This window comes from Struthio camelus, chromosome 3, assembly GCF_040807025.1.
Source record: "Struthio camelus isolate bStrCam1 chromosome 3, bStrCam1.hap1, whole genome shotgun sequence".
NCBI classification, from domain to species: Eukaryota; Metazoa; Chordata; class Aves; order Struthioniformes; family Struthionidae; genus Struthio; species Struthio camelus.
The window spans coordinates 10,981,739-11,106,207 of record NC_090944.1 but is presented as its reverse complement, the minus strand read 5'-3'; the positions used below and the strand labels follow the sequence as shown (position 1 = coordinate 11,106,207).

At 47.5% G+C, this 124,469-nt stretch overlaps 2 protein-coding genes across 4 annotated transcripts; one reads left to right on the top strand and one right to left on the bottom strand.

The window, feature by feature from the left end:
* Positions 1-46,672: 46,672 nt before the first annotated feature.
* BLK (BLK proto-oncogene, Src family tyrosine kinase) lies at positions 46,673-95,532 on the bottom strand. 2 transcript variants are annotated; one of them, XM_068936898.1, is made up of 13 exons: positions 94,533-95,532; positions 76,559-76,661; positions 74,363-74,411; positions 68,207-68,300; positions 66,959-67,057; positions 65,627-65,730; positions 58,990-59,139; positions 58,334-58,486; positions 56,801-56,980; positions 56,151-56,227; positions 52,351-52,501; positions 49,592-49,723; positions 46,673-49,242 (listed from the first exon to the last, which is right to left on the bottom strand). In XM_068936898.1, exons 2-13 carry the CDS (start codon positions 76,658-76,660, stop codon positions 49,034-49,036), a joined length of 1,500 nt encoding a protein of 499 aa, XP_068792999.1. In that variant the 5' UTR covers position 76,661; positions 94,533-95,532; the 3' UTR covers positions 46,673-49,033. The 2 variants fall into 2 exon arrangements, with proteins under 2 accessions (XP_068792999.1, XP_068792998.1); XM_068936897.1 differs by lacking the exon at positions 94,533-95,532 and adding an exon at positions 75,402-75,723 and having other exon boundaries at positions 76,559-76,660.
* Positions 95,533-101,567: 6,035 nt separating this feature from the next.
* FAM167A (family with sequence similarity 167 member A) lies at positions 101,568-123,894 on the top strand. 2 transcript variants are annotated; one of them, XR_011139957.1, is made up of 4 exons: positions 102,051-102,165; positions 112,030-112,580; positions 115,945-117,004; positions 120,929-123,894. XR_011139957.1 is itself a non-coding variant. In XM_009666919.2 (3 exons), exons 2-3 carry the CDS (start codon positions 112,209-112,211, stop codon positions 121,190-121,192), a joined length of 636 nt encoding a protein of 211 aa, XP_009665214.2. In that variant the 5' UTR covers positions 101,568-102,165; positions 112,030-112,208; the 3' UTR covers positions 121,193-123,894. The 2 variants fall into 2 exon arrangements, 1 of the variants encoding a protein (XP_009665214.2); XM_009666919.2 differs by lacking the exon at positions 115,945-117,004 and having other exon boundaries at positions 101,568-102,165.
* The last annotated feature ends 575 nt before the right edge of the window (positions 123,895-124,469 follow it).

Below are 124,469 nucleotides of genomic sequence, written 5' to 3'. Positions count from 1 at the left end.
AAATCAAGATAGTGCCTTGCACTAGGGGTGTGCTGACCCCTGTGAATTTCCCGAACATGGAAAACTCAAACGCATAATTTGTCACTGTAACGGACTATATTTATGTCTCCTTCCCCAATGTGAAAATAGTGGCTGACAGCAAATGCCTATGGAGAAGGATGACCGTGGGGTGAGCTTGCAGTGATTTTTCCCTGCAACTAGAAATTTGCAGCTGAAGGAGATCCAAAATCAGAATCAATATAATTGTGTCTAAATCCTTGTCTTCATTGTAGAAGATCTTTTCCCCAAGGGAGGCCTGTGTATCTAAAGCCTTGACTGCTTCTTCCAACTCTATCAATTTGTCTAATACAGACATTATATTGCGCTGCAAAGCTTGCCTTCTGTAGGACACAGCTCCATCCTGGAGGATTCACAGCTTAAATAAATGCATATCTTTTTACATCCTGATGATTTTAGCTAGATAGACAGCTAGATTGATCAATACATAGACTAATAGATCCTTAAAAACTATGGAACCTAAATGCAAGTGGTAGGTACAGTCTGTTAGCTGCCTGGTCTTGTTTGTGAGCGTAGCACCTCAGAGATTGCAGTCTCCCGAGAAAGCGTCCTGCATCTTCACAGCAACCAACACCTCTATCCACTTCCGTGGGAGTCTTTAACATCAGGCCATTTGTCCTGCAACGTTGAAGGCCTTGCTGTGCCTGCAGGAGTCTGAGCTTGCAAACCACCTGTCTGCTCAGGGTCAGACTGCATCCCATCGTTCATTCATATCCAACAGAGCCATGAGGTTAGAGAGCGTTTTCTTCTCCAGTTGTTGCTCATTTCAAGAGAAGGGCCTCGGTGCTAGTGGACATCTCCATTTTCCTGAGTAGCCTTGAGTGTCAGGCACACAAGTACGATAAGAACTGTGATTTTTTTTAGTGGTAATTGCTTTGCATTTTCAGTAGCTGCCTTCTCCTTGTCTTGCTGATGCTCCCCAAGGCTGCAGTCATTTCTGAACATCTAAACCCTGGTGGAGCCTTGCCAGGGCACACAGCAAGTGGCTGAAAGAGACTTTACAGTAGTTCTTGGAGACAATAGTGGGTCCTTGGGACAGAGGACTATCGTTGAGGTACATCAGCAAAGGAAGCCAGATGGCCTCTGCAGAATTATTTTCCATCACTGAATGAATCTCTCACCATCAGGAGAAAAAAGATGCGGGAAACGGAAAGAGCTAATTCCCAGGTGGAGTGGAGGGGCCGCATGCGTATGTATCAGGCCCACGGAGGATCCAGAGAAGAAGGATTTCCTTCTTCTTTCTTTCCTTCTTTCCAGTGAAATGTGAACTATTTGGGCCAGCTCTCCAGAAAAGGACTAAACACGAGGGCTAGGAGGATATCAGGAGAGGGGCAGATGGGGAGAATGCAAGATATTTACCTCCTAACTTGCTCTTTTATTTCATCTGAGATGCTGATGGGCAAACGAGCCAAACACTAGCTGTCATTTAAACATTCGGAAAATTTCATCCGCTCCAGCAGCAAGAGAGACGTTTCCATGTAAGCAGGGGGGAAGCTAGGTGCAAATGAGGTCCCAGGTGGCACCGAGGGCCTCATCTGTTGGAGCACCGGCCTGCAATCTGAGCTTTCCTCCTACTTCTCTCCAAAATCACATCCAACATCTAGTACCCACGTGCAGAGACTGAGGAGCTCAATACATTTGTCTGAAAAAAGAGGACCAGGAAAGTAGCTGGTGGAGAAAAGAGAGAGGCAGGAAGGTAAGCGAGCGGTGAGTGTTGGGTCAGTGGTGTGGGGGATGCTGCTGCAGGTGTGCAAATACAGCAGGTCACTGGCATCTGCTGGGAACGCAGCGGTGCGGGGAACCATCACTTTTATCTCCTGACCTCTTGTTCCCCTTCCCTGGGCACCCAAATGCTGCAGCTCCAAGGGCAGTGGAAATGCCAGCTGGGATGGGGCCCCACACTGCAGCATGCCGTGGCCAGAGAAGATCCCTTGAAGAAGCCCTACGTCAGAGCTTGGGGGTGGGAAGCTGTTTGCAAAGAGCCCGTTTGCTTCCAAGCTCACAAATGTTTGGTTTTACGGGTCCTGCCATGCCTACTGCAGCATCTTGTGCCACCACATCGGTGCCACCTGGGCTCGCTATGGGCAGTTTTAGATGCCACCGCTTACAGGAGCTAAGCTGGCTTCATTGCAGGTCAGACACCCACTCACACAGCTGTGGATTTAGATGCCGTAAAACTGCGGTCTAACATGCCCTCGGAATCTTCCACTGTCCCATATTGCTGCAGTCCTCCCTTAGTACTCCACTGGCCAAGGCAGTTTCCTTCTGCAGCCTTTGCCAGCTGCATCCAATGCATCATTCAGTAGTCGAGAAAATAACAGCCACCCAGAGCCCTCTCTTGATCATTCTCCGCTGTTCATGTGTCGCTTCTGTGTCCAGCTTGCTTTATTTTCTGGCAAAAGAGGCAAAAATAGCTTGTGTGAAAATTATTTATTTTGTATTAATAGCTCAGAGTCAAAGCCTCAGCAGACATTTGGAATAAACAGGATCACTCAAAATACAGTTGTTTGAAATCAGAGCTTTTCTCTGACCCTGAGGTTTCTAACTAAAGCCAGAAAAATTGTATATATAGAATCCCTTAATTTTTTTCCCTGTTAATCCACAGTGCAACAAGCCTTGGTTGTAGCCAGAGGACTTTGGTCAGAATGATTAAACCAACATTTCATTTAGGCGGTCGCACGTGTGGTTATATAGGTGGTCAAGATGTGAAATAATCCTCCATAGCTGACTAATAACCCCCTTTGCACCTCCAGCCTAATACGTGTTCAAGTGCTTCCCACTTCTCCACAGTGACTCTTTTCCTGTCATCATTTTCCCTCTCAAAAATATATTTTTTTCAGTGGAGACAGTTGTTGGGTGAAAAATTGCATTTTGGAAGAAGTTTCTTGGACTTCTTTCCTTGAGAAAAGAAGAAGAAAAAACAATACTATTTTTGTTTTTCCTTCCTCCTCCTTTTGTTTTCTTTTACTCCCTATCCTGCACAGTCAGCTTTCCAGCCAGATAAAAGGAGGAAAAAGGGGGAAATAAAACAACAAGCAAGTTTTTTTTTTTAATCTTTCTTCATTGTGGATTTCCTCTCTTCCCATTTTTTTCCGTCAAACAGAAATATTCCTACCCGAGAATTAGAGCATCTCAGATCATTTCAATTTTTGTGCATATAATAGCACACCTATTAACCAAAGCAGCTCTTTAAGTGTGGTTACCCCCATGTTACTGATAGACTAATTAAGCCACAAAAGGGAGGAAAAGTCTACCTGCAGCTTAATGCAGCCTCCTGCAGACTGTGAGAAACCTGGATTCAAGCCTCCAAGCTCCTTTCCTGACTCTGAGTAGTCTGTTTAGCTCCTCTTTTCCTCTGTGAAACAGGGGGTAGCACTGACCTCATGGCTTTTTCAGGGGCAGTGCGTTGCGCAGGGTCTTGCGCGCAACGCTGGACGTAAGGGATGATTGCAGAGGAGGACGAGGCAACCACGCAAGGATGCTCCTAGCTCACGGAGCAGCTACGATAAGGGTGTCCCAACTTTCCCCATTGCAAAGCCTCATTATTCCAACTTTGGGTTACGAGTTAAAAATTGCTTTCAAAGGACGAGCGTTGGCTTTGCTTGGCACTTTTGGATATGCACCCCCATCAGTCATCCGCCAGGTCTCTGTTTCGGGAGCTGCACACGCCAGCTCCTCCACCCCGCAGCGTCCCGGAGGAGACAGGCTGGGAAGACGGTTCTGCTGGGGACGGCAGCCAGGCTGCTGAGCCTTCACACTTGTTACGGCTCTTGGAAGGCCTCAGCTAGCGGCTTCTCCTATCCCAGCCGGCTGTTATATCACACATTGTTCCCGGTCGCTGCCTCGTAGTTTACAGCACTTGGAAAATGTCAAATGTGGGAGTCCAGCAGCCCTAGGTTAGAGTAAAAACTCCCAAACATATTTGGAGGGCTGCCAGCACTTTGCAAGCCCTCTGCAAACTCAGATAAGGGGCGACCTTGCAGCCTGCAAGCTAGGCCAGGAGTTTATAAAATCCTCCATTTGCTTGGGTTGAACTTTCTCAATATTGTGATCATCCTGTCCCCTTTGAACGTCGTCTGGTGCCCCGGGTGGGAAACCAGCATGCGGGAACACGGGCTGCTGGCGACGGCGACCTTCGCCGGCTGCAGCGGGACATGCCGTTTCCAAGGTGGAAGAGCCTGCGATGGTCTGACGTCCAGATCCAGAGGGTAAAGGACTCTCTGGCACCCGCGTGGTGGAGGGGTGCTTGGCGTCACGCTGAGGCTAGATCTGTCACGGACTCGTGAGCAAACCCAGCGTCCGGGTTTGTTTGAGCTAAGCGGCCCCGGAGGTTACAGATATTGGCCCCAAATCGTTTGGGTTTGCAGTAATGATGGGCCTAAAAGCGCAGTTGGGGAAGGATGGCAACTCTGTTTCGCAAGGAGGGGGAGGAAGGATTGCGTTTGGGCTTCATTTTGAACTGTAATGAAATCTAAACATTTTGAAATTCTTCCCCAAATGACAAATAATGTCAAATAATGAGATAGCACCGGGCTGGATTTGAGCTACGAGGCACCTTCTTATATTCCTAAGTTCTGATAAAAAGGATGGAACACAGTCAGGCAAACTTTCCTCTCCTTCCCCTCATTATTTTTCTTTTCTTTTTTTTTTTTTTTTAAAATATACAGCCTCGGTGAAATCAGCAAGGTCTCATGAAGCCTTCCAGTTTGGATGGAAGAGCGTTTCTGCAGCAGGAAATGTTTCCCTCCGGGTTTTCCTGGCCAGCTCCAGCCGATAGCACGTCCCCGACACAGTGCCGTCGGGCCGGAGCTGGAAATCCTGGCTCAGACCCGCTCCGCAAGAGCTCCAGGTTCAGCCCCAAACACGGGGGCATCAATTCGGGATAGACAGAGACCCCCCAAATGAGCTCTCACTGACCTAGTACCTCTGTGCGCGCAGCACAGAGGAAACAGTCCAAATCCCAGAAGCAGGAAAGCAGTTAATTAGCAGAGTTAATTAGCTCAGAGGCAGCACAGTAGCTGTGTTGCTGAATGACGTGGGCCACTGAGACAGGACTGTCAATCGGTTGTTCGTCTGTTTCCTCTCTTCTCCTTTACTTTAGACTCAAAGCTCTCCAGTAATTAACTTTTGCAAGCCAGGGGTGAAGCAGTAGCCAACATTTACCTGCTTTTGATCTGTGGATAATTTACAAACCCTCTCCACCTGTATCCATACTACACTTCATGTGGCTGAATTATTTTTTGGCCATACATCACCTAGTGAATTCAAGCTCTTCTGAGACCTGTTTGCAGCAGTTTGTTCACAGATCACGCTTCCTTACTGCAAACATGTTTGTTTTCTCTCTTGCTCAAATAACTCATGTGAAAACGTCAGTCTGTGAATTACCTGTGAACTATTTACCCCTGCTCCCTGCCAGAGACCCTCCAAGATTCCCAGTGTCACCTACATGCCGCAGAGCTGCCTGATTGGGATAATGCGGGAAAACGGCCAGAAAAATTTCCCGGTGAACTCTTGTTTGCTCTCATATTTGTAAGAAATTCAAGTTTTCCTGGACAAATGTTTTCCCCGATACATTTTTTGTTCCCGAATCTAACCTGGCTCATCGCTTTTACATGTAAAAATATTTGCAGATGCCTTTCTGAGCTGATGGGTGAGTCAGGCTTTCTTTAGCCCCTCTCAGCGTCTGAGGGAGGAAGCCCAGTAATAGTTCTTTTGTTCAGCTTCCAAATTTGGAGGAAAATCCTACTTTTTTATGTCTTGCAGCTTCTGTTCCTTCTTCCACTGCGCCCTAAGCACGACTCCCTGTCTCAGCCCTTTCTGGGTGAAGCGCACATCTCCGACCTGCATGCAGAGGCGATAACGCGTAGCCTATCACGCCATGGAAACACAGCCTCTGCCGAGATTTCTTTTGGGAAAGGTAACGAATAAGAACGATACCATTGGGTGCTGCATCCCAAGGCGCTCGCACCCCAGTGAAGAACGACACGGTGAAATACTTGACCAGCCCACAGCAAGACTTTTTTTTTTTTTAACTTGCTGGAGGGTTCTCGGGTCCGTCCCACCACTTGGGCAGAGGTGGTTGCCTTCAGGCCCTGCAGAGGAGAGAGGTGCCCTGGAAGTGTACTGCAAACACCTGCTCCTTCCCTCTGCACAAATTAGCCTACCTTGAGCTTTTCCAACCCCCTCATTTTTTCACACCTTCCTTTCTTCTCCAAAGTGCCAGATTTGTTCCCTCCTCTCAGGCCAGCAGCAGGAGCGTTTAGCAGTTAATATCCTTCTGCCTCCAATTGTGCTTTAAGAGGTGTAACGTTTGATAAGCCCCATTTAACTTGGCTGTATTACATTGTTTAAATAATTCAAATACAGATTGGCCCTTTAGAAGGATTTCTGCTCTATTGACCTTGCTGGTCATGAGTTACCAGGAAGTCAGGGAGGGGCCCAGCCTGACGGCTCCTAGGGCTGAAAGCCTGAAAATCAATTCCAGCTCTTTAGTGCCCCAATCACACCCCATTATTCCTGGCTAATTGCAGACCTGCTATGCTATTAACTCTTCGGGAACAATGTGGCCTTTGACTGGAAGAGGAAAACCACAGAGGGTTTTCTTCTCCAGTGGGATCCTAATCTGCATGGACAGTGTCATGCAGAAGCGCTTATCGCTAAGGTTCGGATGAATAATTATTTACAGGTGGAAGTGTCAAACTTCTTTCCCCCTCCCCCCTTCTTTAATACCTGGTTTGCTGGGGGCTGGTTGGATTGGAACATTAATAATGCGTTTTTTCTGCTGCTATCTCTCTCTTTTTCCCTGTGCATTGATCTGTGAGGAATATGGAATGGGAGCCTGTAATGCAGTTAGTCCTTATTAGCGCTTATCTTTCACATGATTCTGCCCCAGAATACATGCTAGGTTCTTTGTCACCTGGAAGGTTTTGCATACCCAAAAACAAGGCTAATAATAATGACCGTTGTCTTCATCATTGTCCTTAACAGGTGAAAGCTGCCCTAACAAGAAAGGGGCTGTTGTCCTGGCACTTTTGGCTTGTGAGAGCCTGGGGGCCAAGTAAGGGAGCTTTTGTGAATTAGGCTGAAAACCAAATGCTGGTAAAAATATCCCAAATTCCACCTCTGGGGTGCTGCCTTCTCTCATCATTCAAGTGCCTTCTTCAGTTCGTGCTGCTCTGACACCAGGTAAACTGGGCATGAGCCAGGGCCAAAGACTTCTCAAGACACAAGAGGCACAAAAATCTGTCCTTTTCCTTTTTGGTGTGTTAAGACTAGAGATCACCCACCCAATCGTCAAGCTGATCTGCAGTCCAAAAAACCACAGCCTTGCCCTGTCACCCTACCTGAACCCAGGGCTTGCTGGTCAAATTAGGGGAGGAGAAGCCAGTCTGAATGGAAAACTTCAGGGGATGGGGAATTCACCATGCTTCTCTGAAGCCACTGAATCCCCACCCTTTTTACAAATGGGCACCTTATCTCTGGTCACTATTTATCCAGAAACACAGAGCAGAGGACAGGGAGGAGCAGCATCAACCTCCACCCCAGGTCACAGTACCAGATACTGGTCAGACTCCATTTCTACACTGGGTGGGTTTTTCATCCCATCTGCTCCTCCTGCGAGATTGTTCCAGAGACTGGCTCCTCCATAGGTTAGGGGCCATCTCTGATTTCCAGCTGACGTTTACCAGGGCCCACGTTGGCCCTTGCAGCACTGGAACATCCCTATTGGCTTCCTGAAGTGTCCCTTTGGTGTCTTCCTGCGTTTGATCAACACGTTGATCAAGCCTGTGGATCAACAACCCTGCTGGGATATTGCAAAGGATGAGGTGATGTCTCAGGGTAACTAATGAAGGGATGTGCATGCTGGCTAGCTTGTCACATTTAATTTGGCAGGTGAAGTTTCCCTAGGTTCTCTCTGTCATCAGCACCAGGGTCATCTAGGGAGGGATACAGAGCAGGAGCCTGGCTTTGATGCGCTGAATGGTCCTCTGGAGGTGCCACTGTCTCTTCCTTCGCCATGGAGAGTCTATAGAGACTCTCTGGTTAATTTAGCTGGCTGAGAAAGTGCTATCGTGCCAGCAGCCTGAAAACTTCCCTCAATCTCACATTTCAAGGCAGGAACACACTCTGCTACGTACTACTGGGACTAAAAGATTCAATTGCAAAGCAAGAAGCACCAGCAAAGCTGGTCTTCCTGTGGAGACATCAAGCTCTGCTGTTAGTTGTGGCAGAGCCATTTGCACATCATGCTTTGTGTCCCCAGATGAAATCTGAGGAAAAAGAACACATTTGGTAGTTTCATGATTTTCAGAGTGGAGATTGTCCAGTTATAGATGAATGTAGCCGCTAGCACAGAGGAACTATAGCCTCGGGCCCCTAGAGGAAACTGTAACAATCACTACTGTGTGACTGCAAACATTACCTGAGCAGGAGTGTTTCAAACGGAGTGAAAAGGAAGAAAACTCTGTGATAATTTTTGAGAGACAAAACCTGGGGTTTGCAAGGAGTTTAAGGAGCTTAGGTGCCTAGCTCCCACTGAAACACCTTAAGATGTGGGTACCAAAATTCCCTAAGCGTTTTGGAAGAAGGACATATCTTTCTAAAAAGGCCTTGGAGGCAGAGCAGGGAGGCAGAATCTTTGCCAAAATTCACAGGGGACTCTCCCCTATCTCCGGTTGCTCTAAAGAGACTCCAGGGACCCTGATTTTAGACAAAGCAGTGCTATGCTCACCTCGTCCCCTTCCCTCTGAGCTGCAAAGGGTTAAAGGGTGGGGGAGCTGTTTGATTAATAGATGTCGTGTGAACATGCACATTTGCCTATGACTGCATTCCTGGGGCTTTCGGCTCCACGATAAGCTGCGACCAAAGTCCTCCGGCTCTGGGCAAGGAGAGCAAACAGGGCCCCAATGGAGCAGATATTAATACCAGCCCTGCGCCTCTCAGGGCTGTCTCTCAGCAACCAGGCTCCTGAGAGGCCTTTCACACACCAATCGATATCGCTCGCCTCTCCCCTTGCCGCCGGACCAGCGTCGCAGGCGACGCGGGGCATGTCTCCTGGCTAATTCCCCTCTTTGCTAATGGCTCTCCAGCACGCTCACCTCTGGTCTCCTCTTTCTGCACCAGGATCTCAGGCCCCCGGCCCCCTTCCTATCAGCAGTGTGGGAAGGAGAAGACAATATTCCCATGGGGGTGCTGGGAACAAGCCCCAACACCCAAGCTGCTGCTGCAACTGTCCCTTCCAGCTGTGCTCCCCATGCTGAGGGACTTGGGGCAGTGAGGAAGAAATATAGTGGATCAAATATGGGGAATTCAGCAGCAATATCTATAAAGAGTGCATCTGTTCTCCTGCAGCCGTGTAAGGGTGCACTTTGAGAACTAGCCCTGTTCCTCAAAGTAAATTTACAAAAATGAACAAGCAAACAAACACACCTGATTTGCAATGTCTTTGGCTACAAAATTTCACTTTCCCTAAGGGAAGTTGCAACCTTTCGTTTTGACTCCAGACATCGACTTAAGGCTATTGATTAAAAAGGAAACCCCATTCCTTCCCTGGAAAACAAAATAAAACAAAACAACCTGAACCTTTCAGCTTGTTTGTCTTCAGGTGGGACGTTGTCACACTTACTCACTAGCCAGCTTTCACAAAGCTGTATTATTAGTGGCAGTGGTTGCCAAATGAAAGATTTCTGTTGGCCCTGAGTCAGTTGGAGCAGAAACTTTGAGGGCAAGTGTATCGGGGCGAGAAGTGATATTCTGGTTGTCAGCACGTTTCTCCTAACCCCACATCTGCCCGCGGGGGATTTGGGGTGGCAATGCTCAGATTGGGAGGTGTCTCCTGCAGGAAGATCAATTTCTTGAGACGGGTCAAGATTTTCAGCAAAGATTTTGGAACGATTTCACTCCAGCCACTTTACAAGGGTTAAATTTCATCTCAGGGCAGGACGAAGTACTTGATGCTGTACGAAAATCAGATGTTTTTAAGATATGCCAAGCTGATCACCTCCAGAAGAAAGACAAACTATGTTTAAAGTCAGTTACAAGTGTCTTATCCTCTTTTCCATAAAGAGAATATTTTTCCATGATAAAAATAATTCTGGATGTCATACTATTAAAATATTCAGCATTGTAGGGTGCTGTACTCACACATAGGCAGGCAGAGGTCACAGAACAGCGCTACCTGCAAGAGATTATATCTGTGCTAATAACAATTGCTCTGTAGAAGACTTTCCACTGACTTTGACAAAAATTGTGTCAGTCGTTTGAGAATACTGAGGAGGAGGCAGGTAAAAAGCAGCTGGTTTACCAAGCTGGGAGAAGCACTACGTAGCTGGAGGGTGTCTGAACCATGTTTAATGCCTTGAGGATAGTAGCTGGGATCACGGTCTGGTTTGTCCTGCATGCTTTCCTCCCTTTTCATGGCTCCTTCACAAGACACGGCATTGCATAGGATGCCAGGACTATGAAGCTATGAGGGTTTGTGGAAGGGAGCTAAGCTACTTGGACATTACGGTCGTATGAAGCAAGATGCAGCCTGTCTTGCAGGTGAGCGCGGGACTGGAGCCAGTTGATTCTTCTGCCTCCCAGCTAACATGGAAAAAAGCAAGAAAGATGAGAAAATCGCACTGTAGTCTAGAGCCTTGAGACATAGGAAACCTAATATGAGCTGCTTCTTTTAGAGAGGGTGTACATTTCCCTTTTCATTTTGTTTTCAAGCAGGACAAAAAAGGGGTTCACTGTCATGCAGAACTGTGAAATCCTGACAGTTTTCAGGATGAGAAACTGTTCTCTGCGCATTTATCCTCAAAGCAGGAGACCCTTGGGACTGGCCCTGGATCGTCGTGGAGAAACATTAAAATGAGCTATCCAAAGAGTAAAAGCTGATCACTATACCTAAAGACTGAGAATTAAACCCCTGGCTTGAACTATGAAAGTCTTCAGATCTCTAGAAGGAGAAATTTGAGTTTTCTGAGCAGAAATTCTGTACAGACTGGAATTCTAACATGATTCACTTAAACAAGTACATTTCCTAAGAAAAGTGTCAACTCAATAAGTTGATATTCTCCAAAAAAAAAAAAGTATTTTTGTCCAAAAATTCCCAGGGGTCTCAAGTTAGGCCTGTATCTGTTATAGCAGATATGAAAAAGGCATACTGAGGTCATCTAATCCAGGGACCGGAAACCTTTCAAGGATTGAGTGCCAGACTGTATTTTTCTTCCACAGCAGAAATTCAGCAGTCTGTTCTCTCTTGAAGAAGGGTGAGGAGACATTGGTGAGTTGAGGGGTGAGATCCTGGCTCTCAGGATCTAAACCGTCTGCAACAGCACAGCTGCACTTTCCACATGCCCTTCTCCCAGCACATGCATGATTGAAACGGTTTTGCAGCTAACTAAAAATAAGGCCCAGAGGCGATTTTCTTCCATGTAAACAGATCACACAAGGCCAAGCCACCATTTTCTGCCCACTGTAGGTGATGGTCTGACATCAGGTTGCCTCAGGCCTTGTGCTGATGTGAAGTTGTGCTCTGCAGTCACGCACGTATATCTGGAGGAAAAAGAGGAAAGGGAAAAAAACAAACCTTCTCTGAGGGAAGATCCAGGTGGAAAATCTGTGCTAGAGATCCATAATAACAACGCTATGTTTAAAATGGGCAGGAACAACCTTGCTTTCTGCTTATCCTAAGGTCCAGTTGTGCTGACAGAAGGAGAGGGATTCAGCTTGGAGGATCAGACACCTGCCTTAGGCACATGCAATTTAGGGGTCTGCATGGGCTCTAGGTGTCTGAGATCCCATAATAGTCACTGGTGATCTAGTCAATGCAAGCGGAGGATCCTAGGGAGCAAATTAGCTCACTCTAATCCAGGCACCAACCTTTGGTCAGCTTTGGGGTATCCCCACTAAATCCCCAGTTGCTGGACCAGAAGGGCATGAGTTGCCTATATTTTCTTTGCCTTCCAGCCCAGTGTGGGTTTCTAGACTCCTCTAACACATCTTCAATGACAACCAACTCAAGCCCTAAAATTAGGTGCCTGAACCTGTGAGTTGGATCCCACCCAAGATCTTTGGGGCAGGATAAATGCTATGCATTATTTTGCAGATAGAGAATATGTCCCTGTGGGTTCTGTAGTGTGGAAGGTAAAGGGAGGTCAGGATGGGTATGTGCAAAAGAGGGTTTCTCCCTAGAACACGGAAGCCTGACTCATAGTCATGTCGATAATGAAATCTCATTGGCTTCAAAAGATCTTTGAGGAACTGGTCTGCATTTTGTTCCATAACTGTTCCTACTGAAGCACTTCCAAAACACAGCACTGGGAATCTGCAAGAAGCAGAGACCAGACCCAGCCTGTTCTGTTTCCTGAAATCCAGAATTTACCCCATGTCCCCCATCCTTAGGTCTCTCAGAGCCTGTTCCCCAGTCCTCAGACATATCTGCAGCTAGCACAACACTGTTTCTGCCTTTCAAAGACGGATCTAAGAGCCCATGAAGTCAGAGGAGGGAAACAGCACAACAGTGAGGTCATTTCAACTGTATTTTAAGCCTTCAGGATGCCTTGATCATTTCGATAGAGAAACGTGTCACAGGGAAACAACTTCCTCTTTTTTCTGGGCTGCAGCTGAGCACTAAGAAGCCCTCTTCATCAAGTGACCTGGAATCAAAGGCGGCATGGTTTCATCTGGAAAAGAGTGGCTGTTATAGAGACTGTGTTTCCAGGAGGGTGATGCTCTTAATTGTGTGGAACGATCCTTCCTTCATGGAAAATTTCCTGCAGAAATCTGCCAAAATCTGTGGCCGTTAAAGCCTTTCCTGTGGGATCAGAGGTGTTAGTCCATTGCCCTGGTGGTGTTCCAACACAGGTAATGAATTCCTCATGTGAACATCTCCCTGGTTTTCTGTACAAAGTGATACCTCTTCTGCTGCTCTGTCCTGGGAGTGATCAATGCTGGCAGACGGCATAACATGAGCTATGCCAGTGCATGTAAACTGTGGCTCACATTTGCCTTAGTCAGTGGTAGACAAGAGATGGGAACCTCCAGGAAGATACTGAGATTTTAGGGAGTGTGGGTGATGCTCTAAAATGTCACTCTGCCATGACTGACTCAGAAGAAGCCTTTAGCATTTCAGAAGCCCTTCCTGGAGAATTGTCTTGGCCCTTGACAAGCACACCTCTGCAAGCTGATGCAACCAGGGCACAGATGATGCCCCCAGCAGTTCTACTGAGCAAGGTGGGGCAGAGCCTCCATCCCTCTCTTCCTCCAAATGCAAGAGGACCTTCTGTCCTTCCTTGTGCACCTAAGTACCAAGGCCAGGAACACTAACAGCAAAGCCAAAGTACCCTCCTTCCAGCTGGCATCAGAAGTCAGGTTCAAACTGGGTCTTTACACACTCACAAGAGTTTGCAGTGGGACTGGTATGGGGAGCTCCTTTAGTTGGTCAGTGGCAGTTTATCGAAATAAAGGCAGTAGGCTTGAGATGCACCAGTCACGTCTCCTTACTCCACAGGGTGTCCTCCACAGCCTTCCACCTTCAGCAGCTTTGCCTAGACATCGTGGCTTCTTCCCTATCATTTGGATGGCCATCTGTCCTCTTTTTATTGCACCTTTCAACCCTTTGGGGCCTGTTGCTACCTTTGGGTAACAAGTCCCTAAGAGTCTGAATGGGAAACAAGCTCAGCAGGTTGAGAAGACATAGGTTTTCTTCTCTGAGCGTGTGGTGCGTGCCATCTGCCTGGCTCAGATTTTCACTGGGGTGCAAGGTTTTTGCAGCAACCCTGCCACAGGTTTCTTAGTCTGGTCAATGAGTGCAGCGCTGGCACTAAAAAAGCCCTCACAATTTAAAGCCCGTCCAGTACATCCGCTGGAAAAATGACATAACCCTGTCATGTAATCTGGAGTTCCTCCGTGGGGGCAGCCTCCTAGACTGGGGCCGTGCGACAGGAGATCAAAGAGCAGCACAGGAAAAAGAGCAAGCCTATAGAGGGAAAAACACCCTCACCCGTCGGCCCTCGGCGGGCTTTGGGAGTTCCCGTTCAGAGGAGGGATGGAGACAGACATCCTCTTCTGGCTCCGGGCACCCGGGCGTGTGCGGGCACAGTGTCTTTCTGAACGCCTCTCCCACCTTATCATTCGGATTAGTGAGACAGCAGCCTGAGTTGAGACCAAGGCCCTGTTGCGCCTGGTGCCTTTCAAGCTCAAGGGAAGAGATGATCTTGACTCAGAAGAGCTTAGGAGACTGCAGTCACCTTGGGCAGTGCAGTCAGCATCCCATGTCCTGTATTCCTCTGGCTGAATTCCCACCATTCCTGACTTCAGCGTACCCAGAGAAAATACATAGAGAAGGGTTGAATGGTGGGAAGGAGGTGCAATAGCAAGGGAAAAACACTTAAATTGGTGGGTCCCCTGCCAAGACTGGATATGTTGAGGGATCTGAGCTGAATACTTCCCTGTACAGGTACAATCGTGCAGGCTGGACCCTTGCAATCCTTCGGCCTCACTCCTCATCCCAGCAGCCCCTGAGATTTGCCTCCACCTGTTCCCCCAATCTCCTCCTCCCACCCCCAGGTTTCCTGCCCGTCAGACCCTCCAGGCGTGCCCAGTTGATGCTCACACCGGGGACCTGCGCTGCCCAGAGCCTGTGGTTTCTGACCCCTGACTTGCCCGTTGCCACTGGAATTCCCTATCGCTCTGTGACTCAGCTGACAGAAAGGGAGACAATGGCATTTTACATCAGCCCAGGCTATCAGGAGCCGGCCTTATCTGAGCTGTGTTTTTCTATTAGTCTAACACTCCATTGTGCATCCCTTTATCAGCTGAAATGTTGATGTAATGCTGGCTTGGAAGTGGTTTCTGCATCCTAGCACTAAGACAGCTCACTTTTATTTTGGGGGGTGGGAGGAGGAGGGGAGGGCGCGAGAGGAGGATTTATCGGGATTCTCAGGAGATAGGAGCCCTTCTCCAGCACGGAGCAGGGAGGAAAGGCTGGTTGGGTGGTGGAGGGGGGCTACTAGCCAGAGTCGAGCAAACTGTTTGCAGCCAGCACTTTACTGAATATAATTTCTGCCCCCCTGGACAGCCTTAGATATTTTTAACTGGTGTGTTTGCTTGTCAGAATATATCTCCTCCCCGGTTCATTCTGCAAGACGCAGAAGGTGCGGACCTGGCTTCCCACAGCCAGTCTGACCAGACTCCTGCTGGCAAGGTGCGAGCCCAAGCCGATGTTTGTCCTGATATGCGGGTCATTCCTAATAGCGCTTTTCTGAGTGGCTTTGTGGTGGCTGCTGTTTTAGTTACGTTCCCTCTTTGGCTTTTCCCCGAGTCTCTTGCACGTATCTGAACATTTGTTTTCACAAAACACCAGGGAAATTAGTGACTTTGAATACCCAGTGTCCAATAGCTTAAAAAAATTGCTGGGTTTGGACGGGATGGACAAACACAAGGTACCCATACCAAGTCATAACTTGACAAGGTGACCTCAAGGCTTTGTTTCCTGAGGATAAAAGCCTCAAGACACACCCCCAGTACTGCAAAATGTACAGGCAGGTTCATTTCAGCTGCTACATAGGAACAGAGAGGTACATTTATTTTATGTTAATACAGCAGTATGAGATACCTGGGGAGATAAACCTGTTAGAGCTAACCTACCCATCAATAGTAAGAGTATCAATGAGTCCACCAACCGCAGGCACGGATCCTCTGAGGCTATACCTGAATATCTTCCCTGCACATCATGACCTGCCCCATCTTGGCTACCCCAGCCCATGCGGCAACCCTGCTGCTACCCTTCTGTGTGACCATCCTTCAGTCAAAGTCATTGGCACCAGCATTTTTCAAGCCCATGTGCCTTGTGGGTTGCCATGGCCTGCCTGTTGTAACTCCCCTTGGAGTACTCTTTGGAGGGCTTGAGGTGAGCCACATGAGGTGCTCTCTGATTCCCAATTGATGGTATTTTGTGCTTATCCTTTTTGTCTGACTCCTTGTGTGCATGTATGACCAGAAGATATTTACAGGCAGATGTGCTGGCTCAGGTTTCCACTGCTTGCAATGAACTTTCTCACTTCCTGTTCTGCCTAGCTCAAGCCCAGTAGGCTGGTAAAGAAGCCAGGATATGTCCTCATAAAGTGTGCATATCCAGTAGTCATTTGTAGGAACTATATAATAATTAATAGGTGAATAATAAGAATCTGATATGAATCATACTCACTTCAGCTGTTTCACTGGAGCCTGGTTCATAGCATGACGAAGCAGAAGACAGGAGTGATTTTGGACCTTGGGTTCAGTTACCGTCTGACTCACCTAGGGTGAAGGCACTATACAGCTATAGATAGCTGTCTCCTGCACAGCCATCACTCCAGCTGCTCAGCAACTCTGGTGTCAGCTCACCATGCTTATGTGATGTGGAAGGATAAGCAGTCATATGTCTTGCTACAGACCCCTAAACTCTCATTTAATAGCTAGAGTCAGATCCGAAGCTTCACTGTGATACACAAGAAGAGTCTGTGGAGCTCCAAAAGGCTATTCAAGACCTATTTACCTCCTTTCAGTTTACTCCTGAGACTAGAGGAACTCAGTGAACTGCAAGTACTAAGCCCAGGGCTGGCTCTCTGCAAACCTGTGAGCGTCATCCTTTGGGGCATTGGCTAAGATGTGAAGGACTTGGCTCTCCAGCTGTAGGAGATACGAGTACTCACACAGAGCATGCTTTCCCCAGAGGTGAAGTAACTGGTACATATATGTGAATCTTGCAGCAGTTTCCACTGATGTCTTATGTTGGAAATTACCTCATAAGTGGCGATGTGTCCTGCCTGCCACTGGTTCAAGCATGAACGCATTCGTGCATACTGAATAGGCTTCAGTCTGAGAGTTTGGCACTTGCCTACCAGTACTGCATCTATCTTTGCATATCCAGGATGCGTACATTTGCATTTTGACCACTGGAGATATTTGAAAACTCCAGCATGTTTTGCTTGCACTAAAGAAGCCAAAACAGATCTTTCTGAGAAGATCTTCAGAGTTTTTGATTTATTGCTCCTCTATGCGTGATGGTGCCTATCAGATTCATGGAAGTCCCACTGTGACGGGGACTTGACAGACCTAGTTTCAAGCAGACTGCTCATGAGCCCCACATCTGAAGTGCTGATGAAGAGAAAACAAGTGTAGGAACATGAAATGTAGTGGGCAGAAAGAGGCAGGGCAAGAGGTTACTGCCCATCCCCAGCCATATTTATTGTTTGAATTTGATTTTGTGCCTTCAGACACTTATTGAAAATATTCCAGTCCCATGCTGGCTGGTTCTGAGACAACAAATAGCCTCCAGAAACCATGTAAAGGAGGCCCAGGGCGGTGGAAAGACTCATGCGACAGCACACAGCAGGCCTGGCGCAGGGCCATGCAGGGGCTCGGGTCACAGAGGTCCTACCTGGAGCAGGCCTCACCACAGAGGGCAGCTGATGCAGTGAAGCCTTTTCTGCTCTCTCCGCTTCCTCTCCAGCCTCCAGATGCCTGCGGTGGGGGCCCGCTGCTCTCTCTGCCTGGCGAGTGGCTGAGGTTTCGTCTCAGTCATCATTTCTATTGTTATCTGCCCATTATCTGATCCTCTTCCAGCCTGAGCCAGGAAACATCCTTCTGTCTCTGTCTTCGACAGCGCTCCATCCTCTTCCTCCTTGGAGAAGACAAAAGCAAAACAAGCGCATAATGAATCAGACATTTCCCTTTTCACTTTGCCCCTTAACTTCCCCCTCTCATTTTTTATGCAGACCAATTTCTGCCTCTTCCCTCCTGTTTATTGAGAGCGTGCCCTGAAGCGTTCTCCTTCATTCAGCATCCAAGGGAGCCTGACCGGCTCCTTCTGGTGTCAGCAGGAGTTCAACTGTGGGTAAGGCTGATACGGCTCCTTTGGCCTCAGCGGCGTCTTCCACCCAACTCCTGCAAGAGGCTTGACCTTGTAACACCAGGGCACAGGATCAAACCCGGCAATCTGAACTCGAGCCCAGCTAAAGGTTCACATGGGTTCAAAAGAGCAACTGGACAGATGAACAGAGGAAAAATAGTCTATTGAGGACCATTAAATATGAAATCACCACATCTAGCTTGGGATGTCATGTAACTGTAAATTGCTGGAGGCTGGAAGACAGTTTTGGGAAAGTATTGCTATGTCCTTTCTCTGATCTTGTATTCTGCTGTCATCTGCTATCAGTCACTGCTGGAGATGGGATGTGACATTCACTTTTCTGTGCTCCATGGGTTTTGTTTCAGATGCAGAACAGGACGGTGCAAAGCTTTGCCCGTGAAACTCAGCTCTCCTTGGCCTCTGGTGGCCTTTCACATTTGCTGAATATTCCAATATTTTACAGGGCTCTCATTGTTTTAAAGCCAGGGTGGCCCTGTTTTTCCGTCAACCTGGTCAGGGTAGCATATTAGGGGCCTGAAAAGATGCTCGTGAGGCGTTGTGGTTCACCTACTACACGCCACCAGTCGCAATTTGAGATGATCCCCCTCTCCCTCTCCTTTATATCTCCCTGTTACCCAGCAATACTTCAGTTTAGCTCTTTTATCAAGTATGCAACTTTTAGGGTGCCAGAAGGCAGGGGAAGGGCTAGAAGTCCTTGCTGTTCAGGGTCAGTCCTGCTGTGGATGGAGAATCCCTGCTCATGCAGATCATGTCTTCCAGGTAGGACTTAGGACTTGGAAAGCTTGGCAGAGTGCATGGGGTGTTCAAACTAGAACAATGGCATAAGAACTGAGAAATGCGGCTGAGCTGTTGTCTGTCTTCTTCAAGGGCTTGACAGGACTTCCATGCTCTATCTGACTCACTAAAGCACAAATGGTTTATGTGGACAGATGATCAGAACTGAAGGAAAATGCTCCAGAAAAGCATAAATAATCTGGGAGGAGCAGACAGAGATGAACCTGCTGATGTTACAACTCTGCTAATGAATGAAGCAGCACCATGGCTTGTTCCCTAGCTCCGAGGCCAACCAGCCTGGCCCAGCCGTGCCCTTGCTATTAAACTCTCTGATATGGCAGAACTGGGTGGCTGCATCCCGGCTGCATGTCAGGAGTGGTCCCTGGCCCACGACAACTGCTGTGCTGTTACCCAGGGGAGGTTTGGGTCATTGTAGCTGGTCCAAGGCAAAAGCTATAGCAAGCACCCCGCTCACAACAGTGTGGAGGACTGCGGGCCAGCACCTACAAATCTTCCCTAGCTCTGTTTCATGGGCTGGTAGAGCTATAATCTCATTGTCCTCCTCCAGATTGCCAGGGACAATTCCAGTAGACATCCAAAGCAGGCCCAGGTGTGGGATTATGATCCTGAGAATATTCCTGGGTGGATAAACTTTCCCTGGAACAGTTTTCATGTGTTGGGATAGCCTTTGGAAATCTGAATGTCAGTTTGTCGATAGAAGCAGGCATTTTCCTAGATGGAAAGAAAAAAATCTGCAGGAAATTTTCCCACTTCTTAAAATTTACAATTCTTTTCAGAAAAGGAAGGTGAAAAGCAGCCTCCCTGCGGATATGAGTTTCCCCAAATACAGATTCTGTAGTCACAATCTTATTGTGATTTTTCACTGAAAATGTGAAAGAAAGAATGAAAAAAGTAGAAAAGGAAAAAATGAAATCATCTTAATTTCTTTGCCTTTATAAAAATTCCTTGATCTTTTCCTATCCAGTCTAACGAGATCATGTAGTTTAAATCTCTGTGCCTGTAGAGATCTCTGCGCCTGTAAATCTCTGTGCCTGTCTTCTCTCTGTGCCTGTAGAGATAGGTTGTCACTAGACACTGGGAAAGTCATACTGCTGCTTTAAAGAACATCCTGGAAAATTAGAAAGGGCATGAAAAAAAAGAGCTACAGAAATTATCTGAAGACTGGAGAGAAAGCCTTAATGTGACAGGCTCAGAAAGCTTGTTCTGGTCGGCTTATCAAAAAAGGAGATGGAGAGGTGGCTGGAGAAGAATTGCTTGGGGAGAAAAATGCCTGATGCAAAAAGTCTCTTTAATCTAGGAAGAAATGGCCTTCCCATGGCTGCAGAGCAGAGCCAAACCACCCAGACTTGTGGTTACCACTGAGGGTAATTAGTCAATAGGTTACCCAGATTCTTCATCCCTGGATACCTTTAAATTAAGAGCAGATGCCTTTCTATAAGAGATATTTTAGCCAAATGCAAGTTGCTGGGTTATAGGGGGAGCTATATCTAAATGTAATATTTATGAAATACAGTAGTGAAATATAATGGGTTGTGCTATATGGGAGGCGAGACCATGGGAGCTTTGAATGCTGTGATTCATGAAAAGTAAAGGGGGATTTAGGAAAAGGATGTGGGCAGATTCATTTTCTTACCCAGCTGGTGGATGGGGATTCCAGCTGGATTTGCTTCAGCATGCAAGGAAGAAAGAGCAAGGAGGTCTACCTTAAACTGCTGAGGGAGATTTTCCACCTATTCACTAGGCAGCTCAGTAAATGATTATGAGAGTTGCAAGATTTCGTTCTGGTTTGTGAGGACAGCCCTCATCCATGGTCATAGAGTTTCTGCTCAAGGGATGTTAAATGGCTCAGCAAATCAAGGTGATGGAGAAAGCAGGGTGAGAATTCTTAGCAGGAAAACTTGGAGTAATCCAGGAAATGTTTTCTTGCACTTTTATACTGGTGTTAATAGAAAGGCTGTGCGATGTAGTTCCAACCCCCTCAAAGCAGATTCATTCCTTCTTACTCATTTTGTTCTTCTTTATTTTTACTTTCTATGCCTTTAAAGGCAGGTTTTGCTCCGATACCCTTCATTATTAATGTGCAGTTCCCCCACCAGGCAAGAGCTGCAGGAGAGATCTTCACTAAGTGTGTAGCATGGAAATGCTTTTCCTGAGCTCTGCCTGTAATTCTGAACAAAGCTGTTGCTGAACCTTCATTGGAGAGAACTGCTAGCAGCCAAATATGCTCTAAAAAGCAGTTTGCTAAGTATACACAGCATGAAAACCCTGGCTACAGGCATGCTGCTGTTTAGATCAGCCTCTTTCTAAAGAATAGAGCACACTAAACATGCTTGAAGGTTCACCAGCTGAAAAAGATTCACCTGTTCCCCAGTGTAACGCTGCAAGAAATGGACCTCTGTTCCCGCTCGATTAATGTGGGTATTGCAACTTTCCCTCTCAGGCTCACCTAATGTTTGCAGAGGACTTTGAGGTCATGGACTGAGAGGGGTGGACATTAGGACGGAATCTTGAGCAAATGTTGAGCAAATCTTCAGAAACTGCAAAGTAAAAAGAGAACAGGACTGAAAGATATTGCAGCAGGTAGGGCCCTTGAAAACTCAGCAAGTCCAGACAGCAAGTCCCTTGGCAGGATTAGCCCTCCCTAACCTTTCCTCCACGTACAGCCTGTTCTTATAAACCACCAGTGATGGGGACTCTGTTCTCCCTCTCGCTGGTTAGGCAAATGAGGTACATATCACATTTACCCTATGTCTTATCTTTTTTGAGCTAAACACTCCATGTTCTCTGTTTTCCAGTCTTCTGCTCGTTCTCATTACTGTCTTCTGCTTCCCTCTAGTTACTCCCATATTTCTGTGTGATGCCCCAAGCTAGACCCTGTGCTCCAGCACTGAGCAACCTGGGCCTCCCATATCTCAGGTTATGCGTCAATTTCTACCTCCCAGAGTGGAGCTAACCTCTTTTGCAACAGCTGACTCCTGCTCAACTTCTGATGTGCAATTCAGATTCTCTTCTCCTGCTGCATCTGTTGCCTTGTGGGTTGGTCTCCATTGGCACAGGCTGGCTGAGTGCAGGATCTCTTTATTACATCCTCCATCTACTCTGACCCTTCAATCCACGAGGATCACCCTGGATTCTAACAAACCCCACTAAAATACTTAACTCCCTGCACAGTATTTCCATACCGAGATGCTAATGGAAATACCACAGTCTCTCTGTGCTAAGTTGCTCTGACATCCACAGAAGTGGCAGCGACCCAGGCCCTTTGGAAATCCAGTTGGTCTTCTCCACACGAGGTGGAGGTGGGCTCCCAACCTTTGGGGGCATCAGTTGCTTCCTGCTTTGTGTACACAGCCCTCAGCATGGCAGGGAGGGGCTGCAGGCTCTTCTATATAGAGAGGCCCTGACGCCCTTCACTGCATGACCGAAAAAAAGCAAGCCCCTCCATTCATTCCTTCTGAGCAGGTTTTCCAGCCCCTCCCGTCTTGACGCTGATTGCTTATCAGCTAGGATATGTTTATCCTAAATCTTTCTTTTCTCCTTTTCACGTCTCCCCCTCCACCTCTTCCTTTCCTGCTTTTTTCTCCCACTGTTTCTCTCCCAGAGCAGCCCACGTGCACACCCCCTTTCCAAGGCCAGGGCAAAGCTTGCAGAGGAGTGGAGTCTCAGACTAAACTTTAATTTGCACACTCCGGTTTCAAGGGCACAAGACGTTTTCGGCTGTTGTTGTCCTCCACCACAGAACTGGAAGGTTCTGGTTTGTGCCACTGTCGACTGAGACAGCACCAGAGTAATTACAGCATGTTCCCTCCCTGTGGAATTCAGCAGAGACCAGCTCCTTTTATAGCAGGGCCGGACCCCCTCCGAGGGAATGCTCTGCCGCCTCTGATAGTCTTTTACATTTGCTGTCCCTGGCACTGGTATGGCAGTGCGGGAGTGTTGACCTCAAGCCCTCCAGGTCCTTTGAGTGGTTCCTAGAAAACCCTCCTGGTGCCTTGCCCGTAGAGGTATAGTCACAGCTCTGCTCTGGAAAGACTGTGCCAGGCTTTGGCCTGCATCTCTGCAGGGTCCCTGCTGCCTCAGAGACTGTGCAGAGACTGGCTGCCCAAGGAGTCAGCCAGCACTGTGGAGGCTTAGCATGACCCCTGCTTGTGCAGTCACCCATATTCTGTTTCGGGGAGTTCAGCATAGCTACCACTTCTTAGATCATTTGAGAGTCCTTTTCCTTAGTCTAGGTTTTACCAGAGATGTGTCCATACCATCCAAACCGTTCTTACCCGCAGGGTCCCTGGATAGATGTAGGCATGCAGATGAGGAACTAATCTCCCCGTGATGATCATCCAAGGCAGTGGTGACAGTGGAAGAGGCAAGCAGTGGGTGAGGCAGAAGGAGTCTTGCACTGCTACTGCCTGAGAGATGCCTGTGCTGTGGAAAAGCTGGACCCCTCTGGCCTCATGTCAGTTAACAGCAACAGCTTTCTCCCGGTCACGCTTATTAAACAGGAAAAAGGGGAGGGAGGAAAGCATCCTAAGACTTTAGACCCATCTCTTGGCCCAATTCACATGGAAATTACAAGGTGCAAATGAGGATCTTCTTCTGTCCTTGAATCTATGCCTTCTTTTATCTTTTAATCGTCTGTCTGCCCATGTCTCTTTCCATCCCCACGCCTCCTGATCTGCTGCTATTTCTCCATATTTCCAGCTATTGGATGGCATTACCAAAAGTCAAGCATATGCAACTCCTTCCCAATAGATCTCTCACAAAGAGGAGTGGACAATTCCCCAGGACCTTTCTATAAAGTCCTTCCTTCCCATTCTGTCAGGACATCTTCTTACTGTGAAGACATCCTTGAGGACTTCTCTTTAGACTCTCAGGAGCAGGATATTGCAAAGTACCTAATACAGTCTAGGAGTCTGGGATTGGCAGGAAACCAAAGAATCTCATACTCCTAAATCGCTTTGATGCTTTGCATTTCTTCAGCCCATGGAGCGGGGACAAAATACCTTCTGGCTGCCTACAATGTGCCTTGAGTCCTGCCCCTGCCTTCCCAGGAAACTAGCTAGCCCAAAAAGGCAGAGTTACCAGGTGGGTGGAGTGCCAGTTTGAGAAGTGAGACGGGGTTTCACCTCACCTCCCTGCAATGTCCCATCAGGTAAGGCGTGCTTTTCCTTTACTGTGAAATAAGAACAGTGCAAGCATGGAGTGGAAAGAGCTCAGTGTTATCATGAATAACAAGTAGCTTTCTAATCCTGGGAATGAGATGATCGTTTCTGTCACAGGACACAGATCTACTAATAAATTAAACAGTGCCCAGCACAGATACTGGAACTTGATATATATTTAGCATAGCCCTTGGCACAGTTTTGGTCCAAACCAACTAGTGCTGACCTAAGCCATCCTAAGCCCGCAGAGGACAATGTCTTTGTGCTCTGAGCACAGGGATGCTGCTTCACCCAGAGGGGGTTCAGGTGCAGCAGCCAGCCTTTTGGGGTGTCCCTCTGACCCCATTTGGTTGCAGGAAGCATGTGACCACAGCACAGCTGAGCCTGTTGATGTATCACTCCTCTTGCCCTGTTTCTTAAACCCTTTGCATAAACATTTGCTAGTGGCCAGGGTTGGGAAAGAGCATGTGCAAGCAGATAGAGCTCTGGTCTGACTGACTGCGGCTGCTCAGATGTTTTCTGCCCCGCTTTTCATGCAGATGAGCTCAGACCATGGCAGAGGTCAAACCAGCACGTGATATCTTTAAAAAGCCCAGAACGGAACCAGATAGTTCTTCCCAAAAGCCCTCTCCTGGAGAATGTTCTTTCTGCTCCTGGCCTACCCAGGCAGTGCTAGAGTTTCTGTTTGCAGTGCATGGAAAATATAGTGACTGCATGTCAAAAAATGCAGGGGAAGAAAGGACAACAAAAGAAAAGGGCAGATAGCACAGGGTAGTTCTTATTTATCTCACACTGTGGTTTGCAAGGTTGCAAAGATCCTCTGGCCATGCTTGGATGGGGAAGAAAGTTCCATTAGCTTTGCTGCCTTCATTCCTCATGTAAAGCTCTCTCCCGGCATTGCCACTCCAGTCCCTCCTCTGCTTCCCCTGCCCCCTGCCCCATTAGGACCCAGCGGGGCTGTCGGAAGCATAATGGAAGAGAGAGAGCTTTCATCCATCATAGACCTTGAAGAGTTCAGCGAGGCAGAGCCATCAGAGAGGAGAAACATTCCTCCGCGAATCCCCTCTTGTCTCTCGGGTGGGAAGGGGGAGGAGGAGGGAGAGATAAGGCCACACTAATTTGTCTTTTTTAATTGGCTCAGAATACTTGAACGAAAGCTGGTTTGTTATCCTTGGCTTTGCTCTGGCAGGCATCCAGGATGTAGGGCAGAGACGGAGGCTTCTGAAGAGTTAACCTCTTCTAAATATCCTATTAGGATCCTCTCCATTTAATGTAAGGACGATGTAAGCAGAGACAGAGTGGGAGGGCCTCTTCATCTTCCCTTTTTCCCTTTTTCTTTTAGACATGTAGCCTTGGAAGGGACACAGGGACATGCAGAACACCAAAGGCCCAAGGGTGATATTCTGCTGGTCAAGTTTTGTCTCATGTGTTGTAAACTTCCAGAGCTGAGCTAATCACCCTGAGCATCCTTTGTAGTCAGCAAAGAGAGACAGGCACTTCTAAGGCACAGTTCATCTCAGCCCAAGGCAAGCACCTCAGAGATTTCAAATGATTCATGCCTGCTTGACTGCAGTGATTAGAAAGGGGGCCTAGAGATATTAGCTTGAATGGAGGCATCCATTCAGCTGCATACATATAGGCACCTAATGCCTTCTGAGATGCTCTACGGCCTCTGAGACATCTGCACTGGACTCTCAGACAGAGCACCAGATCTATGGGAGGCTGGTGCACGTCTTGAAAAGCAGCTGGAGTCTGAAGACAAGTAAAATGGCACTCGATGTCTATTCGTGGGCAACTGAGTCAAGCTTCTAAAGTCAAAGCAGAGGACTCCTGCTCTGAATGTCTGGCCCCAGCTGGCCAATTTTTGTCTACATGGCTGAAAAGAGTGGCTCTGAGGTTAGGCTTGAGGCCGTTTTGAGGCCAGATCAGCTAGCCATCCATGACTTCTGAAGAAAGTTCAACAGGTGCTTTAGAAAAAAATTCAATGGCATATCTATAATGAATGAGTGTCCTCCATCAGTCCTGCAGGTCATGATGTCAGGAAGACAAAGGGGTCCAAGCCGCTTCATCTAAAGGTGCCAACCCTATCTCCAGCCAGGTCAAATGAAGTGTGTGGGTCTGAGTTTAGGCCGTATGGTTATGAGCTGCTGCGTCTTACAGCAACCCTGGACTTTGCCTGGGCTCCTTATACAGGCAGCTCACTTCCAGTGTAGAGGGAGTTAGCAGGAAACCAGAGATGCTACGTGCTTTGATTTCTTCTGATGCTCAGGTGAGTGAATCTTTGGTTTGCAGATGGTTATAGCTGCAAGTCAAGGCCTGTGCCCTCCACATGTCTGGGAGCACCAGATTTGCTTTGCTGTCTGACAATATTACTGCAAAGCACTTTCTCTCTTCAGGCTTTGCAACTCCACTAGGCAAAGAGGTGAGAGGCAGTGCTCAGCAGCTTGACATACAGTTTGCAAGGTCTAGGGTTAATTCTGTGCTCAGCTATAAATTTCTCTTTGCAGAGTTGGCGGGCCTAATTGATTTAGGAGCCAAATTCCCATTTCTCAAAGAACACTTATCTGGATTTCGGAAAACTGGAGCTTGCTTTCAGCCCTGAACGAGGATGGTTAATGTCCCTTCTAGATGATTTGCCATCTTAAATCATGCTAATTAACAATATCATTTAATTCATATAAATGTCTGATCCTTTTTTGAAACCTATTTTCCTATCAAATCTCACTATGTATGCAATTTAGGTGCCTTCCTCTGTCCTATGGAAAGGATAAGGCTTAGAAGTCTAGTGCAGAACTAACATTTGTAGAGTTTTTTTGGAGCTTGTTGTAAAAGCAAAAGCCTACGAAGAGAGAAAGAAGAAAAAGTCTTGGAGAAATACAGCAAAGCCTGGAATAGTACAGCCAGGGTTGTATTTACCAGGGCTGGAAATCCCTGCACCCCATTGTCATTGACAAAGCCCGTTAGAGCTCATCCAGTGCAACCCAAGTAACGCCATCAAAAGACAGTCCCAGGTTGCTGGGTTTTGCTGTTCTGCGATTTCTTAACCAGCTTGTTTAACAGATACAGGCAGATACAGAGAAACACTGATGTGGGACTCAGCAGAGCTGCATCTATTTCCCTGCTCCACCCCAAAAGTCCTGAGATGCCTGGGGCAAGTCACATCATACAGCATCCACCAAAGCCCTGGCTGACAAGCATCAAAGCACTGTGGGAGTGGAAGGGGCTTCTTGAGAGCATCTAGCCCAGCCTCCTGCCTCAAGACAGGGTCAGCTCTACCTTCTTACCCTTGTTAGACATTGTTCTTAAGGATACTGTAATGGATATTTTCCCAGTCAACTTCTCCTTCCTCTGTTTCCTTGTCCTCGGCTCCCTTCCTCCCTCCCTTTTTTCCCTTTCGTATATTTGGAGACACATCTCTCCTCAGGTGCCTGCGTAGACTAACCAACTTCAATGCTTCCTCCTTAATCTGTAGCTTCTACTCCTTTAGTCATTCTCTTTTTTTGGACTGTCCCTAGTTTGACCCCTTTTCCCTTGGAGCTCTGGGCGCAGGAGGGGGCCCAGCACTCCAGCTGAGGCCTTCCCAGCACTAAGGAGATAACTTCATAGCTGACTTCAAAGGTAATGTCATAACTCTACCAAGCCCCCCAAAGCTCAAACATTTTCCAGCTTGCCAAGGGATTTGAAAGTGCAGTTCCCCCTGTGAATGGAGACTGGGGAAGGTAGTCAGTCTGCAGATGTGAGACACCCACATTTCACTGCTGACAGTCGGTGACCCAGCTGAGCAAGTGTAGGTCTCTGCTGCTGAGCGGACCAAGTAACTGTGTGGTAGCTCCAGTCAGTACTAGGATGGGACTTGGTTGCCACATGGGTGTCTAAGGCCATTAAGTGGGCAATCCTGCTGCCGTTCAGAGGGCTACGAGTTTTGCACTGTATCTGCTGGCCCTGTGTAGATGTCTCAGGTACCTTCAAGATCACACTGGCTGCATCCGTTAGGCCAACTGTATCCTGTCTGAGGTTGTCAGGGACTATAAGTGCAGTTTAGACATCCTTCTGGCACTGGCCTGGAGAAATGTATCTGTCTTAATCCAGAGCTGACTCCTGACCTGGGCTGCTAAGTCTCCTAGACAGCTCCACACACTCCCTTGCTTTATTTTCATGTCTACCTTTTCCATTCCCATCTTTTCTCCCCATTCAGGGCCAGGCCTCCCCTTGCCCAGCTTGGGGGAGGTCAAAAGCTCCTTCTGCAGGGCAGGATCCCATCCTTGAACACCCCCTGGCAGCAGGGCGCTGAAGCACCTCACACCCTTGGTCCTCAGAGGAATCGCAACGTTTGAGTGTGAAGACATGCACCGGCAAAAGATCTGGTTAAACACCTTTGCCTCCACCTTATTAGCGCTTGGAGAGGAGCCACCTCCTCCTGACTGCAGATGTGCCAGAAGCTGAGCAGAGCCCACAGCTTTCCAAAAATCCCTCTGCGTTCCTCCTCCCTTCCCCATGCCTTGCAAACCCCCAGCGGTCACCCCCAGCCTGCCTCCCCAGGGCCCCAGGAGTGCTGACAGTAACCATGCCACGGGGGGTTGTCAGTCAGCGCAAAGTTGGGCAGTGTCAGCCACAGTTCGCTGTAATCTCCCAGGGGGGAGAGCGGTGCCAGAAGTGACAGCTACCTTTATCCACATCTCGGGCATATAAACAATATTGTGAAATAATGACAAGGGGAGCATAAGCATCAATATCCTTCAGCCGCTTCGCCCCCCTCTCTCCACCCCGGAGTAAGTTCCTGGAGAGCCTCGTTTCCTAATACCTGGGGTTTCTTTGCTTATTAGCCTTATCTGCTGGAGCAAAGTACCTCAGTGAAAGACACTTTTTGGTGCTGTTTTTCAGAATGTTTTTGTAATCCTTGCATTTATAGGCAAAGACAAGGAGATCAAAGCTGCCCAGGGTTTATAAAGCATGTCAGGCTGAAAGTTTGACATCAATTAAAGTGATATACACGTTGTCCAGATTTATGCGAAAACACTGATTTCCCCCCGTCCCCTGCCCCCAAATCAGAGAGACTCTTTTCAGTGACCTGCATTTCAGGGCCTGCTGATGAGTGACCAGAGCAACGTGAGGAGGACTTGATGCCTGGAGGTTCTTTCCAATGACAAGTTCTGGCCCTGCTTGAGCTGAGTTTGGTGGTCTCAGCTGCTTCCATTAATCCTCCTTGTGGCACGGTTAAAGTGGAAGCATCATCGGTTGCAAATAACTCACCTGAAATATTTTTGGAAGGAGAGAGTGATACAGGACTGAAAATTGAGTTTTTCTCTTAAACTTTTCTTTGGGAGGGGGGAGCCAGAGCAGCCCTGTGCCTAGATGGCTTGTGAGGAAAGGTGGAAATTTCAGTTCATAGCCCCTCTCAGGCTCAGAAAATTAGGAGCAATATCTTCTGCTTCCCAAGGAGGAGCTCTGACCCAGCTTTCCTGCTGAAGCTAGCCTACTATATATAAAAATATAAATGACTCAGAGACCATTAAGGTAACCAGAGGGAGAGGGACTTGACTTTGCATTATGCCTTTAGCGGTGGTCCCCATCTCCAGTGGACTCTGCCTCTGTCTATGCATCCGTTTCAATGCAGTAAGATGGTGGGGACAGTGACCTGACTCCCCCCTGCCCTGGCAATTACAACTTTATAGGCACCTACTCTCTCTAGTCTTCTGAAATTTGCACTGGTTGTGCAAGATGATAAAATATGGAGTAGCAACTTACAAGAATGTCTTGGAAAAGACTTCTGGTGCTCAGCTGTTTTGTAGCTCCCCTGCCTTTGGAAATCTGGTCCATGGAGAAGATTGCGGTGGTGTTAAGAATTGGGAAAGGAGCTCTAAAATGTCAGGAAAGAGAGAGCTTTTCCCCAGGGGGAGGAAGCCCCCCGGTCCCAGGGCTGCCACCACCTCTTGGCAGCTTTGCCAAGCCACCCACTGCCTCGGCACTCCTGACTCTCGGAGAGTGGGGGCTGCTGGGTGAAGCTGTGCATGTTCCTCTTGTGCAGATTTTGTTCACCTCTGGTTTCTGGCCATGCTGTAAATCATGCAGAATGGTCTTCCTGTGGGTGCTTCAACTAAATATGAAAACAATCCAAAATATCCGAGAACCTAAAAAAAGATTCTATATCTGAAAAAGCCCAAAGGGAAAGCAAGGGTGAGGATAATGAAAGCAAATTGGATAGTTCATCCTTAAATTAGATCTTGCTTTCATCTTGTTTTCCCTGCTGTGATTCAGATACCCTCCAAGTGTTTCCTGGCAATCCTCCTGCATTTTTAACATTATGATTCTGTTCGTTTACTCCAGCGTTCACTGCTCTTCCTGTGCCTTGTGACCGATGGATGATCGTAATGAATGCTATTCCTCAAAAAGAGAATGGGAGCTGACTGTCTCTTCAACCCCCCCGGAAATGAATGAAGAAATACTCCAAAGGCACCTGTGACGACAAGAAACGGAGGAAAGAACAAGAGGTGAAGATACCATAAAGTGGATCAGGGTCTGGCTCCTGCTACAGACACACTCGTGTGGGTTCAAACCCTCAATCGCATGGTTCGCGTCCTCCCCAGCAGCCCCAGGAGTTGTCCTGAAGTTTGTTGCCTGTCACAGAGTTGCTGCAAACCTGCTGCTGGTTTGGCCTTTCTGGGAAGGCCCCTGATTGTAGTGTGAGGCGGCATGTCTGCACTTTCAGCTCTAAAAGTCATTAATCCTCACATTTGTGGGGAAAAAGAGAAATTCTCTAGGCTCATACTGCAGGGCAAAGATACCTCAGAATCAATAATGTTTTTAAAAATTTGTGGTTTTCATTGCTAATCTGAGGACTTCTTCAGGAACTTGGGGTATTGCACATGTGAAGCTGCCGTAAAGCCAAGCTTTGCCTGCGTGCTCGCAGTCTCCTCTGATTGAGCCAGGACATCTGGAGACATCTGAGACAAATTGACTTTTCTCTTAATTTGTGAAAGAACTGGAGAGTTCCCACATGGATCACATCAGTGACTCAAGCAAAAGCTGCTCTGTGATCACCTGGAGCTGCCAGTCCAAAGAGGCAAATTCATGTGAGCAACCACTTTTGGAGAAAAGAAGTGGAAGTGGAGACACTCTCAGACCTGTCCTTTTGATTAAAGTGAGTGTTAGCAACATTTCATAGGTGTTTGTGAGCAAACTCATTCAGACGCTAAGGGTCTTGTCCCAGGTTTTACTCTCTGTGGTCAGGAAGCCAGTTTAAGGGAGTCTGGCCCTAGTGATCTCTCCCAGGCCTGTGTCCCATGCAGCCAAACCCACTGTTACACCAATGAAACCATTTCTGGTGCTATGTCATAAGCTAGATCATTGGAATGATTGAGGAGAACATAAAATAAAAAGAAAAATAAAGGGATAAGTTCTGCTCTCAAAACAAAAAAAGATGAGTCTTCACTTCCCCTCCATTTCTGCTGATGTTCCTTAAACCAGCTTTGTTATCAGAGACAAGGTCACATAGAACTGCATCCTGAGTCATGGGACAGCATCCCTTTCCAGATAGACACATGCATGATGACCGCAACAAGACGTGGCAGGTCTCAGAGCAGAACATATAGGAGGAATTGTGCTTTCAGCATCCCCTAGGAGCTGCTGACTTCCTTAAAATACCCTAGGAGGTATAGGGTTTAATTACAGAAAAAACGGTCACTATGGCTTAGCTGGCACTGTAACACAGGGAAGCGATGAGATAGTTTTAGTTTCTTCTTAGACGACAAGATTTAGGAACTGCTGAAGTGAGACATGCAGTGCGAGATGCTGCACAGGGTGGCTCTTAGGGAAGTGGGCTGAGCATGTTGCAATTTGTACCTTTGCTTTGCAAACAAAGAGGAAGGAGAGCAGAGCCATCTGTGATTCAGGAATTAATGTCCACCGTGGGAAGCTTAGCTTTTAGTTGCCTTGCTTTGTCATGAGTCACTTACCTGCTCTGTGCCACAGCTGTGTCATGGGAATAGCAGCTTCCGTCAGCTGAAGAGATTTTCCACTTCCTCCAAGAGAAGCTACAAGAAGCTTCCCAGATCTTAACAGACTAGGCCTCCTCCTGCAGGTTTCAACACCTCTTCCAGAACAAACTCCAACCTAAGGATAAGATTTATTCCTTTATTGCCCTTACATTGAAAAGCATCTCAACAAAACAATTTTGCAGGTCCCATTTGCCCACACCGACTCTGTTAAGTATGCCTTCCTACTATAATCGCTGAAGATGTGGTCTCTACAGTCAGCAGAGCCTGGAGAAGGATTCAGCTCACACTAGAGCAGATGCCTGCATCTGACCAGCTGAAATGCTCTCCAGGCTCCACTGACTGCATTGGCTAGGATGAATTTAGACATGTAAACATAGATATTTAGCAGTTTTGGGGATCACTGGGATGTCCCTTCCAGCTGCTGGTCCAGAAGGGTGTCTGTTTCCGTTAGATACTGCCTTACATTTACCAGCTTGATGCAGATCTCTCAGATACCATGGGGCACCTGAAATGTCACAAGTTGCCTCTGTGAGAGCAACTAGATCTCTGCACGTAGGTATCTAATGCTGTGAGTCAAATCCTGTAAAGTCATTTCTCTGGGAAGGAGAGACATTTTGCAGTGACATTTGATGATATGCATGCAGCCCAGTTTGTCTGACTTTTGGTCTTTCGGGGAACCAGTCTCTGAAAATGCCAGTATCGTTGTGATTTGGTGTGCCAGGTTTTGCATCATGATCTCTTGACACTGAAAATAGACTGAGACCAATACTCGTGCACCCAATAGCCAACGCAAGGCTGTGGCTTTCCACTACAGCTGTCCTAGTTTGGAAACAAACCAGAAGTTCCTGTAGGACCCCATCTACAGCCCTTTTACTGATTGTCCGAGCTATATAGAGGTCTTCGAATGTACAGATTTTCTTGAAAGTTTCTGCACATACCAACGGCTCAGCATTTTCCACCTTAGGATTTTACTGTGAAAGCTGATGTTTTGTCAATGAAGTAATCAAATTCACTAGGGAAAGAAATACTAGTTAGTTCTTATACGTAAGAAATAAAAGAAGATTTTGTTTTCTCATGGCTTACCCGTCTTCTTTACTTCTTATTCAAGGCAGAATCCAGAAATGACTTTGCAGAGATATCCTGCTCATTTCTCATACAAGTTTTCTGAGAGCTTCAATTTCTGCAAGCTGTGTTACTCAGTCTGTGCTAGTGTTTACCTCCTGTTATAACGCCATGACTAACAAACTCAATTTAGGAAAGACATCAGAAAAAGGGTACCTTTTCCACACAGCGACCTGTGAAAAGGGGCCAACGCAACCACCACAGAGAGGAGTATACAGGAGTTAGCTGTCTGCATATTAGTAGGATATGGGGATGTAGCTTCATCTGTCCCAGGCTGCACTGGTTCTTCTTTTGTTAACAGTAAAATAATTACTGGGGACAATTATTGTATGAGTGAGAGATCTTTTCACAGAACCACTTCTTCTCTCTGCATGCCACTGGTTGTTTCTTGAGGGGCTTGGTCAGATACCTCCAGTATCACAAGACTGTCCACTGTAGAGATGGATAAATGCCATTGGAAATAGCTCTGGTCAGACATGGAGCACATTCTTTGGAAATGAATGTTTAAGAGAAATGACTTATAATTAATGTAGGTGCAAGGAAGGGTAGCTAGAGGAAAGTGCCTGAAAGATAGGCTTTCAAGGGAGAGCAGGTTGAGAGGGTGTTTCTGTGCACTTAGTAAATGAGGTGGAGAAGGGGATGTGATTGGCAATTTAAGTCAAAAGGCAAGGTTGGCACAGGCAAGAAGAGACATAGGTTGGCTGTGAGTAACTGGAGGCAAGAAATGCCGAATTTTTACCACTGTGAGCAGCGGAAATGGACTCAGCATGGAGGTGGTGGGGACAAGAAGGGGAGCCAGATTAGAATGGGATGGGTGAGTTTCTCAAGGGACTATATAGCATGGAGCCTGGCCAAACACGTTGTCTTGGCTCTGTGCTCTCATCTGCCGGCAGTGCCCTTTTGCTTAAGGGGACTCTCATGGCCGGGGCTGGAGGGAAAATGTGTGGGGGGGGTCTTTCTGGCTGATGAAGATCGGCTTCTCCTGGGGCTGTGATTACTCACTTCCAGAAAACAAGGCTTCAGGGGTGTCCTGTTTCTGCTTGGGTCTGTGTACTCATGCCACCGCCAGAGGCAGAGGAGAACTGCTGTTAGAGTATTTAGGCAGGCAGGAGAGCAGCTCCTTAGGGAGCAGAGGGGAGCTGGGGTGACTCACGTCAGGCAGAAAAAGCCCATCCAGTGTGAACCAGCATCTACTGATCCTCAGCAAGCCTGGTCCTCAGCTGCACAGGCTGGGGACCCGTGCAAGAAGCTGCATTAAGCGTGTGATTTTAAACCAACACAGCCCGACAGAGCAGATGTGAATATGACACAGAACATATAAAGAAATAAGCTATGACAGTGCAAACTCTTTCATGTCAATATAATGGCATCTACCCAGTGGAGATTTTTCTGCTTTAATTGTGGCTGTGTCCACATGACATCTCCCAAAGCTGCAGGTGAAGGGCTGTGGTTCCCTGCTGAAAAAAACTCTGTTGGCAGGAGGCCCATACTAGCTGAAATTTATACTGGCAAAACTGGTCTCTCTCCCACTTAGCCATTTTTTTTTTCCCTAGAGTTTTTAGTACAACTGCCTGCAGCGCGGCTTTGCTAGTGCATGCTGTTTTCAGCGGCTGTTTCTGATATTTTGTCCTGGCATCCACATCCAGGTAATGCTGAACAGAGTAATGGTGAGGAGGGAATGGGTTTTTTTGATTTAAGGGACAAATCCTTCCCTCCTCACAAAGAAATCAGAATATTCTGTTCAGGTGAAAGAGACACAATACCAAATATTTCATATTCTGTTGTTTTATTACTTAATCCCACCAAAAGTTGAATAGGGGATCATAGCTTCATTTCAAGACAAAACCATTGCACAGGAAAGAAAAAGCAAGAAGTTTTTATTTTGAAACTCAGAGGAAAATGATTCAAAGTTTTCTCCATTTTTTGGCTGAAACGATTTGCCAAATTTGACCTGAACTTCCAAAGAGACTCAATCTGCCATAAACTGCATTTTTCAGTGAATTAATGATTGTCATGAAAAATTTCAGCCGGCTCAGACAAAGCCCAGAGCAGTTTCAAAGAGATAAAATGGTGCAAAAGTCTTCCCAGACAAACCTTTATGGCTAGCTTCTTAAAGGAATGCATATACCTAACTCCCTCTCAAATCACAGAGAGTAAGTACTTAATTCTTGGATGACATTGGCCCTTCATGCTTATATGATGACGGCAGTTTTCGACAGCAGAAGGGACTGAACCAGTGATTACCAAGAGCAAAAGGTAGAGTTCACGCTAGCTCCATTCACCCCTGTCCAAGGACTAACACAGTTTTCCTTACAGTACTATTTGAGCAGCATTTGGTAACATATCACCTGATGTGACAGATCTGTCCTGTGTGGTTTGGCCATTCTCCCTAGGAGCACATTTCTGAACTTGGCAGGTTTCAAGCTCAGCTTGCTTTAGCTATAAAATGCATATTCTGCTGAAAAAAACCCAGTGACCAGATCTGCTCTTTGGCCTTGCTTCATTTTCAAATCAAAGAACAGCCTCAGCATCCTCCCTCATCCTCCCTTTTATTTTCCTCTTGGCAAAAAAATGTGTATATTTTTCCTAGGACGCTGGTATCTCTGCCCAGAACATGCCATGATATTATTTTTAACTCTATTTTCTCTTCCTTGCTTTTCTTTATGGAAGAGCCTCAGAAGCCCCCTTTTTTTCATCTGAATCTGCATTTGCTTTGCCCTTTCCTTCCCTTCCACACTCCTCTTGATAAAAGGCCCTGGTGTGATTCCAATGAACTGCCAAATACACTGTGCACATACCTTGGCCGATTAAATCACCCTTTTTAAATAGCCCAGGCAGTTAATGTTAACTCTCCCTGCCAAACAGTTTCTTACCAACCCATATCGGTTCAGCGGAGCTGTGGCCAACCTCTTTGCTGCTTGTAGCTCTTATTCCTGTCCTAAGACAAGGCAGCTAAAAACCTAGACAAATATGCAGACAGACTCCAAAATAACAAACAGGAGGGGGTGAAAGCAAAAGGAAAGAAGCATTGCTGGGCAGACTGGACATTGCTTTGCACCAAAATGTCGTTTCCCTGTTGAGTGTGGCCCAAATGTTGTGTTAATGGCCTCAAGAGAGTGACTGCTTAGTTGCACTGCACCTCTAGATGAGTTTGGAGCTTCACTGTGCTGCGGCTGTTGTAAATGGATATAGGGGGCCCTAAAATCTGGCCTACTCCATGGAGTGAGGCTGGTGCCTCTGGGGAAAGGCTGAGTGGGACCTAATGGGGAGGCAGTTGGGAACTGCCTGAAACCTGGTGGTGAGGAGCGCTAGGCACAGGGCTTAAGTGGAACCAACATTGTCTGCAGGGCAGTGAGGTGCTTCTAAGGGCTCAGATGCGGTTTGGTGATTTACCAAGGTCCTGCCTTATCTCTGAGACGTTGCAATGCTTCCTGATGCCTCGAATTTTCTTCTCAAGGACATGGGTCAAAGTGGCTTCCCTGCTCGTGTGTGGCTGAGCTCCCTGCAGCACTGAGGCTCTCACACTTAAGGGTTCTCCCCAGTGAGGTACCTCTGCCTTGCTCAGCCTTCAGAACCTTGCAAAAGTTGCATGCAGACAAAAGACTGAAGGAGAAATAGAGGCAGGAGGAGATGACGTGACTTCCTCTGGGTTGGCTGTGGTCAGTGGATGGCCAGGAAAGGAGAGGCCCTTCTCTGGCTAAGAAACAGTTTTCTCCTCAGGATGGAAAAAAACTTTTTTCTTCCAACAGTCCTGGTGAAGGGTTGGCTGGCTGGACTGCAGCAAAGACTGAGGGCTGACATTGTCCTGTGCATAGTGTGTGCAGGTTCAAGTACATCTCTGTGTCTGCAGAGCCCTTCAGATCTCCAGGCAGCTTTGGGCAGTGCGAGGCCTTAATGTTTGCTGGTCTTCATTCATGTGTGAAACCATTCTTTCCACTTCTCTCACCCATTAGTTGAGGGAGATCTGGGCTTACGTCCCTCCAGGACCTGCCAGGATTGCTTTATGTAGTGCTCCCTGCACACAAGTCTTGTTGCCATCTCAGGCACCCTCTCCTGCCACCCATTCAAGAGCAAAGGAAGAGAAAAGCTGTGAAGTGAGGCAGGTGGTCCGCTTGCGAAAGAGCAGATGAGGCTACTTCCCTGGCTGAGCTGTTTGCTTCCTAAGAGAAGAGGGCAGCCACATCTTGCTCTGCCTCTTACACCACTCCCTTTTCATCACTGACAAGTCCCAGGCAGCCAAGAGTGCCCTCACGCAACCACAGAGGGCTCCTGGGCTCCACAAAGCCTCTGTCAGATGTCCAAAAGCAAATGGTCCAGTGAGCTCAGAGATAATCAAATGAAGTCACTGCAAGATATCTATCCCTTCACTAAATCCTCTCCTTCAGGAACATCCTCTTTGTTAGTATTTGGAGATCAAGGCCCAGGTCCTGACCTTGTCATAGTGTGAAACTTCACGCTCCTCACCCCCACAGCTTTATATAGCTTGGCATATGGGAACCCATGATGGGATGAGGCGGGACAACCAGCTCTTCATCCTGTTGCTTCCCAGTGTCGCCCAACGCTGGAGACAGAAAGGAAGAGTGTGGCCAGAGTTTCCCAGTTTTCATCAGAAATTAGAGCCGGTTGAGCTGCAGCTGGAGAACTGCATGGGGAATCAAGTGGTTAGTGCTGTGAACGAGGGAAGATCCTTTCCATAAGATGTCACAAGAGCCCAGATCAAAGTAGCTTTAAAATTCACGTGAAAACAAAGTGGATGTTTATACGGATAACGACATCCTTTGTTACAACAATAAGACCTTAAATAATCAGCCAGGGCTCTGTAAGGAATACAAACGCTTATGTCTGAGGGTAGCAGCTAAATGAGATCTGGAATACCCTCTGGATACCCTCTGGGAGCAGATAATTCTGCAGCTGAGGGTGTCTGGCACCTTCCTCTGCTGCTGCTCCTCTCCCCAGAGGAGGCAGACCAGCCCAGCATGGCAATTGCTCTGTGTCACAGCATCCTGGGACCAGCAGCTTGGAGAGGGGACTTGAGGTCGGAGCACCCTGTGCCCAAGCCCTGCTGTTGCACGCTTGTCTCAAAGCTCAGCCCTTGCCTGTCCTTCCCGCTCCCAGACAGCAGTCAAGGCCTCCGAGGCGGGAGCGCCTGACGCAGGCGTCTTCCCCCCGCGACCGATGTTCCCGTGCCCAGGAACAGGACGTTCCCACCCGCCCCACGGAGGCCGGGGTGGGCAAGGGAGCCTGGGCACAGATGCATGCCGCCTGTTACCTTGAGCACCAGAGAACGTCTCCAGAGTGAGCAGGGATGCGGTCGGCTTGTTTTTCAGTCCTCCTCCAAGCAGAGGAGGAGGAGGAGGAGGAGGACAAGCGGGGCCGCCGGGAGGGATCGCATGGGAGACTGCACTGGAAACACCCGGCGCAGCTGGGCTCTGTCCCATGGCCTTCACCTCGCTGCTTTGCTAGGGGAAGAGGAAAAGGGAGGACTTGGCGGGGGGGCCTTTGATTTCTCCTGCCTTCATACTTCAGTTTCTTCCCAGGTGGAGGCGAATGGGATCACAGGGGATCGTGGCTGGACATTTCCCCCGCAATGAAGGGAGCTGAACCGGCTGAAAACTGACTATCCAGAAAAGAACATAGATTTGGGCTGATTTTTGCTCCCTAGAACAGTTCACCAAAGGGGCAACCAGCACCGGCATTGGAGGGATATGCTGTGGTGGATAAGAGAAGGGGCAGTGAGACCCAGAAGTCCCACCCCAGGCAGGATCTAACATTAAATAGGGTTTCTTTCCATTGGTACCTCTGACATGGCCACCCTCAAATCAATATCACAGTCTCTGAGTGGTGGAAAGAGCCCTCATGAGCAGGCCTCTACCCTATAAGAAATGTTTCTTTCTAGCACTACCCACACAAAGCTGTGCATGTAGAGTGTGCATGAACACACACACATTCACACCCCTACATTCATCTGCCCATTCCTTCACTCCTCCTTGACTCCCCAAACTGCTTTAAGTGTCACTCAGCCACAGAGAACTGAGCCACTCTTAACAATTTTGGCTCTGTGCGTGCCTCTTACTCAGGTTCCCAATGTCACAGGAGTGAGAAAGATGGAAGGGGAGTCCGGGGGGAAGGGTGTAAATTGCTCACTGAGGATGCTATCACATCAAGCCCACTGTTTACAAGTTGCTGCCAGGTTATTGAAGATCAGAGAGTCCCTGGGTCTAAACACAGCTACTCCTGGAGTGCAGCATGTCTAAGCTGGTTGATACATGTCCACCCACTGCCCTTGAGTTGACCTTTAAGACCTCAGAGTTATCAGAGGGAAGCGACCATGCGGTGGGGCTGGAGGACCACCTACAGTGCGACCTGAGCTGTGTGGCGATCTTGCACAGCTCAAGGAGAGGAGATCTAGAGATACATCTGTCTGTCTACACAGGGAGCTCCTGGCCCATGCAGATCCAGGACTGGGAATCTACATGGGGATGTAAATTCCCAATGTAAATATCTTTTGCTCCATAGTCCGCAGAGGTGCTCTCACTCAGGCTATCAAGATAGACTGATTAACCTCCTCTGAGGTGTCAGCCCATGGAGCGAGAAGGCTCTGACCACCAGATGAAAGACAATGCTGGTGATTTCCTGCCAAATTGGAGCTATATCTGTACTAGTAAATCAAACATTGCCAGTAATTTGATTGCTGAGCTGTTAAATGTTAGCATGAACCCGGCATCGACTTGGTCCAGGCCAATTAGCACAGGCCCAAACAATCCCTGGGCACGGGTCTGCAGACAGCATAGGCCAGGGATCATTCCCAAAAGGCTTTTTGGATGTGAACATTCTGTTGTGGAAGCTAAGAGAGTTTGACAGCTTGGACATGGCTAGACCAGGCCAGTTGGCCTCAGGGTCAGAGGCCGGGCCAGGCACTTTTTCCTGTTTACCAGTACAGCTGTAATGAGTGGCATTCTAAAGTTTTAGGTACTGCAAATTCAGCACCGCCCAGAATGGCCTTAGTGGGGTTTGTCTGTCAGAAGCAAAACCCTTGAGGTCCTTAGATGAAGATGGCAAAGGCAAGGTGCTGGTGGAGAAGGAAGATAGGAGCACACCCTTGCTGCAGGGCAGGCTCCAATTCCAAGTGCAGAAGGACTCGTTGTGTAGCCCCTTCCTAATATATCTCTGTGGTCAAGCTGGGATCCCGACGGGGACCTGTAGCGTGTGGTACAGGGAACAACAGCAGATTGTGCATGCAGGGCTCAGTGGGGAAGAAGACCTGCCATTGCTCACATCACATTGCTAATCCTTAGCAGAGAGGACCCTAGAGGCCAGGCTAGATCTTTCATGCAAGGGTTTCTTCCTAAATAAAACAAATGAGCTCAGCTCTGGGCTAGGTGCCTACATGCCACTCTCTGCTTGGAAACGCACTGAGATTGGTGCTCTGGAGTTATTCCTCTATTTTTTGCTTCAGATCCCCAGGCAGACACTCAGGTTCCAGGAAAACCCAGAAAGCTGATTGCAGGCTCTGTTAACGTCACACCCAGAGGGATGCGGGTATGTGAGCATCAAATGCCAGCAATAGCAGAAAGCTTCAAAATACGTATCCTCATTCCCAGACACCATTGTGGCGATGTTTTCTTAACTCCTGCCTCTGAGCAAGTGAGGCAGCACAAACCGTCCCTCACCTATGTGCTCTGAATGTTCCTCAGAGCATTAATCTACTTAAGTTATTGCTTTCCTCTTTCATAGACTTCACTACTATCTGGTAGTCACGGCCCACCTTCATGTCACTGCCTACTGGTCCTTGAGGTGACGTAAGGTGACCATCCATTATGGTGTCTAAGCCCAGGATCTATAACGGTTCAGGCTTTCATAAGGCCAACAGAAAGAAGCAAAGCCTGATACCTGAGTTGAGTGCCCCCAACATGAAAGCTAAGCAGGGTCCTGAGGCCCACAATGTCCAGGAGCAGCTGTCAAATTAGCTCAGCATCTTGATCTGCTGCTGGTGACCTCCACTTTGCACCTTACTCTAAAGAATTTCCTCAAAAGAGCAGAGACTTTGGGAAAGCAAAGCTGGAATGAAACCTGCAAGACAAGACCTTGTATGGAAGGATGGCCAGAATATTTGTGCAGGGGTTAAAATAAAATAGTTGCTCCATAAAGCTTTGTAAGGGATCTAGCTGTAGTTGGTCCCTAGGGAAACATGTTGTGTCAAGGTACAGGCAGATTTGGAGGAGGGTTTTTTTTTCCACTGTGTCAGTATATCTGAGATTTTGGAAAAGTTTTCCTGGTCCACCTGAGCCCCACTAAAGTTTTTCACCCAGATGAGGTGTTTGGGGAGATGTGGGGTGAATGAACCAGATTCTCAAAGGCATGTAGGTGGATGGCTGCAATTGGATTCTCTGTTGTCTAATAAGATGCCATCTTAAATCTGAAGCTTTTTCTGCAGCTTGGGCATTCATTCATTATATCTTTTCAACTCTTGTGTCATTTAAGAAGGACTACATTCACGCTATAGTCTTTCCTTCAGAAAGGACATCCATCGGTCCTCTCCCTCAGCTGCCCATTTTCTGAAGCTCACAGGAATGTAATGTCTCTGCGATGTGCACCCTTCTGGCCAATTTATTTGAAATGGCACATAGGTGCAACATCTGGTGTGTGAGGGGCTGACAGATACAGGCATGACTGCATTTATATCTTCAGGAAAACAGGCCTACAGCAAGAGAGACTCTCTTGCCCTGCACAGATGGCTCAAAGTCAGGTGATGCAGGTGTCCCATCGCAGTGCCAGAAGGATGAGGGCTTGAACAAATGATGCATAGTCTTTCTGTCTAGACCCAAATTGTGGTGCTCTGTAGGTGTGTTATTGTCAGAGGCTACTGGTTTGCCAGGGAAAGCTTCTCTTATCCCTTCAGCTCTTCCTGTTGTGTTAGAGATTTGTAGCACAGGAGTTTTCATGCAGTAGCTGCTCTCCTAGGCACTAACCCCTGGGCTGGGAATTCAGTTTCCTAAAGACCCTGACTTTGCCCCAAGAAGCCCACCTTGCTTACATGGTGTGAATCTCTCCTACCTCTCTGCTGTGGTTTAAGTCCAACAGTCTGGTTGATAGCTTGCCTTCAGTTAAGCAGAATTTTCTCTGTGAAAAACTGTTTTTATCCAGATATTCTCAAATGTCTCTAAAGCAAAGGTCGAGAGCCTATGGTTTGTGAGGGGCTTTTAATGATAAGGAAATACTTGGATGATAGAGCAGTTCTTCTTGGCCTTTGTTCAATCACAGGGACACCTTTTCTCTTTGAAAAGTATCCTCTCATGAGCAGTGTGATTACGGGAATTTTCATGCACAGCTACCCAATGCAAAGGTAAAACTGGCAGGCTCATTTGTTCCTCCTAGCTAGGGGCATGTGCATGTCTTTTTTTCTGCCATCACTGTGTTGCCCATATCAGCTACAGACGGCTCATGGACCAATGTTTCAATTCGTATGCCTGCCCCTGGGTTGAGTTCAGTCCTTAGGAGATGCCCTGACTAGTATGCAGGGAAATAAGGATTCTCTTCCTCCTTTGGATCAAATTCTGGTGCAAATGTTATGGGAAGGAGAAGTTACATGAGTGTTAAGAGCTGCAAGGGGCAGGGGCTGTTTCCTCCTCTGATACTCCTCAGAGGTGAGGCTGGGCTGTGCTGGGGTGTGTAGTAGGCTGGGATTGAGGCCTTGGTTCTCTTTACCAGCTAGCTATGTGCTTTCCTTGTGAACCAGACATCACATTCCCCAAGCACCCCCATTGCAGGGCAGGGGACTGACCACAGCAAAGGTGCCATCACTCTGCCATAGGTGCCTTTCTGCTATCCCCACCCTGTGGCTTCAGGCTGCTCTGGAAAAAAGAAAAGAAAGATAAGAAGACTAGGAAGAGAGATCGGGTGAGGAGGAGTTAAATATAGATATGAAAGGCTGAGGGAACTCTCTTGCTATCACAGAGACAATTATGACCAGTAAAACCCCTGGCTTGGGTACAACTGGGGTGACATCTGGCATTCAGAGAGTGATAGTAGGAACTGGAGGACACTATGGCACTCCTGCTTTGCTGGCACAACTCCGGAGCACAAATCTATGGCAGAGCAGGTGAGCTGGCTGTAAGTCCTTTGCTTGAGCACAAGAAATGCAGGCACAGGCTCCCTTCACCTCAGAGGGGAGTCCACTCCCCTGACACCAGCTCCCAGGATCACGAGGTCCGACTCCAACCCGCAAGTAAGCAAGGCTAGTGCCGGGGTGGGTTGTGGGAAGTTGGCTGGCCCTTCTCATGAATGCTGAGTAAGTTGCTAATTTTAACTGGGAATGACCTTGAGCAGATGGTGAGGAAGGAAATTCAGGAGAAGGGAGATCTGGAAGCAGCCTAGAAAAGGGGCTTCTGTCTCTGTATGAGGCAATAGTATGAGGGGAACATCCATGGCAGGTCAAAGCAAAGCTCATCTCCAATAGCTGGCCATTCCAGATGCCATGAGAAGGATGAGGGAAACATGTAACAAGAGTCCTGAGAGAACAGAACAAGGAAATCAACAACTTAGAGTTTTTCTGAGTCAGAAAGCGTGTCATGACGCCTGACTCAAATCGCTGAGGAGTGTTAGTCATCCAGAAAAAGCTCCAGGCCTCCTGCCTGCGTATCAGAAGAACTGAAAAGGGTGTCTCTGACACATCCCACAAACCTCTCTGGTTTAGCCACAAGTCCTGAGAGTGAAGGAAAAGCTTCTCTTTCTGCTTTAATTCTCCATGGAGGGTTTTTCTGGCTGCTCCTGGAGTTGAAACATTGCACTGGGTTGCCAGAGGAAAGGCCTTTTCTTGGACAGATTTGCTGTGGATTTATGTCTCTGCCTCACATCATCAGCTTGTCTCTACTCTCTGTGACCCACAAAGCCTGGCTATGGTATCTGGCTCCATCCTCTCCTCTGGTTCATGGGTGCCAGAGACCAAGGATCAGCCTGGCAGGACACTGATGCTCTTGTTTGCTCTGCACTGTTTGCCAGGGGATATTTGCTCTGCCTTGTGTGGATAGAGGTAAATGAGAGAAAGTTGAGGACTTCCCACCACCTCCCTTCCCTGGGGGTCCTGCCTGGCTTTCCAGTTGCAGTGTGGCAAGCTCCAGGCACCCTGTCTTGCAAGGAACGGGTGGGGATGCCAGATCCTCAGGGTGCCAGGCTCATTAGTACCCTGGGAGAGGTCCTGAGCTCCTGGCACGTACCAAATGGTGCTGCTGAGGAGGCTGTGTCTGCCAGCGCTGCTCAACTCAGAACCACACATGAGCTTGGCATGGGAGGGAGTTCAAAAGGGCTTGTTTCCCAGGATGTGTGCAAGGTACATCATGGCTTTGCTTTTACTTTACACCAGCCAACTGGGCCCACTCCCACAGCTTCTGGCTCCAGCTGTGGCTGCAGCCTGTTAAGTAGACACATACCTCTCTCTACTGGGCAGCCAGCTCCCAGGAAAGGGTTCCAGCTCCCCCATTAGCTAGAGATCTGGAAATGTAAGGGACACAAATCTTACCTCCAAGTTTTTGTGTTGCATTACCAATGTAGCCCTGGGGTACTTTTTCCTTGCCTCTGTCCTGGCTGAGTCTTCCACACACGGGGTTGCAGGGCGAGCCAGAGTAAGGCAGTTTCAGGCATTAATGCAGCATGGGGAGAAAGAAGAAATGGATTCCCCAAGATATGGTAGACATCCTGCTGCCTTTGTTTCACGCTGAAGGCTGCTGCCCTAGGGTGGAGGGAGGCTGCCTTATTCTTCCCACCTCCAACAAATTTGCTGCGATAGAAGAGATCATCTTTCTGGCTGCCCTGACATCCTTTCACATCATGAAGATTCCTGGAGAAGTCCTAGGTCTTTATCCCCTGGATGGAGCCAGGCACTCCCTGGCCTTCCTTCTCCCTTCTCTTCTGTTTCTCTGCCTCCTTCTTGTCCTGCTCTAATTTTAGCCCAGCTTCCTAAAGGTATTCAGGAAAGACTAGAGTGCATGTTCAACCATTTGCTAGACACTAGAGAATCCACAGTGCTATGAATGTCTTGGTTATGGGAAAAACTTCAGCTGAATCTCATGATTTATTAGATAACAGAGAAGCCACATGATCTCTTTAGGTTTACTGCTGCCTGCTGTCCTGCCCTCGTGCTGGTCTTCCTTTGGTCCTCACTGTGGGGCACTGAAAAATGCTGTGGAAGCCTTCCCTCCAGAGCCTAAACACACTCCCAAACAGGGTGCTAATGCAGATGAATTCAACATCAACAGAAGGCCAGGCATTTCCTGTGGAGAAAGCTTTTCTGATAAAGGATGGGGACAAAGTGATGGGACCAAGGCTGCATAGACAAGCAATAGTGGAGACAGATAATGGAAGTCTAGGTCTTTCCATATGGAGATTGGCACACTGGGAAAAAGGGAAAGGGATATCTTAGTTGTTATGCAAGATATATTACATTGGATTTTAATCCTTGTCTGGGTCATTCAGAGAGTTCATATTCTAAGGCAGGGATTGCCTCTTATTTTGCACAGCACCTTGCACAGCCTGATGCCTGCCAAAATAAACAACACATCCTTCTTGGATAGCTTTAAAGAGCCCTAGTAACTGAGCTGTTTGTTTGAGGGGACAGTGATAAGGTCCCTGCTGCAGATCACTCAAGGATCACCAACTGAGTGTGAAATCCTGGATCCCTTTTACCACCTTTCTCCCGCTTCATGGCTCATCCGTGAGCCTTTAGCTGGGACCCATCCATGGTGAATGGACATCTGTTAGGCTGCTGGCTATGTCCAGGGGTGACCAGGCTCTGACAGAGCTTGCTGGGCCATTGAAGACGTCCTGGCTCCCTGTAGTACGACTGTCTCCTTGTCTAGAGTTGGAGCAGAGGACATCCCAGTTCTCAGAGAGGATTTCAGCTAAGGTCTAGGTGGGAGGCTGTGGGTTGGAGTGCAGGTCCCTTTATCTCCAGCCGAATGATTTTGGTCATGGTGGAGCTGTGGGGTTTCTTTCTCAGAAGTTTTGGCAGCTGTTGCATGCATGGGGGGGAGGGGAGGGTCGTGGGGCCAATGCTCTCCCTCAACCCCTGGGAGAGTCTCAAGTGGTGACACAACCCACAGCCCTACTCCCTTGAAGTCAAAGGAAGAGTCTTCGATGACTTCCACAGTAGCTCATCGAGGCCCTTAGTGGTGGAAACACATGGGATTATGCAGCCATGCAAGCGTCTTTTCTCCAGTTGTTTATCACGTTTGGTATAGAGATCAGAATTCTACAAGGGTTTGTATAGAGTGAATAAAAAAGGCTATGATGTCCAGTGCAAAGGATGTATAATTTACAATCCCTCTTTTGTTACGTTTACCCTGGGCTCAGCCACATGTTATTATTGGCCATAAAAATATCCAGTTCCTTTCTAAATTCAGCTACAATGCTTGACTCTCTGGCCTTGAATGATAACAAAATGCACAAACACTTCGCAGACACGATGTAACTCTTCTTCACTGTTTGTTCCAGCACAAATTATCCACAATTTTCAGTTCAATAAAATATTTGCAGTCAAGGAGTTATATGTCACAGGCAGTCCTTTTCAGATGTATTTATCTGTGGTTTGTCATCTAGTTAAGAGATCTCCTAATCCTGCATAAAGTAAACATGAGGGACCAAGCTGAAACTCAAGCACAGAGGGAAAGACTTTATTCAACTCACATGTAGCTATTGAATAAATAACTAATAAATTCTTTGTGTTTAAAATTGCCTTTGTATATTTATAGCACATATATCTTGTCCCTTGGAACAATGAAGGCCTGTGCTTTTTTTACCTTAAAGTAGCACTTGGACATATAGGCTCAAGGAGCCCAGGATCCAAGTTGTGAAGATAGAGATGGGTGGACAAGCTTTGCTGAAGACTAGGATGCAGAGGTCTATATAGCTGTGTTGAGGCCCTGGCCACATCACTCCCGGCTGTCCAAGCTTATTTGGAGGATTAGTTCTGACAACTCAGAGAAATGCTCAGGAGGAACCACATTTTCTACTTTGAGGATCAAAATTCATGTGCTTCTACAGTGGAAGGCAGTTGCAGATTGGATGAGACACGGGTGTGATAAGAGCAGAGCAGAGCTCTAAGACACGAGGGGTTGATTTGCCTGCAGATTTGGACTTAACCCACCTTGCACCTAGGTAAAGTACACCCTTGACTCACACTACCTGACCACTTACCAAATTTTAATTATGATTTTAATCCTTCTGTGATTTGTAGCTTTCGTTGTATTCCCTTTCCACACTTTATGGAAGAGAAATCCACTGAGGGCTTATAAATAAAGACACTACTTCTAGCTCAGACAGTCCCCAATGTCTAAATGTTGGAAGAGGGCAAACATCCCTGAGTTCTTGTTCTTTTCTTAAAGTATTCCCTGGACATCTGCTACTGCTCACTTGCAGTGAGAATATACTCTCAGGTGAATAGGCTCTTACCTGGCACAACTGTTCCTACAGGGAAAGTGAGATAAACTTGTCAAATCTTTGCCCTTGCAAACACATCGGCCCAAAGGAGCACCTCAATACTGACCCCCTCTTTCACATTAACCCTCTCCACCAGGATGCTTATGACCCTACAACTTCCAGCTCTGATCAGACCAAGCAGCCCAGGGATACCCTGCTCAGTGCCATAATCTGTACAAAATTTGCAGCTGTGCTTGCAGGAAGCTCTCTGCAGCTGACCCCATGGGATGGGCTTGCTGCTGGGCGATGGCCAGGAGTCCATTTGGGGCCCGTTCCTGCCCTCCTTGTGCCACTTTTGGTTTGTGCCCTGTTTCTACATCCTTCACCGTCCAACACCCATTGCAATCTGCTGATGATGATCAGAGACCACCCCACCACCCAGGGTGCACGCCCCACCAGCTGTATGTGTCATGCATAACCTGGTGGGCAGCAAAAGAGTGTTTGAACACCCCACTCCTGCCATCAGAGTTGGGAACAGAGAGGACCCACCATGGTGCTGGCAGCATCTTCCGACGCTGCATCAGTGCCGGCTGCAGGAGGGAAGCAGCCACAGGGAGTTTCTGCAGCCAAGGCCTCAACAAAGTAGAGACGATGAGGTTTGGGGGATTTGGGGGATGCTTTAGTTTCCCTCCCCCGCGCCAGCCTCCTGCCTCTCTAGATGGACGGCAGGAGGCAGGAGCCCTCCTTGGATTTGCGAGGAAGGAGGGACATCTCGTGGCCACATCAAGAAACATTTCTCCTGGCTCCTGGACAGCACGTGCCGGCTTGTCGGGTGCTACCCGGACATTCTCCAGCCACCACCCCCAGCACCATCCTCTGCAGCCTGGGGCCAGGGAAGCCTCTTCGTTTCCTGCTCCATGAGCTACAGGCAGAGAGGCAATGGAGGGTGCTGTTTTTGCCATGACGCCCCCCTAAAAAGAAGCAGCGTTTGGCCTTAGCCTGTTCTTTATTATTGACTGAGGACGGGAGCACCACAATGAGATACCGCTCCAGAGCTTGGGGACCCCCAGTGTGGTCCAGGGTGGCACGAAGAGGGCATGTTTTCACCCATGCCCATGGCATGAAGGGGGTTGTGGTATTGCTGGCAGTGGCATTCAAGTGAGGGGAGAGATTGTGCAGCCCCCCCCCCCCCCCCCTTTAGCACCACCCTAGCCACATTCCCCTCTTCCTCCAGTGGTGCCCTGCCAGCAGGCAGCCCAGGGCAGGGGGACCACAGTTGGGTGGGTGGAAGGGGCTTTTCACAAAAGAGTCTGCCCTCCATCATGGTAACAGGCAATGACTATGATACGGGCACAGACCGTCAAAGCTGATGGGGAAGGAGCTGTGCTGGCTCTTAGCCACCTTTCTTGTTAGTCTCCAGGAAAACAACGGAGCTGGCAGCATCCACCTCCCTCATGTCCCTCCTCTTCCTCATCTCCAAATGCATCATGTAGTAGCAGGGCCACAAAAGAGCCACCGCTGGCAGGAGACAGGCTGGGCCATGTGGGCTGGTGGCTTTCCTCCATCTTGCTCCCCAGGCACTGGTGGGACCTTGATTACTGCTGAGGCTCTGGCTCATACTGCTTCTCCGTGGCAGTGTAAAAGTCTTCAAGGACCGACTGCAGGTATTCGAAGGTGGGGCGCTCCTCAGGTCTGTTTCGCCAGCATTTCAGGATGATGGTGTAGAGTTCGCCAGGGCACATGTCTGGGCAAGGCATGCGGTAGCCACGCTCCAGGTTGCGAATCACCTCGGGGTTCGTCATCCCTAGGGAGAAAGACAGCCCCACAGGAGTTATTCGGTGCCACAGGGACGATGCCCGGCTCACATCCAGTCCAGCAACAGGGCCAGTCTTGGAATGATCCCTTCTGTAGGGTTGCGGTCTCCCTTCCAGCCCTCTCCTCCATCCCTGACCTTCCTCTGCAGCCTTCACCCAGCTCAGGTATGTCTAAGGTTTGTGGGAGTCTGGGAGAGGAGATCCCACATGAAGAGGAAGGGGTGTGTGTCTGGATATATGGGTACTGGTACCCACATGTGTATGCACGTCCAAGCATGAAGCAGCATTACATGCTTTGAAGCTCATCTGTGCTCAGCCCAAATTTGCAGTGCACTGTACCTGGGTATGGGATCCTGCCATAGGTTATGATTTCTGTTAGAAGAATCCCAAAAGACCACACGTCAGATTTGATAGTGAAAACTCCGAAGTTAATGGCCTCCGGTGCTGTCCACTTAATAGGGAACTTGGCGCCTGTCAGGAGGAAGCAAAAGGAAACAGGACATTTAGGTGGAGCATCTCCCTGCATTCCCACTGGCAAACAGTTGTCCAAAAACTGAGCCCTGGGTCCTGAGGGCTGTTGACTGCTTTGGGGGCCTATGACAGGTATAACTGAAGGTCCCATGGAGTTAAGGGGATAAAGTTAAACTTTTAAACTAAAGCTCTTCTACAGACGAGAAGAAGGTAATCGCTGCCTGTCTCCTGCTTTCATTAAAAGATTGCTTCGGCTTGGCATCTCTGTGACCCTCTTGGATCTTTTTCCAGTGCAATCATAGCTATTTCATCTTAAAAGTTTCTTTCACGTGTACATGCTTATAAACATACATAAATAATAATATGCAGAGGCCAAATAAGGGGAAAAAAAAAAGATTGCACTAGAAAATACCCATATTTCATGATGATACCCATGATAATGCCTACATTAAAAAAAAATTCTAGGCAAACTATTTTACTGATAAAGTTGCAGAAATCAGTAGACTTGTATCCCCTTTGCATCTCTTACGTATTTTGCAATAGGATCTCAGGAACGGAGCCCAGGAATTGTAGTCCCGATGGCTGAACGGAGCAGCAGAGCCTCAGGGACTAATGCTGGGGCCGAGCAGCGCCTGCTGCAGCCGCTTGGTGCATGAAGCAGAAGCAGCTACTTGCTAGAGACCGATCACGCTTCAGGTATTAACCTGCCATGAGTAGCCAGTGGGTTTGTCTAGTCCAGTGTCTGCTTCTGCGCTATTTGAAGAAAATGCCCAGGATAGCTCTATTAGAAACCAACAATGGTAAGACTTTATTCTTTACAAAAAGCATTCGCTGGAAGGGGGGCTGTACTTAGCAAACGTGCGCAAAAGATAGAGACACATATAAATTCACTGCTTCTTAAATACATATGTATATATAAATTTATATAATATAATAAATATATATATATAAAATTTGAAAAGTCCTATTTTGCCCATCAAGTGTTTCACACACTGTGGATAGCAATGACCATAAGACTGCAATTTAAGTTTTGCTAAGACAAAAAAAAAAAAACAACACAACTTGATATGTAGGAACCGAATGTATTAAAGACTGCAGAGAAAACAACATTTTTATTTGTATATCTCCTTGCAGTACTGAAAGCCCAAACACAACACATGAAATAAGTGCTTTTGTTCTTGCATGTCATACTTTTGTCAAGTTGACAGATGAGGTTAGGAAATTAGGTAGAGGTAGATAAGAGGTAGTTGTTACTAAGATTAAAATTAGCTGGGAAAGTGCTGATAGGAACTATTTTCCACTGGAAAGGTAGATTTTCTGAGTATGTTAAACAATTACTGATTTCACCAAAACTACTCTAAGGATCAAACTTTGTCAACTAGTTCCAGCAATCTCAGAATAGCTCTTTATGACTTTTCACAAATGTGATTTTTTTTTTTTCCATTTTGAACTATGTTGAAAAGGGCACATTTTGTATCAGGAAGTATTTTGAAAACAGCAAATTGAAATGGACATTCTCGACCTTGTAAGAAAAAAAAGTTTGTTCAATTTCCTTTCCCCCAAAATGTTCTTTATGGGAAATTTCAGCATTAGAAGTCTTCATCCCACCTCTAGAGGAAGGCAGATTTCCAAAGACTGAAAAATTTGTGGTAAGAGCCACTTATACTACACTTAATTGTTTTACCTCAGCTATTTCTGCTCATTTCTCTGATTCTATATAAAGGATCTTAGCAATTTGAATGACGCTCTCTCGTAACTGACCTCTAAGTACAGGGGAAAAAAATTGTTGTTGGAAAAATTTGACTCGACCCTGCTGTCAAATGGCTGTAGACAGACATCTGCGTCAACCAAAACGGCTCAGAGTGATGTCTCCCCGCCACCATCTCCTGTCCCTCACCAGTCTAGGATCGAACCAGCAGCTCCAACAAAGAGGTTGGCTTTGCAGGTGGAGTCATAAGGACATTTCACATCAACAACTGGGAAGTTATTTTTTGCATTTTTTAAAGATATTCCGGGTACACTTTTCCCGTAAGATACAGCTGCCAAACTCCAGACGCAGACCTGGACCATATAAGTTGCCCCTCAGTTATTGAAGGGATGAGTCTGCTCTGGGCTCAGCTTGCCCGGGATGTCTGGAGTCTGCCTGTCACCCCAGATGTGTGATTCCAGCCCCCTCTGCAGCCCTGAAGTGCTTGGTGACTTAATCACACTGCTATTTCCTCCCCTTCGGACTGACTCGCTATTAACACGCGAGCACAGGCAGGGGGCTGTGTTAGCAGCGATCAGATATCTCTAGTAACAGAACCTGAGATTCAGCAGGACTCCCCCAAATAGAGCCAAACAGACTGATTTTTTCTGTCTCCCTCTACAAACTTCAGCATCTCCATCCTGTCCCCAAAGTCTGCTGTCTCCCGTGGGATGCCCTGGTCAGCTCTCACAGAAACGGGGGCTCTGCTCTCACATTGCTGACCACAGTGCCCGATGCCCACATCCTGTCAGGTGTCTCCCAGCCCAGCCCATGGACACCAAGTATTTCAGCGTGGCTCAGCACAGCAGGAGGATTGCAGATAAGGGGAAGTCCAGCCAAGGGGCTGCGTCGCTGAGGCAATGCTGGGAATAACACCCACCTTCTTGTGCCAAATATTCGTTCTCGACAATCCGGGCCAGGCCAAAATCAGCAATTTTGCAGCAGAGCGTCTCTGAGACGAGGATGTTGGCGGCTCTTAGGTCACGGTGGATGGAGTTCATCCGCTCGATGTATGCCATTCCTTCTGCCACCTGGGAGAGGAGGAAGAGCCCTGTCTTAATCCATTTACTTTTGTGTGACAAAGTGTTGGTCTGGCTGCATCCTACCCATCTTGACAAATACACGTATATAAACAATGTGTGCTGGATTGCCAGCATGTTTATGGGCCTCCATACATCCTCCACAGATGGATAGTAGATAGACAGATAGTAGATGACAAATGATAGATAGATAGATAGATGCTGCCTGTGTATGTCTACCTGTGTGCAGCTCTGCCAACATGCCCGCTGCTTCCAAAAGCTTTAAAAAGGCAGGTCAGGCAGAACAGAAGCATTACTCTCTGTTTTGCTCAGAAGTTGTGGCTTTGAGACATGTCTGAAGTGAGATGCAGAAAGTTAAAGCAAATCTGAACCCACATCACTGGATTCACAGTTTCTGCCACAAGATTTTTCCCTCTAGTTGGGATTTCAGTCATGAACATTGCAGATTAAATATATGCATTAAAAAAGAAAAAAGCTCAAGGAACTCATCAGTCTATCAGTCACGGTAGAAAATGTCAATTGTAAGACAACTAGATGTTCTTCAGCAACTTCCTCAGGTCTTTCTAGCTGGTCTGCTTTGGAGTGGGCACGAGATCTCTGGATGTCTCTCAACAATAAAACTGAGACTAGTGCTTGCTTTTCTTTTGCTGGATTCTGCCTAGGACCCAGCACACCACATAGTTCCCTTCTGATAGCTACGTGAAGCAAAACAGCAGAAAACTTAGGCATTCATTAGAATATGACTGGCATGGGAGGCACATCCCTGGACAAATCCCTTATCCTGGCCCTCTCCACCTTCTTCAGCCACCGCCGGACTTTTGATTTGCAGAGAATGTACTTTGGGAGGAATTTACTTTTCTTCTTTTCTGGATTGTCTCTGTGTCTAGCATTCTGGAGCAGGGGACAACACTGGGGAGGCATCTAGCACGTGACGAGTCCCTGTAAATGATGGCAAGAGTCTTGTAATGCTAGGTGCAATAAAAGGTGCTAGGGGATTTAGCAGAGGGAGACTGAACAGTTTCTGTATCAGCCGAGTCTCAGATTTGGGATAGGCTTTTATCAGAGACTGAGTGGATACACGCAGCCCCTGCTAGTAATGGTTAGCACTTATTTAAGCTTTCATGTGCCTGCAAGTGAGGGCAAAGCAATTTTCCACTCCATGCAGATTCACATCAGCATCTTTGCTTGCATGTGGTTTTAAACAGGATACTAACACATACTTTCCAACGCTGTGTTTCTAACCTGTGTCGACACCCATTCAGTGCAAGTGCTGTTTGCTGCAGTGGAAAATGGAAGAATTGATGTCATTTCCTGTCCTGATGTTAATAAGATAGTACCCAGCAATGGGTTCGTTCCAGCCCAGAATGCATTCAAGCATGTGCCCTTAAAAAATGACCACAGGATCAAGTGCATCAGCTCAGAGCTTTCTAATTTTAACTCCTGCGGATGCTATTGAATCCAAAATTGCGCTCTAGAGGATGGGGCGCCTGTTGGGCCATGAAGTCATCAGGACACCACAAGTAAATAGATTGTGAAATGAACCAAGAGACGTCCCTCCTCCTCCTCCCAGAGATACTGAGTGACTTTTTGAATCCTGCTGCTGTGGGGAGGTTGGAGATGGGGATGGGAGGGGAGTGATGAAAGCTGGCCTTCAGACTGACAACCGTGTCTCCACGGGTTTTGAGGGACGGGCAGCAAGCTTATTCTTGCCCGGCGCATTGCAGAGAGCTTGTGTGGCGATATTGCATGGCTAGGGTGTGGGGTTTACAGGAGCCCGTGGTGACATCCACGTGCACTTAATAAACCCGAATTACTGAGGCGGACTGTTCGACCTGCTCTACACCAGTGTAACGGAGCAGCTTCTGGTCAGCTCATGTCACACGGTCACATTCAAGGCTTCAACTCTGAACTCAGAGCGGAAGTTTGGGTGCATAGCTCCAAAGGATGCCCTGGGACAGGTCTCTCCTTTGCGCTACAGCTCCATCTTGGCTCCTGCAGCCAGTGTGTTGTCAAACCTATTACCCTGTTCCTTAGGGCAGGCAGGTCCGTTGTCCTCTCTCCAAATACTTGCACGCACCTGCCTGGAGATACTTTGTTATTCGAAGTGCTCAAAGCAAGTTGTAAACTGTGTGTTAAATAAATGCACTAGGACTTGTAGCTTCTGCTGTCCATTCCTCAAATCTGGATGCAACATTAGCCAATAGTTTTGCTATGGAGCTTTTTGGGTCACCCCTGTGGCTGCAATTGAGTTCAGATTGCTCTGGTTTTGGTGTTTTCTTATTCCATATTAATATATCAATCCACATTCTCTGGTTTAACTCTCCTCTGCAAGCCCAAGTGTTCTGTAACATAGATGAATTTGGACCCTTCTGCTTATCATCAGGAATTTAAAACAAACCCCTGCTATTTTTTTGGGGAGAACGAAATAAGAAAAGAATGAAAAAGAAAGAATGGAGGAACGCATGAAAGAATAAAAGAAAGAAGGAAGTGGAAGAAAGAAAGAAATGGACAAGAAAGGAAGGATTTTGAACAAGGAGGCTGCATCTGGATCTATAACCTATCACAGGCAACAAAGGTAAAACTGCAGATAGTTTTTATCAGTAATGAAAAGGAAAAGCACTGAAATATGCTCCTCTACACCACTCATGGAGGTGAGAAGTGGAATAAAAATAACTGATTTAAGGCCTTTAAATGTTTTGCTTCAAGGTAAAACAAGAAGCAAAATCTTTCACTATTGTACAACATTTGCTGAAACATTAAGATCCCCCACTCTTTAACGCATTTTAAAATAATGACGTATGATGGCAGAAATCAACTTTACACAGCATTTGCTCAGGCTGGCTTTGGCCCAGAGAGGCTGGGTGGTCTTGTGGGTAAATTCCAGACCCGCATGTCAAGACAGCTGTATTCAGCCGTGACACTGACTCTGCATGGTTTTTTTTTTCAACATTTCCAAAGTTAGCTTAACTCTGCTCGGGAGTGAGCCAAATTCTGGCAACAGCTGGCTAAGACAAGAGTGGAGGGATTTTGCCAGTTTCATCCTTCATATATAACATGTTGCCAAGACACTGCCACTCCGGGTCTCAGTTTCCCCAGCTTTGACTCTTTTCAGTTCAGATGCCCTTCTGGGTCAAGAAGATATGGAACAGCTACAGCTATTAACATTTATTGCCTGGGGGGTCTTTGAGGGAAGCAACTCTATTAAGGCAAAAGTTTGTTCTCATAGTAGCAATATTTCTAGATTTGGCAGACAGAGCATCCTTTGTGCCTAATCATCAGAAGGGAAAGTCTGCTGAAAGGCAGCATGTCTCCACATCGAAAGTCTTTGTGTTGAGATTTCTCTTCCTTTTGGTAACAAGAGAAACAAATTTATTTGCTGCTCAGCAAGATAGAAAAAAAAAATACCTCCAGCACTTCACTAAGTTACTCAGAGGGTTGTCCTAAGAAGCAAGAGCAATGCTGAACTGTTATCCACACCAGCGCAAGAGTGCTGAGGGAGAAACCCTTAGACAGCACACCAGGAGGTGCTGTTTTTCTCCATGAAACTGATACTCTGACACACACTTTAAACTTGCAAGAATTTCACCGGGACTATAATAAACCATTCCTCAGGTCCATTTCCTAGAATCTGTTCACGAACCTGAGCAGACATATCAATAAGTTTTGGGAGACTCAGTTGGCTTCCTTCTTCTGTCTTCAAGTAATCCAGCAAACACCCTGCAAATGAGCAAAGATTGTTGAGACTCTTCTGACGAATTGTATGAATTTACTTTCCCTGGTCCTTCACTGAATATAAGAACAAAAATCTACCTGCAGCCCAGACAAAACTCAAGGAACCACAGTACCTGTCCCTTAGAGCATCTTCCATTAGGAAAGTTCCTAAATGCAGCAAATTTTGCCCCCTCCCTGCCTCCTCGACCTTTTGCAAAATCCTGGGCGTTCTTCACTCAAAGCCTCGTAGACAAGAGGGGAAGAAGAAAGGACAATTTCACCATGAAGGAAGTAAAAAATCTGAAACAAACTCCCAGCAGGAACGGTGGAGACCAGAACCTTAAGCACTCTTCAAATGGAGCATCATCATTTTGAGAAGGGACTTATGAAATGTGAGACCGTAAGAGGCAGGATTTGATGATCCAGGAAATCCTTTCCAGTGCTGTAAACAACCTTCTAGATCACTTCCTCCTCACAGATCTGGGATAATCTCCTCCACATTATGCATGGGAGTACCAGTTGGCTCATTGACCTGCTTTTGCAGAAATTCCAACCGGAAAGCTCCTTGAGGCGCCTTACCATTGGCCATGTACTCTGTGACAATGTAGATTGGCTGCTTGGTGACTACAGCATACAGCTGGACCAGTTTGTTATGCTGGAGCCTCTTCATCAAGTTTGCCTCTGCCAAGAAGGCATCAGGATCCATGCTGCCCTCCTTCATGGTCTTCACAGCCACCTTGATGTTGTTCTTGTAGTAGCCTGCAGGGAGATAATGATGCCCTGAGGAACTGTGGCTTCTCTGCAGGCTCTCTTGGGCTGGGCAATAAGGAACACAAGAGCCTGCAGAGTAAGGAGCAAAAAACCACAGCAAGAAAGTGGAAGAAAGTGCCAGGGAAGAGGGCAAAGATGTGCTCAGTATTGTTTCTGACAGGTCTCAGAGGTGTCTTGTGGGACCTGTGCTTTTGGGAGTGGGAAATGTTTCCCCATGCACATTGCCATCTAGCTCAGCAGGGCTGGCGACCAGACACTAAGGGGATTTAGCTGGTTGCTTTCCTGTGCTGTATGTGGGTAGGGAAAGAAAGTGGACTTTGTGGATGCTGTTTCAGAGCAGCTGATGAGAACGGCTCAGAGATCAACACAAGAAGCAAGTGGTAAATCTGAGTGCCAGTGGGCTCCTAGCAACAAGCAGGGATGAGAGGAGAAAGGAGAGACACAGCACAGCTGCCAAGCAACGTGGCTTCACAAGGAGTCAATGCTGCTCTGGGTGAAGGAGGCCTGTGCAATGAACCTATCCTGACTCAGTTCTCCCAGCCTTGCAGGACTCTTCCTATGGGAAATCCCTGGGGCCTTCCACCGGCTGCGGTTTGAAATAATCTGAATGCTGGAGCATTCACTTGGTTTCTGGGCAGGGAGAGCCCTCCAAGCTGAAGGGACCCTCAGTCTCAGGCTGCGATTTCATTATAGAGTCATCACTTTTCTTTGCGTCCCTATCTCTCTCTCTGTCCTGGCCCTCTGCCCACCGCTGCGTCCCAGTTCCCCCAGTAAGGAAAGCCAGGATTTTGCAGTCGGGAGATAGACTCAGTCTTGTCCTGCTTGCATTCCAAATTCCCAAGGCAACAAGCAACCACAAAAAGTATGGGAAAGGAAGCTGAGCATGTCCCACTTCCTCTCCCACTGCTCAGCAATGTGCAGGGACACATAAGGGATTCAGGCCTGGTTATAAAGTGAGGCAGAGTCCCAGGGAAGCAGAGAAGGTGGGGCAGTGTCATGCGAGTAGCCTGCTGTATGCAGTTTAGGATCCCACATTCGTGGCCAGGATCCCTAGGCAGAAGTATGAGAACATGCCATGGGAAGCAAGTATGCAGTTGTTCTGAAAGCCCTTGCAGATATCTAGCCTGTGAAGCCCATGGTTAGTCACTGATCTGTACAAGCACAACCTGTTTAATCCTTCCCAAGTGTAGAGCATCTAGGGCTGCTACCGCATGTGTATCCAGAAAGTATGTTCTCCTAGTTTAGGATCCACAGACCCAGGTAAGTCTTGTCTTAGAGAAAGAGGATTTTCCATCCCTGGGCTACATGTTTCTTTTCTGTAGTGGAGTGCCTTGTACTTACCCATCCACACTTCCCCAAACTGCCCACAGCCAAGTTTCTTCACAAGTTTCAGAGACTCCCGTGGGATCTCCCATTCATCCTGTGCCCAGGGTCTCTGGGGAACCAGAGATATGCAGGGAGCTGTGAGCCTCTGACACAAGCCATCCCCCTTCTCTGTGTAAGGAGAAAGCACAGGAGAGTTCAATAGGATGGATCAACCCTTTAGCCCCACATCTAGCTTGCTCCTCCATTTGCACATGCTAGGAAAAACTCAACCCATGGGAGGGACACCTCCATAGTCGCACCGCAACTGTTTCAGTCACAGTGATCAAGGCACCCAGAATGGACCTACTGCAAGGAAAAGGCCCAAGGAGAGTCATATAAGAGCAAATTCCCTTGCCCAGATTATCCAAACCCTGCCTCCTGCATTTCCCTTCAGCATTCTCCCCCTTCTTCGCCCGCTGGAGAAACTCCCTGGCTACACGGCTGTGGGCAGAGCTCGTCGTCACAGTGCCCAGGGAGGAAGGTTCAGGCTTGGGTGCCCAAGTTCAGCTTGGAAAAGCACACCTTGCCCGTGAGTGTGGATGGAGCAATGGACTGGTGACCCTGTCCTTGCCCTGCCCACACATCCACCTTCTGCTAGGAGACAGACCCACTAGGGAATGCAAGCAACTTACGGCTGTAATGATGGATTAGCTGTGGCAGGGTGGAGAAAGTAGTCCTGGGGGAGATGTAATATCCCCCTCCATCTAAGGTGCGGATCCTGTAGTGTTTGATGATGTCCCCTTGAGCAGAGTTGCTGTCTCTCACAGACAAAGAATAGGCACCTGGAGAAAGAGCAGAAAAAGGAACTGTGAGGACAAGCAATGCCCGATGCAGGGACCAGCTACCTCCTCTGTCTTCTGCAGACTGCAACTGCAATAGATCCCTGCAGAATAGATCCCTGCAGAATAGGAGTTCAGAAGATTTGTCCTGTCCAGCTGTAAGTTTGTGGCCGTGATTCACAAAGAGATTTAGGTGCTTTTCATTTCAAGGGACCCACTTAAAGATCTGTCACTCTGATCTGCTTTTCTCTCCTTATAATGGGTTTTAATCGGAATCATGGGCTTTTGCACGCAAAAATAGCACTAGATGTTGCTACAGAGCAGCAACTTCAAGTCTATTTCACCGTAAATTTCAATACAGCTTTGCAATGTTTTTTTTTTTTCTCTTTGTCTGGATCATATTTCCGGAGTAAGATGTTATAAACCTGCTGGGCTGTTCAAAGTCTAATATGCCACCTGGACTGATAGGCTACTTTTTTAGTGTTTGAAAAGGCAAAGCTACATATGTTAAAAAATATGTATCTGTCATGTAGGATCATAAGCAGAAGCGAGGCATTCCACAGTGAGTCTGAAACCCTAATGCTCCATACGAGGGGAAAGTTTACTAACGTATAACGCTCACTGACTGGCATTTCTCCTTCACAGCACCAATTCTCGTCGCAGTTTCCTATACTGTGACTGGGAATCATTCCTTGTTCGGGCTGCATTCTAAAAAAGTAACATAAGAAAAACATCTCTGTGGATGTTTGTTCTGTTGCAATGATTGTAAATCCTGATAAGCAGGATTGAGGAGATTTTAATTTTTTTTCCAAGTGCAGGAAGTCATTTGGAGGTGACTCTTTTTCTGGGGAGACCAGACTTTGCTATTCAGTGACCTAATTTTCACAGAAGACAGAGCACCTGCCAGTTTAGCTGTGGAGCCAGACAACACCAAGACTGGAAGTACATAGCTTTAGTATGGTGGGGTCCCTTTGAACAAAGAAAGGTTGCTCTTCTGAAACTCTTTTCCTTCACTATGAGTCTGGTTTTGTGGCCTGGGTGAGGCAGGAGTCAAGACCAGAGAAACCCTTTTGGCTAAATCATCCCCCCCTGCAGCTGAACCTCTGAAAAACAGCCCTGCAGGGTCTTTGACAGGGCAACAAAAACTCCAGGGAAGAGCAGAGGAATGGCCCGCTTTTGCAATTCATGTCTTGATGACCAAAGCCTACAACTACACAGCTGTCAGTGATTTCTCCAGGGAGTGATCTTTGGTCTCTGGCCAGCGCATAGGGTGCTGCTAGGGCTTATATCTGCACCGCTCAGCATTTAGTCGTGCTAGAACAGATCAGCCACATTCATGCTGCGTAGTACTTGGCTGTAGACCACTGCTGCTACCTGTGTGTCCCGAAAGTGCAATTATTATTACTATTATTATTATTATTATTATTATTACTATTACTTTTGTGATTGTTATTGTTGATGATGTTGTTATTTTAATTTCAAAGTGCTTGAAATAACATACAGACGTGGGTATAGCCCATCAGAGCTAGGCTTGTATTGCGTGAAACCAAGGGGGTGCCTTGCATACCCTGGGATGTGGCACAGGGGGTGTGTGTATTTGAGAACGCAAGGCCTGTAGAGGGACTCTCTAGGAAGAAGGAGCCAAACTCGGCGTGAACCCAGCTGTACTGATAATAGACAACATTGCAGAAGGGAGCCCAGGAATTAATTATTAACACGTGTGCAGGAGTGTGATTGGGGGTCGAAAGTCAGTAGAGAAGAGGGGAGTTGATCTGTTTGTTGGTGTAATTGCAGCCAAAACCTCTCCTCTCCAGCAGGAGTTGCTCTCCAAATCCCACTGACCCCTTAAACCCTCTTGCATCTCTCAAACCAGTGACACACAGCACGCAGCAGTGACAGGGCTCCCAGCACCCTCCAAGCCAATCTATCAGCTACCTACTACCAGTGTTAATATTTATCCTGTCATTAGAGGTAACGACTGTACTTCACCCCATGGCAGAGTTTAGGTTGTTTGCTGGAGTCAGCGTCACAGAGCTTTCCCCATCATTCACTGTGGTCGAAGGGTTCTCCTGGGAGCTGCAGCGGAAAGGCAAAGCACCAGGGCTGAAAAGCTTCAGCTCTCTTTTCTCTCAATGACAGCAACAAGTGAATAAAATTAAGTGGAGCCAGAGGGACGGCAAAACTCCTGCTTTCCCTTGACAATAACCAGGATGCCCCAGGAGTCCTCCCTCCTTAGTCAACAGGGATGTTTGCGTGCCCTCAGTCAGACATCACATCCCAGCACAGCCCTGGGCTAACACACAGACAGGCTCAGGCTCACACCAGGACACAACAACACAAAGCAGGGTGGGCACAAACGAGTGTTGCCCTGGGCAGCTCTGAGTCCCAGACCCACCTATTCTGCAGGATCTCATTGGATCCTCGCCCCATCCTTCACAGGGGTCTCAGCTCCTTTCTGTTCAAAAGACAACAAGTGGGAATGAGCTACAGAAGGCACAGCGGGTGGGATTCAGCTCCAGATTCACCTACCTAGGACTGATTCAATCACCTAAAAATGGGTGTTTAGTACCACTCAAGATGCTCTGGGACATCCACAAGAGCCTTGCGGGTAAGGTGTGAACCCATATCTTCTGGTGGAGCACCTAGAGCCTAGCAGGACACCCTGGGGCATCTCAGATGGCTTTAAGATGTCCGGGTTTTGGCAACCAAATCAAGCCCCATTGCCTACAATGAGATCTCAGACAACTACCGCATGTGCAGATATCTACATTTCAATATCTTCATCTCAGATTGAGTTCCACTTTCATATTGTACGTGTGCAATCCCTTACCCCTAAAGGCCTCATGGGGCTCTTAAGTCTTTACCATTTATGCAGTGTGACGGATGATATCAAGTGCTATTTTCACGACAAAAATAGCTTCTTTGTATTCTATGTTCCCTTCTGCAGAGAATGAAATCCTATAGACTCCAAAACAGAGTGGAAACTTTGGGATATGGGTGATGCTATCTTCCAGCATCCACTGACTCGTGACTTGGAGTGAGACCCCCAGGAGTTCAGCTGGATACTGTGACTGAGCTCTGCGAGGGCCCTCCTGCCAGGAGCACAGACACGGCAGTCTTGCTGCTAGCCAGGAGTTCGTGACTCGGCACAGCCGTGCGACTGTGTTCCCGCAGGTTTTAAAATGTTTATTACTTCAGGGAAAGATTTGATTATTTCCAGAAGCTTCAGTAAGGCTAGCTCTCTGCTGATGATTTCACTGCTGATGATTCCCACACTCTCCTAACAAGGAACCTGTCTTCCTGGGATGCTGAATGTATCTTTTATGGCCTCTGCAAAATGTTGACTGAAAGAAAAGTCCCCAGGTTTTCAGAACTTCAGTATCTTTAACCACAAGCAAAATGAGACACCTGCAATGCCTACAATGGACTGTAACAGGGTAATGCACTTCTGCAGGCTGCAGAATGCCTCCTGCTGTGGTTGAGTCCAATATGAGATAGCCACCCTCCACAGCATGCAGTTAATGGGACAATTGCCCTAGCTCAACTCTGTGCTTGGCCCTGAAGGCCAAATGTTGTTGATGATGTGCTAGGTGAATGAAGATATACAATGACAAGGAGAAAATTAAGAAGAACCTCTGAGGTCCGAAGGGCAAGGTTAATTCCACGGCACTTCTCTGGACATCTCTTTGTGGGTCACAGTGCTTTGTATTAGCAAATGCAGCGTCATAATGCCTTTAGAGGTTCAGGGTTTTTTCTTTTCCTCTTTGCTTTACAGAGGAAGAAACTGTGGTTGAGATAGATCAAATGGTGTAATCATCGCCATTCAGGAAGTCTAAGGCACAGCCAGTATGCGAACAGAAGTTGAATTCATAGAACGATTCAAAGAAAGACTAGGTGTTTGAAGGAATAAGAACATATTTTGAGACATAATATTGAGCATCAAAAAAGACAGAGATAAGATTCACTTCCTAAAGCAGAAGCTGATTTCTGACCTTTTGGGATTTTGGGACTTCCACAGACGCGGAAAATGCTATGGCTGCTAATGAAGAATATCACATGCTTCCTGTTAAGTCTACTTCTAGCAAGCAAAGACAGGACATCAGAGATCGAGTCTAGCCTGGCTATTCCTCTTTGAATCTGAGGATCCCACCTCTGTCCAAGACCCGTGCGGTCTGGACTCATGCATACTCCAGAGAATTACAGCTGCTGGGGGAATAATTTTGTTCTGTGTTTGCAGTTCGTGGCAAGCAGAAACACAAGATAATTGTCCCGAGCAGGTATAGGGAAAGGTCCGACTCCTGCCATGAAGGGCATCCAGAGACACCACACAGATTAAAAGCATGTGTGGAAAGAGGGCCTCACCCCTCGCTAGCCCTTCAATTGCAACTCGTGAGTATCTGCTGGGTCTGTGAACAGTGCGTAAGTTGTCCCCAAGGTCTATTCTTCCCAGGTGCAATTCACTGTTTTGGACTATGCCAGGTGCCTGGTCAAATACCCCAGCAAACAAATGGTAGAGTGAGAAAAGGATAAATGGAAGAGGAGCATGTGGTGACTAGTCTAAGCTTGACTATTTCAAAGGCACCACAAAGACAGTGGGGGAACCAATATTCAAGCAACCAAATGACTCATCGGGGGGGGGGGGGGAATGCTTAAAAACAAGTTTCTTCAGAGTTTCCTGGCTTCAGTGTTCCCTAAAAATTCTGAAAACTGCAAGTCTGCATAGAAAGCCGCCCTCCTAGCTGCCCTGACGTCAGCAGGGAAACGTGGAGGTGAACCCAGGGGTGGAGCAGGGATGGAAGTTAAAAGTTCAGATAAATGTAGGCTGCTGTAATGCTAACACAGCACCTCCGCCTGATGGCTGGGGGGAAGAGAGCTACAGGAAGGTGAGCATCTCGTTGCCCCACTGAGCACACGAGATATCACGTCTGTTCAAGAACAGCACTTCAATGTGCCTCTACTTGTGCGGCGAGATCCTGTTATCGGGGATGACTACGAGGTTGGGTCGGCCACGCAGTCAGGGCTCTGTGCACGCAGACTGCCTCTGTGTCTGAGTAAACTGCACAATGCCAGAGCCTGCCCTCTGAAGTCACATTCACATGATGAAACTCTCTTACCCTCCGAAACAGTGTGGCTGCATTCAAGTTGACTGTTGGGCCTGATGCCTGCGTCACGTCAGGATCAAACCTGCACAGCGACTGTGTGGAGAACCCAGCTGCAGCATCCAGGCTCTGCCACTACTTCACTTACTAGTAAGGATGTAGCCATGGGGGAAGGAATCGGTACTGCCTTGGTGAGCACTCAAGTGAATGGGAAAAAAACAATACCAGAAAGGAAGAAGAAGCTGCCATAGGCAAGAATTAATTGCAAGATGGAAGACTCTGTTTATCTGCTCCCACTCTTACTGTTTGGCCAGGGCCTTGTGGAAGTATTTGGGAAGTGAATCAAGGAAAAGAAGATCCCGTGTTCCTTCAGAGGGATGCTCCAAGTCTCTACTGATCCGTGTCAGGAAGAAACAGACCAGCTCTCCCCATATGGCAAGGAAGGACTCCTGTGTACCTTTCACAGGGGAGAAACCAAAGCACAGTAAGAGTAAAGTACTTTCCTGAGCTGCTATAAGGAGCTGGTTCAGAGCAAAATCAGGGAACCGTCATCAGCACCATTTCTTCCATGCTATAAAGATAGCTATTGGCCTGGAAGGTGCAAGAAGAGCAAAGTAGGGAAGAACCAAAGTGAAATCTCCGTGGGACAATTTAAACCAATTTCCAGACTGTCTACCAATTAACAGAACAGAACAAAGAAGTTGCAATTACATAGTTTTTAAATATTATGTTTAATAACTATATCCACTGCCCAAAAGTGGTGATTACAACGCTCTGCCTTTTCCATCCTCACTGGGTCATGTACTCAAAAGACAGACAGGTTCATATGGAGAGAAAGTGAACCATGTCCACCTTTTCTGCTCCAGTCTCCTTCAGAAAAATCTGCCCTCGCTTGCATCATCTCCCCTTGCTGTCAGTGAACAAATATTTCCTCCGGAAAAATATTTCTCCCCAAAGCTTTCCCAAAAATTCTGCAAGTTTCTGCTGGAAACAGGTCAAATGCTTGCTCCAAAGTGCCGACAAGAACCTCCATTTGCCAAAAAAAGTGGTGTCTCCTCAGGGAAAAAAGGAAAAGAAAACCCATTAATCATTGTTTCGGAAAGTCATTGCTGCTTATCTGTGTCCCCGCATCTCTGCAATGAACTATGGTGAAAGGAGCCACCCTTACCAGTCTGAACTAGAAATAAAAGTAGCAGCACGAATAAATCTTTGGTCCTGAAACGCCCAGCTCACTTCTAGAGCCTTCCCTTCTAGAGTATGTGTTATTTTCTCCTACCAGTTCCAGGAAGCTCCACAGAAACTTTGACATAGCTGAACCCTGCAGCTCCAGTCTGAAAGGTTTCCCAAAATGTGGCAATAATGAGAAGCTACACTCACTCTGCGAATCTCACCTTTGCTGGTTTCACTCTCTCTGACAAGAAAAGAGCCAACTTTGTTACCAGGAGCCAACAGCAGTCGTTCAGCATCTTTTCTGCTCAGAGTTTTAAAGTACCACCTGGGAGACAGAAAAGGAAAAATCATTACTGAAAAGAAAAAAAAGCTCTGAAAAAAAGCAAATTCTTTCGAGTTAGTTCTTTTTTTTTTTTCTTTTAACCATCACACTCTGAAACTGAGGGTTATTTTTATCAGCAAATAGCTTTATCTTCTGGAAAAGGCCGGTAATAGACTCTTTACAGTAATTTAACATCAGATTTTAGTCACTTTAGGCTTGTTCCACAGCCCAGCGATTGAGTCAGAGGAGATAGTAGACAGTCTGCATAGTACCTTTACATGAGGGAAGTGCAAGGCCCCTGAGGCACGAGGGACCCCCAGGGCGAGCTAGCAAGCCCTGAGCCGTGCCCAGGCAGGCTATGTATAAAGTGGGTACATCGGCTGGAGCCAGAGCACAGGGTGTCCAAGGCAATAAAACCTACCCTTTGCGTCCAAAGAGCATTTATGCTCTGATCATATGCTCTGTGCACTGCGTTCGATTCAGTTATGGTCAGGTCCCTTAAAAAGGAGATTGCAAGCAGGACAGATCACATATAGCCGAATACCGTAGGGGAAAGTACCTCGCGGGAACCCTTCCTTTCTCCTCTGGCGTTATAAGAATAAGAAACCCTCTTGGCTCAAGTCTTTCTTATCATCTTCTTTGAAGGAAGCCAAGCACGAAGGCTGCATCCGTGCTATTGAAACAAATAGCACCAGGATGTGGGCCTGGGCGGTGGCACTCAACTTGCTCCACTGTTGAATTTTTTGTTGCCAGGTCCTCAGCTGAGGACCTGATCAACCCACCCCCTACCAAGTGATTCTCAGCCCCAGTTTGCATACAGCCACCTTGTTAGAGTCTGAGGGATTTAAATAGTATACATGTGGATGGACTGGCACTCAGCACCAAGGAATGGGGCCTAGCACTGTTAATTTACCAGTCTAATTATAACTCTTGTGTTCTTTCCCCAAAACGCTTTTTTTCCATGGTGGGTGATGTCAGTGGGGCATGAGCCTTTGGCCACTTTCCCCATAGCAATCTCGCACTCCCGGCTCCGCATCCATACCACACTTAAAACTTCTCCTAAACTTTTGGGCAATGTTGTCATGGATGATGAAAGGCCTCTCGCCTTCCAGCCTAGCAGTGACTACTTTCTGCTGGCAAGTAAAGTCTTTCCTATTGAGAGACAGGGCTCTTTCAGAAAGGAAAGCCCTATATTAATCAATGTTCGCCATTCACAAGCTTACGCACTTACTTTTCCTCCTCCAAGCTGTTCACTTGTGCAACGAAGTTACTGGGGATATAGCCTTTCTTTCCGGTGCTGAGGGATTTTGCCAGCCACCAATCCCCCTCACTGCAAACCAAGAAGAGAAAGTGTGAGTGCCCAGAGAAGATGTCATGACAGGCCCAGCCTAAGGCTGGTTTCTTGGCTTTCAGCCCAGAAACACCATTTTTTCTGGGCTTTCAAAAGCACTGCAAGCAGGTAAGCTCTCATTAAGGCAGATGTTAATCTACTCCATAGGCCCCTCTCAGTTTCCTAGGGCCACTGCCAGATTGAAGGCTGCTGAGAAAAAACAACAGATGATCTTTCAGGGGCTTCCAGATGTGGCAGTCTCTTTCCATCAATGCACAGGAAGGACCCAAACCAAGGTACCTCTGCTAAGTGCTCCAAATGAGAGGAGAGAAATTTGGGCCCAGGTAGGTTTATTTTGTCTCTTGCATAGGGACTTGAGGGCTCCTCCTTTCTGCTCCTTCCTCTACCTGCCAGACATATCATTATTTTGCTCTCCCATAAGTGACTCAGCCTTGCCACCAGCTGAGTCCAAAAGCCATTCCTAGCCAGTTGGCTCTTTGGCTCTTCTGCCCCAGCTGAGTGGTCTCAGCCCATGGTGTCTTGCTGAGAAGACCTCACCTCAGAAGGCCACCTCACAGACCAGTCAAGGACGGAGCAGCCCTTCTGAGCAGCCTGCTCCAAGGCAAAGTGATTGGGAGATCAAAGTCCACCTCCACCTTGTTATGGGCTAGGCACATGAACTGTTAGCCTCTCCTTTCACACATTTTAAAAGAAGAAAATGAAATGAAACCATCCACCTCTCTGGCTAGACTCTGTCCCTTCCTCCGACTACGCCCAACCCACATCCTTTGCAAAAGCACGATCAGCACAAAATATGAAGCAGGCGATAGGTTATTGTTGTTATTTATGTTGCTTCTGCACCCACATGCACTGGCAGACTTGGGCTTTGGTGAAGAAGGTCCCAGTAGTGCTCAGGCAGGGACACTACCTGACCCCAAAGTATCTATAACCCGAGGAAAGCAGTGAAGCGTCACCTTCCCCATCTTGGAGAAAGAGAGAGCAGAGTGGCCAGTCACACTCGGCATCTGGAGCAGAGCTAAGAAAAAGGCACAACTCTGGTGAGCTGCAAATTACATTCATCTCCAAGGTCCTCCCCTTTCCCAGCCTGACCATGCACATCTGATTTCCCTCCGGCAGTAAGTTACTTACTTAGAGAGGACTTGGAGTTTATCCCCCTTGACCAGCTCCAGGTCACGGTCACTTGAGGCAGCAAAATCGTACAGTGCAATTACAGTATAGTCATCTAAAAGAAGAAGTGACATCATTGAATTCAGCCTGCTCTCTGCTGGGGGGTGATGCACACTCAGGTGTGTGGCATGGTGTTTCAAGCCCCACCTGCGCAGGGGCCCCCCCAGTACCCCCAAACCCAAGCTTTCCACCAATCCAATTTTCCTGTCAACTGCAACCTCTGCTCAGGGGACTAGCACTGATTCACCAAATTGTTGCCTGTATAGATATTTTCAAAACACTCCGGATCCCTGTTTCCACAAAAGCTAGAGAGTCGACAAGAAAATAAGGCTGGTGTGGAATGAGAAAAGTCGTAAATAAATTGTCAGCGCTTGGCCTCAATTTTACATAGCGGTAAATGAAAACTGCTGCGGCAATATTTCTCAGGGTGGCTTTGGGATTTCACTCAGAAAGGTGAGGGGGTTTTGATTGAAAAAGACAGAGAGTCGTCTACGTTCCTGCTACTCGAGTCCATTGCTAGGATTTAACGCTCCCTCCAGATGCTCTCGTCTCAGCCGGTGGCTGGGCCTTCCCTTTTATGCACTATGCCTTGCAGACCCACATGTGACACCACATTTGAATCTCGCTGCCATTCTCTACCCAGCACCTCTAACAACCAGCTGCTCCCTTCAGTTCACTCTATTAAAACTCTCACGGAGGTGGCTGCTGCTCCAGGCTGTCCTTCCACTTCTCTGGCCTTGATATATTTTGGATTTCCTCACTCCACACCGTGAAACTGGTACTCTGTGCTTTTCTGTCTCCCATTTTACTTGCAACTGGGGCGGACTGAGGCTGTGAGTGGGTCTAAGAACTCGTCCTCTCCCATAACTTATCACTTCTACTCCGGTCATACGGGTCCAGCCTAAATTTTGTCATGGCAAAATAGGCTTTCAGGCACCATTGCGTGCAAGCAGCACTGTGCATGGCAGAGCTGCCGCCTGGTATTTGTGCTACAAAACTGCTAACCCACCCCGGTGCGGATCTCTGCAAGCGGGAGGCTCAGGGGAGCTGAATCGCTATGTTTGCATGTCCGGGTTGTGCTGGTGCTGCTCTGTGAGAGGCTGTGCAACTGTTCACATGTGCTCTGCATGCTCATAGCTACTGAAGCAGAAACAAGTAGCTATTTTAGGGCAGATCAAACCTTATAAAGAAGATCAGCATGCAAGAAAACCAAACCAAAACACAGTAGCAAAACAGAAAAGAAAAAGGAGAACATTGTCTGTGGAAAGGTTTTAGCTTGTACACAGCCTTATTAATGCAGTAAGAGCGATGGATGGTCTCTATATAGTGTTTTTTAAAACCGACTTGTCAAGCCACTGTCTCTGTGTGACCTTTTCAAATAATGCCACCAGCAAGGGAGCCAGACTGGCCCTTTGTCATCATGAGATAACATGTCTCTGGGGCAACTTGTTTTGCATGTGGGCAGGGCCCGACTTCTGCTCTGCCTGGAGATTTATTGGAGAGGTCAGATGAGAAAGGGCCAGCGTGGGAGGGGAGAAGAGAAGGGAACTGTAGCTTTGCAAACCAAAGCCAAGAGCAGTTCCCTTCGGGTTTGTGAAGAGGAACTCGGAAATCAATCAGAAGTTTCAACAGAGCCTCATCCACTCCAACGTATGGGGGAAAGGATGGCCAGGCACAAGGGAGAATGCTTTGAAGTCTTAAAATAGCTTGTACGGTTGGAGGCTTCCCCTTGGGGGATCTCAAAGGATTTGGCATTAGCAGTGCATCCAGACTCTTGTTGCCCCCTGGATAAAGTTGTTGCTACCATGTTTTTTAAACCTGGATGCAGGCAACTCTGAAAGAAGAGAAGGCCACTCAGTGAGAATCTCTTACAATTAAGTTCAATTTACTTATGCTACAATCATCCACACAGCATGTGGTGTAAGTGCCACCTTCCTCTTTGGTCTCGGACTTCACCTGTTCATGAGATTAATGGAAGTCTTTTCCCTAAGATTAATTATTTCTGCCAACAGTCAGCTCACAGATTTCAGACCCTAATACATCTGCAGTGCAGCCATGTCAGGCGTAATGAATGCAAAGAGTGAATGTCCACAACCCTCTAGCACAGAACTTCTCTGACATGAGAAGTTTCTGGGCGTGTGCCTACTGCAAGAAGTCCACAACGAATATGCTCATCCACATGAACGGTCCTAGTCCTTTTGAAGGTACAATAATACAGTGCTCACACTTTTGCTTTGAAAAATAGAAGCAAAGGTATAAACATTTTCAAGCACAGCATGGGTATATATTCCAAAAAATAAAATAAAATAAATGTAGCTTTGATCCTGAAGCAATTGAAAAAGTACAAATAAACAAACAAGAAAAGGAGTGAAGGAGAAAAAAAAAGAACAGAGCAAGGACAGAAAGGTTTTATACGCTGAAGAATATTATGTCCACCTCTTATCCACTTCTCAACATATGTATTGAGAAACACTGCACACTTAAGTGAGTTAGAAGAAAAGCTCTCTCTGCTCAAGCCAGCAAGACTTGCTGTCTCATGATGAAAGTGACTCTTTCTGTCTCCTAGTCTGCCACCCCACTGAAAAAAAAAGTGTTGATGATACTTTCTTGGCCCATTTGATCGAGTTAGATCATGAGTGATTCTGCACAGCACCCGGCACAGCAAAACTGCTGGAGCTGCTAAGAGTGGCTGCTTTGCAGATAATGCTAACAGTCCAAAGACTTTGATTGCAAGCCAAATATGTCTTGGCTCTGCGATGCTGTCAAGAAAGTTAGATACCAGCTCAGTTTGCATAGGCTGAGTGCCGGTTTGATGGCTTAATAGAAATGATTCAGTCTTCCCACTGCTGTCCTGTCATGAATGGGGGACCTTTGCAGCTGTTCCACGGCTACAGAGCCGTGCTGAGACTGTGCCAAGGCCCCTTGGAGGACCACGAATTGGTTTCGAGCAATGCTAGGATGGTCATGGGGTAAATGACAGATCCTCAGAGCGTGTGTTGGCCAGCTGGGTGCGCTGAGCTATGAGCTAATACTACTGAAAATGGGTCTGGCTTCTCGTTTCGGCGTGGCGTGGGCTGGTTTGCTAGGGTAAATGCGAGCTAGAAAAGCATGCGTGAGCAACATGCAGATGCTGACGGCACACTGGCCTTATCGCTGCGCTCATTGATGGAGATGCAGAGCCTGCATGCTGGCATCGTCACCTCTCCCAGCAGTCGGCAAGCACAGGTTTGACCGTGTGGGAGGTGTCTCTTGGGGCATCCAGTCTTGCGCTGGGAAAATGTTTTCTACCAAAAATGTTTGAGCCTCGTGTTTTGACTCAGTGAGCATGTTTGCAGATAATTCTTGCTTTCTCCAGAAAATTATGCCAAACCCAAGCCCGTAACTGTTTTGTTAGGAAATCCAAATGTTTTGGGCTCTTTCCCCGCCATCTTCCTCCTCTCTCTTGCTTTTGATCAGCAACTGCTATTTTTGAGCAGAAGTTTTAATTTTTCAATGAAAAGTCAGCCTTTTCAGCAGAAACAATCCTTCCTTTTTTCCAGCTAAGCTCATAGCCATGTTTCTGACAGTGTTCCGCTCAAATTCAAATCCATATGCAGGGAAAGACTATAAAAATGACTAATAAAAATGACTATGAAAATTGATGCTAATCTTGAGTTGCCTCAGAAGACCTTAATTTCCAAAATGCACTTAGCCCTCACCCTCTGACAATCATCAGCCCTATTCATACTATGGTCAATAAAAAGTAAGCAGAGAGGTTAAAGCTACAGTTCCTAAGTCACAAGAAATGATCCCCCCCGAAAAATAATTCTCTCTGCAGTCCTAGGTCATTATAATTAATGCCTGAGGACAAGCTGCCAAAAGCTCACCCCACAGAGCCTTAAAGATATCATCAGTGCTTACTCCCAAGGTAAAACAAATGACAAACATGCGCAAGAGAAGAATCCACCCTAAGCGACATGTGTGTTGGCAGTAACGCAAACACTACAGTCTTATTCAGAGTTGCAGACATTTTGTGTTTCATGTTACTTCTAGAAGCTGAGTAAAGATGAGAGTGATTAGGCTTACATTAACAATAAATACACGAACAGCTTCTGAGACATTAGTGAAAACATGAAGCTATGAAACAAATTCCACACCACTGAGATCAGAAGGAAAAAAAATCAAAATGCAAGGAATGTAAACAGTGCAAAAACAGAGATTAAAAAAATTGTTTTTTTTTTTTTAATTTTATAGTGAATCTAGTACTTCCATAGTCAGCCATTTCTGAGTGACTGAACTTGTAAGTGCTCCACAGGATATAATTCAGGTCTTGGATTTTTAATGTGATCAAATTGTCTGGATTCTGTGCTTCCTCTGCCAATTTACTTCAATTGTCTTCTTTCACCAGAATAAACACAGGCCTCAAATGTCTCTCATGGTTCCTCTTAGTCCCTTTCGACATACAACATGGAGGCAAAGTCACTTCTGGAAATTCAAGCACTACTAGAGAAAAATAAGAACTACCCTGGACTATCATTGCATTCCTCCAAAACTGGAACTGAACCTAACAAATCAAAATATTTTTGACAGCTAAATATGGCTAACATGCTACTTAATGCATTTTTTTTAGCATCTTTCCACTTCTGCCTTCTAACCTGAAGCAGAAGTAAAAGCTGCCTCGCTGAAGGTAGCTTCTGTTGTGCTTCTAGCCGGAGTAAGAACATTGATAAAAATCCCAGGAAAACCTGCCCTGGCGATGTCTGCTCAGTTTTGGAAACACAAGAGCATAGTTGCTTGGAAATGTGCCATGAAAACAATTTCCCAAAAGCAAGTATGTTTTCTGGAAAACTGGTACTTCCTTGGAAGCTCATCCTGATTCACAAGACTGAAGAGCTACACCTCCCACCACACACGTCAGCGCAGGGGAAAGATGGAATAATATTGAACTGGCTCAAAACAAAACATTTTAGTGTTCCCATACTGATGTCTGTAACAAATGTCAGTTCTGAAGAACATTTTGACATTGCAGTAATTCCTCTGGACACTGTATGAGAGAGACCTTCCATCATTCTCCCCAAGACCATGAAGGTGCAGAGCTGCCGTTCCACCCCTCCTATTTATTTGCCATCCTGCCTTTTGCTTTCCTCATGGCCCCAAGAGTTTCCCACTTCCTCCCACTTTGCATTTCCTCCCCACCCCCTTCACTGTTAAAAGGAATAAAACGGCCCAGGGTGGGGTTGTTGTGTCGTCTTGGGAGTGGCTCCTGGAAAAAGTTTTTTGGCACATTTTCAGAATAGCCCCTCAGACACGGTCTTCTCTTCTTTTCCCTTTCTGCCTCATATTTCTCCAGCATGCCCCCTCCTCCAGAGCCTTGTCCCTTCTCTCTCCTCTAGGCACAGCCCTCTATTACCCTTCTCCTACTCTTTCTCCCGTTTGAAGGCCCCCATTTTCTCTTTGCCAACATGGTTCCTCTATTTTATACCCTCTTCAAATTGTCTCTCTCTCTTTTTTTAATCTGCAAAATGTCTTTGATATGAATAGATACAAGTTGCTGTGGGAGACTGGGCAGAGGCAGCAGAGGGTTTTCTGCTAAAAGGTAATCATCTGCCAGGCACCATCAGACAATTCTGCAAATAATTGCAGAGGTAGTCGAAGCCGGCACGCAGTCTCCAAGCAAGAGCTCCGGACGTCCTGATTTTATTCTCTTTTTTTTGTTTGCTTACTCCTTTTCCTTTTTTCTTTGCAGTCTATCTGGACCCTCTGATGCCTGTACTCTCCTCTGACATTTTCGGATGGCTGGATAGGGCATCCACAAGTTGTCCGTCTGCAGACAGGGCAGCAGACAGAAATCTCATGCAGTTGATATCTTAGACCTTACTTTGTTCAGTCAATGAAGAAAGAGCATTTTTCCTTTCTCTCTTTGATGAGTGTGAGAAATTGGCAGCTAGAAACATTTAGTGATTTAAACTGAATCTTCCGAAACATACTGATAAACTCCCTGCCTGGCAACTGTAAAAATACAGAAACCGCACACTCGCTACATGACAACTTGTTCTCAAGACCTGCTGTTTGGAGACCACCATCTTGCAAAACCCCACGGGAAGGCGAAGGAAACAGCAACTGATCTAAGAATCTTACCTTTTACAGAAGCTTGGTTTAGATGAGGGCTGTTGATATCTTGTCTGCCCTTTGACACAAACAGAAAAAGAAAAAAAAAAGGCATTTATTACTTTGCTATGTTTGCAGGAGGACCTACTTTGAGTTTCACATATGACTGGGAATTGGATTTGGAGTCACTGCAGTCAGTCAACAACCCTCTATTCCTGGCAACGGCTCCTGCATCTGGCTCCTTATGTGTTCTGATGGTTTTAGCATATTTCACCGTGATGTTCATAGCTGACTTGACTGTCTGCTTGAATAATCCTTGGCTCCCTTTTGAATAACAGCATAAATCTGCTACCCACTCATTTAGACCCTGGTCTATCCAGTTCTGTTCACTGGTGCCAGACCTTGGATAAATGGGGGATGAGATGTGAATGTCCCATTGAGAAATGACAATCTCAATATTATTCTAAGCAGACTACCCGGGATACACTTTGCCATAATTAGCTCAAGGCTCACGGAATATCCTTTGCTCGAGGATATGTTCAGGAAACGGAGCCTGTGACTGTACTAGCAGATTAAACAGCAGCGAGGCACTGCAACCTGCCTGCCCACATCGCTAAAATGTTAACAGGGTCCCTACTATGGCTTTGGTTCAGGCCAACCAGCACTGACTCACACAATCCCCAGGAGTGGTTTACGGGTTAGCACGGGCCAGAGACCATTCTTAATTGGCGACTGGGATGCAACCACCTCGTTTTGGAGGCTGAGTGTTTAATATCATGGAAATGGCCAGGTGGGCTTAGTTGCCCTCTACCCTGCTTTAGACCCCAATCCTGTGATCATGTGAGCAGTCCACAGTGTAGTAGGTAGCGATTAAAGTGTGCTTTTGGCTACAGGCAGAGGTATTTATACATGTGCAAAGGGAGTGAACCACAGGTACTGAGTTAAAAATGTCTAGTGCCTGCTGTCCGTACTACTCGTTGATTCCTGCTCAGCAGCAGTGTGGGGCAGGAGAGATTCCCACTGATCTTTCTAATCTAACTGAAAGAAATACGAATTTTCCCTGACGTACGAGAGCTTGGTGCCGGTGGCAAAAAATGAGTATCAGAAGGTGACTGATGATGCTGTATTTACAGTGAAAGCAGCTCCTCTCCAATGAGCTGAGGAGAAGGAAATTTAGGAAAAGAACATCCTCTTGATCCGTCTGACATTTGCTGTCGTGAAGACCAGACTTCATAACTGTGGGAGAACTCAGGAGTGAAAGTAACAGGGTGAAAAAGTCTCCATATGTCATCAAAAGCAATATTTAGGCAGTTCCTCCCCCATCTCAGAGCTCAAGATCTGATATGGTCTCTCATGACAGTTGCACCTAGATCTCCTCTTGCGCTGATTGCCTAATGCAGTGTTGAGAAAAAATTGCAACGTTGTTAGCACAGGACAAGAACAGAGAAAGCATCTTCATCCCCTCTGCACAGCAATGGGCAGAGAGATGAAATGATTGTCCAGGTTTATATAGGGAGTTTGTCTATCCGGGTCTCCTGAATCCTAACCTCATGTCTTACTGGTTTGACTCTCTTTCTTCAGCCTGTTGCCTTCCCCAATGGCAAAGTTTCGGTTGTGGCTTGCTGCTCTGAATCTTAGCTTGAATCTGGCCCCTCTTTGTGCCGTTTTGCAAATCAGCAATATAGGACCGGGTTGCAGAGTGCTGAGGGTTGAAAGTCTGAGAGATAAGTGGCCAACACAAAGGAGCTATGCTCAAGTGGTGCATGGCACACAGAGCAGTGTTCTCTGCACCTTCTCCTCCTGGCCCCTGCTCCGCTCCTCTGTCCAGTCTATGCAAATAATTGTGCTCAACGCAACCAGCTTTTGAGAGTCCCAAAACTGTTAGCCCACCCAGGCAATTCACGGCCGTAACATGTCCCCACAGAGAAAAGGGCATCCTTTTTGCCAGAGGAAAACCCAAAGTATTCAGGGCTAATTGAACAGTTCACCCCCTGTTAAGAAGCTTGTGGGGGCAAGTCAGGGATAAATATTTGTTTTCTGTCCTTTGAATCACATTTCCCAACTGGTTGACCACATTTCAGGAAATAAAAGCACTCAGGTTCCTGCCATGAAACACAAGTACTGCCAGTTTCTTTCCAAGCAGTAACAGAGCTGTGGAGGACCCTAAAAGGAAGCAAAAAAACTGACTGCTGCAGTTACTACAGCAGTCAGTAACTGCTGACTTACCTGGGGTGGTGCAGGGGGAATTTTATTTTTGTATTTTGGATTACTTCCAGAAGTGTATTTCTCATTGGACATCAGCTGATTTTTACTCCCAAACAACCCCATTCTGAAAAGAAGAACAAAAAGGGCTTTGTAATGAGACCGCTGCTGGGGGAAAGGGGAGGCGAGGAGAGACAAGCTGACCTCCTCATTCACAAAGAACAAGTTGGAAGAGATGAGAATGCAGGAGCAAGGGGATACTGGAGGGAAGCCATCCCATCTACAGCCCTCCCACTACCTTTGACCCTCTGCACCTCACAGTTTCTGCTGTTCTCACACAGGCCTGATCATTCACACTTTGCAGGCGAGGCTCAGAGAGACACTGTTAGTCACTAGCAAAAAGTGGGCACCATAAAGGGTCCAGCAGTCATATTTTTAGATGCCAGAATTGGGGTGAGATGAATCATACCCCGCCAGCTTTTACTTCTTCTCTGTACTAATTTTAAAAGGAGACACAAACGACTACTCTGAATGTGTCCACTCTCCAAAGCGGAGATGCCCCAGCTGGCGTTGTGCAGTCTTGCTCCAGAACCTGCACGCTGCACACACGCGCCACTGAAGGGTGGAAAAGGGAATGCTGGAGATCCTGGGGAGCTGCACTATGCTGAGCTATGCAGATGCACCGGGGCTTGGCTCTGCTGGAGAGTGTCACGTAGTCCCAAGACCAAGACCAAGTTGTGCCCATTATTCTCAGTGCTTGCTGTAGGTCATGTCCCTCCTAGGCAGCAAAAGCAGCACACAGAGATGTAGTAGCTTCTGCCTTTCCTGCAGCTCCAGAGAATGAAGTAGAGGTGGGGGTGCCAATCCCCTTGCAATAATGGGAAAATTAAGGCCTGGCCTGCCTCACTGTTCGTGCTATAAAAAGGAAAAAGTGCTGTTTAGCTGCAGTCAAAGACTTCTGAGAGACGGAACCAGAGCAGAAAAACCCTACTTCAAACCAAAGGCATCGAAACGTGTGGGCTAAATGTCCAAAAAAGCCTCAAATTCTCAGAGCTTAGCAAAGACACTTTGACTCCTGTTCTGGCCAAAATACCTCGAGGTCTGTAAAGAACACAGAGTGTCAGGGATTGGAGGTCCAAGGATCACTACTTCTTTGTGGAGAGTCAATTTCCACAAAAGTCAGTCTGGTGCTATGTCATGATAGTCAGAAACCAATGAATACATTGAAAGAAACTTTCGGCAAATGAGGTTTGCAGGGAAAACAAATTCATCTAGGCAATTTTTTTTTTCTTTTTGGTTTCTAAAGTGTTTGCAACACTCCAGAAATTGAGACCTCTGAAATGAGAAGCTAATTCCAACAGAGATAGCCTAAGATGTTAGGACATTATTTTTTAAAAGTGTCTTCTCCCTTCTGCCTCATTTTTACTTTCACTGATAAACTGAGTAACATCAAAGGAATTGGCGAAGTCTTTCAGGATTCCCAGTACTCATTTTTATTTTTAATATTTTTCCAGTTGAAAGTTCTCCAGCATTCAAATTTAACAGAGTTCTTCTCACATCTGAATTTTCAGATAGTCCATCCGTCTGCACACAGGTCTCAGAACCTCTCCGGGCACTGACTCAACACAGTTGGAGGGGAAGTATCGCCTGCTGAATCAGCCACAGCATTTCCTGAGCAAATTCATTTAAATTTGGCAGTCTCTTCTCCAGGTTTTAACCAGATTTTTCTTTGCTTAGATGATCTGGTTGTCATGCAATGGAATATGATTTATTAAGGGAGCTTTTCCATCTCTTGCATTTGCAAATTTTTGGAAGATAAATTTGTGCCAGGATTTCCAATTCGGAATAGTGTTATTTACCAGGATAATAAGTAAGAGCAACTAGTGTTCCCTTTTCACCCAGGGAGCTGCAAGGTATTGCTATTAGTCAAGGCAATATGATAGAGAAATTTTAGATACCACTTGCTACCAACCTTAAAAAGACCCAAAGTCTACATGTGCATTGAAAGTCTCTGTATGGTCCTTGTTACTGTTTCACTGGAGAGTCTCAGGGTCTTTGATATACTTTGCCTCCGAAAGGGACATACAGATGTGGCAATTGCCCTCTTCTCTATAAAGTTAGGAGACACAAGATGTAGCTCAAGTCAGTGATATATCTTGGTGGTCTGTTATGTCACCAAGATCACCTTAGGAGAGGACTGGTGTGCCGTTTGTGGGGTGGTGAATGGGTGTGTTGGGGCTTAGTGGCACTGGTGAGGTAGAGTGGGAAGGGACAAGAAGGTAGGTGGTGAAGGCGCGAGGATGTTCCGCTTGTGGCCGCCCCGGCAGGACCTGTGGGAAGCAGGGACCATGCAGCTGGCCGTGACTCTGGCCCACATGTCTCCCCATGGTGCGTCTGTACCCAGGCGGGCATTGCAAGCCGTTCTGCCATGCCACCTTGGGCATCCAACCATGCTGAGACTGGGACATATCTCTACCACATGCCCTAACCACTGGGCCAACATCCAGCCTATGTACACACGCTATCACAAACAAACTAGAGCACTTACATAAACCGGAGCTTTCTCCTCACATGCATGTAGCAAAGAAATATCTGTTGTGAGGCAATGCAGAAACGCAAACAGCATGTCCCAGCTCAGGCGGGAAATGGTACCAGCGAAAAGTTTCCCACAAACATCGCTCGCTACCACCCACGTCTTCATTTGTACAGCACAAAGGCATTACCTTGGCTCTAGGTATTTACTATCCCTACAAAATCCACAGTTCACGCTCTCCGGGGCTTCTCTGCAGACTTTGCTGGCCAACACGACAAGCTTTCATGCCGGCAAGTGTTATACAAAATCCTAAAACAGCGCCGGCGACAAATGTTGTTGGATGCTGAGAGCTTCTGGTGAGCTCCCACCCTACAGCTGGTGGAGTTTTTTTTTTTTTACAGTATTTTTTTTTCCAAAAGAGATGTTGGAGATGAATGGACATTTTTCCGGTGTTTTTGCTTTTGATTACTCTTTTTTTTAAATGACTGTTGCATCAAAATTTTTGAGAAAAATAACTAATAGTTTTGCCCATGGAAAAGAAACTTGGGAAGAAAACAACTGAGAAAATCATGAAGATTATCTTTTGTATACTTACTAATTTTTCCCCTCTAAAAATAATTGTTTATTTTTCATGACTGACAATCGGGAAAAACTTATTTCTAATACAATTTGTGACTAGGGTAAGAAAATACTATTTTCTTCATCACTTAAATTCAATGTTTAACTAAATTGTTCTCCTAAGTTTTGGGGTTTTTTCGGTTTTTTTTACTCATTTCCTTCTTTACCAGTTGAAAAAGGAGAAGGTAAAGAATAAGACGACCAAAACAAGAAAACTTATAAAACAAATTCTTTTTTAAGTAACTGGAAATCAAAAATGTCAAAGGTGAAGCAATTTTTTTCCATATGTTTGAGAAGTTGTAGCACAATAGACGCCGGCTTTCCTGGCAATAAGTTTTCAGTAAAAAAATTTCATGCAAAAATCTTTCTGGGAGATTCAAGACATTTTATATTTTCCAGTGAGCTTTTGCTGCAGAAGTCAACAGACCCAAGAACAGCGAGTGCTGTGTAGCATCCAGCTCTGACCTTGTGTAGGACAAACGTGCCGGTCACAGACACACAGAATATTTGCATAGGACCTTCAAAATTTGCTGTGTGCTTTTTAAAAGAAAAGAAGGATATAGCCTATTCCCAGTCCCAAGAGCTGATGCATGGAGGCACCCAGAACTGGGCTTGTGGCTACCAGAAATTTGGGCAGTGCAGCTGCCTTTGCACCCCAGTGAGGCAAGGAACAGACACCAGGCATCAAAGGGAGGAAGGCAGCGACAAGCCTGGGCCGTGAGACCCCTTTGCCTGCTCCACCTCCTCTGCGCTGAGTGCGTCTTTCCCCCTCTCCTCATGGCTAACCCACGCCAAGTGGATGGACAGCGTCCTTCTTGTTAAAAAAGGCAGTATTTTAGTCGAGCTGTTTGTTTTCTACCCTTGTAAAAGGGAGCCCTGACTCACTGATCACAGCACATTACCATTTTGTCCACAGTGAGGTCAGCGTGCAGTCGCAGAGCGACAGAAGGTTATTTCAGAAACTTTCAAAGGTGCAGTCGAGGTGGCATTTCAGCTTGTGAGAGCTAGATGCAGGCAGATGCTCCAGCTCCAGCTGTTATCAGTGCAGATGTGGTGAACTTCTGCCCACTGATCTGCACCAGCACCAAAGGTCTCAACTCCAGGGGCTTCTCCCAACCTGTCTAACACCCCAGCAGAAACCCGTCACGCCCTGCCTCCAGCAGGGAGAAACCAAAGGATACCCACAGATTTACACCAGCTGAACCAGCCGGCATTATAGACATACCATAAAGAGCAGATGTCACATTTGGGGAAGGTGGTAAAAGGAACTGATACTTGGTAGAGGTTCAGCCTCAATCCATATGGCTGGGACATTTTAAAGAGCCAAAAGGATTTAGGTTTTCAGTGACAACAGGCCAAGGGACCTGCCCTGCTAGGCCCTTCCAAAAATCCCACCCCAGGGCCCTGCTTAATCAAAGCTTCTGCTAGCATTTTGGTGATAGCTTTGCAGTGGAGATGAGAGAATGTGACTAAATGTCCTGTCGCTCACCTTTCTTGAAATAAGGCTAGAAAATGTTTTCCACAGAAGCAAGCCATTGAGCTCTGCCAACAACCTCAGGGAGGCCAAGGTCCAACAGAGCTGGACACTGGTCTTCACTGACCGTGGGGTTTGGGGACCTGCCTTGCCCCTATGCCCTGTCTATCCTGAGTCTCCAGAGTGGGCTAAAGCAAACAGGACAAATCTAATGTGCAGGATGCACTTACTCCTTTTACTGTAGCAAATTGGAGGGTAGGATGAAGGTACTCGGACTAAGCCAGACGCTGCAAGCATGTTAGCTGCTCTTTCACAGAAGATAACATGGAATTACTTATGCTTGTCGTCTTTAGGGTAAGCAGCCCTACGCCATGCTCCATGGACTGTGGCTGGCTGTTTTCTGCTACCTGAACAAGAGACCCTAAAAGCTGGTTCTAACTTGTGTACAGTCATGTCTTCTGCAACAGGGATGTGGATGACGCAGACAAATGGCGATGGGATTGCATGGGCAAGTGCAGGGGAAAAGACAAACTCTATCAGAAAAGCAGAGGTCTCATCTCATCATTTGCCTCACCCCCATGAAACTGCGCCATGGGAAAATAGCTTAAAACCTGAGCAAGCCAACAGTGTGTGGCTGTGAGGGGAGCTTCAAACCCCACCCCCCGCCAAGGCCAGTGAAATTGCAAAATGAACCCCCTTTCTATTCAGAGTGTAGTGTGGGTCTACCAAATGTTTTCATAGTTGACCAAGATTAGATATTTCACTTCATTTTAAAACTTCAGAATGTCTTTAAAAGAAAAAAGAAAAAAAAATATTTCAAAAGGAAATGGCATTAAAAAAATTTCTAAAAATTTTATTTTTAAAATGTAGATATAGACAATTACGGAAGGTTTTAGATGCTGAATTTCTCTTTGTATGCCCCCCCCCCCCCCTAGAATTACTGAAATCAACTCACTTTGGATACGGTAATTTAATTATTCCAGATTTGCACTTTTGCATTAGTGAAAACAAAAAGGTTCCACTGCAAATTTTTCCCCTGTCCAAGGCACACCCCAGACACATTGCATGTTCCAGCAGTTTTTTTCCCCCTGAAAAAATAGCTCTTTTTACATTTCCTGACCTGGCACTCCTGGACTGCTTTGCACGGTGCAGAGCTGGGGAGCTACTGAAAGACTTGGTTAGATCAACTGCTTAAATGGGAGTGAAGGAGGCTTTGCTACCTAAACATTATCTATGCTGCTATTTTTAATTTTTGCTTGGTTTTGGTCAAGCCTTTTGTATATATACAATTTTATTTTGAAGTCTCTAAATGATTAGCAGCTTTGTTGCTAGGAGGTGGTTAGAAGAGAGCTATGAATGATAGCAAGGATGTGGCGTGCTATAAACAGCACCAGCCATACAGAAGGCCTTTCTGAGACAGAACGTGGAGAAAAGACCACTACCCTGTAGCAGGATGTGGCTGCTGATGGCCAGATGAAGATCCCCTCCCGGAAAGAGGGGAGACAGTGAGACCTCCAGCAATATACACACGCTGTTGGGTCTTTGGGTAACATCAGTGTTACTCTTATGGTCAAAACTTGCTCCGCGCCAGGGACAAGCAGGCTGTGGATGGAAGAATTAGAGAAATACAGAAAGTGCCTGCAAAGCGCTGGAGAGTCTGGAGCAAGAAGCATAATGGTCTTTGCAGGGAAGCAGGGTAGATGTCTGTGTCTTGCATGTTGCATCCTGGCTAGAGAAGCTGAGAACTGGGGATATCCTATTGGCAGCACCCAGATTCCACCCAATCCCTTCAGGCACAGATAGCAGGTTGGATTTTTGCTCACATTAATGCATGTTTCAAAGACTCTGGCACATGTAAAAGGTCTTCCAGGGCATGTGAAGAGCCCTTCAGAGCATCCCCCAGGAGCAGTTGAGCTCCCCAGGGAATGTCGGCCCAAGCTGGTGTTGCATTACTGCAGGTCCTAGTCTCTGGCATAGCCAGTGTGACCAAACTGCCCTCTGCAGGGGTTATCTTCTGCCACCCAGCATCTAGGGGACCAGAGAACAACTCCAGAGCAGTGCTGTATTCCTGTGATTGTTCCTGTGATAGGTACCCTCAGCAAGGGATATTCGTTGCAGAAGTGAGACTGGAGTCCACTGGGTTATTTGGGGATCTCTTATTTGCTGTGATCACAACCTGGCTATCCTGCTATTTCCAATGCAACTTAAGCCTGTCCCAGACCGTTGGCCTTTCTTATGCCATGCTCTCTCACTGCAGCAGGTGATTTTGACCCAAGCAAACAAACCCGACGTAAATCTGGTTATTTCAGGCCTAGCCAAAAAGCTGAGACACCGTGTAGGAGACAGTTGTGGGGGTGGCTGGATGTAGGAGCACACAGATTTCCAGGCCCCTGAGTTTAAGCAGATGCAAAAAGTTTCTTGACAGAGGAGGGGGAAAAAAAAGAAAAATAAAAAGATAATAAAAGCTTCTTGCTCTTTCTAGAAGTAGAAAACAGCTGCCTGCTGCCAGAGTGGTCGTTTGCTAATCAAAACATCTGTCTGGAGGAAAAATGGCTGCTTACATTGAGCATTGCGCCCTGCTGGAGCTTGGCAGATGCTTGGCTGAGCTGCAAGAGGCTGTGAGCCAGCAAATACAGCCACAGCTCCGGGTCCTGGGGAGGTAAGAATAGGCCTCCAGGTCAGAAGCACAGATTTCCCTTCCTGCCTCCTTTAAACAAGCTCTCCTCATGAATTCACTCCCAGGCGTGGTATCATCTAGGTGGGACGCCGGCTCTTGACAGCCCCACAGGACTGAACTCCTGCAGCACAGGGATGGGGAGGAGCCAGGATGGGATGCACTGGAGAGGATGTGGCTGCCAGAAGTGGGTGAATCGCTTTGGGGAAGGGGTGCTCTGTGCCAGGTATATCTCTGCAGTTCACCAGGTGTGAGAGGTTTTATCGCTAGGCAGCATTGCTCGATGACAATTTCCAGTGTGGCTGGAGGTGACGTTTCAACCCAAATGTATCTGCTGTCAAAAGTGGGCATGAGCCAAACTTGCTCATGGGTGAGTTTGGAGCACACTGGGGAGAACCGCTCCGCACAGGCCACCCCTAACAGCAGCCTAAGTACTGTGGAATTGCATTCAGGCCGTGTTCACTTGGCCAAAATCTGTGATGTTCTGTCTCACAGTGCTTTGTGGGCACATCATGGTGGCTGCAGGGATGTGGGAAGGGCCTAGCCTTCTGCTAGCCATGCCCCAAGAGAAGTAATGAAGTTGGTGGCAGGCTGCTGCTCAGGGATTTGATGCCCTCAGAGACCCCCTTGGGCTAGGTCTCAGTGGGCATGAATGGCAGGAATGATGGTGCCTCCCACCACCCCCCAGATGAGGCAAAGGGCGGTAGGGAAAGACGTACATCTCCCCTCAGCGCTGGATTTCAGTGGCTGCTAGGTAGTATCCCATCATCTCTATGCCCCACGGGGAAGGGAAACAGGGCAGGGGGGCATGGAGAGGGGAGAGGAGAGAGAAAAGAGAGACGAAAGTCCATTGGGCTTCTCTCTACCCTCAGGGAAATGTGTAAGGCAACGGGTTGTTTCCTACTTGCACTGTTTCCTAAGCAGCTGCCACTGGAGCCATGACCAAGGATGGATGAACCACTGGTTTGACCCGTGACAGATGATCTGTGGGGCTGAAGGCAGAAGCACTTGCATTATTTCTCTGGAAGATAGCCCGGTTCACATCGCCTCTATCCTGTCCATGGGACTAAGCCCTTACTATTTTGAGTGTCTCACCCTCAAATTTCAGGAGCAGTCTGACTTTGCCGATACTTTTAATGGACTTTCTTTTTTTAACCATGTCTTTGTGTCAGAACTGAATCTTTTCTTCCCCCCAAGGATTCTTTGCTCTATTTTGAATATCAAAATGATCCATTTAGGAGGGGGTGTAAGCTGCACTTCCCAAACAGCCTGGCCAATCAAAATAACAGTGAGAAAAGCAAGAAATACAAAGAGAACCCAGATACAAAACCCAGCAAAACCCACAGACAATTAACAGCTGTCATTAAAAACAGCTACAATGACGGTGAACGGGTTGTGTTTCCACTATGCAAACCACCAAATTTTAGGAAATAGCTGAATAAAATGGCTTTGCAATGATCTTTTTACTTTTTGTGATTAAAAAAGACTTTTTTAAAAATGAAGTGCATTTGGTTCCAACCAGCCCCAGCCCTCTATGAACTCACTCAACTGTAGCATTGAGGAGGCCGAGCGTTCTAACGAATGAAGACCTGCACAGGGACTCGTGGGTGACTTTAGAGAAGTTACTTTCTCATTCTGCCTCAGCATGCTCGACAGGGAGAGAGAAACGTGTCTATCTTAGGAGATAAATACTTTATAAGAATCAGGATTTATTTCTATAGATTCCTGAGGCTTTCCACAAGGTGCATAAAGAATTGGCTGCTTTGGGATGTTTTCAGTCTATATGACACTGCTGTAGGGATACATTTGTGGAACAGACCTGCTGGGTCACCATTTAGTCTTCTTAAGCTGTTGCAGGGACCATATCCTAAAAACAACCTCCTAAATCTCTGAAGGTGATCAGATGATGTGGTTTTTACATTATATTGGGGGGGGCAGGAGGGGAGGAACTCTCGAGTGCAGAGATCTTGAGATTGAAATGACCTCACGTAGCTCATACTCCAGTTGCTCTTCCTGAGAAGGACAAACACAAGCGAACATCCGCTGAGTGTGATGCACAGCCTAAAAGCCAACCCACACCCTGATGATGTTGTTTACAGAAGGAAAGGTTTTGTGGAGTGACTCGAAGCACAGGTCATCAAGGCGGGGGACTTTTATAGCCACAAAAGTAAGACACAAGAACTAGACATGGGAGAGAGCTGGCTGAGGACATGTCGCTGTGTGAGACGGGACTGGAGAAAGCAGCTTCAAGGCTGCTTCAAGACGCATGAATGTCTCCCCGGCCTTGCTAATGGGGCTGCAGAGTGTCCTCCCCTTTGATATTTCCTCAGAAAAGCCAAAATGGACACATGGCAGGAAAAACAGCCTCTCTTCACATCACTAGGGCTCTGAAAAGGCTCTGCGCTCCTAACAGAGGAAGGAAACCCTGTGGCGGGCTGCAAGTTTCTGGGCAGTGGTCTAGGCCCTAAGCAGGAGTCAGCACGTGTCTTACCTGCTCTGAAGTCATCCTGTAGTTGCCTATGTGGTGGTACAGGTTTCGGTCAGCACAGGATGTCTCTGAAGGTGATCAGGACTGACACCCACCCCATTGTCCCCTTGGGCAGGTGTGCTGCAGAGGCAGATGGCCTTTTGCATACCAAGGAGATACAGAAATGAGGAAGCCCTTGCAAACAGATTTGTCAAACTTCTCCGTCCCCAGCTTTCTTTTGCTGGTTCAATTCTCCTCTAGCCAAGGGCAGGGGAGAGGGGAGAAAACCAGAGGTTGTTGGGGTGAGGGAGGAGAGGACAGTTTCATGGGAAGCCGGAGTGCCTTCAGCTTCAGAGCAGTGCCTCATCCTTTGATGGAGAGCACATCTGAGGTACCTGACCACTCTTTGCTAAGTGAGCTTCACTTCCTATTCCTATGAAAAGGGAAGTTGCTTTTTTAGAAAGCTGCTTGCCATCCACCACTGAGGGAGGAAGGAGGAGCTATTACGAGGTGCAGGAAAGGCTTAGAAATAAGATAGCAGCTGCCAACTCATTTTGGGAAACTAGGCAATAGCACAGTGGTTCCAGACAGAAACCTGCTTTTGATTTGAGACACTCTCCCTATTCTTAAAGTGGGGAAACCCAGCAGTAGCAGCCCTGCTGCTGCAAAGACCCTTTCAGGGACTGCCACAGCTAAAACGGTTGAGCACTGAGAAGTTTAAATAAAAGGAAGAGTTGTGGTGCAGTCCTAACTGTTGCATTCCAGGGAGGTTTTTCTGGTACCCTGGTTGGGTGCGTACACTTTGCCATTGTGTCTCCTCTGTTGCCGCCAAGCTGGCTAGATAAGCCGGTGTCTCGTGGCTCTGAGATGAAATTCTGGGTCAAGAAGCCCACATAGTGAAGGCCTTTCTGCAACCTGGTTTCTCAGAAACCATGAAGCGCTAGTCCAGGGCTGTCCTTTGAAAGCAGGTGGAAGGAGAACACTGAGAAAGCTTGTGAAAAAGAGAGCTAGAGGGAGCGAAAGTTTCCCATGTATGCAGCTCCCAGGTCACCCCAGACAGGCTCTACCTGCCCCGACTATCCTTGTCTAAAAGTACAGATTCTAATCTTACCCATTTGAGTAGGGTCTGGCAGTGTTTTTCACCTTTTCTTCAAATGTAGATCCCCAGATGCTCTTCAGTAGCTTTGCAGGCCTCTACAAGACCTAGCCAGTCCCTAGGATGGCTTTTGTACCTTTTACAGTATCTTTTCAGCAGTGCACAAAACCTAGAGGTCCAGCCTATAGGGCAAACATCACTCCAAAGAGGGAGAGGGACTGCCCTAAGAAAAGTCTCTAGGACCTACTACTCTGTGGACCATGGAGAGAGCCCAGTCTGCATCTGGACGACCCACAGCCCACCACAGTGATCTTCTCAGTCAGACATCCGTGCTGGTGGGGACAATTGCAAAGTCTAATTCTGCGGCAGGCATTGCCGTCCCCTGCCATCCTCTGCGCAAGGTACATCAGCGGTGACAGAGGAGTGAACAAGGGTTTCCAGTTCTGGGTGTGGAAAGGTGACCCCTTCCCAGTCTGCTGACTTCACGCAGCGTTTCACTGCAGGCTTAGCATAGCAGGAAAGGAGGTGGTAGGGAAAGGAGCCCACTTCTACCAGGGATCACTGCTCAGGCCTCTGGACTGCAGCAGGAGTTTGACATTTCATCAAGTTTACACTGAGTAAGAGTGTCCCCATTAAGGTATCTGCTCCCAAAAGGAATCAGGCCTTGGTCTGAAAACAGCAAGAGGGATGAACACACCTCTCCGCTTCCTGCTGGCCCCAGCGGTTGCTTCTCTACACCCCACCGGTTCAAGTGGTGCAGATATGCCACAGAAAGCTCGTTCCCTCCAGACATTGTTCTCATCATCTGACCGTAGTCAGGGATCTGTGTAACATAAACCTTTACTTTTGTCCAGCACAAATGTTTTTCCTCTTCCCATTCCCTCCCTGTTAAGAATGAGTGCCTAACTTGCCATCTGAACCTTCCTGTTTCCACTCCCCTGGCAGATTAAAAACCTGTTTAATGCCACGTACTGTTGCTCCTGGAAAATGCTTATGCATTATAACCAATAACCAATACACCAGCCTTGAGCAGTTAGATTTTCTGAGCTCTCTAAGGCAACATCTCTACTAGTCAAATAAACAGTATCAAGACCCATTCTTTGCATCCAGGGCTAACTGGCACAGTCTGGTCTGGTCACCTTCTGAAACAAGGCAGTTGCATTCAAACTCCTTGTAACCCCATGCAAACTCCTGGACTGTGCCTGAGACACTCCAGCCTGAGAGCTCAGGTCATGCCACTCGTCTGCCAGGACACTAGGCTCCCAATGAGTGCCTGCTTTCCAAGAGACAGGCTGTCCCTCTATGCCACCTATCAGGTTGACCCTAGATTTACTGCCCTAAACGTGCATGGAACGATATTTAGATGTTGGCTCCTTGTGTAGCCCCAGTTATCAGGCCACCCAGAGTGCTAGGCACTGTCCTGGGCTTTGCAGGGTGATGATGGGCTCTCTAGAGAGAGTGACTATACGTGCTTGTTTAACTACTATTATTTATTGAGGAATCCTGTGGGCCCTGCAGTGCTATCTGGAGGGACTGAGATGAAAATGCAGCAGTGGCTTTGGCTGGCCGTAACTGAGGGAAATTCTATCAACAGGGGCAATGAAAGACATTTTGTCTGGCCCCAGTTACGAAAAGTCTTTTCGGAGGGAGACGGCAAGCTTTTTTTCTTCTTTTTCTCACACATACAAAAAACAAAACTAATGAGCAGAAATGCAAACATTTTAAACATATCACTTTTTGGTGACCTCATAAAAGCATGAATTCCATTGGCCAGAATCAGCACAGCCGCTTGCAGAAAATAGCCACTGGAGAAGCACCGAGCACAGCCCTCTGCCCGGGGGCAGGATCAGCCCTGACGAAGCCTTCCTCGCAGGAGCCTTTTCTTCCTCCCTGGAGCTTGCCCTCACTTGATGTGATGGCTCTGACTCCTCTCTCCTCCCCAGACCAGTGCTCCTTGCCAGGCTCTCTCCACCCTGCTTACAGCATGCATATTCCAGCTACAGTGAGAACCTGGCTCACTAGTATATCCCTCACTTGATGGAGTGATGAACAAAATACTGGGGTTTTTTTCCTGCTTATTCAAAATTAGAAGATGAGCTTGAATTTCAGACTCAAAAATGGCATTCAGACTTCCTCAAAGTGCTCGATGGGGTCAGATATGTGAGAGAAAGAGGTCAAATATTGCAGCCAGTTCTGTTGCAGAAGCCGTTATTTATGGCACGGAAGTAATGCGGCTGATTCGCTCTCAGATTATCTCATCTTTGATCTACTCTAACTCTATCGCATCAGAGCTGGCAGAAATCTTATTTCCTTGGAGTTTCTTGCTTTGCTGATGTCCAAACTCTCACTAACTTCAACAGGACAGGCACGATGGGCGTATGTCCGCACAGCACTGGGTTTACACAACCAGGATTTCTTCCCACCTGGCTAACATCTCTGTTGTAAACAGTCATGATTCCTTTCTGTGCACAAGTGTTGTTTATTGGCAGGCCCACCCAGAAACTTTTGCTCAGAACACTTTTTTCCCTCTTTTCCCCCAAAATTCCCGGGAAAAAAAGAGTTCTATGGAAAATTCAACTCTTGAAAAGAGTCAATATGTCAATATATCATGTATATTGACATTTTTCACAGGGGAAAGAGAAATTTCCCATGCAAGTTTGCTATATTAACGTCTCAGGTGGCTACATTCCTCTTCCCGCGCTTCTTAAACGGCTGAAGGCCAAATAGGTAAGAGACAACAGGGAAAAATTCTGAGGTAAAAGTCAAGCTGGAGCTTTAATCTAAGTTTCTCCATTTGCTTGGCATGGTCTTAGCTCTCCTTGCTTCCATCACATGTTGCTAATTATTTTCCGCTGATGCTTATTTTTTCTCTAGATCTCATTTAACCTGAACCCAAAGCCCATTTCTCAAACATCATTCCCCTATAAAGCCATCCTGAGATGTCTTGCCCCATTCTCTTAGTTCCAAGCAGTTTGGCGCTCCCTCCACCCTCAGCAGTTATTCACATAACCACAGATGCCATAGTGGCTCGGGTGCTGGGCAGGCATCTGTCCGGGCTGAAAGAAGTCCCACAGCTTTCTATCTCTTCTGCCCACGGTATTTTGTCAGGGATTTCCTTCTCCCACCCAGGGACTTCATTGAGAAGTGAGATACTTTCTTATGAAGACACCTTATGTGATCTGACGGTCCTTATCCGTGTGCTGCTGTAGCATGGAGAAGCACAGCCATCTGCATGACTTCGAGAAAAGGGGAGGCTGTGAGCTTCTGAATACAAGGATATATTGTAATGTAGCAAATGGGGACCCTCATGAGCATGGGGTGTAGGGTCAAGTGCCCCATTTACCCCTTGCCATCAGGACCCTTAAATAGATGGCACAAAGAGTTTGTTCCTACAACCTTCATCCACCAAACAAAGTTATGCATTCAGTCATTGGTGAGATGGGCCAGACACCCCAGACAACTGAATAACTTATTCTTCACCCCTCATCAGATAGCAAAGAATTCCTTTGTAAACCTCATGCTTTCTGTTTCTGCTCTATCTCCCATGCGTCTGGCATACTGTATTGACAGGACCCTGAGAGGTTCTGCACACTGTTATTTGATCAGTAGCAGATTTACTGTTTTTCAGAGGAGCAGAAGTAATCTGTGAAATGCGGTCAGATTTGGAGAATAATTTCAGAAATGAATGAATAAAAGATTGTCAGGGAGAAAAGAGAGATTTTTAAAAGTCTATTTCACTTCAGAAACAGCTAGATGGCAGAAATGTAGGACGGGCCCACAAAAGGTCATCTCCTCTGTCTGGTGGCCCTACGCCGGTTCTGAGAGACCGTATAGCGTATGCTTAAAAGTGTTTGGTGATGGAAATTTCCACTGCTCCCCACACAGTCTATCCCAGTACTCCGAATCTTATAGCCTTAACAAGATTTTCGAATGGTCAGCACTGATTTCCCTCACTAAAAAACCTACAACTGCTTGTCTTGTCCGTACTGGCCATGAAGTTTATTCCCCTCCTCTTCGCACTGTCTTTTTAGCCACTCTTCTCTCCCTACTAAATGAAGCAGCGTTGCTTCTTGCAAACCCTCCTCATTTATCACACCTTCCACACCTTTGCTCAGTTGCGTGACCCTCTTTCGGGAATTCTGTAATTGGTTTTGGAAGTTGTAATAGGCAAGCTTGCAATGTTTCGCAAGGTAAAATTGCCTTATGTTGGAAAAGGCAAAATTACTCCCCCAAAAAACCCAGAAATATTGTTCTTCAGGTCAACTGCAACATTTCAGCCAGACCCGAATGAGTCTTTTCATATCAGCCATCTTCTTGAAGGAAAACTATAAATTATAAATCTATGTTTTATTTCAACATAAGGAGTTGCTGTCTTTTAACTTGCGAGGAGAGGGCTGGCCAATGTAATGAATTCACTTGGGTTCACTCCTGATACAGAGGACAGATCGACCTGAGAAAAGCACATGGCTTGTCCAGCATGAAATACTAAAGGTCTGGTTTACATTCTTCTTGTATACATCGTGCTTCAACATTTATTTTTAAGCAATAATCATGACCATGTATATCCTGTTTCATTACAGGGATGTACTTTCTTTCGAGCTTCATGGTGACTTCCAGTGGTGCAGTCAATTCTTTCACACCCAGTAGCAGGATCCCAAGGCTATAAGCTGTCTCCAAGAGCTCTGGCAGTGGGGAATTACTTCTTTTTGCATCCCCCCAGCTACTTCTAATCTCTGCTGCTTGCAATGTGTGGCAGACCTACTGAGAAAGCTGACTTGCACCACCTAAACGGAATCCGTGAGTGGAAACTTTGGGGTTGCCAAGGGCTTGAGTAGGATTTAGTCCCAGGGACCCTTGCAAAATTCTTGCCTACAATTGAACCCTGTGGGCCTGCAGGAAACTGTATTGACTTTGGGAGAGCTCACCCACATGGAGTCAACGCTTGGTTGCCTCCTAAGTCTCATGAACCGTGGAAGAGCAGTGAGGAAACTCCCCTTTTAGCATTGAGAATGGAAAGAATGAGAGGAAGGAAGGAAGACAAATAATGATGAAGTAATAGTATACCCAAATGTTCCTACTCTGCTGTGACGCCTATGAAATCCACAGTGACCTATTTCCACAGCTTTCCGAGACAACACTGGGGTATCACCGGTGAAGAATCCCCCCCGCTTTCCAAAAGACTTGTCCCCTATTAAACACAATCATCTCAAGACCTCTTTGGACTTTGATGTGCTCATAAGGGTGCCATGGATAGTTAAGGGCTAGGAAGTCAACGAAGAGAAAGGGGTCACAAAGTAGGAATAGAAAATAAGAGCTGATAACCCAGTCTTAAATGGACACAGTCCAAACTGTGCAGAAGCTGGATGTTCTGTTTTTCCCTTTGCTCGGCCTGAGTTATCATGGGCTTATTTAACAGGGTTTGAGGAGCACACCACCTAATCTGAGATAGAAGCGTATGCAAGAACATCCCGTTTTTGATTAAGCAGAACAGGGAAAGTCATTAGAAAAGCATAAAAAGAAAAATCAGTAGCCTCTTTGCAAAAAATTTCACCTAACTATTTCTTGGCTCTTTCCTCCTCCGCCATAAAACTCAGCCCTCAGATGAATTCAGGCCCTGTTTTGGCAGAACAAAGCAAGAATGGGCGAAAAGATTTTTTACAGATTTTTTGGGATCGATATCATTATAATGAGAAAATATGAAATACAGGAAAGAAATCACAAGTTCTACAGACCCCAAGACTTCTTATAAAGGCTACTGAAACCCTGACAAGACGACTGATCAGCATTAATAGAGCATGTTAATGAGGACATATTTGCTGCCCTTCAGCTGTCCATTTTTCTCCTTAATTTCTAGCTGCTTACTTTTCTCCAGTGCGCATGAGTCTGTACTGCCTGTGAGTGCTCTGTATGCAGTAGGAACCCATGCTGCTGATAGCATATGCTCCTTCTCCTGCTTTTGTAGTTACTCACATCCCTTTTTTAGATCTATAATCAACTCAGTCTCACAGCAGCTCAACAAGATAGACAGCAAACATCCCCATTTCACAGATGAGAAAACTAAAGTGCCATGAAGGGCACTGATTTTCCAGATATTCCTGGCCACACAGCATGGAGCAAACACCTGAGATGATCTGAGATGCAAACACCCCGCAATGCTGCAATGACCCTTCCATCCCAGAGATGACACAGTGAACAAGGCAGTTCCTGAATTATCCAGGCTCCAAGCTAGAGCACTTCTTTGATGAGAAGGAAATTTGAGCCAGGACTAAACTACGACCAAGACTGAAAGTTACAGAGGTTTATGTAGACTTTGCGCATCTGAGGATAGGAATTCCCTGAGGGAGAAACAATAAGTCCTTTCTTCCTACTCCAGCTTGCTGGAGGCTTTGTCCACAATTATTAGCATTAACCTGCTGCTGGTTTTATCAGGTGGACTGAAAGAAGTTCTCTGTGGCTGAGAACAAAATGATCATCTCAGATTAAATAAACAGCTCCAAAACTATCCAGCCCATCTGTGGGGCAAAACGAAACAAAGACCTCCAAAGCCAAATGTGCTTCTCTGCAGCATGGGAGTTAAAGCCTCAGCCCTTCTCTGCACCATACGCAGCTGTCAACTCAGCAAGCGTTGCTGAGATCCAGAGTATCCTCCCTTTAAATTCAGAATTGGGGCCCCGATTTCAGTTTTTACCTTATCTTTTCTCCCAAAGGAATTCAGCTAGAAGTTATTCACCTCTTCTATTTAAAGGGCTTTCATGTACTTTCACTCTTGAAGAGAAAGAGGTTATCTGTGCCCAAGAGAAGGGACCCCCGGGTCAGATTCTGACTTAGACCATGGTGGCATCTGAGTAAATCAGTCCCACCTCAGAAAGATCCCTGATTTCAGCATTGAGACACTCTGCCAGAAAGAAAGAAAAAAATGCGCCTGCCCTAATCCATGTCAGCAACATGCCTAATTCTCTTGAACGTCGCACTCCAAATCTTTAAGGGTTTAATTACCTTTGATGCATGGGCAACGGACAGAGTGAGACAAATCTTTAAATGCTCTAAGAGAATGTACTCAGTGAAGCACCGAGAAACAAATACAACCAGCGACAGCAGGAATGAAGCAAAGCTCATAGAAAATCATTTGCACTTACCTAGTGATTCCTTTGTTCAGATTAAATCATAGCACGCTCGATCCCAGTTGTCCACCAGAGTTAAAAAATCCTTTGCCAGGTACGCTCCTCAGAACATAAGGCTTTCTTGATAAGTTTTAATCCTTAAAGCATGTAGAAAGAGAAACCCTAATTCTTCTTGGTGCTGTCGGTCGACTGTTGTTGGTGGTTTCCTGTCGACAACAGCTGAATGACACTTTGAACTGGTTTGTTACACTTACAGCAATTAAGGGCTGGTAGTATAACCACACTGCTTATTTAGAGCTAGTGTTAGAACGGTGGCTACCTTAGAGGAATCGTTACCCACAGAGGTTCAGCAGGCTGTCAAAAGTACTGTCCTTGTAAAAACGATGTCCTAAATCTCTACCATTCAGGCTGGTGCAGGTTGAAAGTCACTACCTGAAGCCACAAGGTGTACAACGGGTCTGAAAATAGGAGGAGAGATTTGGGTCCTTGGTTTTTCTGGACTGGCCCATTCACAACTAACAGCACTCTGGGCCAATAGCAGAAGGAGAGATATTTATTTGATGCGTTTAACCTTTGGGAGAGTTTATCTTCAGCCAGGTTCTAGTCTGAGCAGTTTCCCCTTTTGTAATCATCTAGGTTACGGTGCTGTAATCTTACTCACTTTCCATTTGAGGTTGTGTTTCTGCTAAAAATCTAATCTAAAGAGAGTGTTGAGGTTCTGCTTCAGAGCTGGCTGCATTTCAGCAATGAGAAGACACCTGATGTCATTTAGGGCATCGGGGGATGAGAGGTGCTGCTGATAGCACATCCTAGTATCTCTTTATCTCTTGTATGTTAAGATCTGGCTTGCCTGTGCCTTGTGCAATTTGCTACTTGCAATATTGCAAAAAGCTTTGCCTGGGCTGAGCATCCAGTGCCCCTCTGGAGTTGTAGGCAGGGATCAGCTCAGATCTCATCATGCTGGGTTGTTGTGGTGCCCACAAAGGGTCTTTGGGGTACAGCTTTGCCTCCAGCCTGTGCAGGGCTGTGAAGCTCCACCGCTCTCATCTTCACACCCACCAGCAGAGTTTCAGACTTGCCAGCCCATCTGAAGGCCAGGAAGCTGATGAGTGTCACCTATTGGACACTGTTCACTACTGGAATCACTGCCGGATTTTGGATAAAGTTTATGCTTAATTAAGACAAGCAGAAAGGCACTAGTTCTTTGATTTTGTCTTTGGCGATGACTTGCCTGAAAGAAACACACGGAGAAAATACCACTACTCCCTCCAGGCAACACCCGATGCAAAAAACACCATGTCATTCCTTGACGGTGAGACTCAGGCAGTCTAGTTTCCTGTGGCTGTTTCTCTTGTGGATACTCTGCTGTTCAACAAGCCTCGCTGTGCTCACCGTACAGCTTCTCTAAAGGACTTGGTCTCCTCGCTCCTCTGCTGGGCTGTTGCTTCCAGTGAAACTTTTCAAGACTTTGTATCTTTGAAATATCTTTTCCTCTGCCAAAGTCAGACAGAATTTACCAGAAAGTTTCCAAGTTACCTGGGAAGAGGGACTGGTGGATAGACCAACAATGATGGGATTGATTTGGAAATCCAAAGGAAAAGGGACTAAAAGGTGGAAATCATAATATACCAACCTGCGAAAACAGTGGGAAAGAAATATAGGGGCTAACAGGGAATGAGGACGGTCGAGGTTTAAGAACTGTTCCAAATAGTGGTGAAATATTTACAGCCCCTTGCCTGGTTTCTGGAGCACTTCACAAACCGCCATCTTTCCCCTGCATGCCTGCTCCAGCTCTCTTTACACGCTGGGAACTCACACACAGAAAACTCCAGCTTCTCACTTTCTTGGACCTGCTTTACTCTGAAACAGTCCCCACCACCTTCTGCCAAATTATTCCAAGTTCCCAGCAACCTAAATCCTCCCAACCTTGGCTGCACAGCGCCAAGTCCCGGTAAGTGTCAATTAACCTGTACCATGCTCCAGGCTGCACCTGGATGCTGGGGTGGACAACACTTTGCATGGGAATGAGAACACATGCTCCTTCCTGGCATGCACACATTGTGGCAGAGTGAGGGGAGGGTGCTCAGCATCATCCAGAAATGGAGCAGGGACAAACGCACTGGCCCTAGGGCAGGGGGCTTGCCCGTGCAGTGGGCAGTTTTGTCTGTGTTGCTCAGAAGCCTTATGCCAGCCCAGTCAATAAAAGATACCGCTTAAAGCAAGCTGGTCCAGATTAAACATCAGAGCAATACTGGAAAAGGCCAGAGACTTGATGAGACAAAGCCCTGCCCTCCTTATTGCCCCCAACACATACCAGCAAGGAGGTGATGGTAGATGACCTGCAATCTCTGCAAAGAGCAAGGTGGCACCAAGATCATGGGCCAGGGCTGTGCCACCAAAAACTGCCAGGTCCCAGGCCAAACAGGACCATGAGGACAAAGGCTGTCTGTGAAGACCTGCAGAAGGACCTCAGTGAAACACTGAGCTATGGATGAGGTGTCCCTGTTCACAGTAGCAGCCAGTGTCAGGAGGGAGAAGCACGGCCTTGCACTTGCAGCACACAACCTCACACAGCCCTTGGGTGTGTGGGACAGGGACAAGGGACAGGCCTAACATGACCATCAAAGCCATGTCAAACCAAACCCTGGGGACTTTGGTGTCAAGGACAAACTGGAGGATTTTGGTGATAGATTTGCCAGGGAGAAGGAAGGGACAAACCCATCCTGAACCTCTGGTGGGGGTCTGCTCCTCAGAAGTAGGACAGACAGCGGGAGAAGCTGGAACCAAAGCATCACCCAATACTCTGAGGCTGAGCACTGAAGACCTCGCTGCACTCCTCCGCCCACCTCCACACACCTCCTGTTGCCTTCTCTCTTGGCAATTTCCTGCAGACACGCAATATCACCTCGCGGCTGAGTGGGTGTGAAAGGACACATGAAAGTCTCAGAGCAAAGCCCAACGTTTCAGCACAAAACCACATCGCTGGCACTTTTGACCAAGCTATCTTGCAAACAGAGGCAGCCACGGTGTGGACACACGCTCATTGCTCCGTCCCTTTCCGCAAGGGTGGTGAACTGCAGCGAGACAGCATGTGGGGTGCAAACGGCAAATATCTGGGGGCGTGCGGCTGCTTTGTCCAGCACAGCTAGACTGGGCCTTCTGTCAAAATAATGCTTCTTGCCATGGAAATGCTCCTTTGAAGGCATTATGCTCACATCCCCCAGCCTCCCACGGCCCACTCCTAATCTCCCAGCAATGCAAATGGTAAAGTTTTAGTCCTGCAAACACCAGCAACAAGTCTTACCGGTTTCAGAAGGAGGGAATACAAGGCTAGAGCCCTTTCCGGTCTTGAACAGAGAACCCTCACCACCTTCCTTTTGGAAGCCGTGCCTTTATTGTGACAGAAATTACTCCTGTCTAAACTGGAGCTGTAACAACTCACAAGCCCCTTAGTGTCTGGACATCCCCAGTGAAGCCTTCATGCTGCCCTGCATCTCCAGGAGGATGACAAAACAAAGCTATGACTACACCACTTCGTAACTTCCTTTGCCCTGGGACTCTCCAAGTCTCTCAGAGTCCCTCAGTGATCCAGGAAGACGAACAGCCAGGTGACCATAACCCTCTGCATGCATCTATACTTGCATCTGGGCCCTTGCAGTGACCGTCGATAGCGACAGCATTAACTAGAGACCTGCTGCCCTCTGTAGGTATCTCTGTCACATTTCCAGGTTAACTCGCAGCCAGGTGACCCTCAGGCCATCTCAGACTTTCCCTATGCATGTCCCTGTGCAGGGAGTGGAGGTTGCACCCAGCTAGGATGGACATGGTCAGCCGGAAAGGCACAGTAGCCTTTTCCCCATGTTGGAGACAGCAGTGCCCAGGCAGGCTGATCTCCATGGACTTTGCCTTAGGGAAAAGGCATTTATTCAGTGACTAGATGAAGTGACCATCGATGCTCCTCCAAGATGCTTCCAGCAGGCAGTACCATGAGATGGCCACACTCCCCTGCTGAGAAGGCCAGCTCCTCCAGGCATCACGAGTAGGATGTGTACAAGGAAAAATCACCCCAAAGTCAGGAGCCCGGGCAAGGAGCAGATACTTTAAATCCAAGCTGCACTGAACCACTGTAATTATGCAAAAGGAATGGCCCTCCGGAGCTGCCCATTTCTCTGTGGTGATGTGGAGGTAGTTTAGAGTGTCCAGATGAGATTTAGCTAGAGAGAGATAAGGCAGGTAGGTTTTGCCAGCACATCTGACTTAACAGCATCCAGTGCTGCTCCAAGCTCCTATGGCATGGGAGATTTAGGTTCCCAGGAGAGTCTGGGATCTGCAGCAGGGAATTCCCAACCTGAGATTTGCAAATCACAGCCTAGCAAGGATCCAGGCTTGTATGAAAGTGCTCCCAAGGATTGAAGCGTAGTCTGGAAAAAGTGCTCTGCCCAGGGATGCTGAGGAACTTAGTTCCCGGATCTGGCAGCTTTTCCAGGTCTGAATACATCAGAAAGGTCTCTCTGTTTCCAAGTCAAGGAGAAAAAATCAAGCGTCCGGGTAGGGACTGCTTTAGCATCACCTAGGTTTATTTTTACTCACTGGAGGCATTGTGGGAAATTCACATCTGCACTGCTGGGGCACCAGCAGCAGCACCGAGAAACGCCCAGTTTGCTGACAGCGTTTCCTCCCCTAAAATATCACTCAGTGCTGAGCCCATGTGGGTTTTTGTTGGATGAAGGGGGCACCGAGCAGCAGAGAGACGTGGCTATGGACTCATCACACCTAATTTCTGGTGTTTATTGCAGGCAACTGGGGTTCAAGACTTGTGTCTAAGTGCATTTTGGTGGAAGGAGAGACTTCAGAGAAACTTGACTGCAGCCTTTCATTAGTGTCTTTTGGCAGCTCATTCGAAACCCATTACACAATTAAATTAAAAATAAACATTTACAGAAGAGGAAGAGGGTGACAGTGTGTGGTCTGTTGCTGTGATGATATAGATGTCCAGCCTTGGTAGCAACACCTCTGCTAGTAAACTAATCTGTGCCAGGCCTGGTCTCTGGCCCTGAGGCCAGCTAGCCCTGTCTGGCCACATCCGTGCTATAAAACACTCTCAGCTATCAAAACAGGATGGCTGCATCCAAAACTGTCTGTTGGGAATGTGGTCTTGCCTTGCAAACTCCTGAACCATGCCCAGGGACTGTTTGGCCAGGGTCAAAACCAGGCCAGGGATTGTGTTTCACCAGGTTCCCATGCCTATACCCGTTCACTGACACTTTGGTTCATTGGCATGGACCCAGTCTGTGGTTTGATGAGATGTCGCAGGAAATGCTGAACCATGCACTTACCATTAAGAGCTTAAATGCAGCTATAGGTCTGCATTAGAAGGTTTTAATATGAAGGAACAGCTCTTCCATCTCCTTATTCCATCTTAACCACCACTAGCCCTGGGAAGGGCAGGTGAAAGCCTTCAGACAACTGCCTGCAACACAGCTTTCTGAGAGCTAATCAGCAGAATGAGTTTGCATATGAATATCTGAAATTTCACAGAATCATAGAATCACAGAATGGTTGAGGTTGGAAGGGACCTCTGGAGATCGTCTAGTCCAACCCCCCCTGCTCAGGCAAGGTCCTCTAGAGCATATTTCCCAGGATCACATCCAGACGGGTTTTGAATATCTCCAGGGAAAGAGACTCCACCACCTCTCTGGACAACCTGTGCCAGTGCTCGGTCACTCTCACTGGAAAGACGTTTTTCCTCATGTTCAGACAGAACTTCCTGTGTTGCAGTTTGTGCCTGTTACCTCTTGTCCTGTCACTGGGCATCACGGAGAAGAGTCTGGCCCCATCCTCTCGACACCCTCCCTTCAGATACTTACACACATTGATCAGATCCCCCTGAGCCTTCTCTTCTCCAGGCTGAGCAGGCCCAGCTCTTTCAGCCTCTCCTCATAGAAAAGATGCTCCGGTCCCTTAATCATCTTAGTAGTCCTTTGATGGACTCTTTTTTTTTTCCCCCCCCCCCACAAAAAGGGTGCTGTCCAAGCGGAAAAAAAAAACACATTTGCATCAGAAATATGAACGACTGTAAACACTACTCTTCATTCTTCTAACTTTGCATTCCTGCATCTCTCAGGCCGCCCATTTCCTGCTGAGCTAGGTGCTGTACAAAGTCTCCACATCACTGGGGTGCTCTGGGAAACCACCAGTCTTGCTGCCATTTGAAAGGAGGTCTCTCCTGTTCCAGGTGGCTTTGGAAATCCTGGCCCTCCACAGGGTGTTGCAAGGCCCTTGTTGAGATCCTGAACTCAGAAGGTTGGAAATCTCTCTCTGCTGCCCATGGAGGAGAGGAGGGACAATTTAGGCAGGAGAAAGGGTGCGTTAAAAAAAGGAGGCAGTATATGGGTATCATCTCTCACAAAAGCTTAATGTGGAAATGGGTGTGGAAGGACTGATAGCCAACATTTAACCCTTGGCACCACTCAGTTCACAAGTACAACCAGTTGCCCTGAGACTCAGTACGCTAGATGTGCACTAACCACACTTGGGGACTGATGTATGCGCTGATTTTGAGAGCCATCCCCAGGCTTCAAGGGGTTAATCTTTAGCCTGTGATAAAGGGATGAAACCCACTCTAACCCCTGAGAGTGGGGGTTAGAAGTAGGGCCCATAGTCAGCAACCTGCTGGGACATGTGGCTGTATTGGTCCCTCCTCAGAAGCAGCCAAAATGGTTTCTAGCCACCCTGGGGAGATGTGGGAGCAACAGGCACTTTCCAAAAGACAGTCAAAGGCTGCTTTCCATGCGTGAAAACACTTGACACTATTTTGACAGGCTGGCTTCTCCCTGGCTACCCCTTGATACTCACCTGCCAGCCCAGAGCTTTGAACACCTTGCTGGAGATGCTCATCCATCCTTGCAAAAACACCCCCATCGCTCCCTGCCCTGCATGCAAACGCTGACCTTTTGGCGAGCTGTAGTGTCTGTAAAACATTAGCCAAAAGCTCTCCCCGGTGCCAGAGGTCCCTGCGCTTTTTTTTCGGAGAACAGCTCACAACTATCCATTGCGTGCAGCAGGGACAGCCGCATGGATGCTAGCTCAGCTCACTCCGGGAGGAGCCTTTCCTACAAAAGCCATGGATTTCTCGGCACTCTGGGGGCACCTCCAGTGAGCCTTTGAGTCCCTGCCATCGATGTCGGTGGAGAGCACCCCCTCAGCCTGGGTAGTCACGGTGGTGAGGGCATCTCTACCCTTTCTCCCTCCTCGGGATCCCGCAAGGCAGCTGAGTCGGAGGATGTTTAGGACCCAGGCTGCACGGCTCCTCCCTTTCAGGTCTCTTCAGGGTTATTGCTTGGTGGGAGGTAGGTTCAGGGCTTGATGGCATGAATGAAAGAGAGACAGGAAATCTGGACTGAAAAGCTCAAACTGGAATAGCTCGCTTGTCTCCAGGCAACAGGCCTGACGCAACCGCTGGGGGAAAAAAAAAGTCTCTTAAATAAAAAAACACACACAGAGAGATTTCTGAAGCGAGACAGAGACAAGGATGAGACAGTCTCCTGGAGGCACTGGTGACACTGCTTTGCAAATACCAAGTTGGAGACTCGAAGACGAAGCAGCGAGTCAAGATGTCCGTGGAATATTCCCTGTGACTCGGTCCCCGGTAAGTTTGTTTCTCGCATTGGCTCAGCCATGCTGGGTCTGGGGTGAAGCACAGCCTAGTGGGGACGCGTGGGTGAATCCAGGACGAGAGCTGTCTGAGAGCCATCTCGGCAGGGGAGGGACACCAAGCTTTTCTAGTCTAGTGGAAACTGGTAGCAGGAAGGACCTGGTCCCTGGGGAGCACCTGGATGGAGGCGATGGGGACCCCCTGCCCTGCGAAGTTCAGTACCGGGCTTGGCCATGCCTCTTCCTATGCGTTAGGGCTGGGGGTTTCATTGTCCTCCTAGTCACAATCTCCTGCCTTCCCTCAAGATGTCCCACACTGTGGCATACCGCTGATGGGGACGGGCTGGGAATCTGGGCAGGATGTGATCTCCCTGGCAGTGCTCTCAGCTGAGAGGTGTAGGGCTACCTCACCACCTTCAGGGGAATTTTTCTGCACTAGCTGGGGTGTAACGAGGCAGAGTCTGGCCCTGGTTGGGGACATTCACCTGTTGCTCCCTCTGCCCCCTCTCCAAGATGAGCGGGAGCCCTAGAAGGGTTCATTGGCTTGTTCAAAGCAGACATAATGGGATAAAGCATGGTGGCCTTGCAGGGCGTAGCTGCCTTCAATTTTTGAAACAGGCACTGTGTGTTTGAGCAGAGCAGGTTTCCACCCGCTCAGGTCTGGCCCTTGCAGCTCATGCTAGCACTGAGGGGGAAAAAAAAAACCAAAACATCCAGAACTTCTTCAGAGCCCTTTATAACAGCTTGGGGCTGATTACTAAAATAACACTGTCAGCCCACACCCCTCCCTGTGCACACACTTGTGCAACCCCAGCCAGTGCACCTTGTGCAACGCACCCCCCCTTGCACGAGACATTGCACTTGCACAAAAGCACACCGTTCAGCCCGCACCCTTTCGAATCCAGACGGGGACACCTCTCCCACAGTTCCCACTGGCGCAGGGCTAAGGAGACCTCTCCCTATTTTTCTGTGATGCTCCCAGTAGTATTCGGCACTGTTCTGCCCTTCTGAGCTTTTCTGCGTTAGGTACCTTGTTGCGGGGGGTGGGGGGGGGGGCGTGAAACAAATGAAAACCCAGTGTCTTTTTCCAACGAGGGCAGCTGTGTCTGGCTGGTGCCACATTACCACAGCTTTGTCTGCTCATTCCCAGTATCTTATGGATTTGCCACTTTTCAGGGGGAACGAGCTCATTCTGGCTGTTGTGGGTCTCCTCCCTACCAGCCGTCATTTCGACATGCTGGTCCTGTCGCTTTTATTTGCGTTTCAGATCTCCTCCACTTTCAAATGCCCATTGCAATGTTACCTCTTCAGGAGGATCTGTACGACACAAAAAAAAAAAAAAACAAAAAGGGAGGAATCTGGCTTCTCCCGTGCTCTGGGCTTGTAACAGCTCCGCAGCCATTAGGTGTTTGCAAAATCTAGCAGAGAGGCACTGCAGAAAGAACAAATCAGCCTCATAGTAATTTGGCCTTTTGCAGGGGGAGGGATTGGGGGTCTGCTTGCTAGTAGCTCGTATTGGATAAAATAAGTAATAAAAAAGCGTAAGTCACATCAGCATTGCAAGCACCTGGGAGAAGGCAGGTCTGAGTACAGTGCTTGGACGATTAGCACCCGGGCAGCTGCTAAAGCGAGTAATTGGATGGGACAGGGAGCGTGTAAAGGGGATTAGGGGATCGCCAGGGGGCTGACCCCCGTCCCCTGATCACTTTAACTTGAAGCCTGGGGGCCTCAAGTGGGCACTGGCCCCTGATGCTGCATGGGCTTGAGGGGGCTCAGCGCTGGCAGAATGAAGCCTAGCAAAGCCAGAAAGTATTTTTCTCCTAAAATATACCCTTCAGCCTGCTGCCTTTCATGCTGCATTTAGGGAAAAATAACTCCATGTGGCAGTCTCCTGGGAAGAGAGCATTTCTCAGCCTAATCTGGCTCATTCCCAAGGAGTCACAGCCCTTTGAATTACCCTGGTGGCACTGGTACAGAGGTCTGACTGCCTGCTCTGCCTGCTCTTTCCGCTGGTAAAACACAGCTACGTTTGGGGTGGCAGCAGGGAAAAGAGGGGAAGGAAGTGGCTCTGACAAATCACAGGTCCTTCAGGGGCATTTTGGGGGGCAGGTTAGGCCTGCCCTCTACACGATTAGCTCCCAAGACCTGCTGGGACCCTGGGGCAGCGTACGGAAAAGCAACCCCTGCTCCCAGTCCCTGACTCTTGCTGTGCTTCAACCGGCCTTGCCAGAAGATGGCTAGCATGGATAGGGTCTCTTCACCAAGAAGGTGTCAACTGGCCAGTTCTGCTGCTGTTTAATTGCTTTCCTCTTAAGATAATTATCCCTTTTTTCGGACGATGGGCTGAGAGTCAGTGCTGCCCCTCTCTTCGTAGACAAAGGCTGGGCAGAATCCCCAGCTGCTGCGATATCTCCCAGTTTGCCAACGTTTCCCACTCGCTGGAGGACTGCCTTGTAGGAATGCCAAAAATCTGGCAGTGCCTGGGTCATCTTCAGTCTGGATTTCCATCCGACTGCTGGAAATCTGCTGACTGAGGAGAGCTGGACGAGTGTGAAAGTGAAGCTGTCAGGGTCCATCAGAAGCAGACACCAATCTCAGTCTGTTTCCTTGATGGAGCCTGCTCGGGTTTTGTGTGGCAGAGGCGGCAGGGATCAGCTGTAGCTAGGCAGGAAGGGACAGATATATTTATCGAATCAGGTTCTGACACTATCACTGAGGATTGAGACCAGTGTGGAAAAAATAACTTAGGGCAAGGAGCACAAACTAATCGCTGCTGCCGTCAGCATCTGGAGTCACAGGGCCTGCGTGTGCCTAGGTCTGGCCCAGGGTGGTCTCTGACCCTTGAGGGGACAGGACACGTGCTCTGAGAGCTGCTTGAGCAAACTCTGCCTTTTTTGTCCTCGGGGCCTCTCTGCATTCGCAGCCTGCTCTGCCTCCCCAGGCTCTTGGGGAGAACAGGGGCTGCACGGCGCAATGCCAGTGTGGCCATGGACCGTTGTCCACTTCAGCAGGGTTGAGGAGGGGTGTCACAGCTGCAGACTGTGTCTGCAGGACAGGGACAGTCCCCTCACCTTCCTCCCGATGCCTCTTCGCACCTCCGCTGTGCTTCTCGTCAGTCAGATAGACTGGATGCAGTCCCCCCACTGCTCACCCCTGCTCTCTTCCTTGCGTTGGTTGGGTTTTTGTGTTTTTTCCAGGGGCAGTATGGGCAGAAAGAAGTGCTGGGCAGGGGGTAGCCTCACCTACTACAGGTCATACATGAATGGAAAGCCCCACTTCTTCCCCCTCGTCCCCGTGAATCTGGGAATGGTGCAACCTAGAAGTGTGTCCCCGCTGCTCACCTTAGCATCTGAGTTGTCTGGGAGGTCCTTGGGTTTTATTCATGACAATAGATTTACAGCAATAGCCAGCTGCACTCAGGATCCCATTAAATTAGGTGCTTTATCAGTGTCTCAACACTCAGGGCTATGATGTAACCACCTCATAAAACCAGCCCCAGGGCCTCACATTGTGGATCAACACAGGGACGGAAACTCAGCTCACAGCGAGGCCACTTAAGGTCAGTTTGGAAGCTGTCTCTACATATGTCTAATACTAGTAAATACAACACTGCCAGGACTTGGGCATGGGCATTTGGTCAGCTCTACTACCCAAATGTTAGCACGGTCCCTGCCGTGGTCTGGCCCCGGCTAAATAGTGTTGCTGACTGGGTCGGTAGCAAGAAATTCTCTCACTCTCCTGAGCAGGGTGCCTACATTCAACCTGCTTATTTGGGTTAGTGTTAGTTGGCTTGCACCAAAACTGCACTGCACGGACACAGAGAGACAGCACTCGGGTCTCCCCCTGGGCTTTTTTAATGTATGAGGCTGGAAGTCAGGTCTGTCTATTTGTGAAGGGACACAGCTAGCCTAGTAGCCCTCAAGGAGGCCTGAAGGCAGAGTCGCTAGATCAGAACCTGCATTTCACTTTACTCATGCTTACGGGGCCTGACTTAGGTGTGTTTGTCTTGCCCCTAGAAGAAGGGCCAAGGCTCAAATGCAGCTGAAGATGGCTCAGAGGTGGCCAGAGACAGGCCAGCAGGCACCAGTGCTGAGCAGAGGACTCTCCCATGATCTTCCACAGCCCCCCTTGCTCCCGCATACCCCTCATTGGCTTCCCCCTGGATCCTCATCCCTGCCAGAAGGTTCCCAGTCCTCCCTCTGCTGGCACAGGGGGATCAGGCCTAGGCAGTTTGTTGGTGGAGACCTCCAAAATGTCCTTCCCAAGTGAGGTTTGGGAACATGATGGATGATGGGAAGGGGACAACACGAATATGAGGGCACTCTCCTCAGCATGAGTGCTTAGCAAGGGCACTTCCCTGGGCACCTGCTTCCCTGGGCAGGTGAAGGCAAGACCAAACTCCAAGTTGGATTCAGGATTTGGCTGCCCACAGCTGATGCCATGAGCATCCCTGTCTGTCCCGTCCCTGTGCTGTGCTGACCAGGCTGAGAGCATCTGATCCTGAGGGCAATGATTTCATCAGGGGCTTCTGTTCTGGAAGGAGTCCTGGCTTCAGGATCAGGCTCCTGGAGTGACCAGTTTTTCTGGCATCGTCTCCTTTTGTGGGGAGGGAGGCTGAAAGTCACTTAAGGACAAGCAAGAAGGGCATTTGGGAACCAGATCAGTTTTCTGCAGGAGCATATTTCAGGTGCTACAGAAATGGATCGAGTAGCCCTAAACGCACCAGAGTCCACACTGCGTAACCGCTCACCTCCTCAGGGAGGTCATTTTGGTGTGGGGAAAGGAACTATTCAAAAGCAGCATCCTTGCATGGAAGCCACCGGCTCCAGAGACCCGATGTGTGGGCCTGGCCTGGCTATCTCCTTACCTTGTTCAGGTCCCCAGGGCCTCGGCATTGCTGCTGCCCGGAGGATGCTCTGGAGCCCCACCTCGCTGTGTGCAGCAGCCGAGGAGGCAGTGGTGGATCTGGAGCCCTCCCTACTCCATTGCTATGGCAACCCCCTTGCAAAGGCGTCTCCTCCTCCCTGCCCTCTGCCAACCTGCTGCAGACCTGCAGGGTCCTGGCTCCCAGCTGCCCTCGGCATGATGCTTGTGCAGCCAAGCCAGCACTGGTTAAGCAGTAAGGCAGCGCCGGGGAGAAGGAGATAGGCTGAATACCCGTCGCTGTCCCCTCTTTATACCTCTAAGTCAAATGTGCACCTGGACTGGCCACTCTTGCTTGTGAAAAGGGAGTTGAATCACCAGTTGTTCACCTGCTGCTGCTGGAGAGTATATCCAGGTACCTGATTATTCCCTACTCTGTTACCCCACAAGAGTCAGCCATCTCCACTATCCCCATCTCTTAGGCTTCTGGAAGGAAGGCAAACTCTACTCTCGCCACACTAGGCATACACACACTGCACCGTGCCAGTCCCCCATCTCTCGGCTCCACCTCATTATTTCTTTGGGCTGCTGTTTCAGCCGCAGGGTCTTCCTCACTCAAAAGGACCTGAGGCTGAAGGTCGTCAGATGTCTCCATCCCAGTTGGTCCCCTTAACCTGCCCCACAAACGTGGAAGAACCTGAAGAGCTAGAGGATGTTGTGAGCAGGTGCAGTTTACTTTAGGTTTTCCATTTGTAGGATCAAGGGGTGTCTGCACGGCCCATGAGGCAACACAAATGCAAACCCTGTAGTAAATGCCTGCAGACTATCAGATGAACCATGTCCCAGACTCCATGGATAATACGGGATATCTCTGCACTGATTATACTTGGAGCGTAGACACCCAGATGAGATGGAGACACCTGAAAACACAGGAGGTTGGTTTCTGTTAGTCTCTGAAGATCCTCAGAGTTTTTTTCCAAAGGCCAGCTGCATGAACTGCCCATTTAGTGAGAGGGAAATTGAGGCATAGGAGGGGCTAAAGTGTTTTTTTGAAGGTCATTAATAGGCCAGACTATGACCACTACCCTGTTTATCACATTCTGGGGTAAGTGTCATCCATGGGCTACACAGGCACCCCTTCAGCTGTCAAAAGAAATTCCCTCAGGATGGTCTTTGTTACATACTGAGGCTCTTTTTTCTTCTCGAAGAATAGATGAGCAGAATAATAGGAACTCTTAAAATCACTGCTGCTCTTTTGCAGAAAGAAATGGTGTTAGAATAAGCTGATATCCATTAGGAATAGTGAAGGGAGAGGAATAATTTTCTCTCTGCACTTCTGTCTTGGCTAGCTGTTTTATTCTGCTTTTTTCCTCCAGCCTTGATCCTGAGTGTTTCTTCCTCCTTTTTTTCTTTCCTCTTCTAGACTGCTTGCTATCCAATATGTGAACCTCCAGACTGCCGAGTGCCCTTAGCCTTGTTTGAATTTAACAGGTTGTGACTGTGCTGCTCCAGCCCAGCACCCAGCAAACAATGCTGCTTCCTGAAAAGCTTATGTTCAAAGTTGACAAGGATGCAGAGGGCTCATAGGAAGGTACAGACTTATACAACTTTTCAGACATATACAGCCCCTGCAGCACAAAAGGCTGTGCATAGCATCATTTTGTGCAATCTCCCTTTTGACTGTGAAGAACAGCATCTGAATTGTATTATTATCTATCATCAGTGAAGATAAAGCCAAGCTTTTCTTCTAGCCCATTCAACTTCCTCCTGCCTTGTAGTACTTCCCCCATCACACCTGCTTTACAAGGGGATGTTCAGCATGGCTCTCCTGACCCCTGCTTTAATGCACAGGCAGTGATGTATGCGAGTGTGTGATGGTGACAGGTCTGCTGCATCTGCTTCAGGGATGGAGGAATGGCTGCAGTGTGAAGGTGTGGTGGCAAATTGTGCTGCTGCGTCTCGCTTCTTAGAGCAGAGGCCTCTCCATGAACTGCAAAAAGTGCACCTGGCCTGGGCCTGCAAAGGCGCAAATGCAAAGGGCGCAATGCAAAGGGCATTTCGACTCAGTCAGTCTTGGCATGGTGGGACTTCACACCCAGTCTGGTTTGAGAGCCCTGTTATTTCCCCACCTGGCTGTGTGCTTCTGCTGCTCCCTTTGCATTGCACCTTAACGATCCCACAGCCTGCAGGGTAGAGCAGCTAAGCTTGCTCTTCTGAAGGAAGGCTAACCCGACAAAGAAACTGAAGGGTTTTTGTTGACTCCCTTACCCAAACTTGCATGTCCTATGCCTTCAGGATGTATAGGTTTCATGCAAGGAAAGGGGGAACCCATGGGCAAATGTACTGGGTAGAGATGGGCTGGCCCTCACCATTTGGGTGCCAACGTCTTGTTGCACTTAAGTAGGCACGTCATAAACCCACTGACATTGACTAGTGAAGACTAATTAAGACAAATCAAGGGTTAATCGCTTAAATTCCCTTGCTTAGGCTGGACTAGGAAAACACTGAGCCTGGGGTAGGGAGTCTAGGAGAATACTGTTGATTTGAGCGAGAAGCCACATTTATTCCCATGAATTAGGTAGCTCTCAGGCAGCAAACAGGTTTGTATTACAGTCTCACACACAGACATTTTTCACACGCTTACTGCTTTCAGATCTCTTTCTACAGTAGATCTTTGACCCAAGTTCAAGGTATTGATAGGAAATTAGAGGCAGCTCCCTTCTGTTGTTTTTGAGTTTGGACAGGCTGGGGAACAGACATCCCTATTTAGGGAGAACCTCTACACAGAGTGAAGGGAAAGTTTCATGTTGCACCTGGGAGGAGGTGAAAGATGGGTTGGAAGGGTGCCACTTCAGAGCAGAAATATCAAATCCATCAGCAGCTCTAGCAAGGCAAGGACAGGGAGGGGAAGCGCACTGCTCAGAGCAGGGTTGCAGCAGAGGGAATGCTCCCAACTGCTGGGGTGCTTTCAGGGCCCCATGCCATAAATGCTAACCTGAGCTATACCCAGGGCACAAATAGCAAGAACTTTTTCTACTTTGAGGCTTTTATACATACAGAAGACACAAGACAAAAAATGGCTGTGGAGGATCTGCACTGTACTGGTGGAACTCAGAAAATTCAGCCTTCCAATAGAAATATTATCTCTGTTGGGGCTGCCAAATTCAGCAGCCTGACGTGGAGCTGCGGCAACCTCACCTCTATCGGGCTGCTGTATTCAGCAGCTCCTGACAATTTCCATCTCAATGGAAGGAACAAAAACTCAGAGGCAAAGCCTTTAAAATCTGCAGGTGTTTCACTTTATTGATTTTGGCAGGCTAGAAATATCCTGTTGAACGTCTAGGCAAGTGAAATTCATTGACATGCCTTCAGCCCTGCAGAGCATCATTTCAGGAGCTGGTATATGGTCAGACTCTCTGAAAAGCCATTGCTCTGCCTTAACTTCCATACCATCTTTTCTCAACAGAAAAGAGATTGCTGCTCCAGAAGTGAGAATTGTGAGCTTCAATCTGATATAGTGTCTGGGTTTGCTCCTGCTCCCCGTGAAGCTCTCATTAACATCAATAGGAGCAGGAACAAGACTGCAACATGACTAATTCTCCACCCCCAGACTGTCTGTGTGTATATTATCAACTACTCATTCAGCTCATGTGCCTGCATACAATTGTGGGATAAATCTTGTTTTCAGTTAGTGTTTATTTTAAATTGAATCTTCGTAGTGAGAAGGTTTGAGAGGCATAATTATGGTCTGGGTTTCAGAGTTACGTGCGTCCTTGTGGGCGTAAATAGCAGGGAAAAGAATGGCTGAGTAACTCATACTACTCTGTTTTAGTGCATCCAGCTAGAAAACTCTATACATCCCGGCTGATCTTTCTGGGCGTACTACCAGGCAGGCAGAAAGTATTTGTTTTGCATTCTACGTGTGGACGAGATCTATTCCTAGCTCAGCCATAGATGAACATATGACCTTGTGAAAGTCTCTTATCTGATCCTACCATTGAATTAATGCAGAAGCTGGTCTGCCTAGCTCCTGCAGAGCTGCTTGAGTCCTCTGTCTCATAGGGTGCCGTGGAAGCAGGTATCATTAGCCCAGCTCTGCAGAGAGGGAAACTGCGGTGCAGAGTGTGGACGCAGTTTCTTTGAGTCCACATGCGATGTCCAGAGGAAAAGCTGGGATGAAAACTCCTAGGTCCTGAGTGTCACTCCACTTTCAAGGTATTTTCAAGCATCCTGCCATGCTCAGAAACCCATGCGGTGTAAGGGCTACGCCTGTCAGGAGGCATGTGTGTCCAGGCGAATGAGCGAGAAAAGCCCCTTGGATACACCTGCCCTGGTGAATTAAGCAGTACCAAGACACTGGGCACTGGAAGCTGATGGTCTGCCGTGTTGGGCTGTCAGCATGGACCCAGCATGGCTGTGACCGAGGCCAGCTAGCATTTTTCCAAACGCTCCTCCAGAACAGTTTAGGAGTTAACATGAGTTAACCCACTTTTCCCAGCTCTCCTTTTGGCTCTAACTCTTGGGAGACATTTGAATTAAGTCTTATTTCATCTGCCTGTGTTTTCCCTTTCTGAAGAAATTGCCAACCAGAAAATCATCAGAATGGTACATAGAGACAAGGAAATCCCCCAGCCCCCAGGACCAGACATTGCTGGCTCCAGAGGACATTGGTTTATCTGATTTAGCCCCAGAAGGTCATGTGAATGTGTCCTGGCCTCCTTGGCAGCCCTTTCATGGCCCCTTGACCATGACCATCTCCCTTGATTGGAGATATAGGCAACCAGAGCATCACTAAGAGCTAAAACCTGTCTGTTCCTGCCCAAAAAGCAGTCAAATAGCTGAGGTGAGGTAACACTCTCAAAGAACAGCCTAGCACTGTGCCTTTTCCAAAGCCATCACTCCCTCCAATCCAGCCTGCTTGTAGGAAGAGCTGTCTCTCCCTTCTCACTCCTTTTTGGATCTCACCATCGAAATCAACTCTCTGCCTTTGTTCTAGGTGTTCATCCAGGGCCAGTGCAGTGCCTGAAAGGGAGACCCTGTTGATGTGGCTGTCCTCCAAGGGGCTGTGTCTGGCACGCCACGGCAGTGGAGGCAAGCAGGCCTGGCTCTGAGGGTTTCCCACCCCAGGTCTTGCCCTTTGTAGCCCACCTCTATGCTGTTTGACTCCCAGAGAGGATGTCTCTCCCTAAAATCCAAATAGAAGAGGCATCAGAGAGCACGGATACCAGCTCGGGAGGTGCTGTTCCTCCCGATGATCACCTGAGGAGTCTCAAGGCATTGACAGAGAAGCTGAGACTGGAAACCAGGCGCCCATCCTACTTGGAGTGGAAGGCAAAGGTGGAGGAGCAGGCATGGAAAAGCCCTCAGCCGGCTGGAGAGGAAGAGGTGAACGAGGCCAAAAAGGCCACAGAGGAGACTGTCCCTCTAAGGAAGGTGCAGCTACAGCTCAATGGGACCTCTTCCGAGGACAAGGTGACTCTTACCTCAGGGAAAATAGGAGGTTTTGAGAGCATCGATGAAGCTTTGACTTGGCTCAGGAAGGAACTGGTAAGTGGCTTTCTGTTCCTGTTAGATAGTGCTCTTTCAGCTTGTCTTCAGCCCCAGGTGAAAATGCAACATTTAGTCATTGCTTTTTCTGTGGCTGGCAGGAGCAGGAACAGGAGCAGCCCAGAGAAGGGAAAGGTGCTTGGCAGAGCATCTGTAAGGATCTAACGTTCAAGTGTTTCCCTAATAATCCCCCTCCCTTTTTTTAAACTCATGTCTGTCTGAGCTCTCTAACATTCTGTGGTAACCTGCTACCCCCAGTTCATTTCTGGACTGTGGGACCTAGTATTTCCTTTTGTTTGAAACTGTTGTGGGGTCCTTGTGCTGTGACAGTGTAATAAGTAATGAATAATTATTCCTTCCTCTGCTGTATGTATGATAGTAGAGCCTTATCTCAGACCCTCTTCAGTCAACTCTTATAGGCTCATTGTCTATTGAGCCCTGGTGCTCTTCACAAGTGTAGGTGCAAGCAGAGAAACCGAGTGGTTTTCTCAGGGTCTAAGAGCATGTGTTATAAGCCCCCCCCCCACTAATTAGTGACCCTTCTTCCTTATTGTAGTGAAAAATCTGTATTATATGGCCCACGTGACTGGGAACTGGGTGCAAGCGATGTAATGTGACTTTGTTTCTGTTGCCTGGTTGGATGTTCACCTGTGACTCCCACCACTATTTGCAGCTGTTCTGACAGCAGTGATATTTGCAACACTGAGGGTCCTTCAGGACTGGGAGAATGCATGTGGTTCAGATACACTTGTGAACAGGTTCCTGTGCAAATGTTTTGCTTTTGATAAGACTGGAAGTCTTTGAGGAAAACTTCTCACGCAAACTAGTGAATAACAATTTTGCAAAAAGTCTCTGTAACCTTCACTCCAAAGAATATTTATTCATCAGCTTTTTGCTGCTGATGCTCTATTAGCCCAGCAGATTGATCTCTTGAGAACTTATTTACAGAAGTGATTCTGCATGTCATACTTTTTGGTGATTGAGATGTTTTCTCAGGATCATTTATGTCAGAGGTGAATGCAGTACTTTCAGGAAGCCAGGGCTACTGCAATAAGTTCTGAGCTAATCTCCTAAAATCACTCAGTGCTGTGGAGAATATCAGCTCCTGGTGTCAGACCCAGACTGGGGTCCATGCTTGCATCTGTAATGTAATCTTAAATTCACAGTGCACTTGATGCAAAAGTCAAGTCTCAAGATCCCCAAAGGCAGTAAGGAGCAGATTTCCCTTCTCAGAGCCCCAGATTTAAATGGGTTTGGTTTGTTCTTTGGGATTCTGCCCATGATGGAAGTATAAATTTTCTTGGAGTCTGATTCTACCCTTTAGACTGGGGCGTGGTATATAAACCACCATCTGATGAAGACTAAAAGTTTAAACTTAAAAAAAGAAAAGGCAAAGCAAGCCCTAGTTGTTCTTCACTTCCCATTTTCCTGTCTCTTAATTATACCAGTCTTCACTGCATCTGGATGTGACTCATGTAATTTAGAACAATTTCCCCCCAAAAGAGAACAAGCATACAACTGACCACACAGCCAATAGCTATGTTGGAGGCACTATTGCTGGGTAACAGCTGCCAGCAGACAGTCAGAACATGGCTCATCCGTCACTTCCCAGGATGCTGGAAAACAAAGATGCATTTTTACATTATGTTTGAAGGGTGAAACCCAAATCCTGTTGGAATAAATTAACAGGTTTCCATTCACTGCAACACAGCAGCGTTGCAGGGTTGAAACCTGCATCGTTTACCCCTATTAGTATGCTAGTAAAGTAAATGGGAAGCCTTTGGAGCAGGATTTGGTTATGTCTGGGTTCCTACATCTATTAAAGCAGGAGCCAAGGCCAGAAAGGACGGCGTCCCTCAGGCAACACCATGCTCTGGGCGGCTAGGCAGGACTCCAGCACCCCACCCCTTGAGCCAGCCTATAAAGCGGGCAATGAATCCTTCTGATCTGGTTTAATGTATGGCACCAAAGACATGGGAGCTTCATATAACTCAGCCTTGCCCCAAGTGACCGGGTGCAAAAGTAGCTGTAGAGCATAGCAGAAGAGAGATTATCTGTACCAGCATAAATAGTGCCAAGGCCTGTTCTCTTGCTGCTGGGAATGATATCTGGCTGGGGACCCCTGGCCCAACTCATAAACTATGCTTGGAGGGTGTCTGTGTCAGTGCTAGCTGGCTGAAGTCAAAGCTATGCCAGCAACTGGGCTAACAAAATAAAATAGTGGATGGCCAAGGTCCAGAGCGTGTGCCACCCTATGGCTCTGTTTACCAGTAGAGACGAAGCTAGCTTGAGTATCTTGGACAACTTCCTCAATAGCATCCAAAAAAGTCTCAGTAGCCAGAGCTGGGACATAACTGTGTCTGCCACGCTGTCCTTCACTGCGAGGTGAATTATCCTCCAGTCTGTGCAGTCCTTCATTAGAAGTCAATTAGAGTATGTAGGATTCACCTATCCAATGAAATTGTAAAATCCAGTGCATGTGGAGATTTCAGTTAAGGAAACAAGGATACCAGCCTATGTCCATACTGAACGAAATACAACTGTGTCAGGAGGTGACCACTGGAGCTCCCTCACCCACTCTGCTCCGTTGCTAGCACAGCCCCTAGCATGGTGTGGGCTGGGCTGTCGCATTCGCGTGGCCCAAGTACAGTTTTGGCTTGTGCCAGTTAGTACCCTGCCAAACAGAGCTTCAGGAGTTTGCACACGCCGAGGACCATTCCCTACAGGCAGCCTGGATGGGACCACCCTCTTTTGGAGGCTAAGTGAAGTTAACAGTAAGTGTATGGCCAGACTGTCAGCTGGCCACGATGCTGCAGGATGGGCACCGGCACTAGTGAGCTACCTAGCAAGTCCAGGTAGTCCAGGAGTGTCCAGCTTTAAAATTAAAGTTTCCTGTTACTCCCAGTCCACACAAAATGGGTTATCCAGTGCTGCAAAGGATTTGCTTCAGCATCTCCAGAGCAGACCAGGTCCTGGCTCTTCACACGCTGAAGTGAAGATAAGGACAAAGCCAAGGTCTTATTGTGCATCTGTTGTTCTTGATCTTTCTCCCCACAGGACTTTTCCCAGGGCCCGATTCTACTTCTTACACATTAAGGCCTGGCCCTGGTTTATAGGACTGACATAAGCCTGCTGAGCTCCAGCCAGTGGTGTCAGCTGGGACCTGCTGAGAATCAGGCCTTGAAAAGCTGATTTATTCAGACATGCAAATTCCTGCTCTTGTTTTTTCCCTGAGAGGCTCTGTGTAGGTGTACAAGCAAATTGCAACACTCAGCATGTGTTGAACTGCTCAGGGGTTGGAACATTTCCTTCTCTAACACCTTCTGTCTCTTCTTTGCCCTCTTGTTTGCCTTTGCTCTGTCAGATGTGGCCACTCTTCATCAGTGCTGAAAATAAGGCCATCATCAGCCAGGATAAGCAAGAGCCTCGAAACTGTGCTCTGTATGGACTAGAAGAGCATCTGGATGGCCAGATCTCAGCTTGGAGGAGCAGTCCTTCTGGGAGATCTCTGGAGCACCACAGAGAGTAAAGGTGGTGAAAGACTCAAGGATCAGAGTGGCCAGATTGGGTTTTCTTTTTGGTTCTTGAAATTTGTCAGGACAATTTTTTACCGGTTCTAAAAATGAGCCCTCAAAGCCCTCTTCTTCCTAAATGAATAGCGAACAGTTAAAGAACAGAACCCCGCTGTGAATTTGTATGTCTTCGGACAGTTCTGACTTTAGTCCAGGAAGAAAATATTTTTTGCCTTCCTGAATTCACCGATACTTGGAACTAAAATCAGAATAATATGAGCCAGCGTGCAGGACAGACTCTTTAAAAGAAATTCAGATGTCTGATGTTCTCTCCCTGGAAATCACAAACATCTCTGTCCAGTTGGTCAGTCATTTAGAAAGGCCTTACCAGTGTGTATAGTTGACTGGACTGATTAAGGACTAGACTTGAGTGCTACTGAAGTCCCTGGGAATCTTCCCAATGAATTCAACAAGAGGTATATTGGATCCTAATAAAGCAGCCAGCAAAGGGGGCTGCATTCGGTTAGGAAAGCACCTGTTTTACTTTAAGCTTTGTTTGATCTTTGGAAATAAAACAAAGGACTTAGCCCCCTGGGAGCAGCTATTTCTCAACAGGCCACCACCCTGTGCTTCGTGGACCTTGTGTTGGGACTCTGCCCGTGTGATGCTTCTCTTGGGAAGAGGTCCCAAAGAGCTCCACATCTCCTCTGCGCTCTGCGGTCCTCTCTGCTGCTGTGTCCCCCCTCCACAGCAACGCACAGGGGAGAATGAACAATGGCAATGGGAACTTTCAGACTTTCCAGTCTATGACCACACAGATGATAGTGCACGGTTAAGGTAAACCTGGAGACAAGTCTGGGCTACATCCTGGGCTACATCTACTTGGGCTAAGCCACCTGGACTGGAAAAAAGGCAAGGATGCATCCAAAATTTTCTCTCTCTCCCTCTATTTTAAATATGTTTTAAAAACAGAAAAATCTTCCTAGGTTCATAAGACTTGCTCAGTCAGGCCACTGCGGTCCAGCTTTGCGATTCGGTCTAGTGGTTGCAGTATCTCCTCTGCCAGGAAGAAAGGAGACCTGGGTTTGGTTCCCCTTCCTGCCATAGCAAGTTCAAACCACTTGAACCACCAGCTTGTGAATCCCAATGAGTTCTTTAACCATGCAGCTTTGCCTGCTGGAGCTGGGGGGGGAATGCAGAGTACGTAAAGCAGCAGCTTGCTTATGTGAGCAGGACCCACCTGAAGCTGTTCCTGCATTTGGCATGCAAGACTCGAAGGAGGTAAAGTGCATGGCTTCTGTGCGGTGTGCCCTGTGAGTTTCTCTGGGGTATCTCACAGAGCGCGTGTGAGCATGCCATTGTCCCACACAGATGAACAGGTTCATCAAATTGCACTTTGGTGAGTGGCCCTGTGGATAAACTGTTTAAACTGAAAGCCCACGACTTCCCTTGATGTGGACACTATAATCCTATTATTTCTTTCCAGGAGGCTTTGTGGATCTTTGCTGACCTGACAGTGCTCACTTTAAAAAGAGATCATTAATCATTTATAGCAATGGTCTGGTCCTCTGCCTTGACGGCTTATATATTTCTAACACTCTTGAAGAGTGTCTGGAAAAGGAAAGGAGAGTGACGATTTCTGGGTTCTGACCCAAATTCTGCTAATGTTCTGGGTGGTTTTGAACAAACCACATCACTTTCCTCTGGATTGCCCAATCCTGTCTACATCCAGTGACATCTTCTCACACAAGGTGACTCATACGTCCCATACAGCATAGCCACAGCGCAGCTTCCTGCCCTTGTAAAACAGAGATGCAGAGACCGTCCAGGTCTGCAACCCTGTCAGGTCATGACCCCAGGGCCTAAGAAATTTGGGATTGCCCAGTAAAGATGCTGCAGCATGCCCATGATCTGATTTGCAGAGGGGCAGGGCCTCCAGGCAGGTGCATATGCCTCCTCGTGGGAGAGGTGAACCAGAGATCAGCTTAGCCACGCTTGTCGCAACTCCAGCACACTGGGAGGGTTGGAAAGAGCAAGTCCGCTGAGGGATGACAGAGTTTTTGCATCTCGAGCTAACTCTTTGGGGCAGTGGGAGGAGCAAGAGAGGCTGTTCCCCGGCCTTTATGCCTGCACGGAAATGCCTCCGCCCCAGGAGCTGTCATTGCACAAGGCACTTCTGAGCTCTCAGCAAACGGAGGGGGATCCCAAATGGTCCAAGCGGTGACAGCCCTCAACTCCCATGCCATCTCCTCATTGTGTGCATAATCCTTTAGTCAGCCATTACCGGGCTTTGTGCCTCTCCCACTCTCTTTTCTTTCCTCTGATGAAAAGAGGCAGCTCCCCTTAATGGAGACCATCCAAAGAGTAATGTCCCAGTCCCAGCCCCAACGGAGGGAAGAAGGGGACCTTATCTCTCTGGAAAAGTGCTACCCGTGCCAGTCCAAGCATGCTGCACATCTGACACATCGCCCCTACTTTCCCATTCAGCCCCAGAGCATGATATTCCTTGGCACATTCAGAAAGAGCTGTGTCTAAGGAAATAGTCTCTTTTGATCAATGTAGATGGGCCCTGAGGGTGATTTTGCTCCCTGCATCTCAGCGGACAATGCAGCATTATTTTCGTCTTACAGGCGGGCCAGCTGGCCAACTGGATGTGAAAGGAGCTGCTTTGGGGAACTCGAGGATTGGCAGGTCAGACAAGGGGAAAGGAAGGGTGGTCAGAGGTGTGAGCTCCTGGAGGGTAAAAGGAAGAATCTGCTACCACACCACAAGCAGCTTTGTCTTCAGGCTTGCACAAGAGATAAACGGTTTCCTAGAAACACACAGAAAGCAAGAAGTGGTCAAAAATTTGAAGAGCTGGCTTGCAGAGAAGAAACAGAAATCTCCGTCACTTTCCTCTCCACGATGACCTCCTATTTCATTTTTAAATCCTTTTCAGCTTGTTTTTATAATGCCACATTCCTCAAAACCTTTAATGCAAGTGTTTATCGACATTTCTGTAGCTTGATAAACTGACAAGAAAGAATGTTCAAGGGCCAGTTCAATAGCAGCTGTGATCACCTTCCTGATAAGATGTCAAGTCGCAGCATTCATTGTGAAACAGGAAAAAATGTCACCAAAATTTTTTTCATTGCAGCTCATGTGGGAGGAGAAAAACCTGCTCTGCAGGGGGCATGGGTTATGAGGCCTACAAGGCAATAGTTAGTTTTCAGAGAAGGTAAATGGCCACAATCCTGCCAACAATGCAGGAGGGGAGTTCTCTCTGAAATTTGTGCAAAGGTGGCTTAATCCTTTCCAGGTAACCACGATGGAGTCCAGTGGCTGGCTTAGAGCATGCAGACAAGTTCATCCCTGCTGCCTTCGTGGCTGCAGCACTGGGAGTGAGAAAAACTCAGCTTGGATTAACTTTTGTTCTATTAATGTCAGCTCTCAGCTCAGGCTCGAGCGCAGCATTGCAGGGCATTCAGGGGCTTTCTGGCCCCGCAGAGAACAGCTGGAGCAGAGTCAAGCCTCCCTCCAGGCACTTCACCCTGCTAGTGCAGCTTCTTCACTTGCCATGAGCCTGCTCGGATATAGGACCTCCCCTCGCTATGTCTCGCAGTGCTGGGGCAGAAGAGCAGCAATGCCTCATTGATCAAAACCAGAAGTCATGGTAATGAGGGACTGTCTTCTCCCGCTGGTTTGTGTCCTGTGATGGAGACACGACACCACATTGGGGCAGAGGAGGACTATTTTCCACCCAGTCTTGGTCCCCCTAGTCTGCAGTAGTTACAGAGAGGTTTAAGCCACAGGGTTTGCTAAGAGCTGCTTGGATTATCTCCCACTACTCTCTTTTCCTTGTGGCTTTTGTGGTTTCTTGCTTTTTTACGAGGAGGGATGTGGGGTGAGGAGTGAGGATTGTGTTCTCAGTATTTGCTATTCTAACTCTGCCTACTAATTTCATCCAGATAAAGGCTGATCCTTGCTGTGAATCTCACTAAAGTGTTCACCTCCCTCCTCGCCACCCCCAATATCCTGCGGCAAGAAATTTTCTGCTTAATTACAGGTTTAAAAAAAAAAAAAAAAGAGCTGTTTCCTTTCATCGCTTCTGAATCTTCCACCTTTCTAAGTTAAGTGCCAAGGGAGGACAAACCCTCTGAAATGCTTAGCTCATTAGCCTGCAGGACAGTCCACTTTCTCTCCTGTGGGAAACCATGGAGGTCCATCCTGAGAGCCACTTCCAATCAGTGAGATGAGCCACTAGGGAATGGCAAGGGACTCGTTCCCAGCTGTCATGAAACAGCACAACCCCACAGAGCTGCACTGATTTATGTAGGCTGGAAACCTGGCCCAAGTATTTGGGGATCAGGCCTCTGGGGCTCTTTTAATTGGTCATTTCCACCTCTAATTGTCGCTTCTCATTGTGGCTGTTCCCTTATGAGCAAAATTAATTTGGACTTGGTTAAGGTTGAAATAAGAGCTCTGAAGCCTGCGCTAACTGTTACCCAAGCCAACAATTTCGGCATGGCTGGTTTTAGTTTCAGCTTCATAGCAGGGAGCTGAAAATAAGAACCAGTGCTTCTGGAAATCTGACCAGGCACAGACTGCGTGTACCCTAAAACTTCATCATCCCAAGCACTGTTTTGCCTGGGGTACACCGCTGGCTTGGAAGACATCTGTCTCCTCCCCATCTCCCCTCCTAGTTCTTCCAAGTTCAACAGGGTAGCATCTCTAGCTGAGCTACATTTCCCATGATTTGATGCAGTCTCTGCTCCAGCTGGAAGTATCATAGGGGTTACAGTTGATGTGCCTTTGCTCATATCCTCTTCCCTGCCCACCCTCCATTTTGTGTTTCAGGCAGAAATGCGCCTGCAGGACCAGCAGCTGGCGAGGCAGCTCATGCGTCTTCGCAGTGACATCAACAAGCTGAAAATTGAGCAGACCTGCCACCTGCACCAGCGCATGCTCAATGATGCCACATATGAGCTGGAGGAGAGAGACGAGCTCTCCGACCTTTTCTGTGACTTCCCGCTCATGACCTCCTTCAGCCTCTCGACACCGCTCAAGCTCATTGGGGTCACCAAGATGAATATCAACTCCCGCCGGTTCTCACTGTGCTGAAGCGGGCAGAAGAGGGAAGGATGGGGAAGAAAGAGCAAGAGGAATGGGCAGCACAAAGGCTCTCTCCATCTGACAGCTGGGTGCAAAGAGGCCTCAGAGGAGTAGAGGGAACAGGAGCAAACAGGGAGCCCATAGGTGGTCTTGATGGCAGGGCAGAACTCAACACCAAGATGGCCCAGAGATGTTTGTGAAGAAGACAGGACCTGCAAGAGCCACGGATAGCATCCAAACCCAGTATATGCACTTAGCTTGCTCCTTTGCAAAGTCCCTTCTCCTCCTTCTCCACCTCTGCAGTAACTAAGAGGCAGACACAGCTCCAGTATGGTTCATTGTACTCAGAAATTGAAGTAGAGGTTCAAAGATCAGCCACAAAGCAGAGCAAAATCCCTTTCCCTTTCCCCTTTACCTCCTTTTGGGCTTTGACCCTCAGCCTCTGCTGTTCCAGGCACAAGCTCCATTTGGCTATTTCAAGTCTGAAGCTTCTAGTGGAGAAGAGCCCTCTCAGCAGGTGAGGGACTGGGGGTTAAATTGTACGCAAGCCCAAGAAGTGCTGAGAAGCTGCACTTTTTAACGTGCTCTGTTGAGTCCAATGTACACTAGATTAATTTTGCCTGTGGTGTGGATCATGGACACACTGACATAGAAACTCCAGCTGGCCAGAGGTCTTCCGTGTGCCCTAGAAGTTAAATTAGGAGCAACGCATGTCCTAGATCTCACTGTCAGCAGTGGCCACAAGATGCCATGTGGTTACTCCCATACACAGTAAGAGGAGGAAGATAATCTATCCCCCATGACATCCCCTACCAGAGAAATCATCACAGAATGACATTCACCCCAGCACCACCAGCTGGATCCTCTGTAGCAACACACTTCCACCAAAGAAAGGAAATTCAGGAGGAGAAAAAAGACTTTTGTGAAGTGATCAAAGTGTAAAGGATGACTATAAAATTAAAAGAAGAAATATTGCTGCAACGAGCTGTTGTCAGCAGGCTTTGGACCTGCAGCAAACACATAGGATTCCCTCCATGTCTGGCAGAATATAAGACTCTGTAAGATACTGTATTTTCTTGCCTCGTCAGTGCAAAGAGCTTCATACCTGCCTGTACACTGCACATGGCATGGAGGGCAGAGACACTCATGGTATAGATGAGCAAGGATTGGGACACAATCAGTCCAGCCATGGTAACCCTGGGACACCTGGCACCCGAGACAGACTCTTCAGAGGGAGCATGGTTGTCTGCAGGCTCTCCAGGTCCGTTTCAGCACCTCTCCTGACCATGTCAGAACGGTGGCAGTCCATCACCCCAAACCAGCTCTGCTCTCTGCAGAGTGCTAGAGAGGACAGATGAGAACTGAATGGAACAGATGTGACCGTGTCCGCACAGCTAACAGCCCAACTGCAGGGGAAAGTGGGGAATGCAAGCCAGCACTGAGCCAAAAGCTGTGTGGCCATGCTGACATGCCTCTGTATGCTCTGTATGTGTCTGTAAGCTCTGTGTGTGTGTGTGTGTGTGTGTGTGTGTGTGTGTGTGTGTGCGTGTGTATGTTTTTGTATGTGTGCATATGAGCCTGCAGGAAGTCTCTCTAGGAAGGACCAGAGAGAGTGGTGGGCCCACATCTTTGTTTCCAAATAGGATGTGAACTAAAAGCCAATCAGATTCTGCCATGCCTGAGAAGAGAATAAGGATGCAATAAGGCCTCAAGGCTTTGGGTTTCAGTGGAGAGCTGAGGCCAATGCAGAGTGCTGGCCCCATGGGACAGACAGTTGCAGAGATCTGAAGCTACAGCCTGGTGCAACCTTATGGTGAGAAGGCTTGTAATTCATCTGCCTCGCAGGCGGTGCTTTAATTCCACAGGTCTCCATGGGAGAAACAAGTTACCTTGTGAATGGGTTCATAATCACATGAGACTGACAGCAGCCTCTGGATCTGACTTCAGTCCTCTATCTGCAGGGGCTCCATAATGTATAACCCCTTGGTGATTCCTCCCCCTCCATTTCAAAGCTTACTGGGGCTTCTTCCCCAGTTGTACTTGGAAGCTCTGTAAGAACTGAGAAGTTCCTGTGGCCAGAAACTTGCCTCCAGTTTCTGTTCTCAGTCAATTCACAACCAGTCCCTACATTTAATATTTTCCAGTTTAGCGGCAACACGTCTCCTCTCTTCCTGGTGCTTCTTCCCTGCTGCATTTCATAGACAGCAGTCAACTTCCCCCTTCTAAGCCCTTCTTTTGCTAGGTTAAAAATCCTAGATTTATTTACTCTCTTCTCATAAGACGGGCTCCTCCATCCTCGGCCTTCCTGGAAGCCCTTCTCTGCCTCACTCCACCGTGAATTTGCGCTTGAAGCAGATTGTCAAATGACTGTTTTGCTGAGGTTGAGGTGTCTGTGCGTTTCTGTGAAAAGTATAATTTCTTTCTGCTAAGAAAGGCCACTGGAGCTCTATCTACACTAATAAGTTAAGCAGTACAATGCTCAGACATGGGAACTTGTACTGCCCAGGTACTGAAAGTTTAGTAGGGATGTGGCCAGAGTGCCAGCTGGCCTCTGGACAAGAGAATACCAGTCTTGTTGCTGATTAATTTACTAGTAGAGAAGTAGCCTTATTTTCCCATGGGCATTCAAAAAAAAAAAAAAAAAAGAAAAAACAGCTCATTAAAATTCTTCTTTGTTTACTTTTTTAATAAAAAAAAAGATTCCTGTCCCACATGCTGATTTTCAGACGCATTTCAATCAAACTACAGCAATGACAACATTTCTATGGAAGAAGAGGACTGGTTCTCTCTAAGACCAGCTAGAGTCAAATACGGATTGAGCCCACCTTCGGGCCCTTATTTGGTACCTGAATGCAGGAGATTAGTACAAGCACAGTCTTAGGAAGTCATTATATGTGGTGTTAGAAATACCAAATGTCTGGGTTCCAGACTTGCATTTCCTGCATTAAGTGGGATGGGAAGGTTCACAACTGCCAGCTGTTCATCAAAACGCACAATTTTTTAGTTATAAAATGATATCTGTATTGATTTCTGCACCTGGCCTCTCACTGTGTCCAGTGGCTCCACCTCAGCCTGGAGGGCCATTGGAGGATACTAAGGGAGTTTCTATCTGTTCTCTGGGGACAGGAGGACGTTTTTTTAATTATGCCTGCCAATATGGTCGTCCTCTACTACCCGCTATCGGCAAGAGTTGGACAACTAATGTCCTGCACTGAAGGGCACAAATCCAGAGCACATACATATGTTTCAAAATGCAGACAGCAGTGGCAGGCTGTTTATGTGAATC

What these genes read in the sequence shown, in the direction of transcription:
- BLK (XM_068936897.1), bottom strand. Translation starts at nt 75,623, where the DNA reads ATGACATATGGAGACTTTTTCACCCTGTTACTTTCACTCCTGAGTTCT. An exon ending in AACAGCTTGGAGGAGGAAAA is followed by an intron (nt 65,731 to 66,958) that starts GTAAGTGCGTAA and finishes TCTGTCTCCCAG; the next exon opens with GTGGTACTTTAAAACTCTGA. An exon ending in GTTTGGGGAAGTGTGGATGG is followed by an intron (nt 56,981 to 58,333) that starts GTAAGTACAAGG and finishes ATCTCCCTGCAG; the next exon opens with GCTACTACAAGAACAACATC.
- FAM167A (XM_009666919.2), top strand. Translation starts at nt 112,209, where the DNA reads ATGTCTCTCCCTAAAATCCAAATAGAAGAGGCATCAGAGAGCACGGAT. An exon ending in CTTGGCTCAGGAAGGAACTG is followed by an intron (nt 112,581 to 120,928) that starts GTAAGTGGCTTT and finishes TTTGTGTTTCAG; the next exon opens with GCAGAAATGCGCCTGCAGGA.